The sequence below is a fragment of the Drosophila suzukii genome, chromosome 2L (genome assembly GCF_043229965.1).
Source record: "Drosophila suzukii chromosome 2L, CBGP_Dsuzu_IsoJpt1.0, whole genome shotgun sequence".
NCBI classification, from domain to species: domain Eukaryota; kingdom Metazoa; phylum Arthropoda; class Insecta; order Diptera; family Drosophilidae; genus Drosophila; species Drosophila suzukii.
Window position 1 is genome coordinate 926,277 of NC_092080.1, and position 135,443 is coordinate 1,061,719.

The 135,443-nt window shown below is 43.7% G+C and overlaps 23 protein-coding genes and 2 non-coding genes across 39 annotated transcripts in view; 13 read left to right on the plus strand and 12 right to left on the minus strand.

The window, feature by feature from the left end:
- The first annotated feature begins 22,454 nt into the window (after positions 1-22,454).
- Nnf1b lies at positions 22,455-23,475 on the plus strand. Its single transcript, XM_017089353.4, has 4 exons — positions 22,455-22,658; positions 22,710-22,922; positions 22,987-23,101; positions 23,253-23,475. The coding sequence occupies exons 1-4, from the start codon at positions 22,546-22,548 to the stop codon at positions 23,424-23,426; spliced, it is 615 nt and encodes a 204-aa protein (XP_016944842.2). The 5' UTR covers positions 22,455-22,545; the 3' UTR covers positions 23,427-23,475.
- Positions 23,476-23,677: 202 nt separating this feature from the next.
- Positions 23,678-25,442, plus strand: Dbp21E2 (putative ATP-dependent RNA helicase Dbp21E2). Its single transcript, XM_017090038.4, has 2 exons — positions 23,678-24,584; positions 24,644-25,442. Exons 1-2 carry the CDS (start codon positions 23,715-23,717, stop codon positions 25,391-25,393), a joined length of 1,620 nt encoding a protein of 539 aa, XP_016945527.2. The 5' UTR covers positions 23,678-23,714; the 3' UTR covers positions 25,394-25,442.
- On the minus strand, positions 25,375-28,023 carry Saf6 (SAGA factor-like TAF6). Of its 2 annotated transcripts, none has more exons than XM_017090037.4 (5): positions 27,586-28,023; positions 27,383-27,520; positions 26,356-27,325; positions 26,065-26,298; positions 25,375-26,008 (listed from the first exon to the last, which is right to left on the minus strand). In XM_017090037.4, the coding sequence occupies exons 1-5, from the start codon at positions 27,940-27,942 to the stop codon at positions 25,572-25,574; spliced, it is 2,136 nt and encodes a 711-aa protein (XP_016945526.2). In that variant the 5' UTR covers positions 27,943-28,023; the 3' UTR covers positions 25,375-25,571. The 2 variants fall into 2 exon arrangements, with proteins under 2 accessions (XP_016945526.2, XP_016945525.2); XM_017090036.4 differs by having other exon boundaries at positions 27,383-27,529; positions 27,586-28,022.
- Positions 28,024-28,069: 46 nt separating this feature from the next.
- On the plus strand, positions 28,070-29,130 carry Pex12 (peroxin 12). The gene has a single exon (XM_017090244.4). It carries the CDS (start codon positions 28,169-28,171, stop codon positions 29,060-29,062), a length of 894 nt encoding a protein of 297 aa, XP_016945733.2. The 5' UTR covers positions 28,070-28,168; the 3' UTR covers positions 29,063-29,130.
- Positions 29,131-29,134: 4 nt separating this feature from the next.
- On the minus strand, positions 29,135-29,995 carry LOC108021498 (post-GPI attachment to proteins factor 2). The gene is made up of 2 exons (XM_017090246.3): positions 29,328-29,995; positions 29,135-29,271 (listed from the first exon to the last, which is right to left on the minus strand). The coding sequence occupies exons 1-2, from the start codon at positions 29,980-29,982 to the stop codon at positions 29,135-29,137; spliced, it is 792 nt and encodes a 263-aa protein (XP_016945735.2). The 5' UTR covers positions 29,983-29,995.
- Positions 29,996-30,162: 167 nt separating this feature from the next.
- PGAP2 (Post-GPI attachment to proteins 2) lies at positions 30,163-31,720 on the minus strand. Its single transcript, XM_017090247.4, has 2 exons — positions 30,916-31,720; positions 30,163-30,766 (listed from the first exon to the last, which is right to left on the minus strand). The coding sequence occupies exons 1-2, from the start codon at positions 31,544-31,546 to the stop codon at positions 30,630-30,632; spliced, it is 768 nt and encodes a 255-aa protein (XP_016945736.1). The 5' UTR covers positions 31,547-31,720; the 3' UTR covers positions 30,163-30,629.
- Positions 31,721-32,192: 472 nt separating this feature from the next.
- Clp (Cleavage and polyadenylation specificity factor subunit 4) lies at positions 32,193-33,473 on the plus strand. Its single transcript, XM_017070389.4, has one exon. The coding sequence runs from the start codon at positions 32,306-32,308 to the stop codon at positions 33,221-33,223; it is 918 nt and encodes a 305-aa protein (XP_016925878.2). The 5' UTR covers positions 32,193-32,305; the 3' UTR covers positions 33,224-33,473.
- A 469-nt stretch (positions 33,474-33,942) lies between these two features.
- On the plus strand, positions 33,943-37,296 carry LOC108021081 (integral membrane protein 2B). 2 transcript variants are annotated; one of them, XR_001767996.3, is made up of 4 exons: positions 33,943-34,182; positions 35,759-36,470; positions 36,526-37,088; positions 37,141-37,296. XR_001767996.3 is itself a non-coding variant. In XM_017089598.3 (3 exons), exons 1-3 carry the CDS (start codon positions 34,075-34,077, stop codon positions 36,663-36,665), a joined length of 960 nt encoding a protein of 319 aa, XP_016945087.1. In that variant the 5' UTR covers positions 33,943-34,074; the 3' UTR covers positions 36,666-37,296. The 2 variants fall into 2 exon arrangements, 1 of the variants encoding a protein (XP_016945087.1); XM_017089598.3 differs by having other exon boundaries at positions 36,526-37,296.
- On the minus strand, positions 37,283-38,818 carry LOC108021080 (RCC1-like G exchanging factor-like protein). The gene has a single exon (XM_017089597.4). The coding sequence runs from the start codon at positions 38,751-38,753 to the stop codon at positions 37,389-37,391; it is 1,365 nt and encodes a 454-aa protein (XP_016945086.2). The 5' UTR covers positions 38,754-38,818; the 3' UTR covers positions 37,283-37,388.
- Positions 38,819-38,929: 111 nt separating this feature from the next.
- dock (SH2/SH3 adaptor protein dock) lies at positions 38,930-47,557 on the plus strand. 2 transcript variants are annotated; one of them, XM_017089484.4, is made up of 6 exons: positions 38,930-39,462; positions 42,983-43,668; positions 44,162-44,366; positions 44,786-45,131; positions 45,199-45,654; positions 45,953-47,557. In XM_017089484.4, the coding sequence occupies exons 2-6, from the start codon at positions 43,233-43,235 to the stop codon at positions 46,160-46,162; spliced, it is 1,653 nt and encodes a 550-aa protein (XP_016944973.2). In that variant the 5' UTR covers positions 38,930-39,462; positions 42,983-43,232; the 3' UTR covers positions 46,163-47,557. The 2 variants fall into 2 exon arrangements, with proteins under 2 accessions (XP_016944973.2, XP_016944974.2); XM_017089485.4 differs by having other exon boundaries at positions 43,145-43,668.
- Positions 47,558-47,879: 322 nt separating this feature from the next.
- Positions 47,880-67,749, minus strand: drongo (Arf GTPase activating protein drongo). 6 transcript variants are annotated; one of them, XM_017089432.4, is made up of 6 exons: positions 67,244-67,553; positions 51,247-52,082; positions 50,260-50,724; positions 49,910-50,101; positions 49,533-49,843; positions 47,880-48,958 (listed from the first exon to the last, which is right to left on the minus strand). In XM_017089432.4, exons 1-6 carry the CDS (start codon positions 67,411-67,413, stop codon positions 48,920-48,922), a joined length of 2,013 nt encoding a protein of 670 aa, XP_016944921.2. In that variant the 5' UTR covers positions 67,414-67,553; the 3' UTR covers positions 47,880-48,919. The 6 variants fall into 6 exon arrangements, with proteins under 6 accessions (XP_016944921.2, XP_036677034.2, XP_065718919.2 ...); XM_036821139.3 differs by having other exon boundaries at positions 49,533-50,101; positions 67,244-67,749; XM_065862847.2 differs by lacking the exon at positions 50,260-50,724.
- A 1,022-nt stretch (positions 67,750-68,771) lies between these two features.
- Positions 68,772-70,199, minus strand: LOC108008743 (WW domain-binding protein 4). Its single transcript, XM_017072644.4, has 4 exons — positions 70,075-70,199; positions 69,939-70,011; positions 69,161-69,885; positions 68,772-69,102 (listed from the first exon to the last, which is right to left on the minus strand). Coding segments are annotated over exons 1-4 (1,017 nt in total). The 5' UTR covers positions 70,077-70,199; the 3' UTR covers positions 68,772-68,885.
- Positions 70,200-70,481: 282 nt separating this feature from the next.
- On the plus strand, positions 70,482-72,544 carry kraken (serine hydrolase like 2 kraken). Its single transcript, XM_017069924.4, has 3 exons — positions 70,482-70,694; positions 70,872-70,958; positions 71,525-72,544. Exons 1-3 carry the CDS (start codon positions 70,625-70,627, stop codon positions 72,361-72,363), a joined length of 996 nt encoding a protein of 331 aa, XP_016925413.2. The 5' UTR covers positions 70,482-70,624; the 3' UTR covers positions 72,364-72,544.
- Positions 72,545-73,705: 1,161 nt separating this feature from the next.
- On the plus strand, positions 73,706-74,502 carry LOC108012845 (uncharacterized). Its single transcript, XM_017078314.4, has 3 exons — positions 73,706-73,935; positions 73,990-74,110; positions 74,171-74,502. Exons 1-3 carry the CDS (start codon positions 73,862-73,864, stop codon positions 74,393-74,395), a joined length of 420 nt encoding a protein of 139 aa, XP_016933803.2. The 5' UTR covers positions 73,706-73,861; the 3' UTR covers positions 74,396-74,502.
- Positions 74,503-79,011: 4,509 nt separating this feature from the next.
- Positions 79,012-82,074, plus strand: LOC108010463 (32 kDa beta-galactoside-binding lectin). Its single transcript, XM_017075336.4, has 3 exons — positions 79,012-79,257; positions 80,697-81,290; positions 81,662-82,074. Exons 1-3 carry the CDS (start codon positions 79,169-79,171, stop codon positions 81,927-81,929), a joined length of 951 nt encoding a protein of 316 aa, XP_016930825.2. The 5' UTR covers positions 79,012-79,168; the 3' UTR covers positions 81,930-82,074.
- A 132-nt stretch (positions 82,075-82,206) lies between these two features.
- aru (arouser) lies at positions 82,207-90,150 on the minus strand. Of its 5 annotated transcripts, none has more exons than XM_017090011.4 (6): positions 90,003-90,150; positions 85,268-85,661; positions 85,056-85,199; positions 82,941-84,560; positions 82,704-82,880; positions 82,207-82,643 (listed from the first exon to the last, which is right to left on the minus strand). In XM_017090011.4, the coding sequence occupies exons 2-6, from the start codon at positions 85,610-85,612 to the stop codon at positions 82,551-82,553; spliced, it is 2,379 nt and encodes a 792-aa protein (XP_016945500.2). In that variant the 5' UTR covers positions 85,613-85,661; positions 90,003-90,150; the 3' UTR covers positions 82,207-82,550. The 5 variants fall into 5 exon arrangements, with proteins under 5 accessions (XP_016945500.2, XP_016945499.2, XP_065718918.2 ...); XM_017090010.4 differs by having other exon boundaries at positions 89,780-90,094; XM_065862846.2 differs by having other exon boundaries at positions 89,952-90,093.
- Positions 90,151-90,634: 484 nt separating this feature from the next.
- On the minus strand, positions 90,635-91,829 carry dbe (KRR1 small subunit processome component homolog dbe). The gene has a single exon (XM_017070428.4). The coding sequence runs from the start codon at positions 91,747-91,749 to the stop codon at positions 90,715-90,717; it is 1,035 nt and encodes a 344-aa protein (XP_016925917.2). The 5' UTR covers positions 91,750-91,829; the 3' UTR covers positions 90,635-90,714.
- A 208-nt stretch (positions 91,830-92,037) lies between these two features.
- Positions 92,038-92,895, minus strand: LOC108009756 (metallo-beta-lactamase domain-containing protein 1). The gene has a single exon (XM_017074377.4). The coding sequence runs from the start codon at positions 92,816-92,818 to the stop codon at positions 92,132-92,134; it is 687 nt and encodes a 228-aa protein (XP_016929866.2). The 5' UTR covers positions 92,819-92,895; the 3' UTR covers positions 92,038-92,131.
- Positions 92,896-93,214: 319 nt separating this feature from the next.
- PNUTS (Phosphatase 1 nuclear targeting subunit) lies at positions 93,215-100,061 on the plus strand. Of its 3 annotated transcripts, none has more exons than XM_017088302.4 (6): positions 93,215-93,329; positions 94,141-94,379; positions 94,456-94,553; positions 94,617-94,891; positions 95,042-96,391; positions 97,945-100,061. In XM_017088302.4, exons 2-6 carry the CDS (start codon positions 94,377-94,379, stop codon positions 99,687-99,689), a joined length of 3,471 nt encoding a protein of 1,156 aa, XP_016943791.2. In that variant the 5' UTR covers positions 93,215-93,329; positions 94,141-94,376; the 3' UTR covers positions 99,690-100,061. The 3 variants fall into 3 exon arrangements, with proteins under 3 accessions (XP_016943791.2, XP_070855659.1, XP_016943799.2); XM_017088310.4 differs by lacking the exon at positions 93,215-93,329 and adding an exon at positions 93,739-94,074; XM_070999558.1 differs by lacking the exon at positions 97,945-100,061 and having other exon boundaries at positions 95,042-96,932.
- A 481-nt stretch (positions 100,062-100,542) lies between these two features.
- Positions 100,543-101,945, plus strand: ninaA (neither inactivation nor afterpotential A). The gene is made up of 2 exons (XM_017090002.4): positions 100,543-101,108; positions 101,629-101,945. The coding sequence occupies exons 1-2, from the start codon at positions 100,602-100,604 to the stop codon at positions 101,830-101,832; spliced, it is 711 nt and encodes a 236-aa protein (XP_016945491.2). The 5' UTR covers positions 100,543-100,601; the 3' UTR covers positions 101,833-101,945.
- Positions 101,879-110,074, minus strand: LOC108021329 (uncharacterized). Its single transcript, XM_017090000.3, has 15 exons — positions 109,889-110,074; positions 109,707-109,831; positions 109,270-109,480; positions 109,084-109,216; positions 108,715-108,851; positions 108,018-108,659; positions 107,675-107,876; positions 107,238-107,617; positions 106,634-107,187; positions 106,257-106,556; positions 105,573-106,184; positions 104,237-105,286; positions 102,799-103,769; positions 102,061-102,442; positions 101,879-102,006 (listed from the first exon to the last, which is right to left on the minus strand). The coding sequence occupies exons 1-15, from the start codon at positions 110,028-110,030 to the stop codon at positions 101,953-101,955; spliced, it is 5,895 nt and encodes a 1,964-aa protein (XP_016945489.2). The 5' UTR covers positions 110,031-110,074; the 3' UTR covers positions 101,879-101,952.
- A 19,578-nt stretch (positions 110,075-129,652) lies between these two features.
- Lsp1beta (Larval serum protein 1 beta) lies at positions 129,653-132,283 on the plus strand. Its single transcript, XM_036822743.3, has 2 exons — positions 129,653-129,917; positions 129,988-132,283. The coding sequence occupies exons 1-2, from the start codon at positions 129,708-129,710 to the stop codon at positions 132,151-132,153; spliced, it is 2,376 nt and encodes a 791-aa protein (XP_036678638.2). The 5' UTR covers positions 129,653-129,707; the 3' UTR covers positions 132,154-132,283.
- Positions 132,284-132,490: 207 nt separating this feature from the next.
- On the plus strand, positions 132,491-132,655 carry LOC118876843 (U1 spliceosomal RNA). Its single transcript, XR_005013782.1, has one exon. It is a non-coding gene; the product is annotated as a U1 spliceosomal RNA (small nuclear RNA).
- Positions 132,656-133,694: 1,039 nt separating this feature from the next.
- On the minus strand, positions 133,695-133,859 carry LOC118876832 (U1 spliceosomal RNA). The gene has a single exon (XR_005013771.1). It is a non-coding gene; the product is annotated as a U1 spliceosomal RNA (small nuclear RNA).
- A 207-nt stretch (positions 133,860-134,066) lies between these two features.
- Positions 134,067-135,443, minus strand: part of LOC108015699 (larval serum protein 1 beta chain) — a 2,631-nt gene continuing 1,254 nt past the window's right edge. Inside the window, exon 2 of the mRNA XM_017082230.4 lies at positions 134,067-135,443. This exon is cut by the window's right edge and continues 919 nt beyond it. Within this exon, the coding sequence (XP_016937719.2) occupies positions 134,197-135,443 (1,247 nt within the window). The 3' untranslated portion in view covers positions 134,067-134,196.

Sequence of the window (135,443 nt, forward strand, 5' to 3'; positions counted from 1 at the left end):
TAAAGATTAAGAGCAGGGGACAAGTCTCTTACCAGCCGAATAAATTAACTATTTCCAAGGTACAGAAAAGATAAACAGTTTAAAGATTTTCATTCAAACAAACAACATTTAAAGACATATATTGAATTTCAAATTGAATTCCCTAATGAATGGTTATTAGATATGTAGCATTTTGAAAGGGAATAATACCTAGAGCAAAGTGCAGTCACGTTTTATTTAACAGGAGGTTGTAAAGCAAGGATTATTTAGCAAGGGGGGCATGGCAATCGGGGCAAGGGGATTTGTGGATTTGTGGCCTGCCAATATTTGCATAATAGATATCGCATGTCACACATTTCACAGCGGTGATTACAGCTGCCGAGGGCCAAAGAGCCAGGATTCGTTTTGATTTTGCATTCCTCCGGCTGTCTGTCTGCCTGTCTGTCAAAAGGAAAAGCCGGATCTGGAGGGAAATCGGTGAAAAACAATGGAAAACAGAAAAGCAAGACAAAGCCAAAACAAATGCGATTGAGGCGCATAAAAGGCACAGGACAAATCAAGTGGCAATCTGCGGTTATGAGCGGGTTCTCCCATAAACATTCCTCCCCAAAAACCCCTCATATGCATACAGATCGTATGTAAATGGGGGCTTAAGCCGGCTTTTCCTGGGAATACATACTATCAACGTGTCAACAAAGGAAGGAAAAAATAACAGAAACTAGAGCACAAACAACATGAGGTGACAATAGAAGCTGGAAGAGATAAACAAACCCCCATTTTATACATTATTTTATGCCATTTGTCCGACGCATCCAGAGACAATCCCACTGCCCATCCGCTTTCCACTCGAATCCCCGTGATTTGTTGTGAGGACACAGCCCCGGGAAGCGATTCCCCTGGGATCGGTGCCATATCTTATCGCCTTATCAACACAACATAACATTTCGTTCGTGTAGTTATTCAATTAAAATCGGCTGGCGAGGAGAGGCCAAAGTGTACGCCTGGGATTAATTCGAGGCACTCCGGAGAGCGGGCCACCAGGTTGGATCCTTGTAACTGGGCCCCCAATCCTCTGGCTAACCCCTCAATCTCCACCAGCGGCCATTATCGTTGGCTTTGACCGGGTCTTGACCCGCCGGCTCCACCTGCCATCCAGGCCATTCATCGTGGGCTTTTGTTGTTCTCCGCTCGTATTCGCATTCGTATCTCAGTTATTGCCTTTGTGATACCCTCTAATCCGGAGAGTAAGGGGTGTTTCAGACTGACAGAAAAAATGTGCGAAAATATTCTAAGATATCGAAAGATTTAAGGTTCACTTTTTCTTTACATACTTTTAGACGCCTCTAGGACTTCTATATTTATATAACATATATTTTGGAACGTCGAATATTGAAAACCCCATAACATATGAGGCGGCAACGAGAATGGTAGAATACAATATTTGTTGTACTCGAAATGTTAATGGATAATTTCCTAAAGACTTAAAATTTCTAACTGCATACTTTTAGAAACCTTTACAACAGATTTATAAATCCTGATGATTTTGGATTGTTGTTAAGAAGTAATTTCCGGTACGCAACTCTAAGGTAATCGTCTGCCGACTCCTCTGACTTAAGCCCCTTATTTTGTGCTGTTCTTTGTTCGTTTTTTGTCTGCTCCATCCCCGGCAAGATAAATGTAACATGTTTGTTTCGGCACAAAAAACCCCTGGCATAATAAACCATCAGCAGACAATGCATCATGTGTGGGCCAGCAGGCCAGCTGAATAATTCCATGGACAGCGACTCCGTGTTGCGGCTAATTTCGAGATTTCCGTAGAGTGCACATATCAAATTATTCTGGCTGGGAGTACGGGAATTACCTACCTGTCACACATCGAAGGGCAAAGAGTTGGAAAATTAATGAAAAGTTCCATTACTCGAGCGGAGGACATGAAAACTTTTTCACTTTGACCAGTTTTTCGGGTCGCATAATAAAAAGTGCTCCAAGGAAATGTTTTTTAAGATGCAATCTTGCTAAAGCACGCCTCCTCTCACTTCGCCACCCGCATTCCCATCCACTTTCCCAGCTTTATGCATAGTTGGCGTGCTTTCTTGGCCTTTTTCTTCATGTCCGAAAGGAAAGAGCAACGAAATTTGTTCCAGATAAATTTAGATTTTCCGAATGGGTTTCGGTAGCAAAAACGCAACACCTAAAGAAAGTGTCAAGTACCAATATTGAATTCTTGTTAGAAGGGGCCTAACATTCAATATTTTTAAAGGGTATCCCACAGAAATAACTAAGATTTGGAAAGCAATTTTAAAAGTGCCTAAAAGTATGCTGTAAAAAAAAATTCTTTTTAGGTGCATAATATGTTGTTGCATACTTTTAGACACCTATAAAAGGGCCTTAGAGATGTTTGCTTACAGATATTTAAACCTTCTACCAAAATTCATTGAATAATTTAAGGTATTTTCTGCCAGTGTACGGGGCAGTGCGAGAAAGTGGCCAAGTTGGGGATGCTGATGGCTGCCTGGTGCGTGTTTGTGAAGTTTTGCAAATTGCCCGCACACACACTCGCCAGCTCACCAGTTTGCCAGTTCGCCAGTGGACAATGATAGATTAGCCACCCCATCTCTCTTACTTTCGGGGCCTTTTTTCTCGTTTTTGGCCTTTTACGTATGCGCTCGAGAAAACTTCAATTGGCAGTGCCAACATTTCTTACAACAAAATTAAACTGTAATTGAAAAAGTCAATTAAAAAGTTTCGCATTTTGTTCTCAATGAGCGCAGTCAGACATCCTGCGACACCCCCTACCCCCACTCGCATCCCACAAAATGATGTTTGCTGCAGAACTTGCCGCCTGTGGGCATGCAACGAATAAAAAAGGATGAAAAAAGTCAAGGAGAAAGCGAAAACTTTCTCCGCCAATCACTCCTCCCCTTTGATCCCCGGGGACTTGTGGATTGAGTCTTCGGTCGGATTGCAAAGTGTCAATTAGCGTGCAGTTCCTTAAACCCTGTAATTGCACACAATTAGGAGGGTGCAGCGTTGGGCAAATACCCACTATTAATATTTAAATTATGAAGTCATATACTAAAATAAGTAACGAAAATCCCTAGTGTTTCAATTTCACTTTTTAAAGTGAAAAACTACGATGTCTTTCGGAATAAATTCACAAATTGTTGCATACTTTTATACACCTTTCGAAACACCGTCAATTACTCAAAGTACATAAACATTAAAAACAATTACCCCATTAAATTGAGAATGAACTGAAACCTAAAAAGTTGTACTTGTAAACTTAAAACGTCTTTAAAGAGTAATTCCACATATCAATTCCAGAGACCAACACTACTATATTGGTATCTTAAAATACCAAAACGAAACAATACAGTATAAAATCTGTATTTTTAAAAGATTATTGCCTGTTGGATTTATTGACATGCAATTTACGAGAAACATGTTTCTGTATTTTCAAGCTTACAATTCTGTTCGTATTTATGCACGGAAATCGGCTATCTCATGTCCGAGATAAGCACTCAAAATTTAACCATTTTTCGAGTATACAAACGAAGGAAGAATGAAATAAGATTAAAAGTGGCTGTATTGAATATTACAATACAATTTGTAGTCAAAATAGAAAATGCTAATTGAGTAAAAGTGGAGGCAGAAATATTGTCAATGACAATCAAATTGTGTGCTCCGAAATGCAGGTAAAATAAAATACTCTCTGAATATTTTGACAGACGCAAAAGATGTGGTTTGAGATTAGTTTTTGCTCAGTGCTCGAAATTCATAAATAAATTTGCCCAATTGAAGGGGAAGTGCAGTGGAAAAACACCAGAAGCAAACTTTCAAAGAAAAATACAATGAAATATTTCAGCAGTAATTGGGGAAATTGATTTTTTGGTATAATAACGACTAGAAAGTACTCTTTTGTAATACAGTATGGCAAAAATGTCAGAGAAACATGGGAAAATCATTAAAAAACATACATATATTTCTTTTAAATACAACCACAGGTAACTTTTTAAGCTAAGCATGTTTAACAGCAATTCAAACCAGACGAAGATGGATCTATTCAGACCGGAAGTGTGCCAAAGTCAGTACTGCCCTCTAACCCGTTTTTAGATCCCGTCGAACAACCTTTATTTAAAAATGCAACAAGCAACGTCGAACACTTTTTGTTTCTGATTCGCAGCACAAATCGATAGAAGCAAACAAAAAGTGTTTGCAGGCCAAAAAAAGTGTGGAGGGGTGAAAAGGGGAAAAAACTGGCAGCCAAAAATGCCAAACAAATTGATTGGAATCGAAAACGAAACGCAAACGAAAACGATTCGAATGATTGACTGGCTGACTGACTGACTGACTGATGGATCGACGGACGGATGGACAAAATATGATGGCTTATGGAGATGATGGTGGTGTCGCTCCTGTCCTGCTGAAATGTAACCCAAAAAGGCGACTTTGATTGCCCACGTTCGAGGCTCACCTTCAATTTGGTGCACGAAAAGCATTTTAGCCCGGAATTTAATTTGATTGCCCGGCTCATGAGTGTGCGAATGAATAAAACGGACAAATGGTCAAATGGACAAACGAATGAATGCCATTCGCCATCCGCTGTTTTTTGACGAATGCAATTACGCAACGGGCTGCAATGCAAATTTGTGCAGCGCCTCCAATTGTTGTTTTCGCTGCTCAGTCATCGAAAATGCATTTGGCATTATTTGCTGGCCGTCGCCCGGAGGAGACTTCCGCCACCATTCAAATCGAATATCGCCTCGCATAGAGCTGAATCGGGCGGAATCGGTCGGAATCGGGCTGAATGGCATCGAATTGAATGCACGGACGTCTCATCCGCAGCACCCTCCGCTCTTCCGCCCCTTGGACGCTCTTCCGGTACACTGAAAAGCAATTGTGGTGCACTTGGAACACACATTTAAAAAATATTTATCGAGGGGGTCACAAAAATCATAAGATATCTAAAAAGTATCTAATAGTATGCAAGAATCTTAAAAACCATTTTCGTTGCATACGTGTAGGCCCCTCCATAAATGATTTTAAAACATTTCTTATTTCAATAACCTATTAAGCATGATGTCTAAAAATCATAGATTTTCATAGTTATATTAAATATTAAATATTCTCTAATCCATATCTTTCCTAGTCTTCCTCGAAGTGCAGTTCACAATGACAACGGAGGCGATGGCAAACCCGCAGCTCACAATGCAACTCATGCAATCGACGAATCGACAACTCGACGTGTTTATTCACTGCATTTCCTGTTGATATTCAACAAATGTCAGAGCGCACCTCCATTGCCCCTCTAGTTCGCCGAGTTTCTGGAGGAAACAGGAAGCGCATTTGCAGTGCTTTGCCAGGACATCCCGCCGAGAAAGGGAGGAAGTGCGAGGGGGAAAAGTGGGAAAAGCCTGAGGCGACGCATTGATTTTTGCACTCATTGTTGGCAATTGCATGTTGCCTTGCCACACCAATCTGTAGACTGCTTCGAAAATCCATCTAAAGAGTGGTTTGCCTTTAAAGGTACAGTCAGATTTGCTCAATATATTTAAAGCTGCCAAATGCCGAGTATTTACTGGTCTGGAAAGCGCATTCGAACTGAACTGACCTGGAAAAATGGTAGAAACTTCAATACCCCTTTCTTTAAGTCACAGTCTTTTATATTTCAGTGCGTACTAAGAGCCATGATTTCTTTATTAAATTAGGTTTGGCAAAGTGATCTCACAATTTTCTTAAAAAATATATATTTTAACATGTTCCAAATTATTTAAAAAATATTTAAAACAATTGCATTTGAATTTGGAATCTGAATTTGCATTTCCAAATATTTTTGCGTCATATTACCTATATCGAGTGCCTAAGAATAAATTCAAAAATAAAATTGTAGTGTTTCAGACATAGTTTTCGGTTTATAAATTAGCTAAAGCTGCTGTTAGAATACTACGTAAATTTAAGTAGTACCCCAAAATGCAGGAAAACCCACCCAAATACCGCGTATAGTTGTTGACCCAACCAGGAACAGGCAGTTGCTTTCTCTTTCTCCGCCACCCAAGGCCAATTCCGTTGCGTTCGAAGAGGAATTTAATTTTCATAAATATTTCTCATTCCTGGCAGTCGGAGTTTTAAGCTGCTGTTGCAGTTGTCGTCATCGCCATCGTCGTCGTCGTCGTCGTCGCCTTGCTTTGTGTGGTTTGGTTTCCCTCCGGTTCCGTGGATCCCTCGTTCTCCGGTTCTCCACTTTCTTTGGACTCGAAAGCCCGGGTTCTCCGCACAAACATGTGCCGCCCCTCAGGCGGTGCCACGCCCACTGCAAGTGCGTCAATACGGAACAAAAAAGTATAAAAAATACAACAATCGTGCTGTGGTGGGAGTGAGTGGGGTAAAACATAAAAAATTTAAACTAAAAATGTTTTATGCATGGGCAAACCACAACAAAGCGCGTAAATGTCATTTCCTTTTGACTAAAAGGATACTTTGAAATTGAAATTGTGGTATTTTTTACACACACACCCCGCCTGCCCACACACACAGCTGCACTCTCACCGGGGGGCAGGACCTGCCGGGAGTCCTGCGAGTCCTGCTCCAGGCAAAAAACACGTCAGCAATGCCTTTGTAATAGTTATAGGGTGGTATATGCTATATGCCACATAGTTCCTCCCCCAATTCAGTGCTGTTTCTGTTCTGTTCTGTTTTGCCGGTTGCATTGTGCGGCCATCGAGCGATTTGAGTGGTCTGCTCATGTGAGCAGCCATCAATGGGTTAAAGCAAGTGGTTTCGGCTGGGCATGGGTTAACACAAGTGGCTTTTTTGGCCAAGGACACAGAGAGACAAGTGGCGAACTGGAAAACACGCTCCAGCAAATTCGACACAACTCAGGGCTATCTCTTTACATATATGCAAATTATACTAGACACTTAACTGGCAGATAAGTTTGCAGTTATTGAGAAATAAAATGTATAAATTTGGTAAATTTGTGTTACAACTTATCAGCAATGGTTGAGATATCATAGGATTCACATCCCTTTGTTCCCCATAAGCTTGAACAAAATTAATTAGGGAGTAGCACTACAAAAATTTAGGATTATTATTTACTGTATCATACGAATCTTAAACTTAAGCTGGATAAATAAAATTTAAGTAGTGACTTATTTATTTTTAAGCCTTTTTAAATAAACGACCCTTTAAAATAATTCCAATGACAAAACGCCGCCCGTTTTTTCCTGTGTAATGACATTACTGGTCGAGCCAGGAAATGTCTCAGTACCAGAGACTATGTAGCAAAAGGACTGGCAATGGTGATAGCCAATGTGCAATATTGTTCAAATAGCATACTTTGCGGCTAATTACGCCTGACAAATAGAGGGCGGAATAGAAGGCGGCACAAACGAAGCCTCCGGGCTAGAACTGTTGTTCACACCACTGCACAGTGCTTACCAAAAGTGGCTGACTTTTCCATTTGAGAGGATTCTGTGGAGGGGATTCGGCGGCTTTGCAGCAGGCTTTTATTGTACACTTACGTATAAGGGGCTTTCAATTATGTAGAAGGTTACGTGACTCAGAAAAAAGAGCTCAGCTCGCATTATCCAAATTACATTTCAGTAAAGCTTGTCAAAGTTTTCCTGAAAGAACTAACGGCTTAATTTGTAGAATACAATATTTATGTATTTTTTTAAATGCAATATTTTCATCCGAGCAATATAGTAATTCTAACTGTCTTAAAAATCGGGAAGTTTGGAAATCTGGTTTCCTGCATACTTTTAGACATGGCCGACAACAAATTGATATTCAATTTTTGAAAAGTCCATAAAAATATTTTCCAAACTTTTGAAATGTATTCTAGTGGCATTTACATTCCAGAATGCCAAAAATGGAATTTCTGATTTATAAATTCAGTGATTTCTGTAGCACTTTAGAATTAGAATTTAGAAGCAATTCGCATAGAAAAGAACTTGTTTGTTGCAAACGGGGTTGATTTTCAACCAGGACTTCTGACCATGTTTCCCATCCTCCCAGCCATCCACTTATCGACCACTGTGCCGTGAGCTTCGGAAGTCGAGGAAGCAGCTCCGTGGAGGAGGAGCTGTGGCATTGGAGCATTGTGCCTGTGACAACGAGCGACTAAACATCACAATTGAGTGCAAAACGGTCGGGGAAGGGGGAAAAGGGAAAAGGGGAATGCATTTTCCGACTGGCTGCGCAGCACTCACAGGAAAACAGGGGAAAACTTGTCGCTGGCAGGGCGAAGAGTGCCAATTATCGGCATTTTGCATTCGGAATTTGTGGCCAAGGCAGGCGAGGCATGAATTATTATGCCGAAAAACTTTCGAGAGACAGAACTCTTGCATTGGCATTGAGTTGGATTTGGTTTTCGCACTTGGCCCGCCTCTCATCTACTTGGTCCACAAAATCCCCGAAAGCGGCTCCTGAAATATTCATGCGTGTGCCGACAATTATGCCCAATTGTACCTAATGCAAATGCACAAAAACTGGGCAAATTCAAAGGCAACTGTGCATTGTTTGTACTTCTTCGACACGCCCTTTCCCAGCACTCAAAAAAATACTAAATGCTGGTGTGGATATAATGGTTTTATGTCGATGGAAATAATAAATAATATAGCAGCTTGCTTACACAATAAAATTATTTTTTCATGGGTAAGACTAAATACAATAGCTTTTGTTCTTTCTGTTATTTGTTTGGTGTTAAAAAAAAGAAACAACGTTTTGACATGACATTACGTATACGCCATGTATTAATAATGATCATTTTATTTGATCAGCAAAATTTATAATATTTATAACATAAGTAGCTTCATGTCATTAAATATATTTAAATAAACACTGTTACATGTTCTACTGCCCTCTTTCTTGGTAAAAAAACAATTCAAAAGCGATAACATGACATTACGTATACGCCACGTGATATTAGAGATACTGCCTTCTAGAACTTTGAGTTTATCATCAAAATGTATCACCATCATTAAGTAAATTGTAGCCTCTCTGGCCTAGAACGGATTTGTATTATTTCTGTATCTTTTTGTATGTTCTTTAAAATAAAATTGCAGTAAGTTCCGTAAATATTCCCAAGGTCACAAATCCAAAGTTTTTTGTAAACAGCCAATGTTTTAAAGCTAAGATCCACCAAGTTTCTCAGAAGATTGCACCTGGGCCCTTTTAACTGTTGATGCGTTATTATTTGTCTCTGTGCATCTGCATCTGTTGGCGTTTCTGGGTTCCTGGGGAGGGTAATTTGCGGTTAGCCTTATAAATTGGTCCGACCGCAACACGCACATAAAAGCGAGCACACAGAGACAGAAATCAACCATTCGCCGCAGGCTGTGCGCGAAGAAAGCGGGAAAAGCGGGGAAAGTGGGGAAAGGCGAGGCAAAACTTTTACGAGCCTCGCAATGAGCGGCCAAAAGTTTGCTTTACGACAATTATGGTGACCAGGGGAACTGGCGTGGCGGGGGGTGAAGTGCGTTTTGGGGACGACAAAGTTCAATTACGGTCAACAAATTGTTTCGCAATTTGAAAACACATTTTCATAGTTTTTCCTGGCCGCCAGCTTCAGGGAAATGAGGGAAAGCCCCCTCCCTTTTTAAAGCCCGCTTACAGCCGCAAAGTATGCAATGGAAAAGCACGCACAAGATTTTAATCGTGATTTGCGCATATTGCGTAAAATTGAATTTTCAAGTAACCGAAAAGTTGCCTCAAGAGTCTCAAGTGGGCGGCATTAGGGGGCGAAGGGGAGGGGCGTGGCCTGGATTTCTCAATTCAAGTTTCCAAATGAGTGTGTGCACGGCGATGATGACATCGTGATTTTACATTGGAGCAATGAGATATGATACCATTAAATTGAACTTCGATGTTATATATTTTCTAAGCCCATTATTAAGAATATTTTGATATAACTCAGGTGTCTAAAAGAATTCAAAAAAAAAAACCTTTGCCTTTTGTAAAGAATCTGACGAGCTATCGAACTTAAAATATATTGTAGCATACTCTTAGACACCTTGATAAGTAATTTTAAATTGTTAAAGAAAATTGACATTAAGTAAACAGAAAAGCATATAACAGGCTCTACCTTCAATTTCACCTTACTTTGCTTTCTAAAATACCATAAGCAACGAAATTACCACTATAATCACATCCTGGTTCCGAAATCACGTTTCCATCTCCCATTTCTCTCCGAATGACAGTTGCAGTTGGTCGAGCACTCATGGCTCTGATGTGTTTACATGTTGTGCCAGCTGGCCATCCAGAAGTCTTCCGATTCGTTTGAATCCTTGCCGCATCCTTGCATCTCTGCGTCCTTTCCATTCGCCACTCAGAATGGTCGAAACTCACTGTTTGCCAGGACTTAATTGTGGACAGACTGCGGGGAATCCCAGGGAGCTGACTAACAAGGAAACAGGCGAGCTTACATCACTAAATCCTGGCGTGCTGTGGAATAATCTTGAAGTTCCTCGTTGCCCTCCTCCTTTTTTAGCTGCTCCAAGTAGATGCAACTATTTCTCTTTTCTTCTCCGGGCCATTCTGTTTCCTTTGCTGTTGTTCTGGCATTATTATTTTTAGAGAACACGTTTTTAATTTCATTTGAAATTCATGAGCTGCATCTTCTCGCGTTTCGAGCGAAAAAGCAGAAGGCAAAGAACCCTTAAAGCTGCAATTGAATTCGCGACGCGACGTCGAATAGCTTTATTCCGGTCTGGCGCAAAATTCAATTTGGGGTAGCTCTTTTAATGCGCGGCGTCTTAGGCATTGTTTCCCATTTCCATTCTCCAGCTCCTAAGCGGCTTTCCTCGACCTTCGACCTTCAGGTGGCTCTAGGCTCCAGGTTCTGAATTCCGTCTCTGGTTTCTCGTATTGCCCAGCAGAAAGGCGCTTTTAATTTAATATTCATAAGCAGCAGTTAATGAAAAACACTTGAAGTCATCACAGGGTCGGCAAAAGAGGGCGGGACATGTGTGACGGAACCAGCAATATCTGGCGATATTGCCCTGTAACGTATATAATAAAATGTCAAATATGTTTGACGCAATTTAACCGCACGGCCCCGAACACCCAAACACACCCAACTTTGCCACTCGACGACGCTTAAGGACCCTCAGGCTATCAGGAGATGGAAGGGGGCTGGTGACAGGGGACCAGGACGACAACAATATCGCTGAATGGGTCTGCGGCAACGTCGATATGGCCGACGTGGCAGGTAAAACGGCAATTCCCGGCTTCAGTTACCCATTGCAGCTGCCCGGGAAACGGAGCACTTCAGCTGATGCTTCCGATACCGTACAGTCTGCACCCTAAAAGGTATTTAGGTAAGCGACCTTTTTTCTTTGAACTTTAGTATTTAACTTAAATGTTGAACTCATTATAAGTAATGCATATTAAAATATCCTTAAAGGTATCTAAAAGTATGCAACATTATATTTCGGATCTGGATTGGATTGGATTACTTATTGCATACTTTTAGACACCTTGATAATAAATAATTAATGAGTTTCCATTAAACTGTTCTTAAAAGTAAGTTAATAAGTAAGTAAGTAGTATCTGGTGATATACAATTTTTTTTTATATTTGTTGTAAGCAACATTTTTAGCTTGTTTTTTTTTTAAATTCTTAAGTTCAAGGTAAGTTGTTAGGCAATAAAATGTAAACTCAAAGTATAATAGATTTCCGATTATTACAGCCCATATACAACCATTTGATTTAACAACCAGGCTAAATAAAAATATGATAAAAAAATGTAAATCAATTACTCGCATATTATAATGGGTACCTCAACATCCCTTAACCCACAATACCCTGGCCTGGTATCGCTTTCGCTGTTATTGTTATTAGCATAAAATGTGTACGTGAGCGTGGCTCTGACTGAAGGCCAATCTTAAAGAGCCACACTAACCCAATCACAGCCAAAAAAGGGAGGGAAAATGGGGGCCAAGTCAATCTATCGATTTTCCAGCAGCACATTTTTCACCTTCCAATCGAAGACAAAGGCGATGCACGCCATTTGTTGCGGCCTCAATGAGATATAGCCCAGATATCTGGGGAAAAGGACATTGCAGGCTGCCCGAGAAGGGGAGAAAGGGCCAGGAGAAAGTCGGAGAAAGGTGAGGAGCAGACCTTGTCCCACCGGCCGTTCAGTCATCCAGCCAAGCAGCAAAACAGTCAATAAAAGTCCACTTACATTTCAGCCGACATCTCAATTATTTTCCTTTCTCTCACACACACGAAAACTGGAGAGGGAAATCCTTCACCTGGTGGAACACCTTTGAAGGCCTCTACGGGTCCGATTTTCCCTCTATGCATTCGTGTCTGCCTGAGACACCTACAAGTTCTCCTCAGCGTTGATAACTCAAATTAAATTTCAGCAAAGAGGGGGCTTCATAAATACTTCACAAATTCCTTGGGGAGCTCATAATTTGAGGTGGCAAAGGATAAAGCACTATAATTGATTAATTAGCAGCAGAAATTGATGGGAAGTCATAATGGGTGTTTAAAAGAAAATTACATAAATTTATAATGGCACTCCAAAGCTGGGATAATGTGCATTTAAGACCGCTAATTGTTTAGTTACGTGATTTAATAAGAAACATTTACCTGAAACATGGCAAAGTATAAAACGCTTTAATAAGCTTTTAAAAGAAAATGTCATACATATTTAATAGGATTCCAAATCAGGGATAATGTGCGCTTAAAACCGCAAAATATTTAGTTTGACTATTTAAGGCAGACGAGTCATTTAAACGACTTGTTGCCCCACAATAATGACTCGGGTAAACGCTCGAAAAATCAAACATTGCCATAAAATGGATAAATGAATCGAGGATAACGAAAGGAAATGGAAAAGGGGAAAGGAGACCAGAAATGGGGCAAAATAAATCCCCCGAGGAGCTCCAATTAAGCAAGGGAAAATGGCCAAACATTACGGAGAAATCGCTTTATTTTTGAAGTTGTTCGAAAACACTCGAAATGAACAAACCCATTTGAGCAACTTAAGATGATTACGGTCCGTTTTTGAGACGGGAAAACGACAATGCCAAACAATTCATTTGGCGAGCGGATTTCTCTCGCCTCGCTGGGGATAAAGGGAAACGGAGCAGGCGGATTTCGAGACGGAGGATTAAGGAGCCGGATGAAGGAGGAGAATCCCGTCAAGCTGGCATAATCTGCGCTTCGCTTGCTTATTTGCATAAAATAATTGAAAGGCGAAATTTAAAAGAATCAACAAAGGCGCCAAAGCCGGGAAAACAGGGAAAAACAGAGGGAAAACGAGAAAAGCGTGAAACGCACTCGAGAAAATCCCCAGAAAAAGGAGAGCAGCCGAAGCGAGAATTTTCGAACAAAGGAGCACGGTCAAGTGAGCCGGACTGCACCTTCGAGTGCACTAATTACGCCGGATGCAAGGCCTCCGGATAACCGGGCTTACACTCGGAGAAATCGAGGTTCCTGGACTATGGAACACGAGAAAAATCAAAATCAATCAAAGTTCCCAAAAGCTTTATTGCCTGGGGTCTGAAAGTATGCAGAGTAAAATATATTGTAGCAGTCTTTCGGGCTTAAATAGGAAGAAATTGAACGTTCTAAGAGCTGGAACATATATATGTAAAGCTCGCATCATAGATCCCATAAACTGTACATCATTTATTATGCGCCAAAATAGGAACATCTTAAAAATATATTATTGTATACTTTTAGACACCTTTATAAGTCAGCAATAATTGGTACCATGAATTTAAAATCTCTACAGATTTCAAGGGCTCTCCTGAGGGTTAAATTTTTTAAACAATACCTAGATTGTCGCCAGTGCTATACAATCGTCATCACCATCTTTCTTATCCCCATAATGGTGGGATCCCAGGATCCATTTTGATTTCTGTTTGCTTAATTGGGTTCGCCCCGCGAGAACTTTGTTTGCTCTCAATGGGATCCGCGATTGTTGCTTTTCTGTTGATTGACTAATTGCCCCGGAGGATGGCGAATTCCTGGAGGAGCAGCCTAGCAAGTGTCGTGGCAAATCGTCCACTTATTCAATTTGCAAACGATGCGAATTCGATTCGATTATATGTGACGGTGCCCCCAGTGACTGCGATTCCGATGGCGATTCCGATTCTGGTTCTGCCGGGCAATTAGTTGCAAAGAGGCACTTCGAACTCGGGAAGGGGGAAATTCAATTGCCGATGCAATCTTCGTCGACCAATTGAATGGAATTAAATCCAGCATACTGGGCCAATAATAATAACCCGACTACACGTGTCCATCCAACGCTCGTTACGTCCATCGATGCTCATAATTGAGTTAACTCCGTTCGTCCTTCGTCCTCCGTCCGTCGTGGGTGAAAGTGGGTGGTGCAATCACTGCACCACCGCCCACCGCCTTTCACTCCATGGTGTCGTTTAATTGACAGCGACGTATTTAAATGGAATGCCCATCCGATGATGGACAACGGATGGAGACGTCGTCGTGGAGCACGGAATCTGATTTTATTGCGACGTTAAAAGCTCCTTAGCCAGCTGGATTTTAAATGTTTGAACAGTGATGCTATCCGGGGATGGATGAATGGTTTTAACGAGGGCTTTCTAAAACTATTAACACTTTATCAATTACTTAAAACAACAGATCTTTGTGAGTAAGACCCAAAAAACCCGTAAGGCTTTCAATTCACTTATGAAAGTGTCTAAAAGTATGCAGTGAAAAATACATTTTTTAATTCAATATTGAGTTGCATACTTTAATACACCTCTATAAGTGACTTAAGAATATTTTTGCAAACCTAGCACTATTAAAATTATGGATTGAATATTCTATTTTTAAATTCTAAAATATTTATTTTTAGAATTTTCCGAATGTCATTGGTGGGCAACACTGATGCCGGCTGCTTGACAATTGTCGTTTCATCAGCTTAATTGAATCTGCGCCCAACACTATAGTGGGATGGATGACATCCGGCGAATCGGGACGGAGGTGGGGTGGGTACAGGTAAATCTGGTGTCAGGTGTGGCGGAGTATTGCTTACTCAGCCAGCGGAGCAGGGAAGCGGGCGGATGCCTTTGTAATTTAAATTCCCTGTCGGGATTGCTGAGGCGGCTCCTCCGCGGGGGACTTTCACCAAAATAAGCGCCAGGTAAACGACATAACGCATACTTTTTAATTATGCAAAGAGCCGGAGAGCGGAGGCAACTGATTGATTGTCGACAAGCTCCGGCTGCTAACGAAACAATTGATGGCGACCGAGGCGGTGAAAGTGATGCTGACTGGGCTGGCTTTCTCCTGCCACTCCTTACTCTCCTCCCACTCTCACCTCCTCAAGCGTAAATCTGGCCAAGCCCGCTAATGGCTTCCAATCCGCCGGATTCCCCGGACTCCCCGGCTCCAAAGGAACTATCGATGTCGCGGACTTTTCCATGAACGTCAACAGGAGCCATTAAACTTATTAAAGGACTCGCCTCCTTCTCCTCCACAAGCTTCTACAGAATTCTTAAGCTCTTTTTGCACAAAAGCGAGTCTTTAAAATACTTTAACAATGTGTTGAGGCAAACACGATTCCCTAGCAGGAAATGGACGGAAGTCCATCTCGTAAAAGCTTTGCCAACGTATCAATATTTTACAATTTATCTCTGGTAAAAACTTTTCGTTAACAGACTAGGGCTTTAATTCCAACTAAAATTTCGGAAAATATATTGGATATTTGAAAGTTACGGGAAATGGAATTTATCATTAAACTCCGTGATATAAATTGTGAAAATAATTGAATTTTATCATTAAACAAAAAGCTGAAACTCCACGAAACAAATGAGTTTTTGTTACTAATCGACAGTGACGCGTTCATTGGCTTCCATTTAGAGTTGGCTCCAGTTGTCAAATCCTATCTGTTAATCCGACGTCACGGGGAGTTTTAAACTTTAATTTTCATTCAATTCACTCAAATTTCACGGTGAATGCTATCGAACGGAATTCGATTTGCCACAAGGACTTGGTCCTCTCCTGCTAACCCCCAATCCCCCTCCATTCATTGCCTTTTCCGGCAACTGCTGACAAGTTTCGAATTTCCTGGCGCTTCAATAATAATAACCGGCACTCCATCTCGCCGGGACACGGAAAAAGGAGGTGATGCATGGCCTCCAGCTAGGAACCCACTCCCTTTCAGGTTTCCCGATACGATCCCAGAGTTAGACGCGAATCGCCTTGGCTTCCTAAGTCCGCACACATCGCTGCACATTTATTTCCGGCAAATTAGGCTCAGCACGGAGCCCGGAGTCCCTCGGAATCCCACGCCCTGGGAAGCACGGACAATCCATAGCAGTTTTGCCATCTTGCGAGCCAACTTGACGTTGCTCATACGCCCCGTCGACCCAGCCGAACGACCCCGAAAAACAACCGACCGTTGTCAATGCGAAAACATGAAAATGATAACGGACAATTTATTGAAGCGCTCAGATATGTTTGTATGTACATACCGGCGGTCAGGGAACCAGGGAACCAAGGACTTCGGCGGTCCCTCAAAAGTGGCCAACCCAGAATGTACCCACGCAATTCCAGAAATTCCATAAAATGTTAAGATACGGCCAGCCAAATGCGAAAGCCCATGATTATTATGATTTGTTGATTCCCGTTTGCATTGCCTCCTTTTCCGCCCCCACATTTGCAGAATCATTTGCCTTGCACGGAAAAAAATGTAATATTTTAGCTGGAGAACCTTTCAACTCATCAAAGCTAAAAACTTAATATTGCACTCTTTTTATATAGGTCACCAGATCTAGTACAATGCACAAGAAATCGTCCAACATTTGATTTTTAAAGGCAAAATTTTTGCTTAACTTAATAAAAAACCTTTTAAAATCAATTACCGTTGAATACAAACATAAATTGATTTAGTTAAAGCGTTTTGAATTATCTTTAAGAGGTGTATAAAAGTATACATTAAAATAAGGAACAGTCTTACGGACTTAGACGATATTGGTGCATACTTTTTTGGAACCCAATAATAATATGTAGTTTTCTCCTCTGTATTTCGAAGGCCTGAATGCCGGCCTAAACACATTCCAGTATCCACACACACACTATCCGCCGTCGCAAGTGAAATCCCAGCTTTTCCAGCTTGACAAATATGCATCGCTCTTGAAAGTGAAGCTATTTTGCATGTATTTGATTTCCTACGCCGTCTGGAGGGGAATCCCCCGCCAGTTTGGACGGGGTTACCAACCTTCAGGCGCTGTTTTCTTTTTTTTGGCAGCTGCCTCGTGAAGGTCGGAGTTCCCAGGACCCCGACTTCAACAGCTTAGCAGGCCGTGTCAATGGCTCAGTGCGTGAGAATTTGTTGCCTGCGAGCTTAGAGGGTGGAAAACGGGGGAAAGTGACAGGTGGCTGCGCTCACCTGAGCCACATACATCACTGGGAACCCCCCAAGCCATGTTTAGTAGACAGTTTTATTTACGCTGATGGCCATAAATATTTGAATTACAATATAATATTTAAGGCCAAAGCCAAGGCTCCCTTGCTAAAGAGCTAGAGAGCTAGGGGTGAAAGATTTATGGCTGCCGCAAATCTACGCCAGCCACTTAATGCATTTTAATTTATTAAGCTGTCAATCTGCCGGAGCGGAACGGTCCCACATCCGCGTCCATATCCGCCTATCCATCCGCACAGGTGTCCCCCAGCAGGTGAGGATGGGATTTGGCCGGCGAAGAGTTATGCGATTTCTCCTGGACACGAACGGAATCCAAGTTAACTGCATTAACGGAAAGGCAGAGGTGGAGGAGCTACAAGTTGGTTTTCGAAGGAAAGGCCCACACAGAAAAATATATTTGCAAGTAAGACGTTTATGATGTCGAGGCTCAAACTGAAAGCAGACTTTTACGACTTATGAAGGTGCCCTAAAGTATGCTACAATACTCACAAGTCCTCATTTATTTGTAAAAACAGCACCTTTTGAACACCTTTAGATTTTATTTAAATATGTTACTTTCTAGTTTTTGTTGAACCCTTCATTGTTCTGATGTAATAATATTAATAGGAGGTATATTTTTTTGCATGAAGGTTTCTTGCAGGTTTTTAAGGCACTTATAAAGGTGTCTAAAAGTATGCTACATTCATTCATTTGTAAAGGCGACACCTTTTAAACACCTTCAAATTTAATTTAATTTTTTATAAGCCTTCATTGTTCAGATGTGATAATATTAAAAGGATAGATATCTTATATGACGGTTTTACGGAGGTCGAAGTGTGCACAAATGACATTCTTTCATTTGTAAAGATGCGACATTTTTTTCTTGCATACTTATTGAAACCTTTATATATTTACGTTCTAGTAAGAACTGTACCATATTACTCCAGCTTTTCTCCCTGTGCAGGCCGGGAGTTGAGAGCCCGTGTCGTCGCTTGCCAGTCACTTGTCGCCTGTCACCCGTCAGTCTTGAGTCTCCATGTCGTCGGTCGCTGGAAGTCGTGTGGCAAATGACCAATTTCAATTAGAGATGCAGAGCCGAAACATCGGGGCTTACAACAAAACAAGAGCACACCACACGCACAGTTTAAGTATCCTTAAGGCTGCTACACAGAGAAGCCAAATGATCCAACTAATTGAAATTCTTTTTCAGCTTTTAAAGCTTGACTAATAAATAGGTTTTCCCATCAATGGGCATTTAAACATTTTTAAATTGTACAGACGAATTATTCCTTTTTTTTTAAATTCCCATGAAAATATCTGCTGGCCTTAAACAATTTTAACAGCTTTAAACGAATGTGATTGCCTGCTTTCAATTTGCTATTTATGGTACACAATGGGGAGTAAATGGAATTTTTGCAGTGCAGCCACACACTCAACAACCTGCTGGCTGTTTAAATATGAGCAACAGATTAAAACTTAATTTAAAGTTGACCCAGCCGGGTTTCGTGTTTCCACTTCAAGTTTAATTAATATGTTAAGCCCGTAAAAGCCGCATCGGTAAACTAACCCATCAGCCGGCTTTCGTGTCCTGTGTTTGTTTGTTTTTCTTTTTCCCTGCCCCTTCGAAAAGGATTCCCTCCTCCAGAAGCTTGAGCAAACAAAAGGTTTTGGGTGGCACATAGCACATACCATATAGCGAATAAAATCCACCCGAACCACAGAAGATGAAGCATCTTCAACGACGGCTTACATGTGTAGCCGAAACTCAGTATGAATACCAATTGTATGGCGGTACTTTCGGCCATTGTACTTACATTTCATCTGCGTGTGCAGTGTTAATCCGCAAAAATCGGTAGAACTGCGGCTGCCATATCCAGATATATGTAGATATAGCTATAGCTGTGGTTTTATCCATTGTTCTAATGCGTGCTTAAAGCGCATTTCCAGCATTTCAAACTCGTCTGCACGCATGAGTGCCTACAGCTGCGGTCACATAAATATGTGATTATAGTCAAACGGTCGGCTACTCCCCATCGATTCCCAGGGTACATTCCAGTTCAATAGTTCTAATTAGATGAATAACTAATATGTTGATTAACCAATATGTTATTATTCCCCAGACATCATCAGACATTGTGTGAAATATATCGAAAATATTCATGCTTTATTTTGCTTCAGTATTGTGATTTAAATACAATATATGGTGTTATTGTATAGTAGTTAAACATCTACTTTAAAAACCAATCAATTTTTTAATTTAATAGAATTATTTTTTATAACTTACCTTCAACTATAAAGGTAAGGACTCTTTCAACAGAGAAATCACACTGCTTAGAAAATGGTTTCACTAAGAATTTAAAAACAAAAACCGAAATTCGTAAATAATTTTTCTATATTTGTGTGACCTCTGCTGTGGCCTTAGCATGTGAATGCAGCACCAAAAACAAGAACAAAGCACAAAGCGCCACTCGACAAATGCGCTGTAATTTGAGGCGACAAGTATGCAGTGAAAATTTTAAATGCATTTCACGCACTGCGGCTGACGCACCACCACCACTCCACATCCCCCAAATGATCCCCACTAATATTCCCCACTAACCCCGGTAAATCCCAGAATGGTCCTCCAATCCTGTCACGCCCGCAAGTGTCGCAAAGTGATGGCTGTCGCCGACAGGCAGTGTCCACTGTGGCACACGGAGAAAAACAGATCAATACCTGCTGGATATTTACATTTTGCTTATCTTTCTTTTATATAAATAAACTTTAATCAAGATAGACCATAAAGTGTGGCAAAGTCTAAAAAGTAAACGGTAAAATTTTACATCTTTTGGAATATGCAAATATTGAAAATTAATTCTTTAATGAAAAGCACTTACAAAAAAAACCAAAGAACAATTTGAATTCAGACATATTTTTCGATATTTAAACCATTTAATTGGTCACAGTTTCATTGCATTTTTTCTCCCAGTGCAGATGGCGTTGACGAGATTGGAGTTAGGCTGCAGTGTCCATTGTTTCACCCTTTAATGGCCTCGCTTATCGGCAAAATGGAGCAGCAATTAGAGCTGATTTATCTGATTTGAAACGGGGGAAACCCTGAACAGGACGACACGCCACTTTTTGATTAGTAAAATGAACTCGGATAACTTTTCGCCAGACTCACGATAACTCTATAACTTTCTTTCCTTTCTATTAAAGCACGCCATAGAAATTTAAATAATTAATTTAGGTAGCATAAAACTTTTCTTAGAGTTGTTGAGAAGAAAATAAATGTTACAGATCCAACTAGAAATAAATCTTTTTGCACAGTCCTTGTCTGATTTCTCATTAGTTTCTTTTGTAAATAATTAAATAAATTATTTTTTAGTACAAAGAAAACGTATCTTAAAGAATCTCCACTTTTGTAGTATTTCGTACAAGGCAACGAAAAGCTATGGGCAAAATATATAGTTGTTTAAATTAGAATAATTCTGAATTCAGAAAAGTATGCAAAACTTTTTCTCAGAATTTAAGACTTATTTGCATACCAGCCAGTCGCACCACAAAAAGTCAACATTTTCAAGTTCTTCACACCATGTGCACGAGTATAAGAATATTAAAATCGCATTTTGCTTGAGGTGTTCGCTTTATAAAGCCATTAGGAACTATCCGGGGGTCGAGGGCGGGGTCTGGGTTTTCTAAAAAGTCCGCATGTGTCGGCCGGCATTTTAACACTTTAATCATTGAAATGCAAATTCAGAGCCGAGTTTTAGCAAGACATGCGTCAGGCAGAGTAGCACATGTATGTTAACACGGCCACCGACTGGCACGCCCCCGAAATCTGGAGAGGACAGCTCAGGATTCTGGCCGGGATTTAGCATATTTGAGGGCCAGGCTACACGGGCAGAATATTTAATATTATAGGATGGTCAATTTGATCACTTTACGCATCATTTTGATTAGATACGTTGGAAAAATCACTATAGATTTAAAGTCGCGCATAAAGTGCCTAAAAGTGTGCATCAATAAATATTAAATCTGGATGAGAGACCTGGGTATTTTTTATTGCATACTTTTATACACCTTTAAAAGTAAACTCAAAACTATTGTGATTTTTGTGGCAAATATCATGATTTTTTTTCTGTGCAGGGTAGCACATTTCGAATTCAGCCTACTCCACAGATGAGTTCCTTTTCGGCTCCGAAAATAATGGAAATGCAGGACCCGGCGAGCGAATAAATTAACCTGGATCGCATTTATATTCGGAAGTAGTGGCACGACGATGCTCAAACCTGAATTACGCGCGGAACGCTTCCTTTATTGCACGTAAATAAAGTCATAAAGTCATCATTACAACCGCGCCAACAAGGAGCACAATAAAGGAGCACAAAGGACGAACTTTTGTGGCCGCGATATAAATTCGCAAATGTGCACAAATTACTCAAAACATATTAAAAACTGCGTCCCCGCCTCAACAATTTGGACAAAACGTTGCACAAATTAAAAACCCTTCGAAAGAACGGAGATAAAAGGAAATTCCATTGTGACAAGTTTTCACGATGTGGGAAAAGCGCAGTACAACTTTTCCTGAAAACTGGGAAGTGGAGTTCTATTGAGTGCCGCAAGACGATGGCAACAAGTTTCTCTTGCCGATAAGACACGTGAAAAGTTTGGTAATTTAGTTGTTGAAATAATCTTTGAATTCGGCACTAGAAATAAATAATAACAAACTAGGGATATTTTGAAGGTACACGAATAGTATAGTCACTTATATTAATATTAATTAAAAAACCATTTTAAAAATATATATTAGTTTTTCCAGATATTCCGCTCAAAGTTAATTAGACAATAACAAATTTTGTATTATTTAACCATTCTAATTTGCATCTTTAGAAATGGTATGTAAGATTTTTATAGATATTGAAAAGAAAACAATTCAGACTTAAAAGTTGATTCCCTTGTTAATAATATCCTATTCAGTACTTTGATTTAGTTCTTCTAACTATGGATGTTTAAAAAATATATTTAGTTTAGCCTTTTTCCCGCCAAACTAGCTGTTTTAGAGCCCTTTCTCCATATCTACAAACTTATGTATGTAGGGGTTGGTATTCTCAAGATAGCTCTAAATGGTCACATATGTTTGTTGGTAAAAATTTTTAAACAAATTAGTTTAGATCAATTTCTTGGGATAATACAAAAGTATGAATTTCGTGGGTGAGGATACCGAATCCGCCTTCAGACGGCACCAAGCGATTGTTCCCCAGGTGAAGCAGGCCTACGAAGAAGTCATAGGACAGATCTTCGCGGATTTGAGGTAGGCAATTAGGTTAATACAGAAATACACTAAAGATCAACTAGTGTTTAGTCCCTCAGATCTAGACTCTTGTGCCGCCATTCTCGAGGAGCACGAGTCCTCAACCCTGGACACCGAACAAATGGTGAACACCGCCCAAAAGGTCATGACGAAGATCGTCAACGATGTAAACCAATGCTTCTTCGCAGGCAACGATGTGGATACCAAGCTTACCACCTTGGAGATGCTCAAGGAACATTTCGCATCCCACAAGGGCAAGGAGTGGTGGGTAGATGGTGTATAGCGTGGTGGAAAACTCCTTTTCAAGGATTTTATTTTAAACCCCCAGGAACTTTAATAGTGTGTCCCCCGAAGAACTCACTCGCCCGCTGCGCATGAACAGTTTGGATTTGAGTATTCGTTTCATGGAGCGACAGCTAAAGACTCAGGAAAAGGAACTTGAGGTATTACTACCTAGTTTATAGAACATTAAGATACCTGACAAAAAAAATAAAAAATGTCATGATCAAAGTATCAAAACAGTAACATATGATAGTTATAAAATATCAAACAGAAATAGCAACATTTAAATGCAATGTATATTTTGTATTCCAGATTGCTATGGCCAAAAGCATTGAAAATCGACAGCGTATTCAAGAAGTCCAGGCTGAGCGAGTGAAAGTGGGACACTTAATAAAGGAGAGGATGGCTCAGTACCAGGAAATCAAGCCACAATTAACAGAGATAGAACGGTCCATGAATAACTTGCATATGCCACCGAAAGTTTAATTTAATTTTATAAATAAAGATTCTTTTCTTTTATTTAAAATGAATGTTACGACACGAATGCTTTGTTGGGTGTATTATAAGATATAATTAACGTTATCTTAAAATAACAAACTAGCATTTACTAAGGATGATAAGATATGATAAAGAAACAAGCACTCATGAAATGTTTTTTAAATTTACCGCCACATGTGCAACATTGCGCGGAAAGTGTTTTCCAACACTTGCGATTTTCAAACAGCTGACTCGCCGGCAAATAAAAACATTGAGTAATATATTCCGATCCGAGCCATGCTGAACCTATCCGTGGTGCTCCGGGTGCAATCCTCCCGACAGACGGCTTCCTTTGCCACCGCGGTGTCGGTAAAGACGCAAACGAAACCACCAAAAGCGAAACCCACGAAGATCAAGTCAAAAAACCCGCGGGATCAGCCCCTAATTTCCTGCAGAAGAAGTCAGTTCAATTTAACCCAATATGAACGACTGGATGCCAAGTTCGGGAGTCTATCACTGGCCTCCAAAGGCTGGCTGCACAACAAATCCAAGGGAGACTTCTTCATCCTGAATGCCAGCGTGCAAGGCGAGGAACTCCAGCAGGAAATGCAGGCCATCGATGAGTTCCTTGCCGCCACAGCACTCCAACTTCATCCGCAGCTCCTGGAGAACCTGCAAGGCGAACTAGGAATCAAACTGGTGACGGGAATCCAGAAGCAGGGAATACCCATTGTCCACGGGAAGGAGCACTGCCTGATCGCCGCTGAGACTGGATGCGGCAAGACCCTCACTTACCTACTGCCCATCCTGGACAAACTGCTTCAAAGGGAATCACTTCCCGACCGAAAACTTAATACTCCCCGAGTCTTGATTCTCACTCCAGGAAGAGAACTGGCCACTCAGATAGCTGGAGTCACGGAGAAGCTTGTCCAAGGCACCAATTTGAAGGTGCAATCTCTACTTGGAGGCAACACCAAGCAACTTATGATGAATCCGCAGTTCGAGGAGGTGGACATACTGGTGGCCACCTTGGGAGCGCTGAGCAAACTGGTGACCACAGGCATCTACCGCATGGAACAGGTTCGCCACCTGGTTCTAGACGAAGCGGACACCCTGCTGGATGACACATTCACGGATAAGCTGACGTACTTCCTCAGGAGATTTCCCGTGAGTCTACGCTAAGGTTTATAAGAAGATTTTGTAATGGCCCTTCTCTTCTTCCACAGTTCCATCTGGTGCAAAAGGAGGATGCTGGCACCCAGCTAATCCTGGCTTCGGCCACCATGCCCACCAATACCAGGGAGATCCTGCACAAAGTTATCGATGTGGACACCATCCGAGAGGTCGTGAGTCCACACCTGCACCGCTTGATGCCCCATGTGACACAAAAGTTCCTGCGCATGTCGAAGGCCGATCGTCCCGCCACGATCCTGTCACTCGTCAAGCAGGATATCGCCAAACGCCGGCCACTAATTGTGTTTAGCAACAAGTCCACCACCAGTGACTATGTCTCCATCTTCCTGAACAACAGCGGGGTGAACTGCTTGAACCTGAACGGGGATATGCTGATGAAGATCCGGCTGGGCCGCTTCGAGCAGTTCCAGAATGGCCACTGCGACGTGCTCTCCACCACAGACGTGGGAAGTCGTGGGCTGGACACCACCCGGGCACGACATGTAGTCAACTTTGACTTCCCACTCCACGTTTCTGACTACATCCACCGGTGTGGCAGGATCGGGCGAGTGGGCAACATGGACAAGGCACTGGTCACCAACATGATATCCTCGCGCCGCGAAATCGACGTCGTCCAGCGGATTGAGCACGCAGCTCGAACGGGTGGACTGCTGCCGGATGTAAATGCCAACATCCGGAACATTATCAACAAGCGAATTGTGGCCGAGATGAAGAAGGCTGGAGTACCAGTTCCGGTTTTGGGATCAGGAAATGGTCATCAAGGTCAAGAAGAAGCGTTTTAGTCTTTTATTCTTTTTGTATTAAGAGTAAAGTTTTGTTTTCTAAAGTAAATGTAACAACTTAATGATTTCTGGAGCAAATGGGTTTAGGAAATCTAAAGTAAAAGAATAGTATTATTGAGATCCCCAGGTATGCTCCTGGACCCCCTAGAACTTTTAGTAATACTTCTCTCAGCCTCGTTCAGATTCTCAGGTAGTGATAGCCACTGATGGGCGGAAACCTTTTCACGTTGGTCAGGGGCTTGAAGAGCTTACGTTTGGCAATGAGGATGTCTGAGCTGGCTCCACCAGCGGCACCACCGTTCGCTGTCGACGAGGGAGAGTCCACGGAATGGGGAACACTGGAAACCTTTGGCTTGAGCAGCATTGGCCGGCAGCCGGCAAACTTGAAGCGGATGTTGCCCGCACAGTTGAGCTGGAGATTGGGTGACTGGAGGTCGGGGAAAGCCTCGCGGAGAGTGGGCTTCGGTTTGAGTGCCTTGCTAGGATCGTCGCCGTGGCACATGGCTGCCGCTAGAGTGCTCCACTCCAGCCGGCGCACTCCTGGCACTGATTCTATTCTGTAAGCGGGCGGCTTAACCTGCACATACCGCCTGGTTACCATCTTCTCGAAGGCTCCTTAATTATTTCAAGTTACTAAAGAGATCTTACTGGATGATCCAGGTTTTTCTTACTTGCATAGTGCACCATGAATGGCTGCAGAGCCCCACCGCATCCGTGCTCCAGCCATTCATAAAGATAAAGGTCATCACGTCCGCCCAGGAAGATGGCAGCCGGCGCCAGGTCCTGCCACAGGCTTTCCGGGATTTCCTCGACGCGTAGTTTGTAGATGTAGGGAATAAACTCCCGGAAGGCATACTCCCCCAGGGCGATTAACCCTCGCACTGCCCTGCTGATGTATTTAAAGTCTACATAGAGGAATCGAAAAATTAAAAACAAACTAAAATCTAGTCAGTATTGTTTACCCCTCTCACTGCAAACATCGCGACCCTCGAAGAATCTCGCCAGTCGTCTTTTGATCAGGAAGAGGCACTCTGCCTGCAGGTAACCACTCTGGGATGCCAACTGTCCGATGGTTTCACACAGCTCATCTACCAGGGCATTGCCTACTGGAGTGGCAAAGTAGGTGGACAGATGTTCGGTCTCCTGCTGGGGATTCCGCTCCTCCTCCTCCGTTTGCAGCTTGTAGATGGTGTGTTCCATGGTATTTTCACTCGGAAACATCTGCGGATCCTGTTCCTGCTTATCTACTTCCATGACTTCCGGATTATCTGGAATGGGACCCTGCTCCGGTTCCATCTTCAGTTGCTCCTCGAACTCCATTTTGATGCTGGTCGTTTGACCTGGATCTGGGTCTTCGGGTGGAGCCTTGATGGTCTCGTAGGGTGCCATGAGCTGACTGACGAGCACCTCCGCCAGGTTAAAATATTCCGGCCGGCAGGCATTGTGATTGGCAGTGGGGTTGAAGTTGCAGGCACGAAGCAATCGCCAGCACCGCTGGCTCAATTGATCCTGCTGCTTGAAGGCCAGCAGCTGGACCATCTTGCTCACAATAACCCGGTAGATGGAGCCCATCAGGGGCGTCTGGAAGGCGTGACAGATGGCAGCCGACTGGGATTTGCTGTCCGCAAAGAGGGCAGCCGTCACCAGGCTCTGAACGCACTGCCTCAGCTGATCCGTATGCCTATCCTCCACGGGGCAGATGCTCTGAAAGTCCGCATCGTCGGGAGAGCAGAGATTGATTTCCTTCTGAAACTCGGCGCTTAGCTCAAAGATCTTGTCTGAGTGGAAGTAAAAGCTGCCGTCGTAGTCGATGCGGTCCCAGTCGCTGTCCATGGCTCCCAGCATGGGCGGCACATCAGCATCCTTGAGCACCTCATTCACCAGATCGTAGGTCACCACTCCACCGGAGTGGCGGGAGTAGATTTTTACGTTCTAGAGGGAAATAGAGAGATTAGAGAGGTAAAGGAGGATGAATTGTGACTGGCATACATTGATCAGCTCCCAGACTTTGTAGGAGGCATCTTCCGCCAGCTGGGCGCAAACGTCCTGGGACAGTTCCACATCCGTCTGGTCATGCTGCTCCCAAAAGATCTTAATGCTGCGCGGATCGAAGCCGGCATAGCTCTTCTGATGGCCCTGCCGTAAAGGGGAATATTAACAAAGCAAGGTTAGACTTTAGGGTAAGCCTATACCATTCGACTGGAATTTCCGGAGGCTTCTGCTCCCGCGATTCCGCCTACATTTCCATGGCCACCGCCTCCTGCCACCGCAAATGAGGCATCAAACATGTTATAGTTGCCCATACTGGAAGTCGGCGTCGTAGGCGTTGTAACCATGTTCAGGTGAGTGGGCGTGGCCGGTAAGCTGCCCAGTGCCACGCCCCCGCCCACAGTGGAGGCGGAAGAACCAGATGCGGATGTCGACAGGGAGTTCTTCCCAGTCAGCTCCAGTTTCGCTGTCTTGGATCGCGACTTGGTGGACTTCTTGCTGACCTTGCTGTGCGATGACTTGTTCAGCTCGTCGGGATTGCCGGCGCCAGAGGTTTTCATGGTTTCGCCTCAATATTATGCATAAATGTAAACAAATCTAGCAAAAACCAAAACAATTTTTGCAATAGAGCTATCGATTGTGGCGATTAATAGCCAGGCCAGTTTTTAAATTTGGCTACTTTCAAGCCAAAAACCGATAGCAACGAGGACTGATAAGAACAACAGCACAGTTCAAAACTATTTATTTATCCCGACTTTATTTAATGTTATTAGTTCACTAAAAAAAATGGCTGAAGCCGCCAATGTGCGCCAGAACCTGCAGAATGTACCGTCAATCTTCGAGATCTCGGCAGCGGAGACGCTGGACAACCTTATTTACCCTGCGCTGAGCAAGATCTTCGACTACTTTGGATTGCGGCTGGACTTTAAACTCTGGGGGAACTTGAGGATCAAGGAGGAGCTATCGCCGCTGCTGACCTGGCTGCTACAGTACTTGTACCTGCGGAAGAGGGCCTCCTCCTTCGGGGAGAGCTTCTACGGACTGCAGAGGACGGCCACGGAAACGGGGGATCTGCTGAACCGACGGCAGCAGTTCGCATCCGCCACACTGTTGACCTTCGTTCCCTACGTGGAGAGGAAGCTGAGGAGCAGGATCGCCAGGCACGAGGACACGAATCCCTGGGAGCAGCGACTGCTCAGCACCTTTCACGCCTTCCATGCCGCCAAGGCGGTGCACACATTCCTCTACCTGGTCAAGTACGCCTCCAACCACTCGCCCATCTTCCGAGCCTTGGGCCTGACCCTGCGCTATCCCAGCGAGCCTCCCAAGGAGGATCAGTGGACCTATCTGGTGCTCAAAATGCTCGAGGTGCTGGCCTTCTTCCTGCAGTTCGTGCAATGGTGGTATTCCAATGACCAGCGGCGCAAAGTGGGCGGCACCCTGGTCAATCCGGAGGCGATGCCCGAGAAGGAGCTGCCGAAGGAAATCCAGAAGACCCTTCCCAAACGAGGAGAGTGCCCCGTTTGCCTGCTGCCCATCCAGACGCCCACCGCCTGCTCCGTTTCCGGCTACGTCTTCTGCTGGAAGTGCATCGTCAGCCACATGAAGGAGCACGGCAGCTGCCCAGTCACCCAGTATCCCATCAGCCTGGACGACCTGGTGCGCATCTACGAGACGTAGTATTAGCCCTTTTTGTTATCTTTTATATGGTTTTGTTCTGTTTAATACATTTTATAAGGAATCAAAAAGTGTTTAGATCTCGCTGAGAAAGAAGCCCAATCGCTGATCGTAGCATATGTAGACGTGGTAAAAGTCAAAGTAGGCTAGGCACAGATAAATGCAGAAGCACTCGCAGGAGATGAACTCGCCCATGCCGAATATGGAGTAGGCTGTAGGGGATTCCTGGATTAAAGATATGAACCACTGCGTTCATTGGTCAACTCACCCAAGGGAAGGCAAAACTTCTGGTGCACGTAGTAAAAGAACCACATGATCACCACGGACACGTAGTAGGTGAGGACCAAACCACTCTTCAAACTGTAGGCGAGCTCCTCCTGCAGCTGCCTATTCCTGTCGCGCATATAATACTTGGCGCACACAAAGGATCCTCCCATGTAGATGGCACACGACACAAACAGGGACAAAGCAATGGATATGTGCAGCAATGAGTCGCCATCCGCCTCAGCAAAGGTGCCCCACAGCAGCATGCTGGTGCTATTAACCGCCAAAAAGATGGCCATCAGGCAACCGAAGCTCCGGACCGGCTTTGGCAGAGTCCTCCGGTTGAAGCGGAACTGCAGCCAGGCACTTGCTATGAGGAAGGGGAACTCCAGCCAGCAGACCAAAGCCCAAATTGTGTGTTGCGACTTGGCAGCCGCCGACGTGGTGGGGAAAAAGTTGAAGACATGGCAGGATGTATAAGTAGTCGACTTGAAGTCCGTGCTAATGGCCATCACCAGGTTGTAAGCCATGCAAAGGGGCACCTGCAAAAGGCCCAGGGCCAGGAAGGGACCTACCCCTATGCGGAAATGGCGCCTTTCTTGAAAATCCTTCAAGGAGCTGGGCAACAGCTTGGTTTGATCCTCGACGAAGTTCTTCATTTCAGGATAAGCAAACTCAGCGATTTTTTTACACCGAAGCTCAGAAAATGACACTTTAAACTAACAACCGAAATCTGTAAACTCTTAAAATGTAGTTTTCATGACTCCAAGCTCTCGGAATAAGTTCATTATTGCATAAATATTTATGACATTTGACATTTAAATGAAACGTCAAAATAATTTAATAAGTTAAAAAATTGCGGAGTTGTTTTATTATTAAAAACTTCAAAGTCGGCATTAATCGGAATTCAAATAAATACAATTTTATGCTTACAAAATACTAGAACCATAGAGCCAATTGCAAATCGAGTGTGTATAAATATAACCTTATTAAAGTCTTGTTCTTAATTAGAGCGTGTGTATAAATAATGCGTTACATAATCATGGAACTCGGTTCGAAGTTACCTAAATCCTTCAGACACTTTATATCCTACGTAAAATCGTGTTAAAGCCCTAACTAAAAGCGTGTGTATGCATCAGATCCGGTCATACTGAATCGTTTCCTGTCGGAATCCCTCGGAAGCAGTTTCCTTCTGGTAAAATTAAGTAAACTTTGAGCTTAAGCTAATACCGCGTATGTACAGAGTACTCGGGTAGGACTGGCTGGATGATATGGCGGCGCAGGCGGGGATAGATCTTGAATTTGTCTAGATTTGTGATAGGTAAAGGCCGTGCTTGGCATCGCAGACCACGTTGAGGGCGTAAAAGTCCCAGTAGGAGGTCATGTGGAAGCCCATGTTGGTTAGCACCACGATGTACTCGAACAACGCGAAGAAGGTGTACACTGCAGGAATAAAAGTTGATTAATATCTGTATAATAGGACTATTCAGTTTACCGATTAATGAAAATAAAAAAGAAAACTTTTTCTATCAAGGAACATCTAGTTAGAACTCAATCTTTATAAAGTCGGATCCTAGAATCCATCCACTCACCTCCCGCCTCGCAATGTGAGTTGTGCCTCACGAAGCAGTACCCTGCCAGTCCAAAGGCCACCACATTCACCAGGAAGAGGTTCCTCTTGTAGCGCAGTGACTTCTCCTCGTGCGGCAAGAGCACGGTTTTCCGGATATTCCTGTTTAGCAGATAGGACATCAGCATATAGCACTCCGAGCAGGCGATAAACACCACAAAGGCGTTCCTGTGAGTCTCATAGTGATCCGCAGAGGTCCAGAAAGATAGGCAGAAAAGGGCCAGATCCTCCACGACATTCAGGAAGCAGGCCAGGATGCCCAGCAACCTTCTGCTCCGGCGAATGTGTTCCCGGTAGTGCTCCAAGTAGATTTTGGCCACCGCCAAACGGAGTGGTAAATGCAGGAAGATGGCCAGTCTCCAAACGGTTTTCTGGGGCTCATAGTTCCCTATGGCCGCCGAGACGGAGGGCAGATAGTTGGTCACATCGCAGTGGGTGTAGGTGCTCCTGACAAAGTCAAAGGTCAGCGACCAAATCACGCAGAAGAAGAATCCTCCCAGGGGCAAGCTGAGAGCCACCAGTGCCAATCTTGCGAAGGGAAGTCGGAAAAAGACGCTTTTGGGATCGCTAAAACGCTCGTAAGTGGGCAGCATTTGACCTTTGGAGTGGGTGGACGTTGTGGGTGGTAGGTTGGGTGGTTCCTTTAACTACGCTCGCTCCTCATTTTCCGGTTCCTCGCTCCCAAATTAACTAATCTTAGTTTTTTACGCGGATTGCTTACGTTTTAAACATTGCGAAAAGAAGTTGTAAACAAGTGATCGATACCAGCTGACTATCGACCGCTGGCGGGGGTGGATGTTGATTATCGAATTTACCAAAATTTACTTCTTATATTAATTTAGCGGAAAGTATAGCTCAAATATAACTGATTATCTGGCAATTGGCTAGTCCAAATGCAGATAACCCATTTTATCATCAACACTAACTAGGCGTATACTTAATTTCATTGTCACAATGTAACCGTCAACAGTGCTGGTCAAAAGCGATTGATTAAGTAGCTGAATAGCTAACATTTTTGGAAATGACTGTATTTTAAGTAAATTTTAAACTAAGATAATGTTAAGGTTTAAAAAACTTGCTTTATATATTATAGTTTTATAAGCAAATAAAATATTTTAGCACTAAATATTTTATGGGTACATTGGTTGCTTGTTTTAAATTTTCAAAAAAATAGCTTTACCTAATTGGCTATAAAACAGCCAGATTGCCGCCCGTGCCATTGCCACCCGGCAACCTATCGATATCGATAACGCCGGCTGCGCACTAGAACAACAAAACACGCGCAAAAAAAGAGAAACTGCATTGTTTACTAGAATTTAAAGCAAATCCGAGAATCCCAGAATCCGGCAGAGATGGACATCCTCCTGGCCAACGTGAGCGGGCTGCAGTTCAAGGCGGAGCGGGACCTGATCGAGCAGGTGGGCGCGATCCCGCTGCCCTTCTACGGCATGGACAAGTCCATCGCGGCGGTCTGCAACTTCATCACCCGGAACGGCCAGGAGTGCGACAAGGGGAGCGCCTGTCCCTTCCGGCACATCCGCGGCGACAGGACGATCGTGTGCAAGCACTGGCTGCGCGGACTCTGCAAAAAGGGCGACCAGTGCGAGTTCCTGCACGAGTACGACATGACCAAGATGCCCGAGTGCTACTTCTACTCGCGCTTCAACGCCTGCCACAACAAGGAGTGCCCCTTCCTGCACATTGACCCGCAGAGCAAGGTCAAGGACTGCCCGTGGTACAAGAGGGGCTTCTGCCGCCACGGACCGCACTGCAGGCACCAGCATCTCCGGCGAGTGCTGTGCATGGACTACCTGGCGGGTTTCTGTCCCGAGGGACCGTCCTGCAAGCACATGCATCCGCACTTCGAGCTGCCCCCGCTGGCGGAACTGGGCAAGGATCAGCTGCACAAGAAGCTGCCCACGTGCCACTACTGCGGCGAGCTGGGACACAAGGCCAACTCGTGCAAGCAGTACGTGGGCAGTCTGGAGCACCGCAACAACATCAACGCAATGGACCACTCGGGCGGACACTCCGGTGGACACTCAAGCGGTCACTCGGGCGGGCATTCGGGCTACCCCGGCCACTCCGAGGGCAACGACATCGACAACCCACCGAGTCACCACAGTCAGCCGCACGGACCCGGTTTCGTCAAGGTGCCCACGCCGCTGGAGGAGATCACCTGCTACAAGTGCGGGCACAAGGGACACTACGCCAACAAGTGTCCCAAGGGCCATCTCGCCTTCCTCTCCAACCAGCATAGTCATAAGTAGGATGCTCTGCTCTGTATGATTAGATATGATTAAGAGTGCAGAAATAAAGGTCAAAATGTGGTTCACATGGCCCACTGAATGGCCCGGAGATCGCAAGATCCCAACTGCCGCAGGTGAACGTTTTGATTATTTTCAGATTAGAGAGTATGCTAGGAAAGCCGGCTCGCATTTTCCGAAAATGTCTCATGAACTGCCAGTAGAACGTATTTTGTTATCAGCGAAATAAACTTCCATAAGAATCTAAACATAAGTATTTGGCAGTTTTGTTTTAAATAACGTTTGGAATATTTTTGGAAAGCAGTTCGTCTCAGAAGAATGTATGAATATGCTCACCAAGAGAATTAAGTGGTATTTTCAGCCGGGACATAAAATTATGCATCTGTAATACGTATCATTATAAAGGATTTAAGTGAATCTTCAGTAAATACAAAAAATATATATATCATCCGATAAATTCAGAATGTCATTTTAACTAAGTTATTAAATATTTTGTAACGAATATTGTAGAAGCAATTGTCCTTCTACAACATTCGTAACAAAATAATGAGGGCCTGATAAAAAATTTTTTTTTTTTGCATTCAATTTTAGGCGGGCACATCGGTCTATCCGAGTTCCCCACCATTCCAACTTCGTTACATCTCTCCGAAAAGAGAGCGAGAGAGCAGTCGTGCGTTGTGTGCAAAAAGTTCGATTCCACAGAGAATCGGAAATCGGAATCGTAATCGTTATCTAAAAACGATTGTCTGGATTTCAGTTCCGTCAAACAATTGCGCACTAAATTTTCCGTAAAAACAAACAAAGTCGACCGTGCGGAGGCATCGAAAAAGCAGAATAAACAGCCAAGAGCAGCCATGACAATTCTGGGAAAGTTGCGGGGGGAGATCACGGACCAGGAGAAGGTTCCGCTGCCGATGAACCTGAACGACGAGGCGCTGATGCACCATGGCTCCCTAATCGCAGTGAGTTTGCACTTGCATCCCAGAGATGTGGCCTTATTTTGCGCAATCGTTGCGGGGTGTCCTTGCGGGTGTCCATGATGTCCACCCCTCCACGTCCATGTCCGTCGTCCTTCGGGCCCGAGAGCCACAAGTTTCGTGATGCGAGTGGGCGGTGCTGGGCGGCAGGTGACTCCGAATCGGAATCCGAAATACGAAATACAGCCTCAGCAGCTCGGCCTGCAGGCCATCGATTTTTCGCGCTGGAATTCCCGCACTCCCTGGCGTCCTTGTGCCCCGCCCGCGTCCCTAATCCCCGCCTGCGAGTGACGTGTGCCCATTCACTTTCCTGGGCTCTCCCCGTCAAGGACTAGCTCGCTGCTTGAGGTCAGCGGTGGGGCTGGTCTTCCTGTTGCTGGTGGAGATTGGCCCTGACAGCTGGGGAAACCCAATTCCAGCTGCCTCTGCTCTTTGGCCCCGCACAGTGACCTCGATAAGCGTGCTGAGTGTGGGTATCCGAAGAAAGTCGTGCCTTATCAGGTGGCCAGTCATAAACACCCCGTCCATTCCGAGTTCTTAACATATTCCACTATAATATATGCCTTTATCGGGTTGCCACGATTATGCACAGTCAGCCGTCACCTGCATTCAACGGAGTTTCTTTACTCTTTATTGCAGTTTTGACTTGCGCTTCTAGTAAATACCCAATTTTAAATATGGACCTTAATAACTACATGTTTTTTTGTTTTTATATTTTATCTAGTAGATAATATCTTCCTCATACGATTTATTTTTTTGGTGTATTTAAGCAATATTTTTTAAAAATAAAGTTACTTAAACATTTTTGGGTACATATTTGAAAATTTTTAAAGGGTACCACACCTAATAATAGTTTTTAATTAGAATTTTATATTTAAAACCCAGTTTATGCAAAATTGAAAACATATTTTTTTCTTTTGACCTTTTATCCAGTAACCTAGTAAGGTCCACTCTAATCTGCATGCAAATGCTTTCAATTGATTAAACGGTTGCAAGGGGAACTTTTTTTGACCCGACAAAGTAATCTCTTGCTAAAGGCGTAGTTTCGCAATGAATATGGATTAGACAGAGGGATGCAGTTTGGATTGCATTAGTCATAGGACTGCAAAATACCATTTTACGATAAACAGACAGAAAAAATTAAAGTGCAAAGCTAGTCTTTAATTTTTTATTATTCAGCAAATTCAATTTTTATGTCCCCCTATTTACAACTGAGTCAGCTGGTCTTTTTTTTTATTTTCTACGACTTATCGCTCTTTTTATGACTCCTAACTGGAACAAAAAATGTAGCTATATATGTTGATAAGAAAAGAAGATAACACAACAACATCAAATCTAGGTATAGTTAATGTAATTGGTATATATCGACACTTTTGTAGTATTTTCTTATACAATTTTAAGGATCAATTTTTTATATATATTTTGTAAATATATTAAACTTATCATTCTTGATTATTCTATTAACTTACTAGTACTTTTGTACATAAGTATAGGTATACCTTTAATTGCATTTCCCTCTTATTTAAATCTCCTTACTTAAAACCCCATTTTCCGCCCACAGCCCAAGGTCGTCTACAGCGACAATGAAGCGGATGCGGAATCGATGGTCTTCAACCGGCCGCAGCACCATTGCCTCAAGTCCTTTCTGCTGTTCCTGATCGCCGTGGTCGTGATGCTCCTGGGCGTCCTGGGCGGATGGACCCTCTACCGAGTGTACGCTCCCTCGCACGGCAGCATGCGTTACCACGCCCTCTGCGAGATTCCCTATCCGGAGGACTCGATGGAGATGGCGCGAGTGTATCCCCGCAGCGAAGGACCCTTCGCCCTGAACTGGCGCTCGCTGCTGCCCGAGTTCGGACCCCCGATGCCGAACAGTGGATCCCTCGAGGACAACTACTTCCGCGAGGACATCGAACTGGATGGCGACAGCGACGAGGAGGGCTACGCCCGCGTGGATGTGCCAGACTTCAAGGACGGACGCCGGGGTCGCTTCATGCACGACTTCAAGGAGAACCAGTCGGCCATCATTGACACCACCACCGGCAGGTGCTTCATCATGCCGCTGGACCGGGACACCACCCTGCCGCCCACCAGTTTCGTGGATCTCATGAAGAAGATGAGCACTGGCTACTACAACATCGACACGGAGCGCGTGCGGCGCCAGATGCGCGTGGTCACGCCCCGCATCACCGATCTCTCGCTCATCTCGGAGCGCATTGCCAACGAGTGCTACGACATGAAGGTCTACATGATGGAGAAATTCATCTCGGGGGGTAAGTGTTTCCTGGCTTACTGATACGCCCTGTACTAAGTCCATTTCCATTGCAGTCTCGAAGAGATCGGCCGATCCACTGCCCGATGCCGGCAAGTACGCCCAGTTCATGGGCAAGGGCGTCATCGAGTACGACCTGGCCAACATTGCCGAGGTGGAGGCCTACGAGGCCAATGAGGCCAACCAACAGGCCTGAGCAGCTCGATGGTTCGGCGGAGCTGGATTGATCTTTTAAGCTACAACACCCCATATGAATACACAACCTAAACAAATTATTACTTAGAATCGATTTATACATTTAGCGAAGCGAGCGAATCGAGGAGATCTGTTCGGCGAGCCATGCCTACAAGTCTAGATCTGGTTACCACTGGTTAGCAGGACACACACCCCAATCCGGGTGGATATATCATCATTGGCCAAGCGAGTTTAGCGAATCATAGACCATAGACCTAGTAAAGAAGCGTAACGAACATGTACCTAGAACGCAATCAAAAGCGATCGACGAAATTGTGACAAATACGAGCAATGTATTAGCCTCGAGTGCGGAATGAAAACGGACGAGTTGAGATTGGATTGGATTAGGTATCGGTACACACCCAGACACACTGCGGCATTCCAAGTACATATTTTATATATATGCTCTTTAACTATTCTAACAAATTAATGTATAGAACGGATTCAGATCGAAGCTATTTACTTGCCGACCGAAAACTAAAACCAAAAACCAACCGGAAAACTATCAGCATGCGTCGCAAGACAGAAACAAATTAATCTAAATGTTCTTTAAAACTACTTAAATGTATTAAACGCGAATTTGTGATCTTTAAGAGTTTTCTTTTTAATGGTTGGGCCTTAAGAATACTAGACTAGAATATACTTTACATTAAATTGAATGATTTTCTAGTTAAAACAGCCTTATCTAAAAATAGGACTTGCACAGAGCAATGGTATGATCCACGCCGTAGGCCACTTTGGTGACCTTTCCGTTGATGGCCGCCTTGAAGGGGAAGAACTGATCCTTCTTGTGTCCCAAGCCAAGGTGGCCGAATCGGTTTTTGCCCCACATGAAGAGATCTCCGTCCGAATTGACGGCGCCCATGTGAAAGACGCCGCATCCGATGGACACCACTGTGGTTGCGTTGCTGAAGTCATTACGACCGAAAAGCGGGGGCAGAAGATGCTGTGGCTTGGATGTCTGCTCCACAAAGGGCCCGAAGCCGAGGATGCCAAAGCCCCAGGTGTACACCAGGCCTTGGTCATTGAGAGCCATGCAAAAGGAGCCGCCAGCAGCCACATCCTTTATTTTGCCAATGGATTTGGTTAGCTTCAGGGCTCTGGGGGTGTTTATTTGGGTCTCAGCATGCTCAGAGTCGTCCAGCTGTCCGTACTCCGAGTTGCCCCAACCGAAGGCATCGCCTGCTTCGTTGAGGGCCAACACGCAGTCCGAGGAGCAACTAAGTCTCACAATCTTTTCCTTTTCTATATCGCCTCCGATCAGGGTTATTTGTCCAGCTGTGTGGTAGTTTCCCTGTCCTGTTTGGCCATCTGCACCCCAGCCACAGGTGTAAACGCGTCCGTTTTTCGTGAGGAACATGCTGTGGTCCTGGCCGCACTCCACATGGACAACTTGGTCCTCCTTGCCGCAAATGTCCTCCTGGGAGATCCTGTGGATCAGGGCACTCTTGCTGTAGCGCTCCTCCTCGATGATGGAGCGCCCGCACTGGCCGTATGAGTTGTTTCCCAGCGTGAAGATGGTTCCATTCTGGGTGAGGACCACCAGATGAGCCCTGCCCGCCGACATGCTCTTCACCTGCATGTCCTCGTCGGTCTCTCCCTGCACCCTTGGTAGCTTGATGGCCGTGGGATAGATGATCACATCTAGGTTGGCGGGGTCATTGGGATTCCCCTTCACCTGGAAGCCCAGCTGGGAATCTGTGTTCAGCCCGCTTCCGAAAAGAGTCTCCCCATCGTCTCTCTTCACGGCGTAGGCCGTGAATCCGTAGCCGGCGGCCACATCCCGGATATCGTTGTTGTTGGAGAACTGCAGCCGGGTGGGGTGGTGCACCATCTCCGTGTAGCGCTCCTTGGCCTTCTTCACGCTGGTCTGGAGCCCCAAAGCGCCGGTCTCCTGGAACCCCCACACGTAAACGCGGTACTCGTGGTTGTCCGTGGTCTTCGGCGAGTACTCCTTGATCTTCGACTTGTCCTGCGCCAGGACACTCCTCTTGGCCTTGGCGGTGTAGGATCTGCTGATGCCTAGGGCGATTCCCCGGGTTTTAAGCATTTTTAAGGCTAAAAACCATGTAATCCAAAATCACAACAAATAACGACGAAATCGATATCGATAAATCGAAATTCGATGTCTTCAACCAGTGCTGCAAAGTGCAAGGGACACACTTCTGCTTGCACCACCTGGCTACCCTGCTCCTCAACCAATCGATGTTACGGAAAAGAAGTATCGCAATCGAAATCGAAATCGGACGGGCGACGAGAAAGAAACGGCTCCGGCAAAATCGTTATAAATTAATTAACAAACCGCAAATCAGCGCTGCAAAAGTGTGCAAAACACCCGCTAATTAACGTAATAACGCTTGCGGTGCTTAGGAGCCTGGAAAATCGTTAGTTTGCCAGGATTTGTGTGTTTTTTCAATCGCCGCAGCAGCATATGTACACACACACACGCGCACCCCCGCCCAACACACACACATACACGGCTAGGTGTATTAAAATTAAAGTTGTGTTTTCGAGTGTGTGTAAAGTGCAATAGCCCAGTGGAAAGTGGAAGTGAAATAGAGTGCGTTCCAGTTCCAGGCAAGGAGTTCCCTTCCAGGAGTTGAGTGTCTTAACCCATGTCTTCCCCGATTCCCATTGCCAAGGATTGCTAAGGGTTAAGGCTCGAGGATAAGGACACGGATAGGGATACGGATAAGGAGTGCCAGGATAAGAGATCCAGGAGGAATATAGGAGTTGCCAGTCCCATCGCTTCGTCTCCGGTAGGTACACACAAAATATTCGGCTGCTCCTTTTAGCTCCTGTTTGTGCCACTCTCCGAGTCTCTCTCTTCGCTCTCTCTCTCGTCCTGCGCGCTCTCTTCGTCCACCACCCCAGTGGGTGGCGCTGCCGGGCTGCAACCCTTAACCCTCGCCTCCCCATCATCTTTTTTCGGGTAACCATGGTCGTGTGTTTACCGCTAACTGTGCCACCAGCTGTCAGTGCTGCAGAGTACCTAAAAGGTGTAGTACCTGGTATTCTCTATCTAATATCAATTTAATTTCAACTGTACAGTATTTAGTACCTAAATAAGGACCTGGTACTTTTTACCTTGCTTAAAATAGACCCCTAACATAAAATTTCATTTTAACTAGCAATATAGTTCGGAAAAAGAATACACATATTTTTTTGAACTCCACATTTCTATTAAATATGAAATGGTACTCAAGTTTTATAAAATAATTTGTGTACTTAGCTACGTACATAGTTCCTTTTACCTTACTAGGATCAGGGGATGACCAAAATTAGATGCCCATTACCTAGGTACCTTATTTTGCCAAAACCTCTCCCAGGTACCAAACGCGAGTACTCTTAGCAGCACTGACCATCCTTTTGCAGGACGAGAAGTCCACCCTCTCGCTGCCAAAAAGCCACCACCTCGCAGGGATTTTGCGCAGCATCTCTGAAAGGAATCGAATCGAAACGAACCGAAACGGCCGGCAAATGTCGCAGACTCCCTCGGCAACAAAGCCCAAAAAATACAAAAAACAAAACCGAAACCAAAATCCCAATCCCATTCCCCAACCAAGAGCATCTACTTAATCAACCTGGGAGTGAAGTTGCAGCCCACTGAATGAGTGATCTTATGTAAACAGGCTGCCCCTTGCCTCCCACGCCCTCAGATAAGACTGCCCCACTTTCAGTTCCTCCTGCCTGGCCCCATCCCATCACCCCAACTCATAACTCAATGTTATAGACCCAAATGCTCCCATTTCGGGGGGCCACCAATTTGCTTGTGATGGCTTCCAGAGGGTCTGGTAGCTACACTCCCTCGTCTGGAACCGATCTTCAAGCAATACACATGGACAATGGAGGGGAAACAAAACTTTCCGCCTTATAAACTCGTGGGCTTGCCTGTCCCCCAACAGCACGTGCAACTCTTTCTTTTCCCCGACGAAAGACGAATGGTTGTCAAGAAAACAATGAACCAGTGCACAGCGAAAAACATCGATACTATCATAAGTACTTATAACACATGAGTCATTTTAATTGCTTTTTTGAAGTCATACAAAACAGTTAAGCAGTCAGCGGAATTCTTTAAAAACAAATGTAGAAATATATATTTGTTTATATAATGGTTCTTGATAACAGCATCATAATTAATCTTATCAGGTTCCAGTTCATATCATATGAATAACATATGTTTATTTGATAAGAATAAAATTAAAGGTCGTCTAAACTAGTTTACACATTCTTTTTATCCAGTTTTTTATAGTCAACATAATCTTATCAGTTGAATTCAAGATCATATCATAGAAATAACTTTTTTTGTAAAGTTGGAATGATGTGTATATGCAAGGTAATATAGCATGAACAAATATTTTAGTGATTATGTTTATTTTAGAAGTTTTAATTATATCCTAATGAGAGCAATGTTATCAGATTCATTCAAGATCTTATTGGATATGGATATATATTTAAAGATGCAATGATGTTATCAGTTTTTTTAAGAGCAAATAACCTATTTTGGAAAAGTGCCCATCAAGCAAATACCCTAGATTTGACTAAAATCACTGTTCCCCCGATTTAGCTGTCTTTTATCAGCAGTGTAATGTCAATGTCTCGGCTGTTGGGCTTATGCAAGCGCAAACAATAACAAAACAATCGCCAGGCAAAGAAAATCCACATCCAAATCCAACGGTGGTGCATTTCAGTTCATTGGCAGCCAGCCAGCCAAGCGTTTCATGTTTACCAAGGCCCAAACCCAAACCCGTCCCATCCGAACCGCCCCCTTATCACTCGAGCATTTGCACAAACATAATCTTTTTTGGGTTCTTTCTCCGTTGCCATCTGGGTTCGGTTACGGTTACGGTTTCACTCCCCGCTTTCTCCTCTAAAAAAAGAAAAGAGCAAGGAAAACAATCACTCAAACAATATCTGAATCGCTTTGCGACGAGTTCTTGGCTTCCACTTATATAGGGAATTTTCGCGTATCTCGGGCAGTGGCGAAAACCATTGACTAATCGATGGTAAAAAAAACAATAACACTTGTTATCACCTTGCACTTATGGCGAAATTTCAGACAGGAAGTGTAAGATATATATTATATTAACAAAGAACAATGCAATAACATAGAGAAGTTATGGGCTTTTTAACTTGGTATTTCTTTGTATAAAACAGTTTATATACTAGAAAATCTGATAAGGTTTTTAGAGACCTGTATTATGTTCATATCATATCTTATGTCTTTAAACTCACGGGATTCACGGGATCTTTCCATTTTGAGAAATAACCACCTCTTAAGATACTTTAACTTGGTATTTCTTGGTATAATAATCTCAAAATATTAATTAGCTTTCGTTAGCATTTTCTGCTGACTCAGATTCTCACTTATGATCTAACAATCTGGGAAAAGTGAAACCAAAAGGGGCTCAGCGTCAAAGTCTCGGCTTGGCCGGCACTTATTGATTTTTAATTACCCCAAGACAAGATGGCCCTTGGCTATGACATTGACTTTGCTCTCTGCTGGCCTGCCCCGACCTGGCCAACGAACCCGTGGGCCTCTAGAGATCTCTGGCCGGAACAGCCTTCTCCGCCGCCTTATGTCACTCGATAAATCTCGGCCAAGTAGCCGATTTCCCAATTCCGCCTCCAATTCCTGTTTGTGACTCATTGCGGTCGATTGGCTCAGTTGTTTTCTGTGTCTTTCTTGGCCAGAGATTTTGGGTCTTGGGTTCTCCAGCCTCTTTGCACACACAATCGAATCAATAGCCGATGGATACCCATTCGCTGGCCCGGCAATTGGATTCAATTGAGTGGAGTCAGGCGGAGGCAGCAACTTTCACTTGCACAGATTTTAATTGCCCCACAACTGGACTGGCCCGATCCCTCGGTTCCCCCTCAGACCCCTGCCCACCTCCATTATCATCATCATGATCACGATCATCACACAAACACTCCACTCAGTCATCTTCATCGCCGGCTCGCTGACCCCAAAAACCAACATTCATCTCTCGGCTAATTTTTCAGTTGAGTTTGAGTTTCCTATTTGGTATTCGGTATTTGATATTTCGTGTTTGAGTACTTGCACTGTATGTTTTTTGAGCTAATCATTTTCACGCTTCTTAGCTTCTTCAGTGCTAAACAATTAAGCCTAATTTGCATATATCATTTTTCTTTCTTTCCATCTTTCTTTCATTCATTTTGCGTTATTGCGTTGCTTATGCTTACGTTTGCCACGCCTACGCTTCCGCCCACGCTCACGCCCATGCCTCCGCCCCCTGAAAAAACCACGCCCCCTAGCAATTATGCATTGGCTAGGGGCGATTTGCAGCCAGCTTAGAGTGCCAGCGAGCAACTGCAGCAACACATAACCAAACAACCATCAACCTCCTCATCAACTTGAACTTCAACTCCAAACCAAGTCCACCAACACTGAGCCACCCCAACGCCTCTTGCCTCCAGGAGCAGCGCCAGGAGCACCAGGGCCACCAGAGCAGTCCCAGCTGGAGGAGCAGGAATCCCCCCGCGGCGGAGGAGCAGCCAGTCTGGAATGTTGGAACACCCCCAGCGGTTCGTGCGCAACATCCCCGACTCCTCAGCCAGTTCGCAGCAGTATCCGCAGCAGCAGCAGCACCAGCATCCGCCCCAGCTGCCGCAGCACCAGAATCTGAATCTCAACCAGAATCAGAACCAGAATCAGATATACCAGTACCGTCCCCAGGTGCCCGTGCCCGTGCCCGGCTCGCCTGCCCACCACCAGCGCCACTCGTCGCTCTCCCAGCAACAGCAGCTGCACCACCACCGCACCCTGTCCACCGCCTCCTCCTGCAGCGCCCAGCACAAAAGTGTGACCTTCGGCCAGCCAGCGCTCGACTGCGGCGGCAACGGCAGCGGAAGCGCCAACGGAAGCGGTAGCGGCAACTCCTCCAGTGGCAGTGCCGCCGGCAACGCTGGAACCCAACCAATGGCGGGCAACATGAAGCACGGTGAGCAACTGCACCAAGATAGCTTGGCAGCGGGAAGAGCATTTTAAAACTAGGATCGTAGGTCTTCATTATTTCAAAAGGTAGTTGAAATCGGTGCAGGGGCAGACAGACTTGAACGCTGTACCGTTTACAACCAGTTTATGCTGAAGAATTCGCGTTACTTTTATTTTGTTTTTAACAAAACAATTAACTATTCTAAAGAATTCGCGTTATTTTTTTTGTGGGATTAAGATTAGAAAATATTTAAATTCCTGTGATTCTAGGAAACGTTACTTTTCTCAGTGTGCGAACTGTGTACTATTCTTAAAATCAAACCGTTAAAAACCGATCTAGAATCTGAAGAATTCGCGTTCCATTTATGTTGACTACTTATCCGACTAGAGGTTTATATTCCTATGATTCTAGGCCATTGTGCTTTTCTTGCTGTGTGTACTTTGTACCCTCCCAAAAACTATCAAACCAAACTAACAAATTAAACTTTTCACACCCCCAGGCAAATCTCAGGAAGACGTCTGCTACGTGGTAGCCAAGTACGACTATGCGGCGCAGGGTGCCCAGGAGCTGGATCTGCGCAAGAACGAGCGCTATCTGCTGCTGGACGACTCGAAGCACTGGTGGCGCGTCCAGAACAGCCGCAATCAGTCCGGCTACGTGCCCAGCAACTATGTGAAGAAGGAGAAGCCCTCGCTCTTCGACAGGTGCGTCAGCTTCCTGGCCCGACTAAACCTAAGCGTTCTTCTTGCTCTGATTTCAGCAGAATTAAGCCCTCTATATCTGTATCTGAAACTGTATCTGTATCTGTAGCCGTATCCGTAGATGTATCCGTATCGCGTTCGAATCCCCGCCTCCTCCTTTTGCTTTGGTTATCGTAATTTAACTTTGAACTGCTTTCGGCTTTTGTATTTTGTATTTCGAAACAAACAAATTCGTTTTGATTTCGTTGTCTGTCGAGCCCCTGCCCCTGAAAACTTATAGCCCCACTAACACCCCCCAAAACAAACTAGGTCTAGTCTAACCCACCTCAGAATCCCCCAGAGAAATCTAACCAAGTTTAAAGCATCTTCCTAAGCCGGCCTATTTCTGACAGCCAATATCTTTGATCTCTGATCCCGTGCAGCATTAAGAAGAAGGTGAAAAAGGGCTCCGGATCGAAGACGCTGCCCAATTGCTCGCCCTCGCGACAAATCGAGAGTCCAACCATGTCGCGCCGACTGCCCCCCGATCCCGCCGAGGCCATCGGCACGGCCGTGGTCAAGTACAACTACCAGGCCCAGCAGCCCGATGAGCTGTCGCTGACCAAGGGCACGCGGATCCTCATCCTGGAGAAGTCCAACGACGGCTGGTGGCGTGGGCAGAGCGGCAACTCCGTCGGCTGGTTTCCCAGCAACTACACAACGGAGGATTGTGATAACGACGGCGAGATCCACACCTACGCCATGGCAGAGAACGTGCTCGATATTGTGGTGAGTATGGGAGGATGACTAGCTCAAGATTCCATAAGCTAATAATTTTGTTTCCCCATCAACATAGGTCGCTTTGTACAGCTTCACGTCGAACAACGACCAGGAGCTGTCCTTCGAGAAGGGCGATCGGCTGGAGATCGTGGATCGGCCCGCCTCCGATCCGGACTGGTACAAAGCTCGCAACAATCAGGGCCAAGTCGGTTTAGTTCCACGCAATTATCTCCAAGAGTTGAACGACTACCTGGCCACGCCCTATCGCAACACGAGTGCCAGCGCCGGCAACGGAAATGGAGGAGGCAGCAATGGCGGAGCAGGCGGCGCAGGTGGAGGCGGAAACGACTCCATGGAGCGACGCAATGAGGGCAATAAGCCGGCGGCGCAGTCCTCCGGCCAGCCTATTGAGCGGCCCAATCTGGCGGGCAAGTCGTGGTACTATGGGGCCATCACCCGGAGCCAATGCGACACGGTGCTCAATGGCCATGGACACGATGGCGACTTCCTCATCAGAGACAGTGAGACTAACGTGAGTGGAATCCACGATTGCGCTGTCCCAACATAACTAGAGCTTTCCCTTTCGCCACTTATATTTCAAGCATTTGTTATTTGAATTGCCATATAAATCTTTAGGGAAATGAAAACTAATGTACGCTGCTACTATAACATATTTATGTGGCACTCACGCGGTTCTTTTTGTGGCAAAGGTAGACCCAAAAATAGGCCATAAATCAAGAAAAGCGAAAGTCTATAAGATATGTTGTGGCAGTTTCATTTCCAGCGGACTATTAAAACGAAATATATTAACATATATCCATTCCTTGCAGATGGGCGACTACTCGGTTTCGTTGAAGGCCCCCGGGCGCAACAAGCACTTCCGCGTGCACGTGGAGCAGAACATGTACTGCATCGGGCAGCGGAAGTTCCACTCGCTGGACCAACTGGTCGACCACTACCAAAGAGCGCCCATCTACACAAACAAGCAGGGCGAGAAGCTGTATCTGGTGCGGTCGCTGCCGAAGGCCAATGGGACGTAAGCAGGGTCCAGGACCAGGGCGGCGGAATCTCAGCACCCATATTACCCGTATTCAAGCAACACACATATGCAACACAAAGATATACCAAGGCTAACTTGTAGGCAGCTCAGCTCAGCGCGACGTGTAGTTCAATGTAGTTCGGTTCCGTTCGTTTCCGTTCGGTTCGGTTGGGATCTTCAATTATGGACTCAGTTTTGGATTAGATCAGATCAGACCAGCGTGTGTATATAGATCGGTTGGTTCGACGCGACCCGTACATATAGCCGCGGACAGAGGACCTTTTTGTACTTTTATATCATTGAATTAACTAAATTACCGCTTAATTATCGCATTGGCTATGTTAACGAGGAACAGTAAACGATAAACTAAAGAACTCATCATCGCATTCGATTCGATTTGAGCAATTCTAGATGTCAACATGCAATACATTTACATATTTACATACCATACATGTGCACATATTATACTATATTCTAAAGCAAAGTTGTAGCAAACTTATGTACACAGAGAGGAGAGTAAGAGTCCGCTTTTAATCAGAATCAGAATCAGAACACTCGAACATGTAATATGAGATATGATATATGATATTTGATATGATACGATGTCTATTATCCACGCGCTAACCGTAAGCATACTGTGTACGATCGTAACCAATCCGCAAGATATCGATTTCGTGTATGTACATACATAGGTGAGGCATCCTGATCCTGGATCCAGGACACTCAACCCACACAGCCAGAGTGAGGAATACGCTCCTACAGTCATTTTTGTTATTTATCCATTAAATTATCGACTACGATATAACCACGCAGAACGCAAAACAAATACAATTGATATCTCCGGGCGGAGTCCTGCCCCGCGCATAATTATACACATAATCTAATCGTTTGCTGGCGTGGCGGAGGAGGGAACGGGGCGGCGACTTATACGCGTATAAGCCATACTGTACAGTTGATGCAATGCTAACCTAGGCACTCTTTCATCTCTAGATATACGTGTACTCTTATTTACGATTACGATTACGATAGTAGAACGCAGCGATTCCAGCTTTAACTTTTGTTTTGAATTATTGCTATTATTTGTTTTTCTACGTTTACGATTTATTATTACCTTATGATTATTATTTTGTTTTTATTTAGCTCTAGGAAAGTAATTAGCGAAGGAACGAAACGAAACGATAGGAAGGAGTGGCTGCCAGTTAAATGACTTTCGACTTTTCTTTCATACGCGAATTTTTAAATTATAAATCTATATTATACGAGTACGTAACATAAAACTTAAATAATTTATAGTAATTTAAACAATTGCTAAACCAACTAGTACTAAAGACGAAGAGAACAAACTAGAAATTATACCGAAACGGAAATGAATAAAAATACATTCAAATAAAACATAGAGCGCTTGCATTTTGTACTTACCCATTCGGATTTTAAATTACATAGCATACTTTTTGGAATCCATTTAGAGTCTTAGGATCGCCTTATTTTAAAAAGGGGTAATCTTACATCTCAAAGATTTATTTAAAACATCTGATCGATATTTTACTGACAGACCTGCCAAAACTTAGTAAGTCGGCTACTTGTTACTTCAGTTACTTAACTCTATCCCAAAAGTATGCCAGTAACTCAATCATTATTTTGAAATTTTCCGTTGTTTCGACAACGAAAACTCAGAAGTTCAGGGGAAAACTACAGTAAAAATAAAAAGAAAACAGTGATAGCGATCTTATTTGTTTTTATTGAAATTTTCGTAGTTTAAATAACTTTAAGGCTTCGATAATGTTTGACACGTTAAGGCTAAAAATGGAAAAATTCTTGCTTCTTATCTGGACATGGACATGTGAGCAGTGAATTGAGTCATGGATTCGGGGTTCGATGGATGGATGGGTGGGGCCTAGGGACTGGTGTCAATGGAGGTGTTACACGGGACTTACAATCAGACAGTATATGTACAAATGTCTGCCGTGGGTGTGGGGTGTAGGGTGTGCGGTGTGGGTGCAACCAAACGAGGTTCGACTCGCGAGTTGAGCAATCTATCTGCACGGCCGATATCGCACGTACTAATATATAAACTTAGCACACGGAAAGCAGACGATTAGCAATGAAAACAAGAAGCAATTACACAATTCATTAGGTACAAAAGCATAGTTGTATATATCTGTATCTGTAATCTGTATCCGTATGTATAGTAGTACGTTATAATATATAGTTTATAATCTTATTAAGGCCACACAATCAATAACTGACAGAGTTCTTATCCGCAACGAAAGTGCTAAATGGGACAATTACGAGGACAGACAAAGCAAATAACAGAATCTGGGCCAACTGCATCCTGCACTAGGATTGGGATTAGTAGCTATGTTAGTAAGTGGATGATGGGCGCGCTTAGTACAAGTAGAGAGTTCTAGGGCAAACGGCAAATACAAACATCCGTATCCGTAAACGTTAGAGTAGAGTTACCATGTAAAAGAATATATCAACGCCCCAGCCCGCTGCCGCTGTGCGCCGCCTCTCTCCAGGATTAGCGTCAGCGTGGCGGAGACCTTCGGGGTGTACATATTTGAGCTATGTACACAGAGACTGTGCTCCGGCGTGTATTATGTATATATAGATTAACGCTATTGTTCGTAAAATGGACTAATTTCGGTTCGGCTCCTCCGCTTCTGCTGCTGCTGATGCTTCTGCTCTTTGTTCGCTGGTGGCTGGTGGCTCAGCGCCTCTGCCAAGTGGCGAGTGGCGAATTCTCCCGGCTCGAGTCTCATAAGAATGGATTGTTGGTGTTCATGGCGCCGCTGGCCTGTGGATGAAAATCAAGAAAGGGAGTCTTTAGCAAGCATCGATCCGCACCCAACCAGTCCTGGCTGGTAATCCAACGACTACCGTCTACTGTCTACTGTCTACTGTCTGGATTTAATGTGGCTAGGGAACGTGAGAATCAGACAAACGTGCAAATGATTGCTTGTTTGCTTGATTAATATTTATTAAAGAGAATTACGCAGCTCTGGGATATTGTTTATCACTATGGGTTGAATCACGTTCACAATTGCTAATTAGAGAAATTGGTAAGTGATATGTATCTTCTATATTATGTATAAGATCTCAACTTCACTTTGTAAGCATATAAACTTTAAAAAAAAAATTGTAAAGCAAATTGTTTAGCACTATAAAAGATATCAAATTAACTTTTAAAAAGAGAACGTATAAAATATTCTATTAAAAAAAAACATTTTAGCGCGAATTCTTTATCATAATCTTTAAACTTTTACGATATACCCACACAAAACAAGTTGATTTCGTTAAAAAAAAAGTGTTTCCCTGCCGCCACTTCTGCTTTTATCGAATTAATCCACACAGTCGGTCGTCATACTCACTGCAAACGGATTGTTGGCCATCACCGGAGCGGGTTGCATGCTGCCAAAGCCGCAGCCGTTGGGCAGGCCCTGTGACACGGCGAACCCGTTGTTGTTGAAGTTGAAGAAGCTCTGTTGCTGGTGCTGCTGCTGCTGGAGGAGATGGTGGCCCATCTGCTGCTGGGGACTGCTGCCGTAGGCATTTGGTATGAGCGTCAACTGGCCATAGAGATTCTGCTGCTGCTGCTGCTGCTGTTGCTGCTGGAATGGATTCACCACATGGCTGCTGAGCTGCTGCTGGCCCTTGAAGGGATTTGGATTGTTGTTAAGGGCTGAAAAGACAAGAGCCCAATTAGCGAGGCTCACAAAAAGGGAAGGGCTCAGTGGGGGGGACTCACCACCAAAGGCATCTGTGGCCTGGCCGTTGCCATTAGTGGGCGTGGGCGCCTCCGTGGCAGATTCGCTGGCCTTCAGCTCCCTCAGCTGCTCGTCGAGATCCTTGAGAGCAGCATATCGATCCTCACTGGGCGCCATCGCTGCACTTCCGCCTTTGGGCGGACTTGTCGCATGGCCATTCTGCAAGGGCGCACCTGTAAAACAAGATGACCAGTTAATAATCTTGTTAGGACTACATTTTTGTAGTAAAAAATCAAACAAACTGAACACAGCATCAATAAAAAGAGCGAGCCAAATGCAAAAGAAACCATAACAGAAAACTCAACTCAACTCAAGGCAATTAAGAACTTACTCCACGTAAAGAAATCATGGAAATTGGCATTTAAAATATTCATCTCATGATCTTCCACCTGAGGCTCTTCTGGGGAACTGTTTGATATGGAGCTGAACAACAAATACGAATAGGAGGGCTTCTCTGGAGGATGCGGATGCTGCTCCTCATTGCTTAAGTAGGGCAGGAAGGGATTCGAGGGGGAAAGGGGCGGAGTGCTATTGAAAAAGGAGTAGCTGAGCTCCTGCTGTTGAGATTGTTGGGACTCCTCATCCTGCTCCTCTATTCGCATCTCCTCCTGCCAGAAGTTCCACGCCAGCTCTGGTTCCTCTTGGACGGTTGGCAGTGGTGATGATACAGCGGGAACTTGAGCAGGCACTGGAACCGGAGGAGCTGAACCTGGTGGCGACTCATCGCAGTCGTCGAAGGGATCGTGGAAGCCCCGCCTGCTCCAGTCGCTGATCCAATCGTGGAAAGTTGGTGGAGCTGGATTCAGCCAAACAGTGAGTTATTAGAGAGTGGATACGAATGCCGAGTTCTTTGTGTGGGGTGCTCGAAGAGGAAGGCGAGCGAAGCTGCAGGATCTTTCGGGAAGCCAAAGCTAGTTTGCATTGCTGATAACTCAAGCCGCGGGTGCAGGAGCAAAGGAATGTATTTTTGAACCAGCCTCTTATTTACAAACCAATGGATCTTGGTTTCTAAGTAAATTATATGAAATAAACCTTTACGTTGATGCGTTATGATGTGATACATGTATGAAATATACTCGCTGAATAACTAATTAAAAACAAAGAAAATCAATATTCCAAAATGAAATCAAATAGAATACTGAAAACTAGCATCTTTCCCATATAAATATTTACAATATGAATACTATAAATGAGTTACATTTTAATTAAACTAATGCTTTTTCTTGAAAAGAGCTTTATGAACTGAAGATCGATTCAACAAAGGATCAGAAAACCCATTGAAGGGTGAGGAAATCCTGGTCTCGAGATGGACACTTACCCACTGCATTGAAGATGGGTGCATGATCAAAGTCGGCAAAGTTCTCAGCACCCTGGTGGCCATTTCCGTTTCCATTGAGGAGCTGCTGCTGCAGTTGCTGTTGCTGCTGCTGGAGATGGGCTGCCCGAAGAGGCTGCACCTTGGCGTAGCCATTGCTGGAGCCCACCGAGGAGACGGAGGACACCGCGGGCGATCCCGTCGAGCGCGCTGATGTGGCATCGAAGATGTTGGCCGAGCCAAAGTCGGCCACGAAGTCGGAGTCCGCACCGAAGCCGTTGCTGGCACAACTGCTGGTGTCCGATAGAGCTCCCGTGGATGTGGAGCCGGCGCTGTTGAGGCTGCTCAATCCTCCAGTCAGACCAAAGGCATCGTGATTGTTGTTTTGGCTGTTGTTGTGATGATGATGATGATGGTGTGGCCGGCTGATCGAGGAGGAGGAGTTTCCTGAGGAGCTGTTGCTGGATGAGTTGCCCATTTTCTGCAATCCATTGGCCGAGGTCCTCTGGGCAGCCGGAGGCGTCAAATGGATGCTGGCATAGCCATTGTGGTGGCCATTCTGAATGTGATTCGTTACCGGCACGGATGACTTCAGGTTGACCGCATTGGCCAGGGACTTCAGAGGACTGGCCGGCTCCAGGTAGTACCTCTTCCGCTCGTACTTGTCCATCATCAGCTCACGCTGCTCCTGCTGGTGAACAGCCCGCTTGGGATCCCACAATCCCAGCCAGGTCTTGGCACACAGCTCGTTGCCGTGGGCGCGCAGGAAGTCAATCTCGTCCTGTGTGAATGTGGCCATCGATATGGATTTCACCCGATGTGGTGGCGTTAGACCGCGTCTGTAAAGGAAGATATGACAGATTATTATAGGAAAGAAAGATGTGCTATTGCACGTGGATATATTTATCTGCCTTGGTAGGTAAGATAAGAACATGAAGAAAAGCATCCAGAAAAGTTACTCTTTGATAAATTATTACTATAACTAATACTTTGTAAGGTAAATTGGAAACTACAATCTTAAATGGTGTAATTGTGAATAAAGACTGCCACTTTATTTAAGCTACCGCCCAGCTGCTTAATTCCACAAAGTAATTCTTCTCTATTTTGGAAATTGCTCAAGATTAACTTACTCGGTCGCCCATTTGTGGTCAGGTGGCGAAGATGGTGGTGGTTGCTTGACCCACTTGTACCCACCAGAATGACCCGTCAAATGGGCGTTCAATTTCAGTTAATTGCGCAAATTAATTGCGCTGGCCTTGGGGCCGAAAGCAATTGGAGCACTTTGGAGTGCCCAGAACGGCATGAAAAATGAAACCCATAAACAAACCGAAGAGGCGCTCTGGTCTGCCTTGGTGGAGAGTTTTCCAGCAAATTTTACCCCACAACGATGGCTAATTTCGGTTTTTCACGAATTTCCCGAACGAAACGAGTACACACGGGCACAACAGCAACAACAACTTGGCCACAACATGGCAACAGCAACGGCAAAAGGCTGAAAAACAACACCAAAAGTGGCAAAAGTGGCAGAAGAGGGCCAAATATGCATTGCAGGGGGAAGTGGAAACTGGACGTTTCACATGAACGCTTCGCTGGCTCCAGTTGGTTGTAGGTTGTTGCTAGCTGGTTAACTGGTAGCCGCATGGAAGAGATAGAACCAGAGGTACCGGTCTAGAGAACAGGAGATACCCTGCACTCTTCGGCAGGTAACTTACTTTCGAAGCATATTATGAAAAGCAAAACGTGAATTCTTTAGAGACAGAGGATTTATTACGAATAACAAACTATAAAGGCGAGTTCTTCCGAACAAGAGGCTTGGCAAAATGGTTATGGTTTAATCCTTGTTAACTCCTAAAGAATTCGCGAAGAATTTAAAATGATTTGACTAGATCTTTAAGCAAACAAAACTGGTATACTCTCTCCCCATAAAGGGTATCAAAACCGGCAGGCTGATGTGGCACATGCAGCGAAAATTCTAGAAGCTGCTGATTGCTGGCTAATGACATTACAGCCATCTGAGCCCAGGGAATGACGTCCTTTGTCATCTCATCTCGACCCTTCCCGTGTTTCTTATGCAATTGTGACTCAATTTGAGGACGGAAAATGGATGCCCACGGTTGAGAAAATAGCGGAGGAGGAAAAGCGGAAGTCTTTGTGTGTCGTCTCACCAGAAAACAATCAACTCTCACTTAAGTGGGACTCTCAGTGGAGTGGATCGAAGTGAATTGAAAAGAAGTGGAGTGGCGGGGACTGGATTAGAGGGGCTCCTCCTCCCACAATGGCTGACCCGTGACCAACGGAGCAGAGCTGAGCAGCTGAGGACGACTTCCGCCGGCGGCTAAATGATCTGTGAAGCTACGACTCCGCAGCGGAAATCAACAGGAGGTTGTCTGACCTTACACGGCTTGTAAGCCATCTCAAAACAGAAAGGCCATCGCTACACAGGCAAAAAAACGAGATAATCTGCAACTTAGTTTGAGTCCACTTCAAAGTTACACATTACCGCCTTGGATTGAACAATGTATTGATTATACATTCCAATATCTGGTACAAAGTGGTTTGTAAAACCATTGAATTGATCATCATAAACTTGACAGCGCAATATCTTATCACAGCACAATTGAAATTACCATTAGTCACTATCTTAAATCTGTAAAACCAAAATTCGTAATACAAACTATGGTGACCACATAAAAAGTACTTAAAATGATTACGCTATGCTTGAAATCACTCAAACCTTCCGACTTAAACAGAAAAGGTTTCAATGAATAAACCAGTAGTCTTGAAATATATAATCCTCAAAAAATTAACTCAATCTTTGCTTTTTCTGACTGTCTAAAGCCACTTTAATCCTTTTGAAATACAAAGCTAAGAAGTGCAGGCCACAGGAAAAGCAAGTAGCTGTGAAACACTAAACCAGTGAACGAATATCGCTGTTAAATACAGATTTGCCTGCATAATTTATTCCGTTTTAATCCTATTAAAATATCAACTTGGCATTTGCCGGATTAAGGCGAGAGCAATAAGTAGTACGTGATGTTTTTTTGTGTGTGGCAAACACCACTCAAGTGGTGCCCAGTTTTCCGAGTGGCCACATCCACAAGAGCACGCACAGGCAGTTCGTTAGGGGGTTGGAGGAGGCGGAGGAGGAGGTGGTTGTGGACGGGGATGTGGCTGCAGTGGCAGTGGCAGCTGCAAGTGGCAAAAACAAAGACCAAGGCAGAATCATGCACCATGTGGCAGTGGCTATTTTTGAAATCCAGCCACGGCGGAGAAAGTGAAAGTTGCCTCCACACAAAATGTGGAAACAGTGGCGGCATTAGAGGCACTCACTCGGCCACGCCCACCGTTTATGGTGTGCATTTGAAGAGGGCAAAAAATGGGAGGGGGTAATTGACAATCACAGCAGTAATGACTACAAATTTCCATGCAGCTGAGGCTTTTGTTAATGCGAAAAAAACCTAACAAGCGAGAGAAGTGGGAAGCGGGAGGTGCTATTGCTGTCCCACCCCCTTCAAATGCGATTCTGGGAAATAAATCACTTAGAATGCGCCAGCTGGAAAAATATATTACTGCCAATATATGCTTTCGTTCAGCTGCCAAACAGATTTGACTGCTGATGAGTGAGAATGGCTCCCACGAGAAATAAATGTCTCAATTCATTAGGCTGAACAGGAAATACACTGCCTAAAAGATAGGATATTATAGGATATTAGGGGTTTTTAAGTGTTCTACACAAGGTTTCCAAGCATTAGACTTGTTTACTGCTCAAAGAACGATCTGGAATTTCGAGCTCCGATTCCGCGACAGCAAACTGTTTAAACAGGATGCACGAAATCGTTTATCTAGGTCTCAGTTGTCAATTTCTGAGAGCAAACTCAAAGCCCCTTTGCGTTGTGTTCAATATTAGCATTGCGATGCTAATTGTTATACGAACCGAACCCGGCATTCGAGTGCTCTATCGGTACACACTACTCATCGACGCCACCAGAGGAACTCTCCTCCAGCCACATCTGCATGCTGAAAGAACGAGAATGGCAGAGGGCCATGCTAATTGGAAGTCAACAAAGCAGCGCTGAATCTCACAACTGGAATCGGAAAACTGTGTCACACCTCACGGGTCATGGCAGTTCAAAGGGCAAAGGGCAAGGGGGAATAGGGATGTCTTTTAACCCTTTTACCATCTTTGCATATTAACAGGACTTTTTTGAAGGTAAATATCATGCTTAAACCATGTGATATATCCTTCATTTAATAAATGACACTATAAAATATACAAAAAATGTTACTTTAGATTTGAAATAGATTTTGTGGACGAGTATTGTCAAATCATTTATAAGTAAGCACCTACGAACTATTCCGGTTTCACCTTGAAACCCCCCGAAAAACCATTCTTTGTTTTATAGTAATATATATGCACATATATTGAATTAAAAGAAAATATGATGAAATGATAACAGAAGTTAGAGTAATGGAATCATACTTTAAAGAGTAAATAGACTCAAATGTTTAGTTGACAACCAATAACTTAACTTTCAAGTTTAGACATATCTGTTGTCTTTACAAAAGGCCAGCAAATAACTCACTGGCTTCGACTCTAATGAGAACTTAAAAGGCGGCGATTTCAAGGATGCATTTAAGCTAATAGGCTGTGAATTGTTTGAGACTTTATGGACTATTTCGGGGAAGGTTAGCACAGGTTTACTTATGCTGAGCTCGGGCTGACCCCCTTCTTAACGACACCCTCATATGAGACTGTGTCTCCGTCTCCGCCGGATGAGATGGGCTTGGGTATGGGTACGGGTATGGGTCCAGCGATCTGAGATCTCGAATCTCGCATCTCGAGACTCGCATCTCGGCGGTTTCGGTTTCGCTTCGTGCTTGGCACAAGTGGATACAACGAAAATTAAAACAAACACAGAGACAACTCAAAAACAGAGACAGACACTGTAGCGACTGTAGTGCAGATAAACAAAAAGCTTAGCTTACAATCACTCACACTCTGGCGTTTTTCATTTTCGCTACAAAAGTGCAAAACTCGTTTTTTGCGCACTCAGCGTGAAAAAAATAAATTCAACTCAGCTGAGCTGAGCACCAAGCTTCCCTCTCAAACAAAAACAAAAGTAAAACTCGTTGCGGCAGAAAAATACCCCATACCATTATGCATAGAAGTAAAAATACAATGAGTACAGAGGCGAAATACAAAGCAAATCCAATTCAAAATCGGAATTGGAATCGGACCTACCACATAACGTTTAGCTTTAGTTTAGAGAGCTCGGGGAATCGTTGTGCAAAAGCAAAATCAGCGAAAATAGAGAAAAGTAAACAACAACCCACAATTATGACAATAAATAACGACTTAAATATGTATGTTATACCTATGGACAGCGCCTCACATATGAACTTTTGATTTCGGGTGAATTTGTTTAGAAGTGGGGATACCCTCGCCTTTTTGATAAGAATGATACACATAGGGACTACGCCATTCCTGTGATTATCAATAACGTGAATATTAAACTAACAAACAATCACTGATTATTTTTATTGACGTCTCGTCTGACACATTCCCCGACAACTACAATAATTGTTTTTTGGTTTGAGTAAAGTATTAGCTTTATTTGCCTATTCAATATATATTCATGGAGAGTGTTTTGTTCCCTTTATTAGAAGTTAACATCTTAATTCTATGATGTTTTGACTTTTAAGATACATAATTTAATTGTTGCCCCTTTTTCTAACATTTAATATATGTATTTATTCCCCAGTTCCATTCGTTTTTATAATCGTTTAGCCATTATCTTTGCTGCACAGCGAGTTTAGGATTAACATTTACTTCCCCTCGTCGAGGGTATGCAAATATAAATGCGAAACAAAAAACAGAGACTGAAGCAAAAAGAAAAACAAAAGCATCTACGCAATTTCTTGAGTATAAATACCATTTCTTTTTCATTCCCCATGAGTCACGGATCCCAGACAGTCGGGGGGTTCAAGAGCGGTGCCAATTTCAGCATAAATATGTATGTCAGTATACACAGAGGGAAATACTGATGTCACAAGTGATATGTTTCAAAACAAATTTATAATTATTTTGTAACAGATTAAAACATGGTGTAACATTGAACTTAAATATCTGCATTGAAAAGAAAAAGAGTATGGTAGGGTAGCAGTGGTCTTCAAACATGCAAACATTAACCTTGCATCGAAATTCTTTTTATTTAATAAAATAATTTATTTTTATTAGCCAATAAAAATTTTTATAAGCTTAACAAATGTGGTATGGAACATGAAACTGATGTCCATTTTGTTTTCACCTTCAATTTCCAAAGAACTTCAGAGATATAAAGAAATAATTATCAGCTCTTGGATTCGAACCTGTGAATACTAATCTGTGTATATCTGTTTTTGCTGTGCAAGGGGAGCTCATTCACTCCGGGGCTTGGAAAAGCAATTAGTCAATTTCCAAAGAACCCCAGAGACGGGGAGACCTTGCCCCAAGACATGACTCGTTGCTAAGGCGACCGAAAGAGGGGAAAGATCTCGGTGAGATAAAAAGAATGACGTTGGGGCCACTGGAGCAGTTATTACAGTTAGTTATGACCACTCCAAACGAGCTAAATTAATTTTTAGAGCTCCACTCTCTAAGCCAAACACATTCTAGGTTCACAATGTGGTCCAGTTTTTAACGACTTCGGGCGGAGACCCCTTTACGAAATAGCCCAAAATGGATGGCTATTATCATGCCAATAAAATCAATAACACTATAACCATCAACACATGCTGAATCCAATTATTACGGGCTCCATTCAGAAACTGAAAACAAGACAATTTATCATTTCGGTTCTTATCAATTTGTTGGAATTTACTTTTTTAAATCACATTAATGCTTTTTGGGGACATTGCGAAAACAATTTATTTGAAACCATTAAATCATTGTAACCATAAATCTTAATTGATTTATATTAATATTTCGCTAGAGAAAACACCATTTTTCACTCCACATTAAAAAGCTTTCAACTTTTCACTGCAGTTCCTTGATTAAGGAAAACTAATCTGGTGAAATCAACACATTTGTAAATCAATATACATTACATTTGATTTAAAAGGCGCCTCAGTTTATTCTTTTCCTATGGCAGGACCTTGATTTAATTGGCCCTAGGCCAACTTACTGCGTATGAAGTTCCTATTGGGAGACTGTTTTAATCAGAGACCTCTGCCAGAGGGATTGGGAATGCGACTGCTGACTGTTGAGTGACTTGTGATGAGCTCGGAACTCGACTGTCGCCACCAACATGATCGCCAGTTGGAGAAGTCCGGCGAAAATGCGTTTCAGACGAAGCGGAATTCATGCAAATTGCGAGCGACAAGTGCGATAAGTGGGAGTCAAGGGGCCTACGTACCAGGAATCGGAAACCGTATAGGGAATATATTAATAACGCCCCAAACCATTTGAATCCTCCCTCTAATACCCCCAAAATAAAATGACAGTGATCTGTAGTTAGGGAGTAACTTCATAGCTTCGTATTCATTCTCCAAAAAGGTGTTTTATGACTATTGTACTACTATATGGAAATACATTAAATCTCAAAGTCTGGGATCAGTTAAATCGTACAAAGCGATGCAAAATTTATTCAATGAGCTTTTTTAACCTTGATCGATAATTATAACTCCCTAATTAAACGACAAATTAAGCTTGGCTGGGCTTTGTCTTCCCAACTGCTGAGTGGCCTCTTTGTTCGCTCTTGATTCCAAAGTTTCTTTCAACTCTTAAGGAAAATCACCATAAAGAGCCATAAAGCACGCACGTAGCCGCGTTGAGACTGATTGGCATTGATATTGACCTCAAGATAAAGAAGTGCCATCGATGAATCAGCGGAGAGAAAATAAAGACGAGCCGCCGCTTTGTGGGTGGCGTCCCTGGAATTACACTGAAAGTCAATCTTTGGGATTACGCTTACCCAGCAAAGTGGATGCTCAACCGCAGCCAAGTGACATTCAAGGCGGAAAAACGAAGGCGACGGGATCGAGACACAAAGCCTGGGCATTGAATCGCACATGCTCACACACAGTGGACACTGACTAATTAGAACCCTGGAATTTGCAGTGTTTACCCCCTCAAGTGATTCATTTTATGATACGATTTATATAGAAAACCACAGTATATTACGTGTATTATTCTATGAGTATTTTCTAAATATTTAAGCCCTTAATAAACGCTATTAAGTAACAATATATCTTAACCTTTGTGGGACCTTTTACTCCAAACTCAGGCTAAAACATAGTACTTCCCCACACAAACAGTTTTTTGTTACTATTTAGTGTAATAAAATATTAATTAATAATTGATCTAGCAATGGCCTGTCCTTAATTACTTATTAGATAACTCGTATGATCAATTGAAAATCGACATCTACGGTTCAATTAGACAGCGCCCACTGTACTTGCAAGGGGGCTGGCTCTATAAGTTTGAGGTGTGAGTGTCTGTTTGGCAAATAAATGAAAATTGCCGCTAACTTTGATTCCATTTCGCCACCCTTCCTCCCGACAAGTGCGAATCTGACCTCGACTGGACAAACACTCTAAGTGAGCCAAGGCTCCAAGTCAAAGTCGAACGGAAGGCAAAAGTCCGGACTAGACACGTTCTTTCCAGCTGCATCCCGCTCTACCTCTACGGCGATCCCACGGTCAAGAGCTCTACACGGAAAACAAACATGAGCTCGATGTCAATTTGATATTCGCATGTCAAATGTACGACACAATTCCACATAAGATTCCTTTAATCCCCTATACCTCAAAAATAGGAGAACAATGATCTCTTATCTTGAAGGCTTTGTGTACATAATCTCGAAATATGTTCCTAAAACGTACCACTTGAGCATTATTATTATAGAAAAATACAGTTCAAATCTCTATATCTTGGATAATTTTTTTTTGTTTTATAAAAACATATTTAAAAGATTTTTTCTTTTATTTTGAAAACTCATAAAGTTGATCATCATAGTTTTTCTTTCTGTACAGGGGAAATTACAATTCAAGGTCGTTGCGGCTAGAGGAAGCTCACTACTAGATATTATAGCTTAGCCTAGCGATAAAGCCGCAGACCAGCGATCCGTCACTTTTTCACTCAACCCGAGAACATTTCCCCGACTTAAAGAGCTCAGAGTGCAAAAAGCTCGCTTATTCATAACGCCGCGAGTTCCCAGGCGGGAAAAAACACGAAAAGCGGGTAGAACTTTTTGCTAGAAAATCGCTGACCCACTCCGAAAGCAGAATGTTGCTGTCCAGCTGTGGAGCGTTTTAATTACAAAGTTATGCTAAGCTGAAAAAGCAACAGAACAACTGCAAACATTTCCGACAGACGTTGCAGTTTTTATGCCCCGCTCTTTTGGTGGCGTTACTCAATTAGGCCAGGCCAAATGGAAGGAGAATCCCACGCATTCAGAAACCGATTCCCGTTCTGGTTCTTCCCTCCTCTCTATATATGCCCCCGATCCCCAGAGAAGCAATGCGCTATGTGGGCGCCACAAAACGAGTCCGAGCCTGCTGCTTTTATCCCATGCAACTCTGGTACTTCTATGCGACTCTGTGTGGATGTACTGGGAAAAATAGATTTAACAATAAAAACCTTGGAAATCTTTAAAGCGACTTTATGCCAAAGCACTACCTACTAGATTAGGGTTTACCAACTGATGCAGATTTAAAAGAAATAATTAAGTTTTGGATTTAGGAGGACACGAATACATACCATGGAACCCATCATTATAAAAACTACAGTGCTATATTTTGTGTAATATCTCAGTGAAGTCATCAGTATCTGCAGTATTTTATCGCTGAGCTAGCCCAAATATGGAAATAGCATAAATTAATAGAAATGGTTGTTTTTATTAGTGCAAGCTTGTGTCAGTTTTGGCGCAGAGTCGTCGCCTTTTGGCATTCGCTGACAGTGGTCGCGTTTGTCGCACAATATAAATTAAACTTGGCAGCGGGAGAAGGGCAGGGAGATGGAGGAGGGGCCTTTGGAATGAGGACTCTCCACTTGGGCCCTATGAATATTTTAATAATGTCATCGTCTGAGCCAGGCTGCAAATTGCCCGAAGAGCCTTGAGCTCTTTTTTGGTGGCCGTGGGATGGCGAATGAAAAATGCAAAAGGACCTCCGGATTCGCCATTGAGCCATTCATTCGGCCGGAAAGAGATTTCTCGGACAAAGCCGCGTGGGCAGCAGGGTTATGGCATCTCCTCCGCCGGATTTTACAGTGCTGGCCACAAATCTTATCATTTTATGACTAAAATATATATATATCATCATAGATATATTATTTTTTTTATTAGTGGAAAGCCCTGAATGAAAACCATTTGTAGTACGGAGTTCCTTCCCCTAGTTCCCAGCTATATGTAACCATATGGTCACAGTTCACCACAGGACATCTAGAAAGGGCAATATAGGGACGCAGCAGGCTCCGGCTGACGATGTGCCTCCCAGTGGGAAAATGGGGATGCGGACCGAACAGAAACCATAAATCTCCGTGTGGGCAGGCGCCTTCTGCTCGTCCCATTCCGTATAGCTATCTCTTTCTGTGACCCTCCTTCGCACTATTGCCCTCTCTCTCTCTTTTGGCACCCCATACACTTGTAAAAATAATATACAAAAGAGTCACAGTTCTTCTTACAATGAATATGCTTAAATAACAAATTTAAATTGCATTTCATAAGAAAGAAAAAAGTATCTATCTAAGAAAACAATATTTAAATCTACAAGTTTGTTAAAAATAGTTTGTCATCTTTATTATTCCTCCTTCATAACTTATCATTGTAAGTTTAAATTTTTTTGAGTGCAGCTAGCACTTTTAATTGGCCCCTTCCCCCCAGCTGTTTGATCTCTTTTTTGGGGAGGGAATGGCGCCTCGTGGCCCAAACTGGAGCACCTCCCCCTGCCGATCCAATCCCCGCCCACATGTTTCCGCATTTGAATTGCACTCACATCTGAAAATTGAAAATTCAGAATCGAGAGCCAAATCGCTCGGCGTTTGCGCCTCTGCATTATTAATAGAACTGAAATCTCTATTTCAAGGCGAGCGCCAAAACAAACAGAGGAGTGGTTGGGGGTTTAGGGGGTGATAAAGGCGGTGGTAGAGACAACATCAGCCAAACAAAGGAACCAAAGCAATTACAACAACGACACCTTCTAAGAGTGTTTGTGCCTGCCTTTGAATCAAAACTGCGCAATAATTGCCGGGTCACCCGCACCCCTCTTCCCCAACCCCTTTTTATATTCCTATGTCTATTAAGCCCCACCCCTCCCCCGGGTTCCTCTTTCCTTCCTTCAAAACTCATAAGCGATTCACAAACATTTCCTCAAATGCTAAACGAGTTAGGAGCGGATTCAGTTCAATTCCACTCGCTTTGATTCCAGGAACTCAAATCAAAGCGAATACAGTGAAACTAAACTGCAAAAAATATCAAGTTTTATCTTCAAACGTATCTTGTCATTAATTTAGTTTTATAACGTTTTTTAATGTCAATGTAGTCATCTTATCTTATCACGTTGATCCAGAATTATATCATAACACTTTTGTAATTTTACATTTCCCCCCCCACTTAAATATTACTACGAAAGATTATAAAAAATGTAGTTCAAAATAGCTTTATATTTACAATTTAAACAATTGTTTTAAAGCCTGAACTTTAGCCCTTTACATCATTGCAAATAGAAATAGATGCATTTACGACGTACCCTAGATGACAGATACTTTGACTGGTAGCTCGGATACCTCGATGAATTACCTTTTTCTCCGTGTTGAAAACATTTCGCATTTTGAATACTTAAGTGTAAAGACAAAATACACAAGCGGGAGTGCTGTACAGTGTACAAAAGCACACACATTTGGCCTCTTGTTATTTATATTTAATTGCTCTTACGCTTTGCCTTTGGGTTGCTTATCTTTTAGTTTGTTCGTTTGTTGTCTTGGCTTTTTCCGTTTTTCGGCGGATAGAGAGGTCGAAATAAAGGGGCCACACAGCTGACACCGCATGGTGAAAGTGTGCCCCGCCCCTCTTCTCTTAGCCCCCTTTTTTGGGGCTGTCAAACGCAGACATGTTTATGCTGTTTCATAATCGAAAATTTACATATGAGCCGCAGAACGGCCAAACTAAAGCTAAAAAAGAGAGAAAGACGTGCTCTGAGCTTTTCGTGAGCTCCACTCGAAGGCAGTTGGCCCAGTTCGACTGCAACTGCAATGCCAATGCGGCGGGGACTGGGGATCGGGGTTCGGGGATCGGAAACCGGGAGGGGTCCGCTCCACAGTTCACTTGCCCGCTGACGCATGTACCTACAACATGACTGTATAGATACACCGATAAAAAATAAATATCGTGGTTAATTTGACATTGTATATAAACAATGTTAGATTGATAATGAAAAATGCAATTCTTTGTTTTCATGCTTAAATTAATAGGGTTTGTAGCGGGTTAGTTCCCATAACCCTTTGGCTTCTTTTAAAAAAGGGCCAGGAGGTTCCAATCCCATTGCTAACCTAAGCCTTTCTGTTACTTGAAAGTTCTCTAATCAAGTTATAATACTAATATTTCTTTCTGTGTACCTATAGCACGACTGTAGCTATAGCCATAGACTCTCCGACAGATAGAAGCTCACAAACACCCGACAACCGACTGCAAACATACAACCAGGGACACAGAAATAGCTTAAACATAAAGTTAGTTTAATTAATGCAGAAAGAAGTGCATTGCAGACAAGAAATAAAGTACAATTTTGATGGGACTTAACAGTCACAGTCTTATCCCCAAAAATATGAGAACTTTGTATATAGAACTTGTTTATTAAAATATAAAGCAAATTATTTCGTGATGATATACAACATTTGAGCAGTGAGTCACATCTAGTCAAGGAAATCACACATAATAAAGATTATAAGCTTGAGGGAAGTAAACTGACTTGTTTTGAAAGATAAACAATTTGGAGAATAAGAATACATACTTGTAATATGTATTCGGTTTAGAAAGATGCACAACAGGAAACATATATTTTATGACTGGAAATAGTAAGCAAGTTTGGCAAAGCAAACAATATGACTATTGTTTATTTAGTCCATTTTGAAATTAGTGCAGTACTGATGTTTCATCAATATGATTAGAAAAAATGCCTTAGTTACTAGACATCTGTTCCAGCGAATAGAGCAATCCACTGGGTATTTAGCATTTTTCGCCCGAACTCGCACTGATTCACATGGCTCGGTTATTTAATAAGTGAATAATACCTACGCTATTAAGTCGGTAACTTCATATTTAAATGGCCGTGGCTGTGGTGTAGTTAGTGCTCTTGCTTTGTGTGCGGTGGGAATGATGACGAAGCCTGAGAAAGTGGCTCACCATGGCTGCTCTGCTCCCAATGCTCGTTTGCTTTCGCCTTATCTAATCAACAAGTTTCTTGACTTTTATGAGCCAGCACAAGCTTTGAACTCTGCCAAAGCCAAAGTCACAGAAAAAGACCAAAAAGACCCAAAAGCGGAGCAGCAGATGGCGGCGACTGCTGCTTGATTGAGGTGCAACAATTTGTCTGCAATTGGAGGCACAGCAGCCACTTCGGCCCAAAAATACATTCGAGTGAGTGCCTGGCAAAAGCTGTCGGACGGGTTTTCCCCGCCGCTCCTCCTCCTCCTCCTCCTCCTCCTCCCCGGACATTCCCATTCTCAAAACCCACTCCCATTCTCATCAGCCATCGGCCCCTCATTCCTGAACCGCTTCCTCCATTAAAGCGCTCCAAGTGGCCGGCCGGTCTGCAGCGGATTCCAATATCCAAAGGCGGGCTGAACATGCACAGCCATTTCTTCATGGAGTCGGTTTCATTTGGTATTCCCTGCACTCCCTTGTCGCAGTCGCAGTCGCAAGTCGAAGTTCCAGTCTCATTTTCAGCCAGGAAGTTCGTTGTCGCCTGCTGTCGCCCCTGCCACGCCCCTTCCTTCGTCGAGGCCCCTATTATGCTGCAGTACCTTTCCACACCCCTTCGGCTGCACAGGGAGAAAATAGTTGAGACTAGGCACTAACAGATACAAATGTATCTATTCTGTTACACATTTTGAAATGGCATCAACTTCAATGCAAAAGTAATACAATATCCGACTTGAAGGACCAAATGTTACTTTAAAAACCCCATATCCCTAACCAAATAGTAGAAACGTTAAAACAATCGACTCAACTCAATATAATGAAATATCAATCAAGTATTTTTAAAACGTATCCGGATGGAGGGACCAAATGTTACCTTTTCCTTTATTCATCATAGGCCCTATTACTCCAATCAAATACAATACTTTAGCTACAGTTGATTTAACTCAAATAAATGAAATGTTAATAAAACATTATTTAAACCTATCCCCCTATCCTCCCTATACCCCCTTGAAGGGCCAAAGTTACCTTCAATTATGTTCACCACTCTTTTTAATCGTTTCTCCCAGTGCAATCGTTTTGTGTCCCCGGCATTTATGCGGCTTTTCATTTACATGCCAACATTTGTTTCCCTTGGCAGTTGGCAACGAGGCTTGAGGCTTGAGGATTGAGGATGGAGGACCGAAGACTAAGGAACGGGCAATGAGTCATCGAAGGAGGAGTCGGGGAATGCAGAAGGCGGCTGGCAGAATGCATCGCAGTTGGCCACTTGCAACCTGGTTCCGATGATAGAGATAACTCAATGGAGGAGCCCGCATGCCGTCCAATTGAGAGTCCACAAAATCTGGGGCACCGGTCGTGGGAGACTGGGATTTTGGACCTGGGCCAGGCGGAAGTTTAAGAGCAATCATGTAATGTGCTTGATCCGGAAATGCGTAAATCAAATAAAATGCAGCGCCGGAGGAGTGGTAATATATGACCCCAATTTAGCCATAGTGCGCACAAATCAAACCCAATTTGGCAAATTACTTCAAGGGGAAAAAGTGGAAAGTGGGTGGAACTGGGCGCGCCAAGGACACCCACAACTCAGCCGCCAGGTGGGCGGCCCTCGAAACTGTCACTAGAAAACACAAAGCACGAATAGAAAGCGCCGCCGGCGAAGACAACACAATTTCGTTGGCGCGATGTCGCGCAATTGAAAGTTTTGTCTTCGATTTGCATTTCGAAAAGGAAAGGAAACCAAATTGTGCGAAATTGTTCGAAATTGTTCGGGGAATTGCTTTCGCTTTCACACAAAATACAAAATAATAATGGGGAGACGGGATCGGACATTGCATCGAGCGGAAATTATCGGTCACTCCACTCGGCGACTGATCGAAAACGAACGTCAAGCGAGTTCAAATTGGCCGGGTTCAAGTGAAGATAAGGGGCCTTTCCAAGAAAGGTCCAGAGATTGGTTTCCGATTTTTATGAATTTTCAATCCTATTTTTAGGCGCCTCGACGGTCATCTATTTTTTGTGAGATTCCCCGAGGTAAACCATTTGGCAAATATCACACAAGGAAACATTTTTGATAAGAATATACCAGTGAGTACCATTGAGTGCCATTCATAACAAAGTTTGAGAGTCAAATGGATTTTCCACTTTAGAGTTTATCAATTGTGATTTTAAAACAAATGGATTTTGAGAATTGTTTGTCAAGGATTAAAGGGGACCTATTGAAGTAGACCTCTAAATGCAAATCCAAGTGTTAAGATTACTTAATCTAGGTTTTCTTTCATAGGTTTAAAAGGAATATTACTAGGTTTACCTATTTACTACTCTCAAGATAGATTTTTGTAGTACCTTAACGATTTTAACAAGACAAGAAAACTAGAAAACATATCAGGTAAACTCTGTGAGTATACAAAGAACCCAAGGCTAGCAAGATTTCTTCCAGAACAAAAAACTAAAACATTTTGACATCCCATAACGTCTCACATGGGATTATATTTGTTCTGCAGAAATAAATAAAATATGATGTATCTTTTAGAATGTAGACCACCCTACATGGCGACTAATGCGGAAAATGTCAGTTTCCTGGAACTAAGTAGGAGGATACTCACAGGACTCCGGAGCAGCGGGTGCAGACAAAGGATCCGATGGTCATGTTCACGTAGGTCGGTCCCTTTTGCCCGCAATCGAAGCACTGCCGATTGCCCCCCGACCCGCTGGCCACCAGTTCCCGCAGGGCGAGCAGGTACTTGTCGTCCTGTTTCTTTCGCACCACCGCCATTGCTGCCGTCTCTGTTGCTCCTTGCGCCGCTGGTGCTTCCTTTTGTACCGCTTCCGGTACTGTTGTTGTCGTTGCGATGAGCGGTTTGACGGAGGGTCCGCTACCTGCGCGCTCCTCCTCGGAATCCTCCTCTTCCTGGTCCTGATCCGTGCCCGCTAGCTGCTCTGTGTCCGAGGGCAGCCGCTCCTGGGGGTCAAGGGGTGGGAGTGGGTGGTGGTGGGTGGACCGCTCGGCCGTGTAGGGCGCGAAGGGGGCGACGGCGGTGCGGTAGGAGGAGGCGGCGTGGGGCGCGGAGCTGTTGTAAGCGTAGACGAACTGAATCTTGCCTGATTTTCCTTATATTTTTAAAAAACCTTTATTGTTATCGGAGATTGGTTATCGTAGGTTCGAATTGACGTGAATCTCCGTTCAGTACAATCGAGCTTGTGTATCGGAATGGATCGGTACTATCGTTTATTGCTTATCGTAAGCGGGTGTCCTTTCTAAGATCGATATTGTCTATCGTTTTTCGTAACTGACGTAACTCTCTTTCTGCTCTCTCTTCGCTTCCCTTTTCCCCTTTTACGCAATTTTCGGCTTGACCTTTCCTCTCCTTCGCCTCACACTCACACACACCGCTTTGCACACAAATCACAGGTGTGTGCGTGTGCCGTAATCTATCGAAAACCACTTTTTCGATTGCCTGTGTTATTGTTTACTTTTCACTTCTTCGGTTGGCAAACTTTTTGTCAGGTCAGGCTGAAGATTTTTGCTTTAATTCAATTTATTTACACTGAATGCCGCTGAAATTGCCACACAGATTTCAATTGAAATTTCGACGCTGCGATTGCACTCGCCACTTTTGCTGCTTCCCCTTCTTCTTGTTTGCTTGCAGCGCGGAATTAAAAACACGAATGGAGAACGAACGGCGGACAGCGAAAGAAAAACGAAACCAAACAACACAACGCGCAGGAAAATAGCGCGATTCAACTTCAACGGAATTCCGACGCAAATTTCGACCGCTCGCCTACTACAACAACAGCAGAGTGACCGTTGGTGGAGAGGTGGGAAAAACCACAGGTCGTTTGCTGGAAAGTACTAAAAAAGAACGACAAACTACAGCCTAAATTTGCCACACTTAAGCAGGGACACACACCTATCAAGTTATCGAAATAGTCGTTACTGCTATCGGTTTTTGAAAATTATTTATAAATGTAAATAATAAATGTGTATGTAAATAGGTCTGAAATTATAGCCATTTGAAAGCTTAGATAATAGTAACATTTAACTCTGATTTAGATTTTGACTTTACAAGGCAAGATAGGATTAATTGGAATAGTCTCATGGGAAATACATAGCAGTTATTTTATTGTTTAATTTAAAATAAATGTAAAGATTGAGCTACAGATGCACTGTTATATGCAAAAGCGTTACTTAATGTAATATCTAACTTTGTTACTTAGTTGGTAACATATAAAAACTGCACTAAGTACCTAATCCTCCACGCGTTGGCGACTATTTCCCTTCTTTATAAACTTCCTTTTGAACGTGGCAGGTGCACTGGCGGCTGTCTCCGCATCCAGACCGCCTATCGTCTTCTCCTTGAATCGCTTGGCCGGCGGTTCGGGCTCACTAGAAGTTGAAACCACGGGAGCAGCAGTGTAGTAATCCGTCTGGGGTAGCTGCCAGTCAATGGGTTGCTCAGGTGCTCTATAAAAAAAAGGATTTCATTTTTGTATTCGAAATGTTTAAGTTTAAATATTCCTACTTGACCACCACTGTCTGCCACTGGCCGATCTCCTTGGTGGCGGCCTCCTCCTCCGTTTTGAATGTCTGACGACGCTCCTCCTTTTGCTTCTTCTCCTTGGGGTTGTCTGGCTTCCGGAAGGCCTTCATCTTCTCCCGATTCACCCGGGCCACCTCCTCATCCGCATTGGCCCGAAACTTGAGGGACTCCTGGGCCTGGGAGATCTCCTGCTGATCGATGGCCAGCTGGTTAATGCGCTCATACTCCTCGTAAGACAGATAGCCCTCCTTGGGGGGCTTCCAAACGGATTCATTGGTCTTGACGTTCCAGTAGTAGGTGTGTCCCTCGTCCGACTTGCCCTCCACCCAAAGGGATGCCTCCGAGGCGGCTGCTTCCGAGGTCACTTTGCCAGGAGCCACCCGCCTTTGGTCCTCTTCATCATCGGAGAGTCCCTCGAGGCGCATGGGATCTACTTGGCGGGATCTTCCAGCGGAGGAGGTCCCGCCACCGGAAGAGGAGGAGGAGGCGGTGGCCCTCATCACCGTGTTGATGGACCTCGCGGTCATGTCTCCACGGGAATGCACATCCTGGGCGTATGACTTCATGGCCGCCTCCTCCATTTTCCGGATATCCGCGTCCATTTTTTGGCGCTCCCGCTCTGATTTCTCGCTGCTGCGACTGATGTCCGTGATCCTTTTGGCCACATTCAGCTTGTGCCGCTTGCCACTCTCGTGGAAGGCGACGCTCTAGGGGATTGGGGGTCATTCAAGTACTTAAATTCAAGGATTTATCAACTTACCGCCTTGTTGTCGCTCAGCCAGCATTTGCAAAAATCGCAGAATTTCCGCTCGTTGGATTTCCAGAACTCCGTCCTGACGGGATTTCAAATAAGAAATGGGTTAGCTTAAGCTGGGGGCATTATTTTCTTGACTTACATGTTGACTTGTTGAGTAAATAGGACAATTTGGTGGAAATAATATTAAAATTGCACGCAATTGTAAATAAAAACAATATGACGGAGTTGCCACCCAGTTAAAAATGAGCTGTGGTCGTAACTGAGATGCCTCCTTTGGTATTTTATAGCTAAATTTAGTATTTCTTGGTACCGCTAGCAAGATAGTTGAAACTATTTCACTTTATAAAACATATTTGTTATTCCCGTTTAAAAATGTATATTAATATCTATTAAAAACTATATTTGCTATTTGCTTAATATTACGTTCATATTTAGGTGCCGCAATATATGACTATTTTGAACCAATTCTAACTAAGTATATCATAGTATCAGCACTTCCTCATAGCTTCCTAGCTTTTTCCCCCCAAACTGCCAGCTCTTTTGAAACTTCCCACATTCGGGGTAAACTGCTGGAATTTTAGTTGGTCGTTAGTCTCTCTCGGAGATTCCTCCAAAACAGTTGCCTGTCTGAAACCCCAGTCTACCTGATTACGGAATCGCACAGCCCACATTAGCACCACAACTCAGCCATGGGCCAGACACGCGTGGCGACAACACCAACGGCGCAATCTGCGGAGGCGACGCTTTCCCCAGACACAAGTGAGTAATGAAGAGGAGGAGGTCATGGTCAGGTCACCAGTTCGCACACTTTTCGCACCTGAGTCCGAAGTCTCCGCTGGCTTGGTTGCGTCCCACCTGGGCGATTTCACCAGACATGGTTTCGTCACAACTCTTCTTTATTTGAGTTTCACCAACGGCTGGATTACCCTTTTTCAGATGGTCTGGAGGAGGAGGCGCCTCAGCTGCTGGGCGAGGACAGCTGGGAGGAGTTCTCCATCGACGTTCCGTGGGGAACCGTAGAGGGTGAGTCAACAAGGCGCCAGTTTCCTTATCACCAGCATCGGCCCATTCATGACAAGCTGACGTGATTTTTATTGTGGTGCAGCTACACGGAAAAAAAACACTATTTTGAATAGTTTTAGTGGAATTAAAAACAAAAAACATATTTTTTTAAAATTAAAATTAAACAATTTTTTAAACAATTATTTTTTTTATGTTATACTATACTCTTTTATTGTTTAATTTTAAACATTTCACTATAATTCCAAAAAATTAAAATCAACTTTTCTTAAAAAAGTTAAGTACCATGATTAATACAATTTGAAAACGTCATCCTATCATATATCCAATATGATAAAAGACGTGTTATTTATGTATAATTTGTTTATAAAAGCGAACATCTATTTTTAAAATAATAAAGTAATAAAAGTTAGGGTTAGTATAAGAAATTAGCTGAGATAAGAATATAACATCGCAGAGCTTAAACTTGACCCAAGTAGTACAACAAAACATTAAGTTACATTTATAAATTGATATTTGTTTAAGATTCATTTTTCTGTCAGTGCACTAATCGATTTTCCCTTTTCCAGGAAAGTGGTGGGGCTCCAAGGAGCAGCAGCCCATTATCGCCCTTCATGGGTGGCAGGACAACTGCGGCAGCTTCGACCGGCTGTGCCCCCTGCTACCGGCGGACACCTCCGTCCTGGCCATCGACCTGCCCGGCCACGGGAAGTCCTCGCACTATCCGCAGGGCATGCAGTACTTCATCTTCTGGGATGGCATTTGCCTGATCCGCCGCATAGTGCGCAAGTACAACTGGAAGAACGTCAGCCTGCTGGGCCATTCGCTGGGCGGAGCTCTGACCTTCATGTACGCGGCCAGCTTCCCCACCGAGGTGGACAAGCTGATCAACATCGATATTGCGGGTCCCACGGTGCGAAGCACTCAGAGAATGGCGCAGGGCACGGGCAAGGCGCTGGACAAGTTCTTGGACTATGAGTCACTGCCGGAGAGCAAGCAGCCCTGTTACTCATACGACGAGATGATCAAGCTGGTGCTGGATGCCTACGATGGCTCTGTGGATGAGCCCTCCGTGCGGGTCCTGATGAACCGGGGAATGCGGCACAATCCCAGCAAAGATGGCTATCTGTTTGCCCGGGATCTGCGGCTGAAGGTCAGCCTGCTGGGCATGTTCACCGCGGAGCAGACGTTGGCCTACGCCCGCCAGATTCGCTGCCAGGTTCTCAACATTCGGGGAACTCCCGGCATGAAGTTCGAGACGCCACAGGTCTATGCGGATGTGATTGCCGCGCTGAGGGAAAACGCCTGCAAAGTGGTGTACGTCGAGGTGCCCGGCACCCACCATCTTCATCTGGTCACCCCGGAGCGGGTGGCGCCTCATATCAATCAATTTCTGAAGGAAGCGTGAGATTCTATCGAGGGTTGAGTAGGAAATTACTTAAGTAGAAGGCTAGATAGAGAATACTGTGTGTATATAGTTAGTATATTTCATCCCATATGTGATGTGTCAGTGAACAAAGGTATGTGCCCGCTCTGCGTGGATCTAAATGATATGGTAATTAATAAACACAAATTTTTGACCAAACTAAGTACTGACTTTTCGTCACAACCAACAGCTTTTGCCACTTGGACTTTGATCGGCGAGAAAGCTGTCTGGCACTGTGCCATCAAACAATCTTTTTATGACTACTATTCTCTTTCGAGCAAGTCATTATTAAAATGAAATTTGCACCACCAAGGCAAACATTTTTACTTGAGTGTTTGGCCAGTCATCATTAGAATTCACTATAATACAAGCCCCTTTTATGGCCATAAAATATATGCCAGATAGTGGTTTTATTACTAGAGAACTATGTGATATCCCGTTTTGATTTGTTTCTTATCTTCTGTTCGGACTCAGACTGTTTCTGAACCTTGGAATGGGCATTTAGATGTTTCAACATTCAATCTGGTTTCGTTTGTTAAAATCCTATCAAAAACTTGGGATCGTCGAGACTTTTTTTATCTGATTATAAGGTGTTTTTTGAAGAGGTTTTATCCGGAAGGTGTTAGGGTCCGGAAAGGTTATACCTAAAAAGTATATTTGCGTCAGCTAGATAAGCATATGAGGACCTAGAGGACTATATGAGGACATATGTATCTTTTTGGAGCGGATATTACAGCTTGAGTTTTTCTATATCTTAATTGTTAATATGTGTAGTTTTACTAGACACATGAGTAAGGTCTTTATTATTGGGGGTGTATTTGACTCAGTCAAAATCGATTTATCGCCAAAAGGTATATTGCAAACATAATAAATCACGTATAGATAAGCTATCGCACTTTTCGATGCAATTACTGTCTCATTTTTATGATCATAGGGATAACATGAGTTTGCTAACAACCACTTATTAAGCACACACATGAAAGTGTTGGCATTGTTTGTCTGATGTTTTGAACAATTAAATTTGTTAAAATAATTTTAAAGAACTCAATAGATTTTTGCTTTTTATTTATAAATTTTTAGGGTAAACCCTACTAAAATGGCGGAACTTATCCACGGTGCATTGGAACAATTTGGTCTCAGCTTCCGGGGACGGAAAATCTACAAGCCTAAGGCTTTTTTCTTAATCATTTTTTGTATCCACTATAATTAATCCATACATTTTAGGCTATTACTATTTTTGTACAATGCAAATTAAGTCAACACATTTTACTTGGCATTACGAAAAAATTGTTTCTCATGGGTTAACGTTATCGTTACCTTTTCCATCGTTGTGGCAACACTATCAACTTAGGTAGCTTTGACTGTCTCAACGAATTTCAAACTACCTGGCAGCACCTGTTAACAGCCAAAACAAATGACCGTTGCATGGCAACTCGTTTGTTTAGGGCTTTGTTTACTTATCCTTTGACAAGGACGCACAATGGACCTGATCAAGGAGATTAATGACAAATACCTGGCCCTGGAGGCGGAGATAGATCAAAAATTGGAGAAAGTGTACGTGATTCCATAGAAAACTACAATAGTCTCTAGGATATATGGGTTTTTTAGGCAAGCTGAGGAACTGAAACTGGAACGTCAGAACGAAAAGCTGGCCGATACTTCTATCATCGCTGCTCCCAGGGTTTTATCCTACGAAGAGGCCCTGTTGAGAAACACCAACACCCTGAAGGTAATCTTTCCCTATGAACCTATTATATATGATATAATATGATAAATATAACATTTTCAGGCGTTGGAAATAGCAAAAGCCCGCCTGAGATCACGTTCCACGTACTCTCCTGTAGAGAAACTCCTTCAAAAAGCCCTGCAGAACTACCGGAAAGAACTGGAGAGTCTGCAGGAAGTCAGTGATAATCCGGAGGATAAGGAAACCCCGGAAGAGGATGAGGACAACCTGTACGATCTGGTCATGCAGAATGTAATCGAGGCCAAGAAGCAGCAGACCGAGCTATAGGATATTTCTCTGGAACTCGAGCCGTTGGCATGGCCATATATAATGTAGATGTATATATTGTTCACAAGTGCGACATTGTCAAGCTGAATAAACACAGTCCAAATGTACACATTTGCTGGAAATTCAATTGAGAATGGGAATGGGGTGTATGCTCACTTTCTGTTCCCACTTCAAACAATGATCAAAATGGAGCAAACACTGGATGACGAAATGGAACCGAAACGAGCCACCTTGTTGCCATCCCAATCATCTAAGTGCCCGATCGACTCTGCGGCATGTTCTCACCCTCGACGTTATCACTGTAGGTGAAAATATATCTGCCAAGGCGAGAAGATATCTCCTAGAGTCGCAGGTAACATCATAGCAAACACATTTACCTAATTAGTTGGCCATATAACCACTTGGACATCCCCAAATCGGTCCAGAACCAGAGCAAACCCAAGGAAGCCCTGGCAATCAACTTTAGTAATAAATCAATTAATGACACTCCGTCTCGTGCAAACTTCAAAGAAAATTATGGCTTTTCTCGGCATGTTCACTGTCTTCTGATAAGGTGGTGGCGATAAGGAAGGTGGGGCGAAACGGACAGGGACACTGGAGCAGATCGCTCCAGCAAATAGAGTCGAAGTTGTCACTTGTCAGAGGCACACTCTTAAGTACAGTTGGGGTCGAAATAGTAACACCAAAATGGGGATTTCAAAAAAGCAAATTGTATAGTTAGCACATTATAGTATATTTGTAAAGAATAATATACAGAACATATGGAATTACGAGTAATAACTAAAAGCCTTGGTAATTATCCCTGAAAAAATAAAGTATCTGAACTACTCTTCTAGTTATACAAGCTGTATTATTATACAATCTAGTATTATTGTCAGTATTTCCTAAATTATGTTTTAAACAGTTGAAGGCATTGCTATTGATATTATTGATATAAGACATTATCACAACTTCCTAAAATATTGTTTGAAATAGTTGAAATCTTTGCTATCGATATAAGTGATACAAGGCACACAAATTTTTTCAGTATTAGGATAGAAATATAAATATTAACCTTATACTGTTTAAAGTTTTTGATACTCTAGTAATACTAGATGAAAGATCAAGATCCAAAGCAGACAAAATTACAAAAAATATAAAACCCTATAGGAATGCCTATAGCTGTGAGGTGGTTTCAATGGATGCGCCTGGCGGGGTCGCAGGTAAAGGGAGCTGTCGGGAACCCTCACCTGTTCGCACTACCTGTACTGATAACGCCAGCCACGACAGAATCTATTGAGACAAATTGTGGGGCGACATTTCCATTTCCACTGGCATTTCCATTTCCATTTCGTTTTCTTTTCAGCTTTTCAGCTACGTTGACAGTCGCGTTTAATGGCCAATACAAAGGCAGCACGCAGCACGCTCAGGTGTGTGTGCTATGCTATCTACAAAATATCACCCACTTTCTGCTCCAGTTCAATATTTCATATTTATTTGTGTTTTCTGCTGTTGCCCCTGCCTTTTTCGGCTCTCCCTCTCCCTCTCCCACTCTCTATCGCTCCTTCGCACTCGCACAGGTGTACAGGTGAGATATGGGTAGCGATCGACGATACTATACTACTTCGTGGGCCCCGATTCTTCATCGGGAGCTGGCGTTTTAAACTTCACCGTCAAATCCGACGTTTCAGTTACGTTCCGAAACGCGACAAGTGCATATAGTGCCGCCACCGATCCGTTTCGAACCGATCCGTTCCTGTCTGGAGAAAGATATGGTGTATATAGTGTATATGGTGCCTACGTGTAACTACTCCTTCACAGAATCATTAGAATCCCGGGACAGCGAATTACTTGGGCCAAGGGAATGCAAACTGTGATCGCTAGAAGTTTGTTCGTTTGGCTTAAGTTATTTTCATGTCCGATTAAATCGCCACGTGGTGGAGATCGTATCGGTTCTATATTCGTATAGTATATCTCTTTAGAACTCCCCTAACTCAAGGAAGTCAAGTTTTGGGCTGGAACTGACGCGGTTATCAATGGATATCCGAAGTGAACTAATGAGTTGGCCACGCTTGGAGATCCTACATGAGTACGTCATCAGGTGAGGATCGGTGATAAGCGCTTCTCGGAATCCCTATCAATCTTTTACTGATTATGGGCGATGATAAAACCCACTAGTGATACCAAAGAGCGACGTGATTCGCTCCGCCCCCAAAAAGTAGACGCCACCTTAAGTGGTGAAGCCGGTTGATTAACAATCGCAGCCATATTCGGCTTCCGTTTGGGCTTCGGATTCCGATTCGGATTCTGATTCGGTTCGGGGTTCGGGTTGGAGTCGTTTCCACTTGGTGCGCTGGCATGGACTCTCGGGGGCCGTAAAACCCATTATCACTATATTGGTTGTACGATTTGCGGATCCGTCGCCAGACCCGACCGTAAAATCTGATTTCTGTAGACGTGTCGTCGCTCGCCCCAAACCGATTCGATACGGCTAGGGAAAATGACTTGGGAACGAGATAAGAATTCTGGAGAGGCACGGAGAGAAAAATTAATATGATACATTGGTCAATTTGTAGGTTTTTTTATCATCTTGAAGCAGATACCTGGTTATTAATAAGAAAGGTGAAAATATTATTTAGTTTTAAAACGACATGGTTATATGTCAGAATACCGAAGTAGTATCATAGTTACAGATTATTATTGATACAATTTCTGATTCTTTTCTATATAAGAAAGATCTATCCTTTCGATTTTAAATTCGTATTTTGTTGACCTCCGAGTTATTATCTCTAAATATATTAATTTTTTCTGTGCGGTGTGGTAAAAAAGGGTTTCGAGGGGAACAAACGTGGCAATCTATAAGGTAAAAAGCTAACCGAAACCGAAACTGATAATTGTGCAACGTACACAAGCCTTGCTCGCATTGCTCCACTTGCTTTCGGGTTATCAGTTGGAGTGACAAGCGGAAATTAAAGTTGAAATCGACACGATTACTTCATTAGTTCTGTTTGGAGAACGCCGAACAAGTGGGCGTGTGTCATGGGGGCGGGGCCAGGTAGGAGGTCAGAGGTCAGGCAGGAGTTGACAAGGTCGCCGCGGATGTTTATATTCGGCTGTCGGATTGCCGATTGATAGATTGGATTGTCAGTGGCCATAACTAACCAATTAGCGATTTGCCATTCGTAGCAGGCAAAGCCAGGCACATCTTTGGGGGTGGGGGTGGGTTAGGTGGGTCAGGAGGTGCCTCGAGGGGTAGGGCTACAAGGTGAAACGCAATCAGAAATAAGTGAGCCCAGCCAAGTCGAGTTAGGCTGAAGACTTGGACCCAATTCGATCAGGTGCAAGCGACAGAAACAGCGAAGGATACAAGACAAACAGAGGCCACGTTTTGGAAGGGGGTGTACAGTAAAGCCTCTAGTGACTAAATACTTTCAGAAAGGACCTCCAAGGGAGTTGACTGACATTGTCCTGGTCCAGTTTAAATATTTTTCGAATTTGCAATTTCTAGTATCAATTTAACATTGTGGTATTAAACTTTTCTTGTTTCTTACATATCTCCTAAGAGCTGACCTCTTTAGGCACCTCCCACTGTTCTAGGATGAGTGGAGCCCTGAGGAGATGTCATTGGTTTGGACGTGGACGAAAGCGAAAGGTGTAGACGCAGACAGAGACGGAGACAGAACTTCAGCGAATATGCCAAGGTACGTCAAAAGAAATGAATTACCCGGACTGGATTCTCGTGGAGGGAGGGGCGGGACTGGAAAAGTGCTCCAGGCCGAGGAGAGACCCCGGTTCAGCCCCCAAGTCGCACTTTACTGCAAATGCAAAAACTTTAGACAGGGAATCAATTGTTGTTACCTTGTTTTATTTCGCCCAAGACACGCAACAACAATGGAACCGTCAAAAGGGAGAGGTTAAGATGGGGAACACGGCGAGAAGAAAAAAGCAGGGACTTAGATGTAATTCCTTGTCTCGACGAGGGTTATAAAAATGTTGTATTAAGAGCATGTTACATATAGAAACGGTATTAAGAAGCTATCTATAAGACAAAGGTAACATCATCCGTCTGGATATCAATCTATTATGTTTCGATTTCCCTGGTTTTATTGCCAGTAGTTTTCGTAGTTACAAGGGCAATAAAATTTATGAATGAAAATGAATTTCTTGATAAGCATTGCTTTGAGTTAGGATCATAAGTATTTTATCTACAATACTGCTTTCGATTACCTTACTTGCCGAAAAGTATTGATTGATATCTGGTGTTATCTGTAATATATACCATTATATCTTTTTTTACTTTTTCAAATCGATTTCTATCCAGTTTGGCTCAGTGCAGCGAGTAACTAGCAACAAATGGGCAGTCGGCAGTTGGGGGCGTGACAGCAACCGTGAAAAGAACTCGAGGATGACAGTTATGGGTTACAAAGGCAAGGATTGAATCAAATAAATAAACGCGCAAGGTTCTCGTCATGAGCGCTGGGTCTCACTGGGTCGGATATATTCGGGGGTTGCCTGGGGATTTATATGGGATTCGATTGAACGGGTTGAGCTTCGGCTGGCGGATGGGATTGGGGGTAACCTTACCACGTCCACGTCCATGTCAAGTTTGCATGCGGCTGCAGGTAATTCCTCATTTCACCCGCCTTTACATAATCACAACAAATGAACGAGGAAAGGCGACGGATGGCGAATCTATTAGCATAAGGGCGCATAAAACGGCGCCGTAGGATCCGGCTGGATTCCACTAAGGATACGGATTCGTCGAGTCAGTTGCAGTGGAACCGTGGAGCCGCGATGAACGTGTGGAAAGCAAAGGTCCTAACGGAAGTTCCCTTCGGGCATGTCCTCATCGTCAGTGGACGCGTCAAGCCCCATCCGAATAAGTAATGCATTTTGGTTTTGGATACCCAGTACTCAAAAAACTAAAACTATTTTTAAAAACCCCTTCGACTAGCTTAAAATGTTGATAGGAGTCTAATTTTTACGGTTTTCCTAATTACTTCGAACATTAAACAAGCCTATCCAATTGTCGAACTGCTTAACAAATTTTTATTTAATATGGAAATATGTACATTGTACATATATAACACAGAAGCAATCATTAATAAACCAATACGGACTTTTAAATAACCGATTGTTGACAAACCAATTAAGTTCTAATGCAAACATAAGTGGTTAGCGATAAAATAATAAAATTCCAATGGGAGTATAAACCAATAAATCGAATAAATAATCGCGAGCAAATTTCTGCTGAAAATCGCAGATTCGCGATTATTTATTTGTTATTGGTTTCCTAATTCCTAATTCTAAATAGTGATTCAATTTTAGTTGAGTTTTTTAAGATGGTGCAGACCGGATTTGTATTATACGGCTGTATATTGACAAGCTGTAGCATAAAACATGGTTTGGTTTTCCAAATCCAAACAAGGAAGAACGCTATAGTCGAGTACCTCGACTATCAGATACCCGTTACTCAGCTATATGGAGATATGCAAGCAGCAAAGCGAGATTAAAATGCGCCACCTACCGGCGGTATACAGATTTAAGCGTTATGGGCGTTAGAGTGGGCGTGGAAAATTTTTTTTTGGATAAATCGATAGGTATCGACGAGACCAATACATTTCAGTTAAAATTTTTTATCTAGCATGAAAATTGTGGGCGTCACAGGTTTTCGCGGTTTGTGGGCGTTAAAGTGGGCGTGGCAAACTTTTTTTTGGGTCAATCGATAGGTATTGATGAGAACAATACATTTCAGTTAAAATTTTTATTCTAGCATCAAAACTGTAGGAGCCACAGTTTTGGGCGGTTTGTGGGCGTTAGAGTGGGCGTGGCACTGTGCCGAAACAAACTTGCGCTGCGTAAGAAGCTCAGGAATCTGCACGCCAAATCTCAATAGCCTAGCTCCCATAGTTTCCGAGATCTCAGCGTTCATCCGGACGGACAGACAGACGGACAGACGGACAGACGGACAGACGGACAGACGGACATGGCTAGATCGACTCGGCTAGTGATCCTGATCAAGAATATATATACTTTGTGGGGTCGGAAACGCTTCCTTCTGCCTGTTACATACTTTCCGACGAATCTAGTATACCCTTTTACTCTACGAGTAACGGGTATAAAAATAATAATATCATTTAAACTTTTCGAACACTAACGAGTTCAATTGAAACTGTTCTATAAGTAGTGGTTATAAAACTACTAAATAATCAATTGACAAAGACCTTAAAAAATACATTTTGAGTACCGAGTATATAGTCCCTGATTGCCATCGCATTTATAATATTTTTTTACTAAGACAACCCTATCGATTTACGAACAGAATTTCCCTGGACCTAACGGACAATGTGAACGCACAGAATGAGAGCGAAACGGTGTTCCTGAAGATCGAGGCCAACTTCCGCGAGGGCCAGATCATTCGCAGCATGTTCCAGCCGGGTGAGGGATGGCAGCAGGAGGAGATCTCGAAGAACTGGAAGTGCGACGGTCCGAAAAATCCACTGCAGCCCGGGCAGAGCTTCACCTTCCGGGTGGCAGTACTTCAGCGATGCTTCGAGATCTACGTAAATGATCAGTTGTACGGATCCTTTGAGTTCGTCAAGTTCCCCAAGCAAATCAACTATGTGCGGGCCTACGGGGATTTCGAGAAGATCACCCAGTTCCATCACCGCATGCTCTTTCCGCTCGTCTTCCCGAGATCCCTCATGTGTCCGGATAAGGTGGCCTTCCAGAGCGACGTGCCCAGACGATATGAAACCGGGACCGTGGTGGCCATGGAGTGTATTGCCAAGGGGCCTCCGACCACGGAGTTCTCCATCTGTTTCCAGTGCAACGACACCGGGAGGACGGTGCTCCGCTTCCATGTGAACTTTGATCGGACAACGGTTTCACGCAGTTACCAGAGGGAAGATAACAGGTAGAATAATGTCAGGGGTTCCCCTTTATATACCGGCCGATTTCTCAGTGTCATGTTAATTTTTGTCATTGTGTTAAGTTGCTATTACCCAAAAATGTAATTTCCCAACAGAGGGTTAAGTTTCATCTTAGGTTCAATAGTTAAAACAAAAAGTTAACCATATTTTTTTTTAAGGTAGTCATACCGAATTTCTCACAATATTGCTTGTTTACAGACCCTGTATAGATTTGTCGTTCGTAAAATGTACATCACATTGAGAAAACGCTTAATGTTACTTTCTCTATCAATCACCAAACTAGAACCTTAACCTGGCATTGAGAATTCGACCATTAATAACTTCCTTTAAACAAATTCCCTTTTTCTTTTCGCAGCTTTGCCCTAAGCGACGAGGAGACAGAGGGTGAGTTTCCATTCGTGCGAGGAAAACTCTTCAAGATCGCCTTTGGACTGGGGGATCGTGCCTTCCTGATCGCCGTGAACGGGCAGTACTTTACCTACTACAACTTCCCCGGACGTCCCTTCTCCATCTCCACCCTAAAGTGTTTCACCAACGAAGTGGGCGACTTCGCCGTGAGGAGCATGGAATACCATTCCGATTCCCCGCTTCTGGCCCGCGTGGAGAAGCTGTCCATTATCTAGTCGGAAGGGCTACCTGGGCTCTTCCAAGATCTATTCGAATTTTCGTAGAATGCTCTTTGTTCAATCGTTGGCTTTGATCACTACAGCACCAGTTAACTTCTTATTGTGAGCATCCAAATAAAGCAAAGCAGCTCGTCCAATCTAAGTTTATAGGCTTATTATAACCTCTGTTAATATCAGTACCCGTGCTCCCCAGAAATATTCCTTAGATATCCTTACACAGCCATTGGCCTCTGGAAACATATGTTATATGTTACAATCGATCACAATCAAGGGATCCTTTGGATATAATTTTATTAAAACAAATTATTGCCGTCGCCTCCCCTCCTTCTTCGTCTAGATCAGCATCAGCTTAAGCATCCGCATCCTCATCCGCATCAGCAGGAGCCACATGCTGCTCCACCGCTCCCACGTGAAGCTCCACTTAGGTTAGTCTTAAGGTTAGTTCTAGTTTGCACTCTCCTGCGAGCGAGTGCAAAGTATCGGAGCTAATCCGATTGGTTAGTGACCAGGATCAGGATTAGCATCCTAGACGGGACTGCTGGTGTCTGTCTCTCTCTAACGCTAGATTCTCACTACGGATTATGTGTGTTTATGTGTATATGGTGATCTTTATGGATCCTAGAAGTAGCGGAACTCGCCCTTCTTGCCCAGATGCTTGCTGCGCATCATGTCGGTGGGGTCCGGTGATCGCTGCTCCAAGCCGGGATTGTCCTGGTTAAAAGAAAATTAATTAGAATGTCTATCAAGGAGAGGAGGTCTAAGGATACCCACCCCTGATCGCGATTTGCTGGCCGAGATTGGAGGACCCGCCGGCGGCTGCTGCTGCCCGTAGAACTGGGCGCCATCTCCATCGCCGAAATTAAAGGGGGCGACGATCGTGTGGGGCACATGGGCCACCTGGCCACGCATGTTGCGCGCCTTCCACCACTTTCGGGTGTCGTCAAGGATCTGGAAGATATAACAAAGGGTTACTAGATGGAACCAACTCTATCCACTCTATAGACCCACCTCCAAGTACTCCCCTCGCATTACGCTGAGCTCCTTATCATTGTTGGCGGTGCGTGGATAGGTGACCAGCACTATCTTCGCTCCCGTCGCCTGCAGATCCTCCAGCCAGGACTCGAGCATCTGGTCGTCGCTGACATTCGGTGGACCCCGTCCGCCTCCGCCACCCAACTCAGAGGACGGCCCTGGACCAGCTCCTCCTCCGACTCCGTAGCCATTGCCTCCTCGAGATTCCCTCGTATGCAGATTCTGAAGACCAGCTGTGATGGCGCTGAGGGTGGGTCCTGGTCCTCCTGGTCCATGACCATGTCCATGCCCCGCTGCTCCGCCGCCCCTTCCCTCAATCGAGTCGAAGGAGAGCTCGCTGCGGGTGTTAAAGTCGGAGGCGCTGATGGCTCCCGCCCGATCTCTATCGCGCTCCCTCTCCCGCTCCCTCAGGCCAACGTCGTTGCCGTGGTGGATGGTGTACTTCTCGATGCCCATGGCCATGTTCATCCCGTTCCCCGAGTCGTAGTCGTCGTATCCTCCGCCTCCCACTCCGCCTCGACCATTTAGATTAGATCCCGCCTGGACCTCGAGCCTCCGCTTGCTCACATGAGCGGGTGGGGAGTTTGGTGGCGGTTCCAGCTCGTCGTTGATCAAGTAGTCCGGTGACCAGCCGTCGAGGAAAACGGGATGGTAGGATCCCACATCGTCCTTCCACTGATCCCGCGGTATAACCCAGGCATCGCCCAGGGAGCGCCACAGCTCCGTCTCCTTGCTGGTCACACAATTGATGAGCAGGTTGATGGCCTCCCTGGTGAGCAGGGGATTCACCACGCGCGCCGGCAGCTGTGACTCGTAGTACGTGTCACTGGAGGCCTCCACAATCAGGGCCAGCGGCGTGAAGAGGAAGTGCACCAGCTCGGGGGCGTTGGGGTCGTGGATGTGCGCCTTCAGCTTGGCCAGCAGGTTGAACGACAGCTTGAACTTGGCGAAGATGTCCACAAACTCCTTCTCGTGCGGCGGCCGTGTCCGCAGGGTGAGCAGTCCCTCGCCCGGATCCCTCTTCTTGGACTTCCGGTTGCGACGACGCCGCTCCAGTTCCCGGGAAGCGGCAGCCGCGTGCTGCAGTCGGGCTATGAACTTCTCGATGTCGTCGAAGCAGTGATTCAGCACGGCCACATCCCGCTCGTACTTTTCGCTGGACGTGGAGCTGGTTTCGTCGCGCTCCGCTGCTCCACCTCCACCAATCCCGCCGTGCTCCGAGTCCGTCTCCCCGCTGATGTGGGCCACATCCACATCGCCCGGGACACCCACGCCGGCCCGCATTCCGTACTGCTCCATGCTGCTCCTTTGGTGCATGTGGTGGTGGCTCTCGTTTCGCTCACGGTCTCGATCCCGATCCCGCTCCCGCTCGCGCTCCACCCGCTGCTCCCTGTGCTGCTCCCTGTGCTGCTGGTGCAGCTCCACTCGGCTGTGCGAGGAGGACGAGGACGTCTTGCTCATCATCATGGCCATGCTGGAGGCGCCGCCTCCGCCTCCCGACTGTGTGGGCGTGGCACCGCGCTGCTGCGTGATCATCTTGCCGCTCCGCAGCTGCTTCAAGTCCTCAACCAGATGAACGGCGGACACGCTTTGTGACTGTAAAGGATAGTCAAAGGATCAGAATATGTGATTCAAGTTTAATCCAAGGATCAAAATATACTTATTATGATATATATACTTGTAAAATCTCACTTGTTTGAAATCTAATTCTATTTTCATTATAAGTGTATTTTGAGCGACTTTCTCACAAAGCTTTAATCATCAAATTTTAATTTACTGTGATTAAGTGCATGTCACCAGTATTTAACTGTGTCTTGATTAAATATATGACAACCCAGCAGTGACAATCTTAAGTAAAGTTTGCTTTGATGTATATAAATAACATCAATGTTTAACTGAGATTAATCGTTTTGCGAAAAAGCTACCGAATGATGATGATACATTTAAATAAAATGATATATTTGCAATTGGAACTTATGAGTTGACATTATCTGTTCAGAAAGATTTTGGTTACAATCGATTAGTTTCAAAAAACCATTAAACTTTCTATTGTAACTCCTATTATCATTGTTATAGTATTATCGTCCTTACCTGGAATATGTGCATCTCGGAGCGGGAACCACCGCCTCCGGACACGATAAAGACCAGAATGTTGTTGTACAGCTCCATGGCGTCATTGGAGGTGAAGGCGGTGGGTTCCTGGACCAATGAAGCGGGGAACCTTTCGATGATGTTCTGAAAGAGAAAGAGTAAAAGGTTACTATAAATAACCAAAAGAAAGTAGAGAATATCCCCCGGCTTACCCCCGTTTCGTAGTCCATGATGAGCACCCACTGGTAGTCCAGGCAGAGCTGCATCTTCTGCGACCAAATGCCTGTGGTCTTCTCCAGCTGCAACAGGCGACGCATTCCGTCCGCCGGATAAACAATGCCCGACTCCTTGTTCACCGTGAAGGTGGCCAGGTGTTCCAGCAGGTAGGTGGGCTTGTCATGCAAGTCGCTTTCTAGCCGCTCCCGCTCTTCGCCGCCTCCACTGCGATCGTCTCCGGAGTAGTCTCCACCTCCGCCGCCTCCATGGGCACCGCCTCCTCTTAAACTTCCGCTACTATTTCCGGCACTCCCGCCTCCATTTGAGTGGTGGTTTACCATGGTGTCTTCCAATCCCCGATCAGGCTTCGTTCGACGCCTGAAACTCCGTCTGAAATTGAGAAATTTAAAGCTTGGGGTTAAAAGTCATTTAAGGCAATACAAAATAATAATTTTATTGCTAGGCTTAAATATTTCAAATATTTTAATAACAAAAGCATGGGTTCCAAAGGAATCAGTGTAAATTACCGCTTAATCGATGACGCAAGGTGTTTTAACATCAAGAAAATATTTATATGGTAAGCAGTTTAAGATACCTTTTCTACACCTTCGAGTCTAATTATCAACATAAATATAAACACAATTAATTTTATTTAAGTGTGATACCCATACCGTTAGGAACTCTATATTTTATAATACTCTTATGTCATTTTTTTACAAAAGCAGATAATTTTATTTAGTTTGTTAGAACTTCCTAAAAACATGTTTAACTTGAATAGAACGCAATAGTATAGAATTTTCATAATATGGCAAATTATCGGTATGCATATGCGGACGGCCAAAAAGAGTCTCTCATCGAGACGTGGCTTTCAGGGGTGTGGTAGCCCATAGAAGTCTTCGTTCCCAATTTGGTTCCTCAAGATCTTGAAGAAGGTGATTGCTGGATAAATAATGTATCTAACAATGTGTGTTAAATAATTATTTTGCTTTTGTTTCATGTAGCTAAGATTTAGTTAGTCCCTCTGCATCTCAAGACCCCCTGAAGCCCCAAAATCCCTCTAAGCCCCTTCGGATATTGCGCAGCCAATCGTCTCTGACTCAGACCGCATTCCACACAGCCACTAACGCTAACACACATACACTCGAAAACGATCCGCACATGGCCGCAATTATTCTCAAACTTTAACATTTCGTTGTTGGCTTAGATCAGCATTGGAATTCAAAAATCGCGACTTCCCCGGGTTCTCCTCCTAACTGATTGTCTCCACTTAGACTGCACAGAAAACAAAACTAGGATAGTTTCCAAGGTCTAGTGGCAAATATATCTCTGAAGACCAAAATATTGGCAATAAATAATAATATTTGATATGGTTTAGCCTTTAAAGTTGTTTTTTAAACACATGATAACAAATTAGTTTATTCCACTTTAAATGTATTTTAATGTACATAGTGACAAAGAAAGGATAAGAACTTTAAAGTTAAATGTTGTCTGAAATTTATGATGTTAATATTTTTAATTTTTAATAATTTAGTAGAAGTTGTTTCTTTGTAACTTCAGGCCAGAAAAGATGTATATTCTTAAGTCAAAAATCCGTCTAGAAATTTTCTAATTTTTTTCTGTGCAGTAAATGAACACACCTGCAAAAAGCACACACACGTGAAACTGAGATTTGCAAACACACTTTTACTCTCTCCTTCTCTTTCTAACAGAAACACCAGACACTATATCTCAACCGCTCCCTCGACTCAAATGACAGCAACAACTTTTCCGCTGTTTTAGGCTGGGCTCAGAAGCCGACTGCGCAGTCGACGCTGGCAGCGCTGTCGCATACCAATCTACACAAAAAAAAAATGACAAGGACCAATAAAAAATTTCGAAAAATCTTTCTTTTTAATGAGTAATTTAAGGAGCCTAAGGTATTATTATTACTTTTTTGATCTATTTATAATTACAACATTTTGCTATGAAGTCAGATTTCTTATTTTTTTGGTTAATTGTATTTCATTTAAACAAAAATTCTATTACTATTAAAAATTAAAGACTACCTCAAATTAAATTTTACAATACTTTTCGATGTCTTGTTATATTCATGCCGTTTTGATATTATAATATCAATTTAATATCCAATTTTTTCACTGTGTACCCATCTAGCAGGGGTGCAGGGTCAACGGGCAAGGGGAGGGGGTTTTATGTACTTGCAACCGGTGAAAGAGAAATTCGTGGAGGGGGTCAGCCAGAGTGCACTATCTCCACACGATCTGGCCCAAAATGAAATCGCAGTAAACAAGCAAGACGAAATGCAAATAAAAAAGAAAACACTGACCCACTACACCCCTGGAAATGTTTATTGTTTTTGTTATGTTGCGCCGCTGTGTTATATTTTTCGTGTTTTATTTTGGCCACAAGCCCCAAATTGCATCACACTTGTGGAATTTGACAGATTTGTGTTTTCGCTCTTTATTTTACAGCAGCTTAGAGGCCACTGACGAAACGCGATAAACATTATCGCACTTGGGCAACGGCGAAATTGTAGGGCTTGCATAAAGCCAGTTTTGGATGAAGTACCCAGTCTTGGGTGATTAGATAAGCGATATTAAATTGAAAAGCTTTGATTTTAAATAGGAGTATTAAGTATGCTACCTTAAAATTACAAATCCGAGCTTCAGAAATTAAAATCTATCAATTGTATACAGAAAACTAGATTTTAAAAACATTTTACTCCAAACTGAGCATAAAACATTACTCATACGCACTGTTGCTTATGATCTAGGTGGCGTAGAGTTTGAGTTTAAACATTAATTTATTTGGTCTCTCTACCTATGTTATATTTATTCAAATGAAATTAGTAAGTTAACCAGATTAGAAATAGAAGAACTATTTGTTTGCACTAAATTCTAACTGGCATACGTGTCGTATGAGAGATTTTGAGCTTTGCCCAAATATTCAACCAAAATCTGATAGTATATGAATTAATTTTTCCCAAATTTAAGGGCGAGAAAAAATAGTATTTTCTAATATAATTCCTTATCAGGGAAAATATAGAAATATTGATGGATTTCTATAAGACTCTAGGGGTCCACATCCAAGTGTTCCCCTTTAAAAATGGTATTTTATGTTTTACACACTTCCCTTGAGGTGAAGATAATTAATTGGACCCTGATAAGCATGAGATGGGTATTAATGTCTCAAATAATTCAGACAGCTGGATTTAGATAAAAAATGCGGCGGGCGGTTCACTTGCTTTTTATCTCGCATACTTTTCGGTTTACGAAGCAATTGGCAAAACAACAAATAACAATAGTTTCTTTTGCTGTTCTTTGGGTGGAAACCCGCTTGTGGGGCGGGGGAGCGAGGGAGGGGGATGGCGAGACATCGACACCCCGATCTACACTGTTGCCGTCCCCCTCGCGCGCATGCGCGGCAGGTAAACTGACGTCTTTTGCTCTGTCTGTGTTGGTGTGTGTGCGGCTTGAAAAGGTATTTGTCCCCGTGTCTACCTCCCTCTCCCCGCCACCCACCCTCTCCACTCCCCTCGCCTGTTGCTGCAACTTTAGTTTTTGACCGACCGCATTTTTTAAGCTTTCTTTTCCACCTGTTTTCCGTTTTCCTCTCTCACTTTGCACTGTTGATATTTCACGAGTCTCTCGCACACACACTCATTCGCCTCTAAGCCGCACTCACACAGGTGAGGCTTCACAGTAATGTGCGTGCGTGGATACACAGGGCTCACTCGAAAGAGTGAACTTATATGAAAGAAATACTTTATTTTTATTTTGGAAATATTTTCGAAATTACACAAGTAAAATTGATTTAATGGATTAATATCAATGAAAACAAATATTAAATATTTTATGCCTATGTATCATAGTTACTTTACCGCCAATTTTTTAGAGAATGGTAGAGAACCTTTGTCACAACTTTCCTTTTGTACTTGGTATAACTAAATTCCAAACTTTACATCATTTGGAATGGAAATTCTTAAGATTTTCACGGCTTAGAATCGAAGTTAAGTATTCATAAGTTCACACCTCGAAAGTTCACTATTTACAGGTAGCACTGTATGTACAAAAGTGGGAGCGGCGGCAGGTTTCGTATTGATTTTCAATGCTTTTGTTCAATTCATTCACTAATTCACAGACACAGGGCCCAATTCGCTATGTACACTATTCTAATTGACCGCATTTTCCGGTGATATGTGTGATATATACGAATCTACTCCCTTTACACACCACGCACACACACTCACTGCCCAGGTATCGATATCTCGTTAGCATTTCGATATCATCCTCTCACCTGGCACATTCTTTTTCTAATTAGCACGAATCCGAATCTCTGTCACGTTCGCTTGGCATTTTAACTGGTTTTGGCGTTTATATTTGGTTTTTGGTTTTAGTTTTTAGTCGTTACGACTGCGATCACTGGAGCATTGTTTTAATTTTAATTTCAAACATTAAAAGTAACTGTAGTTCAGCACTTAATCCGCTCTTCCTCTTCCTCCTCCTTTTTACCTGTCTTCGCCGTTCGTTCCGTCCTTTTCTAACCGTCGCCTTTGGTGTAATGCTTTCTCGCTCCTCTTCGATTTTTATTTTTAAGACGGCTTTCTTTTGCTCCGTTCTTTTTGATTCTCACAAACCGTTTTTCTTTTTTTTTGTTGGTGTCGCTTGTGGAAAATATACGTACAAATAACAATAACCCCGCAACTTCGTTGTGTTGCTGTGGCTTTTCAGTCACCTTTTTGTTGTTGTTGTTTTTGTCAAACGCACGCGAGCGTCATCCGCTTTCTAGCCGCGTTTAGTACATGTCAGTACGGTACCTGGAATCGTACTAACTTGGCTCATTCGGCTATGAGGCCTTTCGGTTGTTTGTGTATTTTTTCAAGCCCACTTGTTGAGAGAGAGCGGGAGAGAGATCTCTCTTTACAGTTGGGGACAAAATAGTAGCACCTATTCTTATTATTATTAACGAACTAAATTTAAAAGGTTAAGCTCAACTAATGTGATATTTTAGTCCTTATAAAAACACGTTTCTTTTAACCTAATTTTTTCTTTGAATTCTAAAATATTCAAAAAATATTGAGAACGATCAGAATTTGTGGTTTTTAAAACAAAAGTTAGAATTCGATAATACAAAGATCATATTAAACACATATAAAATATGAAAAATCAACATAAATAAAATTACTCAGCAATTATTCAATTTTAAAAATGAAAATAGTTTTTCTTTGAGATAAATCTCGAAATTAAGTGGTGGAACAAAGAAAAATAAAAATACTATAAAAATATGACTATTATGACTTATTCCTAGCCAACTTTTTCAAAACAATTGTTAAAACAAACTTTTGCAGTCCATTATAAACATTATCCTCGATTCCAAGTTCAATTTCCTTGCTCACGTAATCGGTTTTATTGAATAATCCTATGTCTAATTAAAACTATGAAAACTATCAGCTCCTTGCCTTCTTGTTGGCCTTGATCAGCTTGGACTTGAGGGCCTTCACGTCCACCTTGCTCGTGGAGGCGGCATCCTCCTTCTTCCGACTCGAGGATGCAGACTCCTCCGTGGGCGGCACAAAGTCCTTGTTGCGGCGCTCGTCCTGCCGCTTGGCCGCCTCCTTCTGCTTCTCGGTGCGCTCGTGGTTCCGCTTGGCCTGCTTCTGCTCCTGGTTGAGGAAGTACTCTCCGCTGGCCAACTGCTTGTCCACCTTGCTCTCCGGCTGGCTGGGCGGGAATGGAGTGTACTCCTTCTTTTGCTTCTTCACCTTCGGTTGCTTGCGTTTGCTGATGTTCTTGTTCTTGAACTTGGGCAGGAACCTGGACCAATCCTCGTTGGCCAGGCGGGGATCCTTCATCAGCTCGCGCTTGATCATCAGGGCCTTGATGTTGTATATGGGATGCACATTGTTCATAGTCTCCAGTACAATGTCCCGCACCTGCTGGAGACCCTTGTACGGACCCAAGGCGGAGACGGTGTTTCCTTGGACCAGAACATAGCAGTCGGTGAGCAGTTCGATGGACTTCAGGGTGGCTCCATTGGGCCCAATCAGACGCTGGCGGCGCTTCACGAACTTCTCCTTCTTGTGGACCAGGTTGCCGATTTTGATGATGTCGCACCCAATGTCATCCTGCAGGACCCGCTTGGCCTGCTCGAAGGGCACACTCCTGGCCATCAGCTTGATCATGTCCCTCGCCTTGATGATGATGTAGGGGTCCCAGGTCTTACGACTGGTCTTCACCACCATGCTGCCCTCCATCAGGTCCAGTTCCGCCTTTAGGTGGTGCTCCTCCAGGCACTGCTCCACCAGGGGCCAGACCTCCTTGAGATATCGCTCCCGGTATTTGGGGAACAGCGTGGCGAAGGAGCTCTCCTCCACCATGCCGTGCGGATTGTCCTCCTGCTTGAAGGCCGGGATCTTCATGGCCCACGCATTGTCCACCGGGTCCGTGCTGGTTTTGGTATCCTCCGCTTCGCTGTCGCTCATTATTTCGGTTTTTTGGATAAAAACTGCACAGGTTGAAATACTTGCACGCTTGTTTTGGCAGAGCTGCCAGATCGACGGGAAATGGAGTGCGACCCAGTTGCTGGTATATCAGTATTTTTCAGGTTTAGTATTTATCATACCCTGTAATCAGTATTTTCAGCGCCCTAAAAAATTATGATAATTTGAATCTTTTACTTCTTATACACATTCTTACTTTATGCCATCCCAATAGATAAAATGTACCTATTAAGTTTATTGTCAATTGTTTAAGGAATACCCTAAATATAATTACATTTTTAAAGCCTATAGCCTAATACTCCGATCGTCTAACAGATTTATTTTTACACCGAGCTATATACATATCTTTCTAAAATATACAAGGTTAAGCACTAAGGTCAGCGTCTTGCTTCAGCTGGGAACGCATTGTTTCTATAACGGCAAACATAGGACCATGACCGGGAACAATAAAGTCGCATAGATGGGCAATTTTACAGCGCTCCTGGCGCTGGAGCTTTACACTCTCGCTTCCCGCATCTATCCAAATGCTCTCATCGTCTATGTCCTCGCGTCGCTCGAAGAGATCTCCGGTGATTCCGACCCGTCCTCCCAGCTGGGAGTTGTGAACAATCACTGAAACGCAGCTGTGGGTGTGTCCTGGCGTTCGCCTAACAACCACCTCGGCATTCGAGTCCAGCGTTAGTTCCGCGTCCTGTTTCTCACTTGGGAAGAGATCCAAGTAGAGGTCGCGATGCGAGGCACACGCGCCAACCAAATGCATCCGTGCCTTCTGGAACAGGTAGTTGCATCCAATGTGGTCAGAGTGTCCGTGGGAGCAGACTACGACCTGAATATCCTCGATGCCCAGGCCTTGATTGTCCAACAAAGACCGGAGGTGCTCTCCATCCCAGGCCGTCATAGTGTCCACTATGATGTTGGTGCCATCCCTGCAGCGGACCAGCGTGCAGGTGCAGTTAGCCCTCATGGCGGTCTCGTCTCCATCTTCTTCGTGGGAGTATCCTTCCTGAAGAACGATTACATGATTCCGCTGTCCATGATCAAAAGCTGCCATTTAAATTGTTAGGATAGAAATTAGTTTTACTAGAAGACGTCGGCGAACCTTGTTCTTTGAAGTGTGACCGAAGTTTTCAGAATTCACCGACAATGCATGTAGCTTGGTCTTACTGTCAAGCCGTTGGGTGTGTTTTGTTGACAAACAAATTGATGCAATTTAAAAAGGACGAAGCCAAAGCTTGGACTAGGCGTCATTTTTTATCTGCACTGTCCTCCTGCAGGCGTGTTGTGTTTTGCTTTCCATTTATAATTTTTCGTTCCCACACAGCTTTTGAACGAATACACCCAAAGTTTAAATTTATTGTTCTTTGCGCGGGTGCTAACGGCGTTCATCGGTATTTACTAACGAAATCTGGTATCTTAAAATACCATTTTTTGGTATTTTTAAGAAAGTGAAGGCCGATATTTTTCACCTGCCCAGAAAAGGTCACACGATTTTGTACATCTGAAGCGCACGCAGGAATTTTCGGAGAAAGAAAAATCATCGCAAATAAAATATTTAACAAATTGTAAGGCCGATAAAAAATTGTTCATATATATAAATATTTTCTGGTAGGCTTATTAACTTTTATTCGACCAAAGTGTCTGCGCATACAGCCGCTGTACCACGAAATTTGGGGCGTGGACGTGAACTAAATCGGCACAAAGCCAATTAATTAGCACCAAACAAAGAAAATCAAAACCCAGTGGCCGACGTTGTTGTAATTGCTATAAAAACGCATTTCCTAGCATTTCAGTTGCGAAAATAATTGTAATTACGCATTTGTGAAAAATTGTGAAAATCAAAATGGCGTCATTTTTGTGTGCGTGGCAGGGCGCTGCCAACCTGCTTGAAAAAAGGAAAACTAAGTAGCTTTCACTTTTAACTCGTCTCGAAAGTCAATATGGGTTGTACTGAAAGAAAAGCAGAGACATTCGTGTTATAATCGTCCAAGCAAACGCATGTTTTTAAGGAGGAATTTAAAATTTGTAATTTTATTTTTTGCATTTTTGGAGAGTGGACAGCGCGCAGGGCTGCACTGCCTTATCGATTACCGATAACCGCGAGCCGCAGCACACACGTCCGCATTTCTCAGTGAAAAAAAGAATCGCAACGCAAACACGTTTTTCTGCTGATCTGCAAAAATACGAAAGACATTTCTGCGAGGGGATTATTGGTTTACTGCCAGTTCTCACAATAAAATAAGAAAGAAATCTCGCATTTTCTGGTGCCTGCGGTTGGAATTTGATTTATCTTCGTTTCGAAAGTGAATTGTAGGGCATTAGCGTAGTTGTATATCGATAAAGACGTTCTCAGACTGGTGTTTTCTGCCATTTTAGATACTTTTGGAAGGCTTGCAAAAGCGAAATCTGATGGAATTACGTAATCAGTGGAAATTTAGTATTCATTAAGTTACGCACACCAACAAAGACGAGCGTCGCTACACGCACGCACGCACCAATACACACACACTCGTCCGCGTATGGTCATACCTGCAAGCGAGGGAGAGAGACGGCAATAGGGCGAACAGCGTTGCCACACCCGTTTCAAACCCCCGCACGACAAACAAAGAAAAATGGTAAGTTTTTAAATCAAAAATATCAGGCGCAGCTCCTTTTAACCAAAGTGCTTTATTTAAAAACGTATTTGAATAGCCTCGCATAGTACCATTGCAATTGCTGAGGTGCCTGCGGGTGCTTTTGGACAACAATGGTGGAATTTTGAGCGCAGCGGAGGTGAAACGCATTTCGGGGTAAGTTCACCACACAACAGCGCCCCCTGCCGGCACTTGCTAATATCTAGTTTTTCCCCACAGTCTGATGGCCAAGTATTCAAAAAAACTCGTTTCAAAATGTGTATATGTACAAATACTAAAATCCACAAAGACGGAGCTATTAGGCGACTTCATGGCCGTGGGCGGTTGGTCACTGGTCTACACCTGGCTGAACGATGCTATTCGGGCGATGAACTGGCCGCTGGTGCAGGAGATCCTGGAGCTGCTTCTTCTTTCGCCCGTGGACGTCAACCGGCTGAAGATAAACTCGGCGCCCATTTTGGTCAAAGGTCTTTGCAAGGATGGCGGCAATGAAGGTGAGTTTCGAGTCCAGCTCTTTCCTTTTCAACCTTGTTTAGTCAGCTTAGTCATGTCGAATCTTCTTTTCTCGCTTTCTTTTGCTCCTTTTTTGCACGGATATTATTGCCTGGGGATTACTAATTGCCTTTTTCGACCCCGTTTTCCAGGTGTACGCATTCTGGCCAAACGTTTGGTGGAACAGTGGCTGAAGATCGTGACTGAGAACACTAGCGTGATGGTCCAGCCTGCTGCGCCACAGAATGCAGCCACTCCGGCGCCTCAGGCTGCTGCTCCTGCTGCCTCCGGCCCCGCCGCAGCTACAGTTCCGGACTCTGCCTCCTCTTCGGATAGCACGGACAGTGCCGGCGCACCCGTGACGTATACTATCACCTCGGCGGCCAACAGCAGCAACTCCAACAGCATAACCATTAAGTGGAAGCCGGTGGTAGACAAGCCAGATGGCGAAGACGACGAGACAGACTCTGCAGCAGCCCAAAAAATCAAGAACGAAGAGCAGCAGCAGGAAGATACCTCCTCTGCCACCCAAGCATTAGCCGATGTCAGTCTGGGGAAAAAGTCCAGTTTAGATGATAGTAGTTCAGCGGCCGAGGTTAAGTCCGGGGAGGACGTTGATAATAAGAAGCATAAGAGCGTCAAAAGCGACAAGAGTAAACGGTCCGAGAAGGAGCGCGAGAAGGATAGGAAGAAGGAGAGTTCCTCCAGTCACAGGTCCTCCTCATCTAGCCATAAGTCGTCCTCTTCGTCGTCGTCCTCCTCCTCTTCGAAGAGTAGCTCCTCCAAGAGCTCCTCCTCTTCTTCCTCCTCCCATCGCAGTTCCAGCGATAAGTACCGCGATAAGGACAAGGCTCGCTCTAGTTCCGGTTCCTCCAGTTCGAGCAAGGACCGGGAGCGTAGCAGCGGTTCGTCCTCCTCTTCCTCGAATAAACACAAGTCCTCTAAGTCTTCCTCGTCATCGTCGTCGTCGACCTCTGGTTCTAGTTCGTCCAAAGATCGCAAGGACAAGTCGTCGTCGTCGTCGTCCTCGACTTCGTCAACGTCCTCATCCTCGAAGCAGGAGAAGGACAAAGACAATAAGCTAATGCCTCCGCCAGCAGTGGCACCAGCTAACACTTCCCCATCTGCCACTGCTGCGTCTAAGGAGAGTGAGGCACAGAAGCCCAGATCCATTCCCATCATGTCCAGAAAGGCCTCGATTTCGATAGAGATTCGCCGGGACACGGAAAAGACGGCCACCGTAAAGACGTATCAGTCCAAATTCAGATCGCATGGCCTGACAGAGGAGGCGCCGCCCCCGCCATCGCGCAAGGGTCTGAAAAAGCCCACATCGTCGACTGTTCCCGCCGCACCTGCTCTGTTGGCCATACCACCGCCACTGAAGCGTCCCTCGCCACCGCCCAGGGACTCTCCCACCGAGAAGAAGGCCAAGATCGACATGAACAACATCGCGGGACATGTGGAGCGGCCTGGAGCCGCCAAGCTGATTGCGCCCAAGAAGAGTAAGCATGCTATTTTGAGAAACCCTACTAATACTCTCCTTTTTACTCTATTCCACAGCCCAGAAGACTTTGGTGGTTTTTGCTTTTGTGTTCGAACGGAGTCGAATATCTCGACCTCCGCCGTATTATTTGTTGATCTCACTTCTCTCCTCAAGGTGTTTAATTTTGCTTGGGGCGGGTCTTAAATTATAGTGCAGAAGTGGGGCTTTCTAAGTGGCTACCTTGCATTTTTATGTATGTATGAATTGTTTGCGATTCGAGTGGTGGTAATACCCCTGGATCGAGATTGAATTGTAAGGTACCCGTGTTTACCCCTGGATGACGACGGATGATGTCGAGCCCGGAATCTCGGGCACTGCGCATGCGTTGAGACCGAAAACGCAAAGAAATCTGGGGCACAGACGATGCCGCCGACGCCGCAGCCGCCGCCGCTTGGTGTTAAGTATCCAAAACTCAAATCTTGAACGTATTTAGCTTAGCTTAGCTATAAGGTATGTAGATTCACTTGGCCTAAGCAGCCCTCCTAAAAACTTACCAATAAAAATACGGTTTCCTCTAGAAAAATACGATTTTTCTATTGAATAAAAAAATGCATTGAGCGCAAAAGAAACTAAAACGAAAATATTGACTTGAGCTGGCGGTTCTAGAAGTTTGGAAGGTGGATCACCACCCCGTGGGCATGAATCCCAGCTGCTTCGCTTTGGCCTCAATTTTGCTGTCGTGCGTCACCGAGGGTCGCCACAGTGGTTTTCCTCGTTAGATAAGGGAATCCCCCGTCTACCCACTCCTGCATGGTAGTGTACCATCGCGTGGATGCGTCACTTCGGCGGAGAGCTCCCAAGTGCTCGTTATCTGATCGCTGTGTTTATATTTAGTTCCTTTTAAAGATTAGTTTATAGAAAACTGTTCGTTCTTTTATTATTATGACTTTATTTAATATACCAATAAAATTCACATTACAATTTCAAATTAAAGATATTTGTAATCTATAGATTCCACTTCACACTTGCTTTGTAATAATAAAATCCACGCTTTTAAAAGTCTTAATTACTGAAAACTTCGATTAAATGTTTTTTTTTGTTTTAACATTTAAAAAACATTTTCAAATTTCTTTTAGTTGAGATAACTAGAAAAATTCTATATGTGAAAACAATTTTTCCCCGATCTCCAATTAATTTCAATTAAATAACTGCTGTAATAAATATAAGTTGGATTTAACAAAGTTATCTTACACAAACTTTATAAATATAAACCGTACTCAAAAAGTGTAGCTTGGTATCAAACGAAAATCGGTGAACTGAAATAATAAAAGCTAGTTTTTTGTATATTCTCGGGTTCTATTAGCTTTTCGATGTTTACTCTAGTAAAGACCCCTATTAGTATAGCTATTTTGTGGGACGTTTACTGGGAGGCTAGAGCTCAATTCGTTTACTTTCCCTAATTTCTAGCAAAAGCAAAAACCACCAACTGGGCGACCACTTAAGGAAGAGTATTATAACACCCATATTAACCAATTACTAGAGCAATTACTTATAATTCCCTATTCATTCCAGTTTCAACCCTGGTGGAGACCAATCTGTTCTCGGATGCACTGGCCGCCTCCATCGAGCCCAAGAAGGTGGTGAAGCGCAAGCGCCCGGCGTCTGCGAACTCGCCCACGGACAAGGATGCGCCGCTGGCTCCACTCAAATTTTATCAGGACACTCTAGACGAGTCGAAGGGCGAGGAGAAGTCGGACGACAGCAGCAAGGAGAACGACGATGCTCGCTCCGCCTCACCCGGCAAGGACACAGATGCCGATGACGACGACATCCCTTTGAAGCGGGTCAAGGAGGACATCGAACAGAAGGTGCAAAAGGAGAAGGCAGCGGCCGGTGGAGAAGCCGGCGAAGCGGATAGCACCTCTGAAAACGTCGAGGATGTGCCTGAGGAGCCAAAGAAACCAGGACCCGGCTGCGGACCCGATGGACCGCCTGGTGTGCTAATGCTCCACCGGCGCAAGGGTCCGAAAAAGAAGCTCACCTGGCAGCCGGAGGATAAACTCACCCAGATCCGGTACTTCGAGGTCGATCGATCGGAGCGCGTGAACGTGATGAAGCAGACCTTCCTGGAAATGAAGAACTTGGAACGTTTCAGCGAGCGGGATGCTCTGACGATTGCTCGTCGAGGATTTGATGACACCATGGAGCCGCAAATGGAATGGCGACCTTTGATCGAAGTCGACAACGTGCCCGATCACCCGAATGGAAATCTCTCCAAGCAGCGACAGGTGCAGATGGACAGAGAGGCTACCACGCTGAGGGCTCTGTACTTCTCGCCGGACATGATTCCCGACAGTGCTGCTGAGGCGGAACTGGAACCGCATTTTGCCCATGACATTCCAGTAATACCAATGGATGATCTCACAGGAAATCCGGATGCGGTCAATGACTATAGTACCTTGGCGTGGCCAGAGCCCAAGGGATATGCCCCCAGCTCAGGAGCCACTAATGGCGGATCGGATATGGGCTTCAATGACAACATGATGCCGGGCCTCGGTGCCGGTCCAAATATGATGCAAAATCCATTCGATCCCTTCATGGGGCGTATGCCAGCGCCCTCGGGCATGCCACCTGCACCCAATCTAATGCCCAACCAGGTGCCCAACGGACCGCCGCAAATCTGGCAGAATCAAATGGGACCGGGAATCGTTCCGCAAGGTGTACCGCCTATGATGAACGGTCCCGGTGGTCCTGGCATGGACATGAACAACATGCCAACACAGAATTTCATGGGCAATCAGTTTGGCAGTCCAGTGCCACCTTTCGGAAATGGCCCACCTGCATTCAATCAGTACCCGCCCATGATGATGAATGGCCCGGGACCAGGACCACCAGGAATGGGACCCAATGGACCCGTGATGGGACCCAATGGACCCGTGATGGGACCGAATGGACCCGTAATGGGACCCAATGGGCCCGTGATGGGACCCAATGGTCCGATGATGAACGGTCCACCCAATGGGCCCATGATGAACGGTCCACCTAATGGAATGGGCCCTGGACCCATGCAAAACGGCGGAGGACCGAGGAACAACAACAACAACAACAGAAACAAAAACAATGGCGGAGGCAACTGGCGCAGCGGTGGGAACAACTTCCAGGACAACTCCGGAGGCAACTGGAGGTCAGCTGGATCTGGCCCCAACCGAGGAGGTGGCGGAGGCGGTGGTAACACCGGCATCTGCAAGCAATTCATGCGGGGCCACTGCAACATGGGCAAGAACTGCAAGTACGTGCATCCGCAGAAAAAGCGGTAGGACTTGCCCGAATCTTCTGCGGAAGATTCAGCTGTATAGATCTCAGACGCACAAAGGAGGAACTGACCACGGAATCAAGTCCCCACACGAAGACTGTAGCCAGGTTAGCCGCTGTTAGTTAGTTAATCTAAGTGTGTATATATATGTATTCGGTATATTTGTGTGTAGAGGCAGCGTATCCCTAAGTTATTTAGTCTAAGATTTCGCTTTAGTCGTCCTCTTCCCCACGAGGCAGCATATTGTTGCTGTGTACTTATACTGAAGTCTCTATTCGAATTGTGTATGCCCATAGCTAACTTCATAATTATTCATACAGTTACGTATTTATAAGTTTATAATTATATAATTAAAGACCAAGTCATATGATGAAAATCCAGTGTAGTTATTATTTAAACGAAAAAGAGGGGAACCGAATTTATTAAAACCCTGGCAGAAAGTGTTATCTTATTTTATTTGATTTTTGCTTACATTTATTTATACATGAATAAAGTATCAAATATAGATACATAATATAAAAATGTCCTATACAAGCATTAGTGATTTTAATCTGCAACGATATAGTTTACTTAGTTTCATAGATGCATACAATATTTTCTAAATCTAAATAATTAGTTAAAATGATACTTAAAATTTTATACCACATTAATATTTAAACTCTTTAAAGTCAAAAATTCTGGTTTCAAAACAAGACACTATGTGCCGGGTATAAAAATCGATTTGTTTTCAGGGGGTATGCCATCATCATGCGGTGCTTGCACTTAACCTGGAACTTCTGGGGCTTCAGTTTCCAGGCCCGCGACCCAGAATTCACTGTGTCCACATTCTCTAATTTCCACAATCCGAGTCTTCGTTTCAGTTCTGTTTATTTCATCAGCGCGTTAGGACCACCGTAGATCCCAAGATTGCGCGACCATGAAGCTCCTCAGTGTGATAATCCTCTGCAGCTACTTTTTGGCCGTTGTCAGTGGCCTGAGCTTCACGGTGACGTCGCGGATATACATGGATGTGAAGCACAACAAGAAGCCGGTGGGCAGGATTACCTTTGGCCTGTTCGGGAAGCTGGCTCCCAAGACGGTGGCCAATTTCCGGCACATATGTCTGCGCGGCATCAACGGAACCAGCTACGTTGGATCGCGTTTCCATCGCGTGGTGGAACGCTTTCTCGTCCAAGGCGGCGACATTCTCAATGGCGATGGAACTGGCTCCATTAGCATCTACGGAGAGTACTTCCCGGACGAGGACAAGGCTTTGGAAGTGGAGCACAACAGACCGGGCTACTTGGGCATGGCCAATCGCGGTGCGGATACCAATGGCTGCCAGTTCTATGTGACAACCGTGGGCGCTAAGTGGCTGGATGGAAAGCACACTGTTTTTGGCAAGGTGCTGGAAGGAATGGAAACCATCTACGCTATCGAGGATGTGAGTATATTTAAAAGTGTAATTAAATATTAATTCTTGTTTGAGGGTTGAACTTTGAGAAAAATATATGATGCATTTTTTTATTTGAAATAAAAATTCTTATGCTACATTTTAAATACTGGAAAGTCTGAGATTAAATTGTGGTTGTAAATAGGCTACAACGATACTAATATTTCCTGCATTATATTAATTAATTATTGTTGAAAGCAAATTATAAATTCATTTTGTGCAAAAGAAAATTGGAAATACTTATTAAAACATTAGATTCAATAATCCTATCCTATCCAATAAAAACAAATAGATTGAAAACTTCATAAATTAATAAATTTCTCAGATCTTTGCCAAAAATATGGTATTTACTTTTCAGAAAATATATTTTTATACATTTTTAAAATATTTTGTAGTAGAAGTAGTCAAAAGTGCTGGAGTATTAATTCTTTACTTGGTATAATCATATTTTCCTACTAACCATACAAAATGTAAGGTGTGACACATTTTCTAATTATTGTTTCCATTTCAGGTGAAAACGGACACAGATGACTTCCCCGTGGAGCCAGTGGTGATCTCAAACTGCGGCGAAATTCCCACGGAACAGTTTGAATTCTATCCGGACGACTTCAACATTCTCGGCTGGATCAAAGCGGCTGGTCTGCCCGTGACCAGTTCCTTCTGCGTGCTACTCATCTTCCACTACTTTTTCCGCCAGCTCAATATGTATTGCTGAGGGTTTTCGCTTTTAGCCAAAGTATAAGCTTTATTACTGCACATACGTCTAAGAAGCCCGCCCATCCACTCACTTTAAACAAAAACCCACAATAAATGCATATAAAATTTCAAGATGTACCTAGGAAACGATGACGCCTTTGAGTAGGACAGGAAGGGTCGGACCCATGTGCAACTGTGGATTATAAGATGGAATTTAATAGATCAGTCCCAAGCCGAAATTACTCACATCAATGAACAGGTAGTCCTCCACTAGCTGATCCTTAGCATAGAAACGCGACTCTGGCTTAAAGAATCCGACCATGGTCACGTCCACTCCGGAATAGTTGGACAGGCAGCCCGAGAAGATCTTGGCCAGAGTGAAATGGTGCTTGTGATCCGGATAAACGGAAGGATTCAGGCTGTTGTAGTACTCCTCGATCAGACGTCGGTCCTTTGGGGCCAGATCTCGCTGGTGCTTCACCATCTTGTCCAGGTCGAAGGAGTGGGCATGCTTCAGCTTGGGATCCTGCTCCGCGTCCAGCAGCCTTTCAAGCATGTTTCTGTACTTTTCTTTGAAGTACTCCAGTGCCGTGCACTTCTCAGCCCAGAAGGAGAATTTTTTATCGGCACTAAGGGATAGGTTTAGTTGTATTTATATTTACGATTTTCCACTTGATTTATAGATGCTTGCATATTTATATTAAATAAGATATTTAAGTTTAAAATATTGCTGTCCCAAATAAATATTTAAATTAACAAGGGAGATAAATTCATACTGTAGAGGTAGGTATAACTTAAAAGAAAGTATAGCTTTTAAAGGAGATACAAATCAGGAAACGAAACTAGAAAATGGAAATAATTTATAAGTGAGTACTTAAAAAGGTTAGTTAATAAATAAACTAATATAATCTATAGCTTTTTTAAAACTTCCAGAATTTGTATAGTTTTACTGCTTTATGTGGCATTTATCCCATCAAATACTTACTGCTTGGCATCTGTGACGTTAAAGTCCACATACAAGCCCGGAATCCTAACTGCCGTGCGTGCTGCTGCGATGAGTTTCCCGGGTCCGAAGAAGTGCAGCTTCAGCTGGAACCGTCGCACGGTGTTCCTGTTCAAGGAACCCAAGTCTAGGACGTAGCCGTGCTGCTCGCAGGGAACGGGTTGAACTGTAAAGTGCTTGACCATCGCCGGCTGCTTGAGGCCTGGAGCTTTGTGCATCTTTTGGTAGGTGTGATAGACCTGCTGATGCAACGCATACAGCTCGGGTTTCAACTGGAGCCGCTTTAAATACCTCTCCGCCAGGATCAGTTGTCTCAAGACAGTGGCGTGCGGCAGTTCCTGGTTGTTATTCACCATCACGTAGGTGTGAACCATACGGAAGAGTTGCAGGTCGTGGAGGTCCTTTCTATCGGAGGACATTTCAGAATCGGTGGACGACAGCAAGGAAAAGTCCTCGCTTACAGTGACTATGTCCTCCACTTGGTTCTCCTCCTCACCGGCTGCAGGTTTTGGCTCTTCATCCACCTCTGTGATGGAGCGGAAGATCTCGTAATGGTAAATCTTCTGCAGCATCCGGTACTCCTCCTCCACCTCCAGGGGATCCAAAGGAGTCATGGGCAGTGGAGATGCCATGTCCAGCATGGGCATCACGCCCTGTCCCCGCAGGCAAAAATAGTTGGAGTCACTGTTGTTGATCATCGCTCCAAAGGAGTGCTTAAAACTCTCGCTGAATCCGAGGATGCCCTTCACCCGGATCTGATCCGCTCCAAGTGGCCCCAGGCTCAGCATATCGCTGGTCGTCATTTTGCAGTAGCCATCCACCAAACGCTTTTCGTGTGGTTGCTCCTTGGAAGACTTTGGAGGCGAAGTCTTCACCTCGACAACAACCAGCTGGAGCGGATACTTGGTCACGTTGGTGACACGCACTGTCGTATCAAAGGACTCGTACCAGGGCTAAAAGATATTAATAACGAAGATAGATAAGATTATTTGCGATCAGCATTGGAAAAGCATTATAAATTATAATCGTGTTCAAAAATTAGAAAAATATTTTTAAAAATTCGATTTGTTATATTTAGATTATGTTTTTAGGGACCTTCTCCAGAAGATCCTAGTAGAACCTTATAATGGTATCAAATATTAAATATTTTGTACTGCAGTATCTTATTTAGATGGAATTTTTCTTTTTGAAGACTTTCCTAAATTCAATTGCAGAATAATTTAATATTACAAAATATTTTACAATAAAATAAACTGTTTCTGTTATTTTGAAGATTATTGGAAATTGTTTTTGTTGACGAATAGGAATTCTATAAATATTATTGATGCACTAAAGAATTCGCGACTAAAAAAGTTATAATTATAGGTAATTCTGATGTTATTTATATTATTACTTATTGCAATACTCATCTTGTACCCACCTTGATTCCCATGTAGATGCTGTCCTTGTGAAACTTGATCTTTTGCGGCAGATTGACCAGTGTGACGGTGAACCGCTGGCTTCGTCCGCCCAGGAGGGTCAACTCAAAGATGGACTGCATCTCGTGGCTCCGCCGGATGTGAGGCAGGTGGAGCTTGCACTCCAGATCCGCGTCCTCCACGATGCCCCGCTTCTCGTAGAAGTAGATGTACCGACTGGCGAAGCAGTATTCGGAGGAGGCCTCAGACCACTGGTCGCTGGAGTCGAGGTGCAGGCGATTGAGGATGTCCGAGATGGTTTCCCGCACCACGCTCGACGAGCTCTGATCCCTGTCCTCCTCATCTTCAGGAGGTTCCTTTGGCGGAAAGAGCAATGGCCGGTGCCTTAAATCCATTTCGTTGATGACCTCGTCTAGGATCTCCAGAATGAAGTCGCCATTCTCCTCGAAACGACGAAACTGGCAGCGGCACTCTTGGTATCTCTTGGTCATATTTGGCTGATCTTCGGAGCTGAAGTCGTACTCCAGCATGCGCAGAATCTCGGACAGAATGTCCGCTGCAATGCCATCCGGATCATCCTCGTCGCCAATAAAGACCTCAGTGGTGCCCAGCCGCCTCCACTTGAACTCGGCTGGCATGCAGCCCTGGTTGACCAGATTGATGCTACTATCGTAAGGTTTGCCGCGATCGAAGAGGACCAGTTCTGGCTGCAGGATCACTACGTCCGGCACCATTATGGCCACCCGGAGTGGCAGTGACTTCAGTTGCCTGCCCATCGCCATCACATTGATTCGTCCCTCGATTTGGCGACAGAGGAGAGGTTTCAGAGCTCCTCTGTTGAGGATCACAAAGATCTCCTTTCGCTCCGCGCCACCCAAACTGATCCGAATCTCTTTTTCGTAGGTGTGCTCGTAGAACTCCTTGATCCTGAAGGGACCCGACACCTGGAGCGTAACCTCGTGGATGGGCGGCGAACAGGGATTCACCAGCAGTGGCGTCTCCACATAGGATCGCTCTTTAAGGGGCTCACAGCTCTTGTAGTTGAAGTTAAGCTAAAAATTTAGTTAGATATGTTTTAGTTTAAAATGTCCCCACAAGAATTAATATAGCATTATATTTTAGCAAATTAAAATATTTTTATTTGTAAAATAATAAAAAATTTAAATGTGTTAGCATTACTGGTTTGATCTCTGCGTGAATTTATACAGTTTTAAGGAGCAGTTTTATATAATTAGAATTGGCAACGTACTTTTTCCCAGAATAATAGAATATAAAGTCGTTAAACATTTTAATGACATCCCCCAAATTCTTTAAAATATAAATATACAATACACTCACCTGCTTGGGAATCCAAATCAGCTGACAATCCACGAACTCCGCAGAGGCCCTGATCCTTATGATGTGCTTGCGCTGTGGGTACTTTTGATCAATGACCTGCAGCAGGAAGTCGCCGGTGGCGTGACCCTCCGCATAGGAGCTGGCCATGATCTCCAGCCGACTTTCGTAACTGGGTGACATGTAGAGGTTCTTCGGTTCCATGTCGAAGCGGGAGGTCAAGGCGTTCGTGGCGCACCCCGATGTGACATTGGCCCCTGGTCCATAGGTATTCAACCTGATGATGAGGATGCGGTAGGCGCGACGTCCCTTGTTAATCACCCGGATGGGAAAACGGTGCTGATAGAAGCCCTCCTGGAACTGTTCCTTGGTATCGGTGTACAGCAATCCTGCATCGAAACCTTTCCGGATATCGGGCTCAAAATACAGTGGCACCCCCTCCACCAGAAATGTTATCGGGATCATCATCACATTGTCGAACTGGAGGTCGATATACAGGGTATTCTGGTACAGATCGGGATCCGTAAACAGCGACACCAGGGTGGTGTACATGCTCTGACCCGAGGATGACAAGGCTCCGCCTCTCAATGTCAGATACTGGTATTCTATATCTTTCTAACAGGAAGATTAAAAAGGAAGTCATTAAAATAGAGTCAATAGAGTTTATGAAAAACTGCATACTCTTACCAGTCTCATACTGAGCTTGGTGTGCGTGGGCGTATAGTTGTCGATATAAAAGTGCACCACGCTCTTTTCGTAGACCTGTAGACGCTGGTGAACGTACATCGGCGTTACCCGGATCTCGGTGGGCAGAACGTTGGCGAACAGGTGGAAGGCGTATGGCCGGTTGGCGCCCACGATCTTCACCAGCCCCGATAGTCGGGTGCTTCCCAGGGAGCGAAAGGTCACCGCGCACTTGGCAGTTATTTCAGATCCGCCGTCAATAAAGAATTTCCAGGTGCCATCGCGAAAGGTCATGTCAGTGGGCTGTTTAGAAATTAATCCGGCACGAAGGACCAAATTTAAAATTTATTTAATTTTCTTTGCGCTTTTCTGGTACTCACAATGACGTCGTAGTGAAGAAAGGCGCCTATAATAGATCGGTTGGAGAAGGTCATCTCAAAGTTGTAGTCTTCGCCAGCGTAAATGGTTCGGTGTGAGAGGTCCACCAAGTTAGACCATAAGATCTCGGGGACAACACAGTTGTACTCAAACCAAAGCTTGGAGCAGAGAAACTCCGACTTGATAAGTGTTTTCATAATGGGGTGATCTTCGCTGGATTCCAAAGAAGTTGCCACGGCGGGACAAATTCGCACAGACAGGGATCGATGAAAGTAGCCCACCTTGTTGGGCACCAAAAGGATGGTGATGCTGCGACCGGTATTTGGACGAAGATAGATAATCTCGTTGTCACAGAACACTTCCCTTGGATCACTTGGCAGAGCGTTCCAGTCCATGAATATGTAATTATTATGCTTGGTGAATACGGAAAAGTACTTGGTGTTGAGCAGACCCATTAGAGCCTCCTGGATCACACGGCGATCCGTCTCCGACTTGTCAAAGATCTTCTGTTTCTTCAGGTTTGTCAGCAGATGTGCGGCCATCTGCGGAATGGGTTCTATGAAAGAAGTAGGGAAAATATTATATGATTCCAATTATACGGCTCACCCATAACTTCCTCTTCAAACTCCAAGCTGTAGACGGACTCGCTTACCCTGACGGACTTCATGGACAAAATTTCCGACTCGGTTGTTGTGAGGCGAATTTCCCTGTGCTCCTCCGGCTCCTGGTTCTGCAGATCTTCGTGCACTTGCTGCAGATGCCGTATGGGGTCCCTCACTGTGATGGGGAGCATCTCTGTGGAGCTGCGTATATTGAGTACCAGTGGTGTTTCCTCACCATCTTCAGTTGGTTTCACCTGGAGCGTAATGGGCACAGCCAGGGGATTCATGAGCAGCATGTACCGTTTTTGGGGCACGGCAATCGGAACGCTCCCGAACTCCACCAGTTGCGGGAAGGTGCGCAGCTGGACCGGCTGTCCTGTGCCCCTGGAGAGGCTCGTTATCAAAGCAAAGTTATTGGAGATCACTCATCCAGGTACTTACTTTATCAGTACTTTGTAGTGGGCCCCGTTATCCACCTTGAAGCGAACTGTGTTCTGGAAACGGGAGGGAAACAAGGAGTAAAAGGACACGTTGAAGATGCCACGGGTGCAAGGCTCCAGCAGGAAGCCCTCTGCAGGAGTCACGCGAATTCCGCATACTTCCGGTTCGGAGCAATCCTTGTAAACCACTTTGGCAGGCACATCTATAGAAAAAAAATGTTTTAAGCGGTATAAGTTTTGTTAAATAGAAATTTACCCTTGGTAACCTCGTTAGTATCCCAAGTGATAAAAAAAGTTTTTTTTGATAAACAACTATTATCTATAAATCTTTAAAGCTTCCTTACCATCAACATTGAGAACTTTGATCTGGGCGCAGTGCTCTTCGCCCAGGTAGATCTTTCTGAAGTCGATCACCTTCGGATGGAACTCCATGTCGATGCCACCGATTAACCCAGACAGGATAACATTGTGCGATTCGATGCAATCCTCGGCGTCGCTGAAGCAAAAAGTGATCTTAGTGCGCTGGAAGTACGGTGGCTCCACGTCGTCCGGAAACGGATTATCGGCATCATAGCTCGGCCGGAAGACCAACTTGATCTCCGTCGAAACCCCCGCCGAGATCCTGTTTGGCACGACGGAGTCAAAGTGCTTGACTGCCTCCGCATCAATCCTGACATCCTGGACACTAGTACGCTCCTCAAAGTCGTAGAGCAGTACGCTGTGCATGCTGACGGCTTCGTCGATCAGTTTGTTGGAGAGCGTCTCCTCCTTATCGAAGCTATCGCTATCCTCTTGATTTACCGCTACAGGCGGCTCCGTATAAAACTGACCAGATATTTGGACCTCGTGCTGACTCTCGTTGCACACGGTCACCAAACGCTCTTCCTCGCGCGAGAACTTGGTCATCCCAAAGACCACACTTCCCATATTAAGGTGAACCGCCATCGACTTGGGCGTGAAGACAAACATCACCGGTTTGGGAGGCACTGTGGATGGGATGGGTATCATAATTTAACCGGCGGTTAAGGAACGGATACTTACACACTCCAAACTTAACGTTGAAAAAACCTCTGTAGACGTTTAGCTTCTTTGGCTGGATAACTAGCAAAAGCTTTGCATAATCCTTCGGCGGAAGGATATCCTTATTGTTGTCAATGATCTCCAGGCCCCGATTGGTGCTGGGGAGGGAGTATTATTAAGTATTTGTAGAAATCAGATTATGCATTTTTATTTTGGAACTAAGGAAGCAATATTACAAATACTTTTGAGCAAAATATTGCAAACTTGGTCCTTCGAGACAGATGTGAATGATTTGGTAAAAGCTTCACTGAATGCTAGTTCATATTCTACTGTGAATTTTCTTTGGTTTTGGAATGTCTATCTTAGAGACTGTTTTAGAGCATATCTCACTTTCTGTAACGCACTCGAACGCGATCTTTGGTGGGGTTGTAGATAATCATCTCGTAATGGGTCTTGTTTCCAGGCACACAGCTGGGAAAGGTGATTGTGTCGCTAATCGAGGGATACTTTAATTTGTCCAGAACTGCAGGGAAGAACCATAAGAACAATGGATTAAATCTGATCGGAAGCGTATACCAACTATGGGCACTTGGAAGATGATGTTAGGGTGAAAGCACTCAACCAGGATGTGGCGTCGTCGATTGATATCTCTTTTGGAGGTCGTCCGTATCCAGATCTTAACCTCTAGAGACTCATCGGTGTCCAAGTAGCGATGTAGGTCCAGTTCCGCTATGGAAATGGAAGTGTCTTCGGGACTATCGGTGGTTATATTGAGCAAACGGGGGTACTGCCGAAAAAGTTAAACAAATAAAAGTTTAAGTGTAAAATGGTAAAATATATATTTGCATATAGTAAAAAGAAATATTTCTCAATCTTTAAAAAAGGTCATATATACAAATCAGAAAGTTTGTTTTATAAGTTAACATTTTTTACAATTTAAATATTACTTGTGTTAAGTTATAATTATTAATTCTAGTAAATAAATATAAATTTAATTGCTTTTGTGAACTTACCAGTCCGGTGTTTTTAATGTTGAGCGACAGCCCATACGTGTTGTTGACCTTAAAGCACTTGTGGTGGATCATCATTCGCGGCGTGATGTGCAGCGAATCCACCATGTTGGAATACTCAGTGTAGTCTGCGAGATAGGAGACACCTCAAATACCCTGCAATAATAGATACCCTATAATCTTACATTCCCTGGCGATGCAACATTGAAATTGACGCCTCGCCTTGCTATTGAGTGTTGGCGGTTTTAAAACTTGATCCTTGCAGTTTATCCCAATCTTAGCCTCTGTTCCCGAGGGCATTCTCGAATTCTGCTCCGATTGAGACATTCTGGCTTGTGTTCCCTAAATTCCGAAAGCTAAATAAAATATAGTTAACAGATTCAATTGAATTTGATACAAATTCAAAAGCCAGTGCTCACCACAGTCTGAGTACGATGTTTTTCAAACAAGGTGGCAACATTTCGGTTCACTATTCACCACAGTGGCGGTTTTATATTTGAATATTTGAAAGGGTTCATTTTATTAATTAAGTAGAAATGTGGTTTGTCTACAATTCCCTGTGTTTTGTCTATGTATTGTTTTATATTTGTATATAATATCTACCTCCCAATCAGTGGTTCGTTTCTTTTACTTGCTTTCCAAGAGCCGTTGTTTTGGCAAAACAATTTCAATTTGGCAAAGGCCAACACAGCATGAGCACCACAAAATGTCGAACGTGTTGCAGCCTCTTCTTTTTGCTTGACCTCAACCACAGTTTCATCGAAAAACCCATTTACACAGTGAGAACATAAAATTGTGGGATTAGAAAAACTAGAAAATGAAATGACTTCAAATAAATGATTTATATAAGTTCATTTTATTTTTTTAAAGCTATAAAAAAGAATTTTCTATTATTGCTGCTCCAAAATATAAAAAATAACAATATTTTTGAAACCTTTTAACACGTTTCGTTGATAAAGAAAATAGTCATATTTTAAATTTCACGTATCGTAATCGATTTAAAACAAACGATTTAAAATAAGTCAAAAATCATATAATTTTTAAATTTAATAGTAACTAATTACAATATAAATTTGAATTCTGCGTCCAAATAAAAACATATGATGTAATATTTTTTTACCGTGCATAACCGAAGCAATCCCAACCGCAGAAGCTGCCAATGCACAACAAAGTCCGGCTGCTTGCCTTATTTATTTGCTGGTTCGTTCGAAGGCTGCTTCCCCTGCTCCTGCCGCCGTCTCCCCAATTCTGCACTTGGCAAAAGGACATTTCGTCCTTTTGTGCAAAATTAATGATATGGGCGAGTGTAGGAAAGGGCATTTGTGCGGTTGCGATGGCCTCCGCCATCCTATTGCCATTTTTATTGTCAACGGGGCCGCCCCGAAACTTGAGATAAAAATTTGCCGGAAAGCCAAGCGACCGCAAAACCGTACAAAGAAAATTGAAAGAAGGTCCAGTGGATGTGGCTGTGGCTGTGGATGTGGACGTGGAATGTGGAATTTGCATGTGAGTTCCTCTGCATCCTATCCAATCCTGTTGGCCATTGTTTGCTGGCCCAGCCCACTTGTGTTATCGCCGGCAAAGCGCTTATAAATCACGGCACTTCACATGCAAGGATCCACGGACCTCGGACTTTGGACATGGTCCTTGGACACACAGAAGATAACACATGACCAGCTGGATGGCCGAAAATTGCAGCATCCTTCAGTGGATTGGCAGGTCCGGACACCGAGAAAAAAATAGAGAGCTACATTTCATATATTTACACAAGCACTCGTATTAGTTCTACCATTTAAAAATGTTAACTTGAAAGTGAGTAAGACAATTGATATGCAATTCGAAGTATAATTTTACATTCTTCTTTTTATCAGTGTAGATCATTCTCGGGACATGTTACTTTGATGGAAAACAATTGCCAGGACCCACTGGCAGGACATCGCTCTCATCATGGTTGATTTGGCGCTTTTATTGAGTACAAATTGGATGCCATAATGATGACAAAGAACCAACGCCAACGCAGCTTTAAGTGCTCCCTGCTTTCCGTGGATGGCATTTTTATGACATCCAATCCGAGGTCTGCGACTAATTGCCCCACTGCAACCCCGCTGACCAGGAGGGCCCAAGGATCTGGCCACCTCAAGGATGTGGGGCCGTGGGAAAAGGGTTTTTATTTGTCCGGCTTATGTGCTCCTTACGACTGTAAAGTGGCAATTCTTTAACAATTTATGTTGCCAAACCAAAGTCGAGTGTGTGCTGCAAATGGGAAATGGGTATGGTGGGTGGTTGGGTTTCTGGCGAAGGGCTGCAACAGCTGACGCCACCCCCTCCCCCTCTCAAACCTACCGCCCCTTCAAAGACCCCTGCCCATGTCGACGGTTTTTATTTTGTTGGTCCGTCGGCGGCTGTGAAATTTTCGTGAATTTATGAGCACTTGAGAGCAGGCGCCATCGCCAAAGGCAGACCTATTCTCCCCCCACCCCCCTGCCCTTTCTCGCAGGGCGACTTTGTTGGCCTAATATAAATTTCAGCTTGAGCAACAACAGCTACAGTTTAAAAAATATGTTTTTAAATCTTTATCTCAATATTTATGCCCATAAATAAAAATTCTACAAATAAGATAAACCAAACTATGCAGAAAAACCCTTGTTCTTTAAGAAAACTTTTAATGTAATAAAAATAAAATCATATTAGATAACATTTTTATATTCTTTGTGTATATTTATATTCATTCTTCGTGCGCAAAAAAGTGTATACAAATTTAAAAAACGAATGTGAAGAAGGTCAATATTTTATTTTGATAAAATGTAGTAAACGTAAATATTTAATTTGACATTTATACATTTTTTATAACAAATTTGCCTTGATTATCAAGTGTCTAGGACATCTAAAATCTAAAGAAATTATTAATAAATGTAAATACATTTTTTTTAAATATTTAAAATCCTCTTTTTTTGAGTGCATTGTGGATTGGTGCCCATGGAGTGGGATGCTCGGGCAACATTTTAATGCGCCACGCGGTATTTTTTGGGTTTTTTCTCGCCCCATTCCTAAGTGGCAGCAAACGGGGCAATAAAATGGTCGCCGAATGTTATGAAAGGATTGCGGCAAGTGCGAGGGCTCGTAAATCGTAGGCCAGTAGCCCTTATAAAAATTAGTTTACGTGGCACATCATTTTGCATTAATTCCGCCTTGGAATGGCCCCACTTCGGGAAGAGGAGCGTGTGACCAGGGCATCGAGGATATTATTATGGCTTGCCAAAAAGAGCACTTTGCCACATTTTAAAGTGTCTGTCACATAAAGTGCTCACTGGGGGAAAAGCAGGGAAAACGAGAAAACAAAATGCAACAAAATATTTTGTTATGCTGCACACAGAAAAAACAACACGGGTTCGGAGCAGCAGGCAAACAAAAACAGAAACAAGAGGAAAAACAAATGCTTATAAAATGATAAGTTGCAGCTGGATGAGGACGTGAAGTCAAGTGAAATGCAGGAGCAGCAAGGACATCCTCTGGAGTCGAAGGCGGAGGGGGTGGGGGGTTGGCAAAGGACCTGCCATCGACGATGTGTTGCGGAAATATTTTGTGTGAAATTATTGCGGCCAGAACAGAGACAAGACGGCAGGAACAGACGGAAAAGGATACTCGGCTCGCAGGATACCCTCAAAATAAATAAACACTGCAAAACAGAGCCAAACAAAAAATATGTTAGTTTCTCAGCATAATTTTATAGGCATGTTTACCATAAAAATGTGAGAGTACTATATTTATACTACAAACAATTGTATAAAAAGCATTGGTTGAAAAATGATAGAGAATAACTAGAAATAAATACACTGGATTATTTAATTAGGTTTTCTTTTGTGTTTGGAAATGTAACTTAGCAAATAAAGAACTACAATATATTTTTACTATTTAAAATAATAAAATATTTTTAATTATTATTTTAAGTGAAAACCTGAGAAAATAGCCACCAATCCTGTCAAGCTCACTGATGGGAGACCGATTGCCTTGCCACAGCTCATTTACAAACCAATTTGCATCGCTTATCGGCAGCATGGGAGCGGTGGCGTATGCGCAATATTTGTGACATGGCCCGACGCCATCTAGCGGCCAACCGCAGCAGCAGCTAATTAGTGTGACAAATTGCTTAGTCAGGGGAGCGAGGATGCGGGCGAAAGCCACATCCCTGGTGGCCACTGGCCACATCCTGCTCTGCCAGTCAGTCAGTTGATGTCGACGTCGATGGTCGATGCAGAATGAAAACTCATTAAAAATTTACAATTGATTGACTCGCACAATGTTCAAATGGGCGGGCATTTCCTGTGCCGAATGCCGAAATTTTGACAGCTCTCGTTCATTTCGGTCTGCAGTGGCCAGGGCTAAATGATGCACACAAACGCATCGAGTATCGAATGGCATATGGTCTCCCTTCAACTGGAGCAATTTATGCTAATGCTCGTTAGTGAAATCAAACAGCAACAGAGCAACAATTGTGTAAACAACAGGGCCGTAAAGCAAACTACTCGCACTACGTGCTAGGGCGACTGCAACTGCAACTGCATCTGTCGGATGCACAAAATATTGACGCATATATTGGCAGTGACAATTAATCTGCTAATTGCCAATTTAAGCACGTAAACCAAACACAGGCGGTGGCATCGACATGACCAGGGCGTGGCTACCGCATAGCCAGTGACAGATAGAGGCTATACACGGGAAATAATCGGGTGTTAATAGGTATATAATAAGGTTTTATAAAAATAATAGAAAGAATAACTATGTTGTCAAGCGGAACTCATACCATGTCTTTTAAAAAAGGCAGTAAACGGTTCACTGTTCTCCATCAAAGCATTTGTTTGGAGCTGATAGGGATCATTTGGAGCCAAATCCTTTCTTAGCATTAACTTACTCATCAGAAAGATTATTTAGTAAAAGTTTGGATTCTGTAATACCCTAATACCCTGCATTATTAATGACAGTCTTATATACATATATAACAAGAAGAAGATAAGTGCAGATGGCCAACCATGATCATAAGCTGTGAAAGGGTTAGTTCAATTTGACAATACTTTATCCGAATGGATCAGAAATATTAAACCAGGCCATAATAGATCCTATAAATGAAACTGGTAAAGATAGTGTTTAATATTCTACTTTCAAAGTATTTAAATGATCATATTACGGATTATACACTGAAGAATCTTATTGCATTGGAGGATATAGCACATTTAAATGACTTTAATCTCTCGGTGTACAGATAGGTAACAGGAACAGCCAATGGACCGTGTCGGGGTCACCGTTTATGGGCTGCCAGTGGGTCGAAAACGGAGGCTGCGGACTGCAACTGCATCTGCAAGTGAATTTGATTTGCCGTCTGATTTATGCGTGCGACGCTCGAGTACTTTTGCGTAATTTGAGCTAATGAAAGTCAACAGAGGCGCAGGAAGCAGGCTGCAGGATGTGGGAGGCAGGATCCAGAAGGCAGGACGAAGGACGCAAAGCACAGGGCCACAAGTGCGTATGAATAATCAGGCTTTAAAGCGAGCTCGTAAATAAATTAGTTTTGCTGTTGACACGACAAATTGATGTGTGGGTGGAGCGGAGGACAGCAGGGAAATGGAAGTGGAAGTGCCAGCGATTCCGGAAGCCGGAATCCGTAATACTCCCCATCCGGATGCAGCACAATGGTGATCTAATGAGCACGCACTGCCTCCTTCCTTTGAGTTCTTTCAGCTCGGAATTTATTTTCCATTTTTTCCATTTCTGCAGCGCAGTTTCTTGCAAAACTTTCGCTTAGTTTGTCGGCCGTGGAATGGGATTGAAAAGGGGTTCGGCTTTTTTTCAAGGCGTGTCCCTTTCGACCCTGTCAACTAAATGCGCACCATTGTTGGCAGGACGACTTCGTCCTTCGTCCTTGGTCCCTCGCCAGCCCTCACCAGCCATGACGATTGTGTCGCAGCTCATTAAATCCAAGGCAGCAGGACAGCAAAAGCAAAAGGCAAGACGGCAAGCCACAAAAATCCCTTTGCACTCGCACAAAGAGCTTCATTGTCCACAGCCACAAAAAGCCATTAAAAGCATACTAAAATTAATTTGTAGCAATTAGTTGCAAATTGCTAGAAAGCAAGGCGGCCAAAGGATAAGAGCTGCCAGGCGCTTCTGCCCAGAGAGAAATGGCCCAGCATTTTTATGTGTTTTTGCTCATTTAGAGAGCTGTCTATGGCCATGCCAAGCAAAATCATAAAAACCCACTGCCAATTGCTTTTTTTCCCCGGCGAAGTAGTGGAGCATAAATAAATTCTCTGTTATTTTTGGCAATTATTTTCACATTCGACTACGTCTCTTTGTGTTTGTGTATCTCTTGTGTCGAACTCATTTGTAATTTGCAGCTAGTTGGACCGAGAAATGCTCGAGAGCTTGGTGGAGCTTGGTAAAGGTTGGGTATATCAGACAGCTCAAGGCTAAAACAAATAGGGAAAAGCGGAATTAACACAGGGTTTTAGTAGTCCATTTGAATTAATGCAGCATTTAAGTTTTATCTGGATTTTTGAAGCTGCTTTACATACATGTTTTATTAAGATTAAACCTGAATTTTTCTCATGCATTAAGAATTTTAATTAAGTATATAAGCTACAAATATTTATTATTATATTAAATAAAAATAAAATAATATAAAACAATTGTAAATAAAAATATATCCCTTTATAAATTACCTCTGTTTATGCTGAATATAACCAGACCATAAGGACCAAATAAAAATTCTGATATAAATAAATATGGAAAATAAGCATAGATATTATTTTGACTATTTGGCTATTTATCTTGCCATACGTTTTAATCGTTTTTTGGGTACTTCCCATTCGATTACTTCCCCGGAGAATTATTTCCATTTGTTGCTGTAGCTTTGACTGTGACGCCATTAATTAGCCCCCACCTCCAGAACTCCTATTCCCCAAACTCGCAACTCCACCTCCTGTTCCCCAAATCCAACTGGGATTCTCAGCCAGCGATAGACATCTCGGTGCCGCATTTGTCTTGAGAATGGAAGGGGAATACTGCATGACACATGTTGTCAGCAGGCTCATCTTTCTTTCTGCACGGGAAAAAATTATTTAATTAATTAGCATATTTGAATATAAAAGAATAGTTTCTGTAAACATAAAAAATTGAGTTGAAATTATGATCAATATCTTTCTGATTTGTTGTGAACCACATTTGATTTTAAGATCTAAAAAGAGTACACTTATCGGATACGCCATTAAAAAAAATTATTTAGCGCTTACAAAACCTACTATACAACGGCAAACCAAATATAAAAGAATGAAGAGGTTGTAAACCTGGTTCTGCTAATTATTGGCCAGTATTAACATTAACATCTTGCTGATTTTTGTGTGTGCATCTAGAGTGCCCCAACTACTCGCTCCGCTAATTGGAAAATGTCACAATTTATTTCATTTTTATGTTTAATTGGATTCTGCTGAACTGAAAGTTTACTTCGGAGGGATGAGGGCGTCGCCTAGGTACGATGCATGATAATTTTCTTAATTTGCGCGCCTTGATGAGCAGGAAAAGCTGGAAAATCGGGGGAAAGTGACAGGGGGAAGTTCCTTGCGCTAGTGAGAAAACGAAACTTTTTCCATTTTGCTGATGGCATGTGTACGTGTAAAAGTTTTGCCCACAGCAGAGGAGAGATGCCTCCTGCCACAAGGACGAAGGACGACTCTTCAAAGGTGCAAATAAAGTAAATTATTAGATTCTTCTTCTGCTGCTTGTGGATTTCCGCTTCAATTACGGCCGCTGCTCTCGCATAAATTTCACTTGACAAACTTGCTCGTGATAGTTGGCAACCCTAACCCACACACACACACTCACACAGGCACACACACTCACATTGACAAATTAAGGACTTCCGCAGGGGGCGACATGTAATTGCTATTAGTTATACCCCAGCCAAGTTTAATGAGAGTTCAGCGTATAATCACAGCTGGAGTTGCTTCTCACTAAGCCATTTATTTGTTTTTAGATTACTTTTAGAGTTATCCACAGCTACAAAGAGAAGATCGGTCATTATGTTAGAAGAACAAAAATATTGGGGTCACAATTCTTAATATAAGATCTTTAAAAATTGTTTAAAGACATCCTACTTTAAAGTATGTTTTTATGTTAGTGCATCGGCATTGCAGTTCAGGTTCATCACGTTCAGATAAACAAAAGACTTGAAGATTTATTCCACAAACCTATAGTGATATGCCTCTTTGAATTGGGGTTACCAATTTATAAGTTCTGTACTAACAGTTGTTTGGCTACATTTCTGCTGGAATCAAAAACATAAAAATAACAAAAAAAACCCATCCAAATATTGATAAAGATTAGTGTGGACTTAAAACACAAACTTTTAAAAGTATTCTTTCTTTCCGCTTTTTCAAGTACAAGTTCTTGAATTCAAGAGTATAGTGTGATCACATCGTTCTCGATCTCATATATTGAGAAATAGCAGTCTCGAAAAAACTTATTCTTGGTTGTGAAAAAAAGAGATAGATCAAAAAAGAGAGGGACTATATATAAATATAGTACCTATACCTTTTAAAAAACAACGTTTAATTGCATTTTCATTTTGGCTTGCCAAATGCATTTTTTGGTCATCAAACAATAAGAAATACATTCAGTTTCTTAAACTTTAAGCCCAGAATCTTAATAAGCATCCTTAATGAGCGCTTGAAGTTGTGTGGTTTCTCATCGTCCTTGTTTAAGAGGATAACTTCATATGGATTTGGAATCAAAGGCGGCTTTAGGTATAATTTCTCAGGCATATAAATAAATCACGTTGTCTGCCAGATAAAAAGCTTTATTGGCTTCATTATGGCAACGGCATTCCATTCCTTTTGGGCTTAATGAGAAATGTATGCTGCACGGCCACGTTACGTATACGCCGCATAGGCGGTCGACGCTTGTTGCTGCGTGTGTCCTTCGTCCTTCATCCTTCGTCTTACTTTCTTTGAGGGGTGCGCATAATAAATTTTCATTTTAATGACTTAACGCATAAAAACAAAAACAACAGGAGCCCGAGAAGATGATGAAGAATGCAGGGTGTTACAGGTGTTGTTCTGGTTGTGCTGTTTTTACAACCATTTTCTGAGCTCTTGTTTTTCTTCGCTTCATTTGTTACGCATTTTCCCCAGCTTCCCCCACATTTCCCCACCTCCTGGATTTTCCATCGTTTGGACCCGAGAGGCGTCGCATAAATGTGTTGGCAAAACATTTTTATGATGACGTGCTAAAGGGAACACTGGGATCTGGTATATTGTATCTGGGATCCCTGAGTTGTGCCCACGCGTCGCCTGCGAGCAAAAAGTTAATTAGAAATTATGCTCGAGCTGCGGAGCTCCGAGGACAAGTATACAAGTATAGGTATAATGGCCAACACACACAACACCTTTGGGCCTTCGCAATGAGGCTTAAAAATCATACAAACATATAGAAGAGCCATAAACCTCGACGGCATGAGCATAAAGCTAATGAATGCCACTTTTGATGTGTGTGCGTTGGAAAGGCGTGACGAGGCTTAAAAGAAACCTGTTATCCATAATTTGGTTGGCGAATATTAAACGATCTCTGGAATATACAAATATTTAAATATAGCAGTCAAATAACTTAGTTTTACCGAACAAAAATGTAAGTATCAGTTGAATAAAAATATGATTCACAACAACATTTACTTAGCAACAACGAAAGTTTTTCGAACATTTACAGACTAAGTTTTTGGAACATATACAATCTTCACTTCCCATAAATAGGCGATCTTTAAATCTACGATTTTCTAAGCTGATACGATGCTGTGGACTGAAATAAAGCGATAAGGATCCCCGAAGCGAGATGCTAATGCCTTCCGTGTCGTATTCCATTGAAATAGGCTGATATTGTTTGAGAAACGATTATTTTTCCCAAAGGCATAATCCAGCAGTCGAAGCGAACTCTTTTAAAGCCTTCTCTCGAGAATATTTTAGAATTCCACGGGGACCAAAAGATTGTAATGGACCGAGTGAAGGCTAAATATAGTACACTTAAACTATTTTTTAAGCTTGGTATGTGTTATGTAACGTTAAAGGTAAAGGAAATATAAAGATTAAGACAATAAATTAACAAAAAACCAACAACTAAGAAAGAAATGTAGTATTTATGGAGTAGCCTTTAATGTTCCGCTAAATATTTGAAAACTTTGAAAAAAGATTTAGGGATGTAGGGATTCAACAATGAGTCATATCAAATTATCGAATTATGTTGCTATTGCTGGCTTCCAGTCGAAATTAGTTGGAACACATATTTTTTTTATGTGGCTCTGATATAAAGCCATAGGAAATTCCTATTAGGAATACTCATTCAAAACAAAATAATTTATTTATTCAAAGTCTTGAAGTCGACATGAGTGGTAGGGCGTATTTGCTTATAGCGGCGGTGGCCAATTGTTGTTCAACTGTTCAACTAAGTGGACTTATATACACCATTTCAAACGGACGTTTCCCCGATTTCACATATGATGTGTGCTGTTTCTACAATGGATCCGCCCACAAGCCGTGGGATATTCAGCTTTCCTTGGAGAATCAAAGCTTGCAAGCGGCGCTTATCGACGAGGGTACCATTAGCTATAGGGTAAGCAAGGCTCTGTTTCGGCGTAAAAGTTTACAACTCCGTTGTCTGTGGCCGGATAATGGCTCAACCAACTTCACCATCGAGGAGTCGACCTTTCTGCGACCGTATAAATTCAGTTGCCTCTATACTGATATCGAGATGGAACTAAAGTGTCAATTTGATCATCCCGTTGAAGAAACGGAATCCAATCAATTTATTTTAGTCATGGACAATACTTTCAAAGTTGAATGTATAGATTTTTACGGAGATTTACCTGAGTGCACCCTAGAATATCCGATTCATTTTAGAGGTGTAAGTCGAAACTTCACTTTTGAACTGCATTCCCATGGTATTTTACGGAGGCAGATGTTCCACCTAACTGACATCCAAATGAGAACGCCTTATTGGCCAATTGATAAGCCCCGCATTGAGCAGTTGAAATACGCGGCGTGCTTGGATTTTGGCTCGCAGGCATTTAAAATTACCAGTTCCTTCGAATGGGAAGTGTACCTGATGACCGATAACCCGCTACTCGGTTACAACATTTTGGCCAATATAATTACCTATAAAGATGCTGGCTTCCAAGAGCCGAAAGATGTGTGCTTTGAGATCCCGCCCTATCATTACCAGACCTACGATCTGCTATTAAGGATTCGCTTCAATCACGGCGATGCTCCCTGGACAAAATATAATCACCAGCTGAAACTCACCACAAACGCCACAAAACCCAAGAATCCGCCAAAGTTTATGAGCAACGGATTCTTCTACGACTCGGAAAACAATAGGCTTCACGTGTTTTGGTGGAAGCTTCCCAAACTGGAGTTCAACGGTCCTAACTTCGCATACATTCTACTCACAGATGAGGGGTAAGCTTTATATCGATAAGTTCTGGTTATTGGAACCTTAGTTATAATTATAAATATATTTTTGACTTTTAGGAAGAAGCCGTTTATTAAGAGCAACAGCTCCGCAGTCTTCCACGACTGGGATCCTACGCAATCGGCTATTGTTTCCATTTGGAGCCAGAACTCTATGGGTCAATCATCGGATTGTAGTAATTTAACGGTACCCATTCTGATCAAACATATTCTCTATCAGGTACAGAACTTACGGTACCACTTAGAGAACCAAAGACTCACTTGGGAAGCACCACAGAAAAAAAATATGTTGGAAAGTTTCTTAATTTACTGGTGCTCCGTCGCCGAAAACAGTAACCAACTCTGTGAGATAAATTACCAATCAGTGCCCAAATGGACCTATCATTATAAATTTCACAATTATAAAGGTCATTTAATGGGTGTGGCGGCAAAATACTCAGATGATTCTGGGGGTGGCATGAAGTGGTACGTTGAACCATCGATACCTCAAGGTAAGGAGGCGAACTCCCTCAATATTGGAATAATTCTCCCTGTTGCAAGCTTAATGGTCTCTGGACTGCTCGCCCTGATCGCCTTCTCTTTTCGGAAATGGAAACGTAAAACAATTAAAGAGATCAAGATAAGCTTGCCTCCCATATTTGATCAAATTGTAATGGAGCGTTTACGTCTTAGAAATGTTGAGTTTCCCCAAAGTCGTAGCCCCCAGTTGAAACTATTTCTTCAACCAGAGTACCCTCAAGTATATTTTTGGATTCTATGGAAACGAAGAAAATTGTAGGTCTAAGTACTCAATTGGTCAAAAGTAACGATCCTCCTGACCTCGACCCCTCACCCTACACGGAAATCGACATTATTAAAAAACCTGACAGTTTTACATATGCCCAACAAAAATAAAATATATTTCTCGTAGACATAGAGTTTACCTTGTTTAATCCGTAACTGGGTGCTCAAATGAAAATATCTTTAGCCACTCGGAAATAAAACAAAATTGGCAACTTGCAATGTTTATGTCAAATGAAGAGTTTCACATTTTCGCAGTCAATTGTCTTTTATGTGTTTTTGTCGTAGTCATTTCACTCCTCCCAAAACATAAGTATATTGTGCTGTTTTTATAGGGCCAAACATATTTTTCGTTTTTGGCTTTGCATACTTTATGTGTGTGCTTTTTTCGACCAGGGTTGTCGAGTGTTCTTGCTTACTTTGTTCAGTATAGTGCATTTTGTAATAGAAACTGTTGTAGGAGTTACCCCTTTTTAAAACATTTTCTGTAAACTGACTCGGGTTTCATAAAAATTGTGTCAACCCCAATAAATGTTTGTCTTGAAGGCAAAACAAGCATGGCAACCCTGGCTAGGTGAGGGTGTATTTTTAATACATTTTCGCTTCAACATTTCCGCAATAACAAGAGGCGAAGTGGAGTCGAGAATTACCATGCCGCTTATCAACACACTCACATCGGCATGAGCATCGTTTTGCTCGATGGCACTTTGGGGAGCAACTATGCAGCGCGTTCGCAGTGACAGTGACTAATAAAAGCACACACACACGCCGGCAGCAGATCCTGGCATTCCCGCAAAAGCAATATAATAGTCAAGCTCCTCCCTCCGCCCCTCTGGTAATATACAATATTTTCCGCTTTCTTTTTGCACCGTTTTCATTTGTTACTAAAATCATAAACAAATGTTGGTGCAGAGTTGCCCGCTATCTCGCATATGGCATAAAAATGGCACACACATACTCGCATACCCGGCGAGCAAATAAACTGCTCGTAAAGCAAAAAAAAATTGTAAAAAAACAAAGAGAAGGGGCAGATAGGGAAAAACCAAATGTAACGAAAAACAACTAGATATTGTGGTGGGAGGACCGACAAATGAGATACCCAGCATCCAGTTATTAAAATATTTCATAGAAAAATCCGGCTCAAGGGACCATAAATAACATTTAGAGGAGTTTCGCTGGGAAAAGTCTGTAAAACTATGTGTTATTCAAAATCATGCGTTGTCATACACAGAACATACCCTTCATCTGGAAAAGTACCCATTAATAAAAGCCATGAGTCGCTGAATCTGTGGGTTTCGAGAGGTTTTCAGGGAAGGGGTCCGCGGTGGGGTCGAAGGGGTAGCGACTTAATCTCCATCTAAACGCAATGGAGTCGTAATAACAACAGAAAGCAAATAAAAACCCAGTCCTAGAGAGTGGGCACACAGGATATCTGCAGATACATATGCATGATCTGAGCGTTTGTGTGTACATATGGTCGCATTCATAGTTTACTTTTTTCCACTTCATTTTATACCACCACCACCCCCACTTTCCTTCTGGTAGAAAGCAGGAAGAGTAGAGAAATGGCAATTTGGTGTGCTTTTTTTCCTTATCACTTTTTTCATTTTGCTCATTTCTCTTTTATTTCGAATGTTGACTGACTCCCTGACTCACTCGCCTTTGCGTCGTTACAAGCTCCTTTTTCTTGCTTTTTCAAGGATGTGTGGATGTGTGTGCTGCTGATTAGCCCACTTGGGTGCCATTGGAGTACTTCATTTGATCCTTGGCCGCAGTTCTGGACCCCCTCCCAATACCCTCCTCGAATCCATGTCCATGTCCATGTCCTTGTGCCACCAGCATTGTACACACACGTGTCCGCTTGTCTCCGTTTAGGTGTAGTTTCTTTTGCCATTCGCTCATCTTGTCTCCTGAATTTCTCACTGGCCACAAATATGAGTGTGTTCGGGGACAACAGGGAAAAAATAAAATAGCTGCAAAAATCAGGCAGTATGCCGAGCATCGATGACCTGCATGTTGAGCTTATCGGATTTGGCTTGCTATAATGAATTGGGTTTTAGATCAGGTTAGCAAGATAATGCCAAAGAACTAGGTGTTCGGTTTATCAGCGTATATCACAAATGTATTACTCTATAAATGCAGTCCAAGCTTTATATTCCGAAATGGTAATGAAGGAATAATAACAAGTTGTTTTTAATAATCATGCTCACAAGAAATGGAATACTTGAAAACAAATCATAGCCACATAAGTTCTTTATAAAAATATTGTGTTTTATGCCTCGAGATATCTATGAAATCTAACTATTTTAAGCAGATTTGTGTGGTATTAGGTAATATTCTTATTCATATATCTCGACTTTACTAACTTAATGGATACATTTTAAGTAATGTGGAGATGTTATGTTCATCAAAAATCAGTCGTTATTGATGAGAACTGAAATCCTGAACTGTTTACAGCGTTTTCGTGGTTCTCTCTGGCCGAATCGATTCTATTTTTTTCGTGTTGCTACATGCTGCCAGTTACAACGAGTATTGTACATTATTGTGTTGTCGTCTCGCCTCATTTGTGTCCTGCCCTTCCTTTGGTACATTGTCGTCCTTGCTGCCATGTCTTTGTGGTCATTTCCCGAACCCCCTCCCCTGGCACAAAAATGACAGGACGAATGAAGAAATTCCCCACAAAATTGCCGGCAGAGGAACAATGAATTTGCCAGGGTATCGAATGCTTCGACAACTGCCACCCACTGGAACCCTCGAACAGTGGCCCTAATTTGGCCATTACCCAGGTTGATGAGATCGTAAAGTGTTGCTGTGTGTGCGGATGTCCTTTTTTACTGCTGCTGCTTCTGGCAGAGAAAAGGGACAATTTTCAGGTCATTTAATTCAAAAGTCATATGTTGTTTCGTAATTGAAATCCGCAGAGCGCAGAAGGGCGGAAGGCAGAAACAGAAGTCCACTGAATTGCATAATTTGATTAAAATATTACGGCTCAGTTTCACTTTGTGGCCCAAATCGAATATTTCATGTTTTACAGCGGTCGACCTCGGGGGAAATTGGGGTGGGTGGAAAAAAGGGCAACTGCTGCCTTTGGAAAACCGACGCAGATACAAAACCAGACACAACCAAAAAGTAGTTTTGTGTAAATTTACATTTTATATTAAAGTGACGCAGCTGTCGTTCCTGTCTTTGCCCGGGGCCGAATGAGTTTTTAAGCGCTTCCCCTCCTCATGTGTGTGTGAAACCACAAAAATCAAGGCAAATTTAAGGATAGTGTGAGCTCTTAAGGCATCTGATTTCCTTATTTTGTTTTAAACACCACCAAAAACTCCAATGAAGTGCTGTTTTTTCAAGGGTTTGCCCATTTTCCCCGATTTTTATGTGGCTGCTACTAATTAGTGGCTGCACCTGCTCATCATTTCGCCCCGGAAAACCCTTTGGTCCCTCGGTTCGGGCCATTATTAATGCTTTCGCTGCCATTTTGGGCATCTCTGCCCGCCACGTCATCGGATATCGCCGGCTGCCCCTTCATCTTCGGCTTCCGTGTCATCTGCTCGCCTTTTCATTTTTTAAACCGCCCCGGACTGCGAAAAACCCCAAACCAAACAAGCTGATAAAGTTAAAAGCAGCCACATGAGTGAGTGTGTCTACACGGGGAATTATATACTTATTTATTAAGAAATGGTGATTTTAGGTGTAATACTTAATCTCCTTTGTTATGTTAATGTTCTTATTCCAATCTGTTTATTACTCCAAAATTTAACCGCTTCTTACATTTTGAGACTGGCTATGTTAAAGTAATTATTTTCATTTGTATATTTCTAGTTAATCAAAAATAAAATGTAGTAGGTGGCATTATTATATTTATAAAATATAATATTAATTTAAAGTACCCAATTCATTTCTCGCTGTGTAGCTCTGTGTTTGTGTGCAACATGACGGTCCGCATGCGACAAAGCACACGATTAAATTACAAAATGTCAATAACGATAACGAAATGAAATTGATTGAAACGAGTGGCGACCACACAATGGATGCGACATCCCCTGGTATACACATCCATACATAAGTAGATATGTGGCTCCATGGTCCCGGTCCTCTGGTCCTCTGGACATCCTCATTCCCTGTCGCGTGATAAATGATGCGTGTGTGCTTGAGTGGATGACACCTTGCAGATATGGCGGATATGCGCACATAGATCGCAGAGCCCCACACAATGGCATGTCAATTAAAATGCATGATGTTGAAATCATTCGCAATTAATTCATAATTAAAACGCGACACATTATCAAAAGTGTGCAGCCGGGGTGGTATTTACACAAATTGCGAATGAATATTCATGAGCGAGCCACCGTTTGCCATTCATTTGGTTCACTTTCCGTTCACTCGAGGTGTTCATTATGGAAAATATTCATTTGGTAAAAATCGCACACCTACCAAGGTTCATTTTCTGGTCAACACACCTCAAGTTTTCAAGTTTTGAGTGGCCAAAGAAAAATAGTGCAGCCATTTTTGGGGGCTCCAAACTTTCAGTGAACAATGAAATGCACTTAAAAGCATTTAGTTGTTGCGACAAAATTTGCAGCACTGAAATGCGGTTTGCCGGAAGGAGTGGGAGTGGCGAACCCTTTGAAATTAATGTGCGTGCATAAACAAGGAGCCAGGGGGTTGGAGCTTAACTTCGGCAACTTGTCCTCCTGCCACATAGATATAGATGAGGTCCTGGTCCCTCCAAATTAGCGCCATAAAGTATGCAACAAGCTTTTGCCAGCGCTTTTAATTTGTTCCCCGGCACTACGGCCATCAAATATTCATTTCTGGGGCTTTCGAGAGGTTGGTTTTTGGCTGGTTGGTTAGTTGGGTGGTTCGAGGTCCATCAGAGTTCAGGACTGGCCTTGTTCTTCTTCTTCGAGGCAAAACTTTCGGCTAATTTGCGTGCGGCAACTAAAACATTTTCCTTGTAGGCGGTTTCGGTGCTGCTTTGTGTGGCTTCCAGTAACGCTTTGTTTAAAACTAAATTTCCATTCAACTGTCATTTGTGTGCGGGGGATGTCAGAACCATGCCACTCCCATCTGAATTTTAATTCCACTGTCATAAGCAAACAATTAATGAATGACAAGTAATTAAGGACGCTGCGATAAGTCAGGTCGGAGAACCCCATCTTCATCATCGCCAAATGGCGAGAAGGAGCCATATTTCGATGGCTTTGATTGGGCCATAAAATTAAATAAACGGCTGACTAAATTCCACTATCAAATTGAATTCGGCAATTTGTCTCTGCACTCTGCAGCTCCGTTTATTATGCAAAGGATCTCGGCGGGGGAAATGGGTGACTGGGGGGAAATCGGATGGAGAGCAAACTGTTTATGTTGCCTGCTTGGCCCATAAAAAAAGAGGCGGACTGCGGTTCTCCGCCGGAAATCTCATTTTGTTTGTAAATCAGCAATTTGCAGCCGGGCACAGGACGTTCTCGATGTCGTTGTCGCCCCACCAACACACTCGCAACGGAAACACCCACATCGATGCACGGAACAAAATAGTTTTAGTAGGTAAATGGAACGATTTTTGATAACAAATGTTGTTTTGCAATTAAGAAATACCTACAATATTTTTAGAGTAGACAATCAATGTTGAATATTAAAATTAAAAATTGCATATAATTTTTCAGCCTTCAACCTACAAAAATCTACTATGAAATAATGTTTTAATTGTATAAAAATGTGAATGATTTGGAATGCTTCGAAACTATCAATGATTTCTATAGCCATGGAAATTTGTATTCTTTTTTAATAAGTAATATATGAATTTTTTTTTTTTGTGAAGTTAAGAGCACTCGTATCTTAAAAAAAAGGGTCAAGCTTTCTGTTAAAATCTATCCTTGATTAAAAGTGAACATTTTTAAATATTAAATATATGCATTTTTTTTTTAAGTTTGTATTAAATATTTTAAGTATTTAGCCTCATATGATGAACAAATCTTTCTGTCTAACAAACAGTGTACTACATTACTTGGGACTATCTTAAGCAAAACCCAGACTACCGACTATTTTCTCGCTGTGCACACACTCACATTTTTAAACGCTCAATAAGATTGGAAAATTGATGGCGGTATTGCTCATTGGTTTGGTAACGCTCTTCCCTCCGCTTTTCCGGATACCCGTTCGCTTATCGCTCGGCAGGATTCGCCGCTCCAGCTCTGCAGCTCCCCAGGAGAAGCTCCACCCACTTGGTAAGTAAGTAAATCCCTCATTTCCAGTGAAAATAAAAATTGCCCCAGCAGCGTAACGCAAAATAAACACATTTAAGTTGCAAATTGAATTTTGCATAATCCCAGGCGCTGTAGCGATGCCACTTGGGCTGGGTTTCAGGGTTTCAGGGGTTTGGATCTCCATCTCCTTAGCCCGGGTCCGTCTTCATCCTGTCCTGTCTGTCGTCCTTATTTTTTTTGGTGGCACTGGCACACTTCACATCAGCGCATGAGACGGAATTTCTGATTAGTTGCCATGGAATCCCCTTCTCAACCAGCCGCCTTCATTCGCGCCCAACACTTTGCACTTGTTTACTCTGCTTTGACTTTGGCGGAATTCTATTTATTTTCGAAAATTTCTTTCGGCAAAAAGAAATCCCTCACTCCACGCAGCGTTCAACCCACATGAATGTCACACACGCAACGGGGAGAACGCCCCTAGTCCTCTAGGCGTGTGATCCTGGGGGATTTACAAAGTAGCCGCGTAATTGAATTTACTTTATACTTCGCCTGATTAGAAAAAGTTGATTGGATTTCACGCAGCCTCATATGTGGAGCTCCTCCTCTCCTTGTCCCCAGACGGCTCCCTCTGGCCCAAGTCTATTAATGGACGCAGACTGAATAGTTTACAACTAGTTCTTATATGAACTTTATAATGTATTTAAAGAATACAATTTTGAAAACGTATGTTACTACATTTTTAAGCACCTTTAAAACAGATTTCAAACTGATTAAATATTTTTCAAATATTTTGTTCTTTATGTATGTAAGTTGTAAATATTTGTTTAACATTTATTTGCATTGAGTAAACATTTTATTTAAAACTTCTTCTCCGCAAGTGTTGTGTCTTTAACTTGGTTCATCCAAAATGTGTGGGCTATTTTATTTCCCGTCAAGTCTCATATCTCTATTACAAATACGATGATAACGACAGAAAGCTTAACATACGATATATACTAGAAATAAGCTCTACTACACCAAGCAAAGATGTGAATAAATCCAGTTTATTCGTGAGATTATCTGTTTCACGACAAAAGACCCAAAAATTCTTAAAATAAATTAGCAAAAACAAAAATGCATCGAACGCGATTTAAGAAAGCTAGACACGGATTTGAATTTGTTTGACGTAACACTGTTTTGATTGCACTTGCAGATGGCTCTTGACAACACGGGGAACAGAACTCAGACTCCGATAAGTGATAAGTGACTACCAAAGCGGGATTTCGGATGATAAGCGGCAGCTAGACGACAGCTGGCCGGCGAAATTAGCGAACGATGAGGCGATCGAGGCACCTGAGATACACCCGATGACCCCTGAATGCAGCCACGGATTCCAAGCTCCGTATCCCATACAATTCGTGGGCGGGACTTTCGGGTATAAAAGCAGCCCGGTGAGCGGCAGTAAGGCACCAGTCTTTAGGCATTGGATCCACTAGGTGCATCTAATCCGGAGCAGTTGAGTCGAGTCCGTCACCATGAAGATCGCCATCGTATTGCTGGCCTGTTTGGGCCTTGTGGCTGCGGCCAACTACCACAAGACCCATGAGGTCAAGATCGCCGACAAGGACTTCCTGCTGAAGCAGAAGTTCCTCTTCGAGATCGTCTACCGCGTGGAGGATCCCCTGATGTTCGAGGAGTACATCAAGGAGGGCCAGAAGTTCTACTTCGAGGAGTCCTACTACACGGTAAGTGAAGGTCAGTCGCAAGCCCCAAGGATGGTATCATGAACACTTCTCTCCTCCTGATCCCCTCCAGCACTACGACCTGTACATGAAGAAGTTCTTCGAGGCTTACAAGGCTCACGCCCTGCTGCCCAAGGGAGAGTTCTTCGGCGCCCTGGCCATGTCCCATGCCAAGCAGGCCCGCGGTCTGTTCAACTTCTTCTACTACGCCAAGGACTGGGAGACCTTCAAGACCAACGTGGCCTGGGCCCGCATGCACGTCAACGAGGGCATGTTCGTCTACGCCCTGACCTTGGCTGTGGTCCACCGCAACGACTTCCACGGTCTGGTGCTGCCCTCCATCTACGAGATCTTCCCGCAGTTCTTCTTCAACAGCAAGTTCGTCTACGAGGCTGAGAAGTTCGACTACGAGATGTGGATGAAGATGACCATGTACGAGAAGGAGTACTTGGATGTCTACTACAAGACCCACTCCCACGGCTATGGCTACGGCAACATGTACCAGTCCAGCGACTACACCTACATCAAGGACTTCAAGACCTGGCAGTGGTGGAAACTGATGGGTCTGGGCGAGCACTGGTACAGCAACGACAAGTTCATCCTGCGCGAGAACATCAACGAATTCTACCAGGAGAGCAAGTGGCTGTCGATGATGAAGGACGTGAAGAAATTCTACATGCCTGTGGACTACACCCGCGACCTGAACATCTACAACGAGGAGTCCAAGCTGTCCTACTTCACCGAGGATCTGGGCTGGAACGCGTACTGGTACTACCTGAACATGGACTACTCCTTCTTCCTGGACGGCAAGACCTTCGAGCTGCAGAATGATCGTCGCGGTGAATGGTGGTTGTACAACGTGCACCAGCTGCTCAGCCGTTACTACATGGAGCGTCTGTCCCACGGATTCGGCGAGATCCCCGAGTTCTCCTGGTACCACCAGATCGAGATGGGCTACGACCCCCAGATGATCTACTACAACGGCATCGGCTACAGCTTCCGCAAGAACTACTACGAGATGGAGACCTACGCCAACTTCGACATGCTGGACAAGATCACCGGATTCATGAAGCGCGTCCACAACATCGTCGAGATGGGCTACTACAAGACCGCCGATGGTCACATGATCGATCTGCGCAAACCCGAGTCCATCGAATTCATCGGCAACATGATGCAGGGCAACATTGATGCCATGGACAAGATGTTCTACCAGTTCTGGTACATGCTGGCCCATATGTACTTCGCCGACACCGACTACTACCAGATGGAAGTCTACCCCAACGTGATGCTGAACTTCGAGACCATGATGCGCGATCCCATGTACTACATGTTCTACAAGTCGATTGCCCAGGTCTACTTCCAGTTCATGCACTACCTGCCCAAGTACACCAAGGAGCAGCTGCTGATGCCCGGCGTGACCATGAAGCACGTGGAGGTCAGCGATCTGACCACCTACTTCGATCTGGTTGACTTCGACGTCACCAACATGCTCAACGAGAAGATGGTCTTCCAGGACGGCAAGTTCGTGTGGGACAAGTCCCTGTTCGCCCGCCAGATGCGTCTGAACCACAAGCCTTTCACCTACACCTACACCATTGAGTCCGAGAAGGCCGAGAAGGTTGTCATCCGCGCCTTCCTGGGACCCAAGTTCGATGAGTTCGGCAAGATGATCTCGCTGACCGAGAACCGCATGAACTTCATGGAGATCGACGAGTTCTCCTTCGAACTGAAGGCCGGCACCAACATGATCACCAGGAAGTCCAGCGATTTCTACTGGACCGCCAAGGACCGCACCACCTACACCGAGCTGTACTACTACACGATGATGGCCTACGAGGGCAAGTACGCCTTCCCCCTGGACATCAGCGAGCCCCACTGCGGCTTCCCCGACCGCCTGGTCCTGCCCATGGGCTGGAAGAAGGGCATGCCCATGCAGATGTTCTTCATGGTGGTCCCCTACGTGGCCCCCGCCCACGAGCAGTTCTCCACCTTCGACTACACCTACTCCTGCGGCATCGGCTCCGGAGCCCGCTACGTGGACAGCATGCCGTTCGGTTACCCCTTCGACCGCGAGATCGACGAGTACGAGTTCTTCGTGCCCAACATGTACTTCAAGGATGTGACGATCTTCCACGCCGACACCATGGAGCCCTACTACAAGTACAAGAGCTACTCCAACTACGGCCACTTCGACTACACCTTCTTCAACGACTACTACACCAAGTACTTCAAGTTCTAAGCGTCGTCGTTGTGTGTGCGGCTGCGATTCGGGAATTCGAGATACGACCATCGAACGAAAAACCCATTGTCTGATCTTTAGTATGTAAGGTGCAAAAAGTCTAATAAACTTTCGAAAAACCAAGCAGAAACTCGTTTGTGACTATCTATTTCATTAACATTTTCTCGAACTTGAATAACATTTACCGAACCGATTGCCTTGAAAGAACTGTTTTCAAGAACGTACTGGGTATAACATACTTTCGGGGGTGAGTTTTCCCACCCAATGTCATACCTGGAATTCCCAACTGGTTCTGGCCGCTTCCGGATGGAGAGCCAACCCCAGAGCGGAAGAAAGCATACTTACCTGGCGTAGAGGTTAACCGTGATCACGAAGGCGGTTCCTCCGGAGTGAGGCTTGGCCATTGCACCTCGGCTGAGTTGACCTCTGCGATTATTCCTAATGTGAATAACTCGTGCGTGTAATTTTTGGTAGCCGGGAATGGCGTTCGCGCCGTCCCGACATAAGAAATAAATTTCAAGGGTGAAAAGATAAGTTAACTTATAAAGTAATTTGATATCACGTTTGCAATTTTCCCTAACGAATCCTCATTATCGTTCATCAACGGATAAGCTCATTAAACAAAAACCTGTCCGGAGCGACAAGATAGTGGGGTGGGGTGGGATGGATCTATCTTACTGTGTTACAAAATTTGTCAAAAAATATTATTCTTTTTGAAACCCCATTTTGAAATGTGTTTACACCTAGGAAAGGATTCTGACAAAAAGGACCTCAAAGCTGAAAAATTTCCCTTATTCTTGCTATTTTTGAACCGCAATTAAAGTACATGCGAATAGATTCTCTTTAACTTTCGAAACCCAAACTCAAAACAATTTTGTTTTGTAGGAGATATAAACAAAACATGACATACAGATTAACCTTTCATTTCTTTCTATTGGTCGAAGTCGATAAAATTTGTTGCAATAACCAACCTTTAAAAATGAAGGGTAGTGGCACAACTATGGTTTTGTATGTATTTTTGTCAAACAGCAAGAAAAACAACACACAGTGGCTTGTGGTGTTACACTGGGATGAGTTGGTGAGTTTATTCCGGCCATTCGTACGTGGCTAGTCAGGAAACACGGTCAGGTAAATTTCTACCTGGCCCAACTCCTTAGCAGCCATGGATGCTCCCGCGAGGACTTGCGCTGGCTTGGTCACGAGGATAGTGGCTAGTGCAAGGCATGCGGCGAAGATTCTCATTCTGCTGGCTACACAGGAGTCTACCTTCCAGGATTGTATCCCGCAAGACATACTGTTGGGTACCCAGTAGTCTACCTTGCGGGATTCCTGCCGCGCAACCTTAAGGCGACTTCTGTGGAACGATGATGTTTTAGAGAGCACAAACAAAGAAGAAATGCAACATTTACAGCAAAGACTTAAAGGCATACAGCACAACAAAAAAATGTTAGAAATATTATTATCACAATGACGGTCGTGACGTGATATTAAATTATTTTATTTTACAACTTTAGTTTTTAGCCTTCGAATTTATTTCTTATGTCGGGACGGCGCGAACGCCATTCCCGGCTACCAAAAATTACACGCACGAGTTATTCACATTAGGAATAATCGCAGAGGTCAACTCAGCCGAGGTGCAATGGCCAAGCCTCACTCCGGAGGAACCGCCTTCGTGATCACGGTTAACCTCTACGCCAGGTAAGTATGCTTTCCTCTGCTCTGGGGTTGGCTCTCCATCCGGAAGCGGCCAGAACCAGTTGGGAATTCCAGGTATGACATAGGGTGGGAAAACTCACCCCCGAAAGTATGTTATACCCAGTACGTTCTTGAAAACAGTTCTTTCAAGGCAATCGGTTCGGTAAATGTTATTCAAGTTCGAGAAAATGTTAATGAAATAGATAGTCACAAACGAGTTTCTGCTTGGTTTTTCGAAAGTTTATTAGACTTTTTGCACCTTACATACTAAAGATCAGACAATGGGTTTTTCGTTCGATGGTCGTATCTCGAATTCCCGAATCGCAGCCGCACACACAACGACGACGCTTAGAACTTGAAGTACTTGGTGTAGTAGTCGTTGAAGAAGGTGTAGTCGAAGTGGCCGTAGTTGGAGTAGCTCTTGTACTTGTAGTAGGGCTCCATGGTGTCGGCGTGGAAGATCGTCACATCCTTGAAGTACATGTTGGGCACGAAGAACTCGTACTCGTCGATCTCGCGGTCGAAGGGGTAACCGAACGGCATGCTGTCCACGTAGCGGGCTCCGGAGCCGATGCCGCAGGAGTAGGTGTAGTCGAAGGTGGAGAACTGCTCGTGGGCGGGGGCCACGTAGGGGACCACCATGAAGAACATCTGCATGGGCATGCCCTTCTTCCAGCCCATGGGCAGGACCAGGCGGTCGGGGAAGCCGCAGTGGGGCTCGCTGATGTCCAGGGGGAAGGCGTACTTGCCCTCGTAGGCCATCATCGTGTAGTAGTACAGCTCGGTGTAGGTGGTGCGGTCCTTGGCGGTCCAGTAGAAATCGCTGGACTTCCTGGTGATCATGTTGGTGCCGGCCTTCAGTTCGAAGGAGAACTCGTCGATCTCCATGAAGTTCATGCGGTTCTCGGTCAGCGAGATCATCTTGCCGAACTCATCGAACTTGGGTCCCAGGAAGGCGCGGATGACAACCTTCTCGGCCTTCTCGGACTCAATGGTGTAGGTGTAGGTGAAAGGCTTGTGGTTCAGACGCATCTGGCGGGCGAACAGGGACTTGTCCCACACGAACTTGCCGTCCTGGAAGACCATCTTCTCGTTGAGCATGTTGGTGACGTCGAAGTCAACCAGATCGAAGTAGGTGGTCAGATCGCTGACCTCCACGTGCTTCATGGTCACGCCGGGCATCAGCAGCTGCTCCTTGGTGTACTTGGGCAGGTAGTGCATGAACTGGAAGTAGACCTGGGCAATCGACTTGTAGAACATGTAGTACATGGGATCGCGCATCATGGTCTCGAAGTTCAGCATCACGTTGGGGTAGACTTCCATCTGGTAGTAGTCGGTGTCGGCGAAGTACATATGGGCCAGCATGTACCAGAACTGGTAGAACATCTTGTCCATGGCATCAATGTTGCCCTGCATCATGTTGCCGATGAATTCGATGGACTCGGGTTTGCGCAGATCGATCATGTGACCATCGGCGGTCTTGTAGTAGCCCATCTCGACGATGTTGTGGACGCGCTTCATGAATCCGGTGATCTTGTCCAGCATGTCGAAGTTGGCGTAGGTCTCCATCTCGTAGTAGTTCTTGCGGAAGCTGT

Bases quoted from the DNA above. Each gene is read 5' to 3' on its own strand.
- Nnf1b (XM_017089353.4), top strand. From the start codon at position 22,546: ATGAATTTCGTGGGTGAGGATACCGAATCCGCCTTCAGACGGCACCAA. The intron at 22,659-22,709 runs GTAGGCAATTAG...ACTAGTGTTTAG, and splicing joins CAGATCTTCGCGGATTTGAG to TCCCTCAGATCTAGACTCTT. The intron at 22,923-22,986 runs GTGGGTAGATGG...TTAAACCCCCAG, and splicing joins TCCCACAAGGGCAAGGAGTG to GAACTTTAATAGTGTGTCCC.
- Dbp21E2 (XM_017090038.4), top strand. From the start codon at position 23,715: ATGCTGAACCTATCCGTGGTGCTCCGGGTGCAATCCTCCCGACAGACG. The intron at 24,585-24,643 runs GTGAGTCTACGC...CTTCTTCCACAG, and splicing joins ACTTCCTCAGGAGATTTCCC to TTCCATCTGGTGCAAAAGGA.
- Saf6 (XM_017090036.4), bottom strand. From the start codon at position 27,942: ATGAAAACCTCTGGCGCCGGCAATCCCGACGAGCTGAACAAGTCATCG. The intron at 26,299-26,355 runs GTAAACAATACT...TCCTCTATGTAG, and splicing joins CGATGTTTGCAGTGAGAGGG to ACTTTAAATACATCAGCAGG. The intron at 26,009-26,064 runs GTAAGAAAAACC...GAAATAATTAAG, and splicing joins ATTCATGGTGCACTATGCAA to GAGCCTTCGAGAAGATGGTA.
- Pex12 (XM_017090244.4), top strand. From the start codon at position 28,169: ATGGCTGAAGCCGCCAATGTGCGCCAGAACCTGCAGAATGTACCGTCA.
- LOC108021498 (XM_017090246.3), bottom strand. From the start codon at position 29,982: ATGAAGAACTTCGTCGAGGATCAAACCAAGCTGTTGCCCAGCTCCTTG. The intron at 29,272-29,327 runs GTGAGTTGACCA...AATCCCCTACAG, and splicing joins GAAGTTTTGCCTTCCCTTGG to CCTACTCCATATTCGGCATG.
- PGAP2 (XM_017090247.4), bottom strand. From the start codon at position 31,546: ATGCTGCCCACTTACGAGCGTTTTAGCGATCCCAAAAGCGTCTTTTTC. The intron at 30,767-30,915 runs GTGAGTGGATGG...TTATTCCTGCAG, and splicing joins CTCACATTGCGAGGCGGGAG to TGTACACCTTCTTCGCGTTG.
- Clp (XM_017070389.4), top strand. From the start codon at position 32,306: ATGGACATCCTCCTGGCCAACGTGAGCGGGCTGCAGTTCAAGGCGGAG.
- LOC108021081 (XM_017089598.3), top strand. From the start codon at position 34,075: ATGACAATTCTGGGAAAGTTGCGGGGGGAGATCACGGACCAGGAGAAG. The intron at 34,183-35,758 runs GTGAGTTTGCAC...TTCCGCCCACAG, and splicing joins ACCATGGCTCCCTAATCGCA to CCCAAGGTCGTCTACAGCGA. The intron at 36,471-36,525 runs GTAAGTGTTTCC...TTTCCATTGCAG, and splicing joins GGAGAAATTCATCTCGGGGG to TCTCGAAGAGATCGGCCGAT.
- LOC108021080 (XM_017089597.4), bottom strand. From the start codon at position 38,753: ATGCTTAAAACCCGGGGAATCGCCCTAGGCATCAGCAGATCCTACACC.
- dock (XM_017089484.4), top strand. From the start codon at position 43,233: ATGTTGGAACACCCCCAGCGGTTCGTGCGCAACATCCCCGACTCCTCA. The intron at 45,132-45,198 runs GTGAGTATGGGA...CCATCAACATAG, and splicing joins AGAACGTGCTCGATATTGTG to GTCGCTTTGTACAGCTTCAC. The intron at 45,655-45,952 runs GTGAGTGGAATC...CATTCCTTGCAG, and splicing joins TCAGAGACAGTGAGACTAAC to ATGGGCGACTACTCGGTTTC.
- drongo (XM_036821139.3), bottom strand. From the start codon at position 67,413: ATGGCGGTGGTGCGAAAGAAACAGGACGACAAGTACCTGCTCGCCCTG. The intron at 52,083-67,243 runs GTGAGTATCCTC...CTTCCTTTACAG, and splicing joins ACCCGCTGCTCCGGAGTCCT to ACGCGGTCTAACGCCACCAC. The intron at 50,102-50,259 runs GTAAGTTCTTAA...CTTGTTTTACAG, and splicing joins CCATGATTTCTTTACGTGGA to GTGCGCCCTTGCAGAATGGC.
- LOC108008743 (XM_017072644.4), bottom strand. The intron at 69,886-69,938 runs GTAAGTTGATAA...CCAATCCCCTAG, and splicing joins GGCTGAGCGACAACAAGGCG to AGCGTCGCCTTCCACGAGAG. The intron at 69,103-69,160 runs GTAGGAATATTT...TTTTTTTTATAG, and splicing joins TGGCAGACAGTGGTGGTCAA to AGCACCTGAGCAACCCATTG.
- kraken (XM_017069924.4), top strand. From the start codon at position 70,625: ATGGGCCAGACACGCGTGGCGACAACACCAACGGCGCAATCTGCGGAG. The intron at 70,695-70,871 runs GTGAGTAATGAA...ACCCTTTTTCAG, and splicing joins GACGCTTTCCCCAGACACAA to ATGGTCTGGAGGAGGAGGCG. The intron at 70,959-71,524 runs GTGAGTCAACAA...TCCCTTTTCCAG, and splicing joins TCCGTGGGGAACCGTAGAGG to GAAAGTGGTGGGGCTCCAAG.
- LOC108012845 (XM_017078314.4), top strand. From the start codon at position 73,862: ATGGACCTGATCAAGGAGATTAATGACAAATACCTGGCCCTGGAGGCG. The intron at 73,936-73,989 runs GTACGTGATTCC...TGGGTTTTTTAG, and splicing joins GATCAAAAATTGGAGAAAGT to GCAAGCTGAGGAACTGAAAC. The intron at 74,111-74,170 runs GTAATCTTTCCC...TAACATTTTCAG, and splicing joins GAAACACCAACACCCTGAAG to GCGTTGGAAATAGCAAAAGC.
- LOC108010463 (XM_017075336.4), top strand. From the start codon at position 79,169: ATGAACGTGTGGAAAGCAAAGGTCCTAACGGAAGTTCCCTTCGGGCAT. The intron at 79,258-80,696 runs GTAATGCATTTT...ATTTACGAACAG, and splicing joins GTCAAGCCCCATCCGAATAA to AATTTCCCTGGACCTAACGG. The intron at 81,291-81,661 runs GTAGAATAATGT...TTCTTTTCGCAG, and splicing joins TACCAGAGGGAAGATAACAG to CTTTGCCCTAAGCGACGAGG.
- aru (XM_065862845.2), bottom strand. From the start codon at position 85,830: ATGTTAAAACACCTTGCGTCATCGATTAAGCG. The intron at 85,662-85,798 runs GTAATTTACACT...TCTCAATTTCAG, and splicing joins CTTGCGTCATCGATTAAGCG to ACGGAGTTTCAGGCGTCGAA. The intron at 82,644-82,703 runs GTGGGTATCCTT...TCTTTTAACCAG, and splicing joins CCAGCAAATCGCGATCAGGG to GACAATCCCGGCTTGGAGCA.
- dbe (XM_017070428.4), bottom strand. From the start codon at position 91,749: ATGAGCGACAGCGAAGCGGAGGATACCAAAACCAGCACGGACCCGGTG.
- LOC108009756 (XM_017074377.4), bottom strand. From the start codon at position 92,818: ATGGCAGCTTTTGATCATGGACAGCGGAATCATGTAATCGTTCTTCAG.
- PNUTS (XM_017088302.4), top strand. The intron at 94,554-94,616 runs GTAAGTTCACCA...TTTTCCCCACAG, and splicing joins GAGGTGAAACGCATTTCGGG to TCTGATGGCCAAGTATTCAA. The intron at 96,392-97,944 runs GTAAGCATGCTA...TATTCATTCCAG, and splicing joins GCTGATTGCGCCCAAGAAGA to TTTCAACCCTGGTGGAGACC.
- ninaA (XM_017090002.4), top strand. From the start codon at position 100,602: ATGAAGCTCCTCAGTGTGATAATCCTCTGCAGCTACTTTTTGGCCGTT. The intron at 101,109-101,628 runs GTGAGTATATTT...TTTCCATTTCAG, and splicing joins CCATCTACGCTATCGAGGAT to GTGAAAACGGACACAGATGA.
- LOC108021329 (XM_017090000.3), bottom strand. From the start codon at position 110,030: ATGTCTCAATCGGAGCAGAATTCGAGAATGCCCTCGGGAACAGAGGCT. The intron at 107,618-107,674 runs GTAAGTACCTGG...GAGCCTCTCCAG, and splicing joins CACTACAAAGTACTGATAAA to GGGCACAGGACAGCCGGTCC. The intron at 105,287-105,572 runs GTGAGTGTATTG...CTAAATTTTTAG, and splicing joins TGATTTGGATTCCCAAGCAG to CTTAACTTCAACTACAAGAG.
- Lsp1beta (XM_036822743.3), top strand. From the start codon at position 129,708: ATGAAGATCGCCATCGTATTGCTGGCCTGTTTGGGCCTTGTGGCTGCG. The intron at 129,918-129,987 runs GTAAGTGAAGGT...GATCCCCTCCAG, and splicing joins TCGAGGAGTCCTACTACACG to CACTACGACCTGTACATGAA.